The sequence below is a fragment of the Amblyomma maculatum genome, chromosome 5, assembly GCF_055883805.1.
Source record: "Amblyomma maculatum isolate TAMU_Amacu chromosome 5, ASM5588380v1, whole genome shotgun sequence".
NCBI lineage: Eukaryota > Metazoa > Arthropoda > Arachnida > Ixodida > Ixodidae > Amblyomma > Amblyomma maculatum.
In genome coordinates, this window is record NC_139348.1 from 64023910 (window position 1) to 64168088 (window position 144179).

The window sequence follows — 144179 nt, forward strand, 5'->3', positions numbered from 1 at the left end:
TCGCTTTTTTACGGCATTGTTCAGTCCAATAGAGTTAAGTGCAACACCAGTCTATTCTCTTGGTGCCTTCAGCATTGTCCCGGCCACGTGCGAACATATTAAATTGAAGACAAAATGAAAGATGGCTTAGCTCTGCTATGCCTAAATATACGTGGCGAAAAGCATTGACTACATCGGGATCAGAAGAAAATAAATTCTCCATTTTCTTTGCCGTTCGCCAGCAGCTAAATGCTGCTTTGCTCCCATGTCGAGTGCGTATAAGTTCTCCGGCGTTCTATAATTCGTTTAAAGGAAAGGAAAGCCGCAGCAACTGTTACTTGCGGAACGCAAGAAGCTTGCTTGGTCCTCAAATCTGACGGCCGATGGGTGATGTCACATCCTCGACGTCACCCTAATTGAGTGGCTTAACTATCTTAATCTTTGGTACTTTCAAATTGCACACCAACCGCAGTATCTGTAACTCGCGGCATCCCGCTATCATCCTCACTGTAGACAAGCGGAATTCTGGAGAGCGTTTCACGACCCGGGTCGTGGCACAGCGGTAAAGCGCTCGGCTGAGTAAACAAGAGATTCAGTTCAGTTCAGTAGTTTATCTTCCAGTTTTGCTGGAAGGTTTCCTGGATAAAAGCTACTAAGTCCAGGAAATTGTTGCAAGGCATGGAGTACACAGCAAGCGTGCCAACAAAAATGTAACAATGAAATAACACAAACATAATGAAAACTCGCAATATACAACAGAAAAGAAACATCAGAAAGACTGACGTTTAAAAGAAAGTTTCATACAAAACCAATCTTCTAGAGCAATCTTCTATTTTCTTTTATTTACCTTACAGCTCTGTTTAACAGAGCTGTAAGGTAGATAAGAGAAAATAGAAGATTGCTATATTAATGCAAATCAAGTACATAAGAGAACCGTACAGCCATTTGCACAAAGATAACACGATACATGCAGAAATCATGCATAGAAAAACAAATCAAAGCAACATAGCTTCATTTCATAATTTAACAAAATAGCTTAGTAGATCTTTATTGGTAAAGCCAGCAGTGCTTTAAAATATATTGAAAGTGCGAGGGAGGTTATTGAATGAAGACTGCAATTTGTAGTTATTACGAAAAAATTGTATTCTCCATGTGTCTTGATTCCTTGTGTCCACCGAAGCATGGCACAATTCTAAAGATGCCAACGTTGATAAATTTGTGACATTGGTGGAAGAAAAATACATCGTTTGCAGAAGACGGAATTCATAAAGCTTGTCGATGCGAATGATGTTACGTGTTTGAAAGACGTCTGTTGTGGAAAATGACCGTTCAAGGTTAGCAATCAAGCGAACGATTCTTTTTTGTAGTGCAATTTAATTTGTCCACATTAGTCTGTCGTCGTAGCCCATACTAAATTGCAGTAAGTTAAATGGGAATGGAAGAGTGCATAATAAATCTGTATTTTACATTTTAAGGGCAAAGTGCTGCGACACCGTGACAGTGCACCTACAACAGAAGAAAGGTTTTTGCAAAGATAATTGATGTGCATTTCCCAGCTCAAGTTAGATGAAAAATATACTTCTAATGTTTTATGCTCTTCAACAATGTTAATCACCTGTTTTTCAAAACTTAACACATAATTGCATTGCAAGCTTTTATTTTTTGCCCGAAGAATGATTGCTTTAGTCTTCGCTGCAATTAATTTAGGTCGATGTTTGCGGCACCAAACTGGTAATTTAGAGTTGCGTTACATTTCGTTAAGACATTGTTTAAGTCTTTACCAGAGGTAAGCAGTGTAGTATCGTCAGCGTATATTATAAACTGAACGGTGCTATCTATGTTGATAATATCGTTAAGGATTATATTGAAGAGCAAGGGCCCCAGCTCACTACCTTGCGCTACACCGTAGTGGATAGGTAGAAACTCAGAAGTTACATTATGGAGGCTTACCGATTGTGTTCTACAACTGAGATAACTTTCCAGTAATAATAGCGGTTTTCCGCGTATCTCACATGAGTATAACTTATTGATTAGAATATTATGGTCTAAACAATCAAACGCCTTGCTAAAATCGATGAAAATGCCTACGCTGAAAAAATTATTTTCAATATTTTGCAATATTTTTTCTGCTAGCAGTGCGGTCTCTGTTGAATTACCAGCTCTAAAGACAAACTTTGAATCACTTAAAACATGCTTTTTATCAAGGAACCTCATTATACGTATGTAATTAAGTTTTTATAGTGCTTTCGAAATGACCGGAAGTACACAAATTGGTCTATAATTTGAAGCTAAATTGCGTTCACCACCCTTGTAAATAACCGAAACTTTAGCCGATATCATACCAGTGGGAAAAATACCAGACTCAAGCGCCAAGTTATAAATATAAGTGAGCACAGATGGAAGTAAGTCAGCGACGTGTTTTACTGGTTTAATCTGTATGTTATTGATGTCCAAAGCCTTGGTATTCTTTAAGCCGGGAATATATTGTAAACTTCAATTTCATCTTTTGGCTCTAAAAATATGCTTTCTGTTATTTGAGTCTAGCTACTCACCTCGTTATATTTATTCGCATTGCTGGAACAAGAAAGGAAAGTGTTCGCAAAGGTGTTATTGAAATAATTTGCACGGATTTGCGCTTTATTTCGATGCCATTTAAGTTTATTACCTTAGGAGTGAGGTTTCCCTTTTGACGGCCCAAGACGTCATTTATAACTCTCCAGGCAATGTTATTGGGCTGTCGAGTAGTGTCAGTAAACTGACGTTCGTAGTTTACAGCTTTTGCCCTGCGTAGTTCTGAGTTTATTCCTTAACTGTATTAAGTATTTCATAGCGCTTCTGAGCGCGTGCGCAAAAACAAATGATACAATCTATTTTTATTCATTATCATTTTTAGATGTTCATAAGTAATCCACGGCTTTCTTATCTTTTTTAGGGCGCGTTACTGTTTCGAGCGGGAAATGCTTGATGTACATATGTAAAAACTGCGCAATAAAAGCAGCATACGCATCATTCGCTGTTTCCTTACACATAACAGATGACCAGTCGTGTTGTAAGATGGCACAGTTGAAGGCTTCTAAAGCGCGATCTGTAATGCGTTGAACTAAGAAACGCTCTTTAAAATCACAACGCTTCGAGGATTCCTTTCGATAGGTGACAAATATAGGACAATGGTCAGTCACATCAGAAGCCATTGTTCCGGCACTGTAGACATTAGTTTCAATATTGGTTATGAAAACATCCAGTGCAGTCGAAGTAGAACATGTTACTCTAATTGCGGTTTCGATTAAATTCACATAACAAGCAAAAGCGTACAGAAGTCGCGAACCACATTGCTTAATATGAAATCGCCGCCACAAATGAACCGACACTTCTCTAAATACTCTAAGTATATAGAGTACTTAGTATATAGAGTACTTAGTATATAGAGTATATAGAGTCTATAAGTACTCTAAGTATACTCTAATAACTCCTCAAAAAATTCATTAACTGTGCAACATCGCCAGTGGGGGGCCGGTACAATACAGAGAAAATTTCATTACCAGCTAGTAACGTTAGCCTTTCATAATTTGCAGTTATCATGATAAAATCTGGTACGATACGGCATTGTTTGCGGGAAGCAACATAAAGGGCAGTACCACCGCCACGTCTACTCATACGGTTATGAAAGACATGTTCATATCCGGGTAGTTCCAGCATTCTGCACCCATCTTGGCACCAGGTTTCCGTCAACATTACAACAGTAAACTTGAAAGGAAATTGATTAAAAAGGATAGCGATCTCTTCTTTGTTGCAAGCCAAGCGGACGTTAAGATGAAAGGCTGATTCGGAGAACTGATTTTTAAAGTTGATTGTGTGCGCTAAGGAAAACTGGTGGTAATCCATCTTTTCACTTTATATGCAAATGCCAGAAAAACAAAAAAAGACGAACAAACTTGAAAGCGGTAGTTTCGGAGCTGCTTTCCTGGCTGACAGCGTCGGTGTCATTGACAGGCGCTGTGGAGATCTTGCTTAGATCAGCTCACTGGCTATCCGTATTATATCTGAATTTCAGACTGCCTCATAAATCTTGCCGTTGTATGACCATGCAGATTTCCAACCATGCTCATACTTTTCTTGGTAGCCAGACCAAGCAGTTTCGTTTGAGCAGGACACAAGTGCTCGTCTCCGTACACGGGGGCTGGATCGCCAAGCTATAGCTCATTGTTTGTTAGATGCATTTTCTTTGCCTTGCGAAGTACAGTGTCACGTTTTGCTCGGCACCGGAACGACACGATGATGCTGTATTTACTAGGTTTTTTTGTGGCTACACGATGGCAGGCCTCAAGATCTGATTCCAAGATTGGCTCATTGATTGCCGTCCCAATCTTCGAAACTATTTCTGCAGTCGACTCATTATGGACGCTCGATTCCCGAGATGGAGGTACGATTCCCGGATGGAGACTAATTTTTATTTTAATGAGGAGTGGAACACCTCTTAAGCGTTGCTAGGCAACGCCAGCGGAGCTTGGCGAGGGGGCTGCGCAGCTGGCCTCGGCTGTGACTTCACTCGGTCGCGGCACACGGCATACGCGAAGCTAGGCTTCTACACACGTAGTGAAGCTTTCCGCTTCAAAACCGGAGACAATCTTAACGCCCTAGAGGACAGTCATGGGTGAAAAGCAGCACGTGCACAGTCAAAGACTAACAAGCGTATAATGACATTATCAGTGTATAAGGCCAAGTAAAAGATTAACCATAGTTCTGAGTACAATATCAGTAATTTACCAATGGTCGCCTTTGTTTTTACTTGTGCGGGAGAAAAGTAAAAGTTCCTGCTTAAATGGAGGGTATAAGAAACCTTCATCTGTGTCTGATATATGCTGTGCAACCTAATCTGTAAAAATGTGGTGCATTTAAATCATGTCACATACAAAGGTTCGGCGAAATCATTTAATTCCTACAGTGCTGCAGTATATCCACTTTTCCGACTACCAAATGGAATATCTAAATTGCATATGCAGTGTGTCCAAGCTAAATTTAGCTGGGGTTAAAAAATGAAACATTTTAATTCAGCCAGAGAAACCACCTGTATGCAGCTGCCAGCCATATGGCGCAACTCAGGGAATGTCTTATTTTGCGATTAACTAATTAGAAATAAGGTAGTGTTTATAATGTACTACCAATTGTTTTTAGACAGTAAGTTAGTTTGCAAAGTTGGAAAGACCTTCTAAAACATCTATTCCATTTATTTCCGATAAAGAGTGCCTCACGTGTAAGGTTTCTCCAAGCTCAAAAGAAATCCTGCGAAATGCAAAACAATACCACGTGACTAGTGCATTCGTACGCCAATATTGTTCTTCTCTCAACCTGGGTTTCTGAAACGAAATCAGCTGCGACCTTGGCTCCACGACCCAGTGGCAGCGGCAGGCAGATATGCCTGCGGTGGTTTCTTCGGCCGCTTAAGGTAGTCGGAGTACGTGACAGCTCTAGTAGCAGCGACCTTACAGGGCTCGCTGCAACCATCGCCAACATATCAGCCTAGCGCTAGAACTGGGCTATGGAGTTACGGCCGCAGCTAATTTAGTTCATTCAAACCACGATTGAGAGCCCCACAACCTTGTCGCACACTCACGTGATAATTTTTGTATTTTGCGGGCTGTCTCAACAGCTTGAAAATGGTTCGCGTGAGGATTTATTTATCGAAAATAAATGAAATGGTTGCTTCAAACGGTGCTCTCTAACTTTACAAATCTCATTTATTGTCCAAAGACAGTAGTCAGTGAAATAAGAAAATAATCCTAATTACTAATTATTTCATTGCAATATAAAGAGGTGTCTGTGGCGCGCCAAACGGCTGGCAACTGTACAGAAGTGATTTCTCTCTCCTACCTAAAACGTTTTTTTTTTTAACCCTTTGCTGAAGTTAGCTTGGACACCCCGTATAAAGGAAAGGCAAAGAGTATAACATGGTAACACGCTGCAGAACCTTTACAAGTGACATTACCCTAGCATGCCATACTCTAATTTTAAGAACTAATTTACCCTCTTGTACTGATAACTTGGTACTTCGCGGTTGCCTTAAAGTTCCTGCAAAACATTGCGCCTAAATGTCAGAAAAATACACCAAGCTAGAACGCTCTTGAAGTTATGCGAATAAAGTGAAGGATATTGCGTGCCTTTGATAATGACTGACCTTTATGAAGAGCTTGGGACTATTAAAATGAAAAGAAAAATGATAAAAATATAAAATACTATGCGTTTTTTTATACTAATCGTTGATGGTCCCTTTCATGAATAATGTCGTTTTATTTTTTTGCTCGCTTTCTCCAGTAATTTGAGGTTGACATAATCCCACTGGCTTGTCATATCTCAACAAAAGGAATTACTAAACAGTTGTGTTGTCTTTCTCTTTCTTCTTCTACAATACACCTTATCAATCAATGTGTCCTTATTTTATAACACTAGGCTATAGAAAGCAGTAATTAATGCGATTCCCTTATTTTATATGAACTATCTTTACACTTTTTTGGATAAACCGAACTGGCTGGTAAGTAACCAAGCGTTTTGTTTTTAGTTTCAAATATAAAAACAACCTGTTTACCAACAAAATGATGAAGAAGTCTGTATTCGATTCAAGTAAAAAATGTGAACGCGCAGAACAAGTGCTAGGAGCCACCATACAATGAAATTAGTTGCGCAATTTTCCAGGCTACATCCGTTATAAACTCCTTCAACTTGTTTTTTTTTTTATGAAAACCATGTAACTTAACAACGCGGCTGAGCAAAATATAGATGAAAATACGTGAAAGTACTCTTAATCGATACCAGTGTCCATTGTACGCAATAAAAAGGCGGTATGAACTGCGATAATGCGCATTATATAAAGGCGCCAAGAACGATTTCTTTCGGAAACTTATAAAATCATTAGTTTTATACAGCATAAAATAAACTAAACATGTAAGCCGCCTAAAAAGTGCTAATATTTCTTCCAAAATTTTTGTCTGCTCACGAAAACCATGAATCGACCATCACATTATGGTTATAGACTTATTCTAGCTGCAACAATTAACGTGAAATCATGCCGAGAGTAGAATTGATTGAATGTCTTATGTCGGTAGCATCGATTCATTCACTTGAGAGTGTCTCCAGTAGTCGGGAACCTTTTTCAGGTAGTGTGCCTGAAAAAAAGAACAGCAGATATGTTGAGCAATAAACGACCACAGGGGATCCCCTATATACATAGAGTTGCACACTGCCTGAAAAAGGTGGCAGATAGGTTTGGGGTGCCAGTTGTGTTTTCTGCCCCCCAAAAACTGGGTGGGTTATGTGCATTAATAGGGAGGAAAAAGAAAGGGCAATGCGCATAAGAAGCATGCAAAGAGTTTTTTTTGATGTCGGGTGGGAGCGATTTATGAGGTTCCTCTGACGTGCGGTGAAGTATATATAGGGCAAACTGGAAGATGCATTAATGATAGAATGAGGGAACACGAGAAGTCCATGGAAAATGGCAACGGGTCAAATTTACCCCTGCACTGTCAGAAGTGCAAGTGTGAGCCGTTGTTTAATAAGCTTAACATATTAGGAAAGAGTCGGGATAAGATGGCGCGGGAACTTTGAGAGGCGTACTGGATACAGAAGAAAGAAGAAAAATGTATTAGTGAAGCTTCGTTGAGCTTACGTAGAAAAGAATTTTCTTTTATTGAGCAATCCTCCTGAGTAATGCAAAGAATGAGATTATTATCGGGCCTCAAGCTGTTATTCTTGGCCTAAAGCTGTTATTTTTGGACTCCTCTTACGTTTTGGGGCCAAGGTAGTTTGAAGAGTCTTTTCCCTCAAGTATATGGGCTTCGTGGCTCCGTAGACTTTGGCAGCTTAAAGTTTTTCAATACATAGGGACTACACAAGTTATGTTGTTGGATGGACATGTCCTACTGTATATGTGTGGCGGTGGTTTTTAGTGTATGACTGTGTGACTATGTGGTGATATTTGCTTGTCCAGCGTGGTATGAGTTACTGGGCAAAGCAGAGGTGTGGAGTAACAAGACAGTGTAGAATTTGTGACTGCCATGTTCGGACGATGTTTATAGTCTGCGAGGAAGAAAGTGCCACTATCCTCTTGGCAAAGAAGAGAAGAAGAGGAAGATGAGAGTGGTGACTGCCATGTTTAGACGATGTTTATGGTCTGCGAAGAAGAAAGTGCCACTATCCCCTTGACAAAGAAGAGGAAGATGAGAAGAGGAAGATGAGATGTGCCTGAGTGTAGAAGAGGAGGAGTGGTGAAGAGGAAGTGTTTTCAGATTCTTATTACAGTTGGTAGTGTGCGAGTGTGTTGTGTATCTTCTCTTGTGTTTGTGTTTGTTGCGCCACATTTCTGAATAAGAATCATCTTTTAACACGCGGGAGCTGCTTTTGTGAAAGCTGCAGAATAATTCACAAAGAAACCTAATTCTCAATCTTGTGTTAAATTCTTCGAGAGTGATGTTCTCTAAGAATGCCCAAAAACTGCTAAAGTAACGCACTCGCATAACTTTTAATATATATAAATGGCCATTAGCTGCCCGGTTACACGATGGGATAGAATAATTTAGTTCTCTGGAGTGAAACGCCTTCTATGCGGTGATTATATGGTTGGATAATAAGGCAATGAACGCCTGAAGAATATTTTATGAACAGTGCTTAGGAGAACGCTATCAAACGCTCTAGTCAAATGCTTCATTATGAGCCATATATTGCAGCTTTCGTACAAAAATAACTTCGTTAAAGAGCATTGTTATTATGCAATTTGCAGCAGAAGACGGTCAGGACGCTGAGAAATGGCTACTTCGTTATCAAAGAGTTAAGTGCATAACCAGCGGTAACTCGTCACCATGTAAACCAATGTCGTAATATTTCTAACTCATACGGCGATGACCTGGCTTGCGAATAACGAGACAACTTAACAACTTGAAACAGTTTACCGAAGAGTTAAAAATGCGTGTTGGCTACTCGGTTCCAAGCAAAAACCGAACTGAGCAGCACTTGCCCAAAGAGGTCAATTACACAGTGAAAATTGCACAACTTGCACAGAAGAAACATTACTATACAATTGCGTGCATATAAACAAGCCTGGGGAAGGAAGAGTCGATCCCATTTTGAATGTCCTCGCGGATGACGTAGTAATATTAATAATAGGTTTATTCAGACATCAATCATATACACAGAACATGCCCACGGGAAGAGGCAAAAGGAAGAAGCTTGTGGCATACTTCCTGACGAGGCCTCACTCCGGGTCACACATCAATGGCAGAAGGATGGATAAGGTCAGTTTCAGCAAAACATCTTAATCGCCAAAGACAACCTTGACACTTCCTTGACACTTCCTACAATATCATTAGGCACATCCGTGCGTTTCAAGGTCTCGAAATATGCCATGTTGTGCCAAATATTGGGCGGCTGGCTAACGTGCCTACCATGGACAGTCCTCATGACCATGCCCTACAAGATCTTCCTTCGACTGGTATGCAAATCGTGAGAGGACTATGCGCTCAATCCACTTCCTCAGCATGAACCTCATGACGCCTCTGGCCATAGGGTCTCAAGAAGGCGGGCTCTTGACCACCACAAGCGAATCCAGCGCTGCCCTCTCCCAGGCTTTGAAGTTGCAGCTTTTATTTACTACCCGCTTTTGCATTCTGCCAATCCGGCAGCATCAATGCTCGATGGTCTAAGATATGACTTTGCCTCAAGTACATCTCGGTCTTCAAACTGAGCTACCAGGATTCCTGAGCAGTACGAGCATTCAGCAATAACTACAATGCGCCCTGCTGCTCCTGGCTCTTGTCGACAGCAGCATTTTGTGACCTTCCACGCTGCCGCGTTGAAGGTCACATTGCCAGGTACTAGTGCAGTAGGCTGCCGACAAGCTATAACAGCCATGCACTCCAACAGTACCCAACATTCGGCAATATAGCCTCGATCTCCAGCAATGTATTACTGCTCCGATTGTGTGTTACTGCAACATCCTTAAAGAAAATCTCTGGGACAAATTTTGAGCATCTAATCGAAGTGTTACTCCTCCACCCGCTTTCCGTGCGCGTCGTTCTTCATCACCACGGCAGAACTTCGTGCCACCTTGTCAGGAAAACTAACCAGCGCAACCAATGGGTTACGGTAAGGCCACTGAAATGTGCTGTGCGTCAATATTCCTCCTTCAACTGTAAAGCTGAGAAACAAAATTCGTGTGTTCGTTGATGATGTGAGTTCATTAGCTTTTGTGGATACGGGTACGAGTGTGTATGCGATGAGTAATGAGTTTAGGCACTGGCTGGGACGTAAAGTAATGTTTGAATACGATCGTGCTTCAATGTTTTCTGGTGTTAGTGGAGGGGCGTTGCGGCGTCAGAATGTCGGCGGGTATATAGTGCAATATTTCAAGCCGAATTTGCCATCCCTACCTAATCTACGCATGACATGATTTCAGCAAGGATGTTTTGAAGTTTCGTGGTGCTATAGTGGACTGCTGAAGTGAAGAGGTTCTATTTGACGGCTATCAACTGGAGTCTTTTTGAAACGGCCGTAATGAAGGCATGCTAGTTCCACCCTTGTCTGTCATGTTTGTCCCTGTTTCCGCTCCACTTATTTGCCAGGTTACAATTCTGGCACTTGTGCACACAGTTTACTCAGTATGCCTCAAGAAAAATGTTATTATTCTTCATCGTATGATCATCTTCCATCAAGGTAGTGCCTCGTTGTGGAACATCAACCCATCGACCGAGCCTGCAGTTTTACCATCTGGATTGTAGCTTGCCTCATGTGGACCCCATGTGACCTGCGTCGTTGTTTTCGTCAAAGATGCTACTAATGTCGCCGCACCTCCAGCCGCAATGAATATTCGACTTGCATATTATCACGATCAGCGCCGATATGAGCTGAGCTTAACGCCGTACTCTCGTGGATATTTTTTTACCCTTCTCGCCTATGTTTGACTTTTCTCAAATAAATAGACAAACCTTTTGCCCTGTATCTCAGACGCATTATACCATCGTTACTAGTTCGGCTCGTCCCATCCGCCAAAAGCAATATCGCGTGTCCCCATCTGAGCATAGTCATTTATGAGCAAGTGGAGGATATACTACAGAAATTCTTGATACAGGCGTTATCTAGCCCCTGGCTAGCCCATGTCATTCTCTTCGCAAGAAAATGGTTCACGGCAATTTTGTGTCGACTGCCGTTGTCTAAATTATGCTACGAAAATGACATCTATCCTCTTCCTCATATAAATTTCGCCTTCAACCGCCTTTAGTGCGTCGTATTTTTCTTGTCTCGACTTCAGATCTGGCTACTGACAAATTTCAGTAGACCCTGCGGATGAGGATAAAACAGCTTCTGTCAAGTCAGATGATCTTTTCATTTTGATGTTATGCTGTTTGGGCTGTGCAATACGTCTGCTACTTTTGAACAATTTATCAAAAACATTTCTGCGTTGCTTAAAATAGGACATTTCCCTTTCCTATCTGGACAATGTCGTCATATTTGAGATGTGTTTCCAAGAGCACAATGACCATCTATTCCGCGTCTTGAACTGTCTGCACAACGTGCCCTAATTCTGAAATCGAAAAGCTTCGCTTTGGAGAGCGCCAAGTGCTGGAGCTAGGCAACCTTGTCGATGGTGATGGTGTTACGCAGGGTCCTCGGAAAAGTGCCGCTGTTGAGTCCTTTAAACCTCCGTAGACAATAAAGGCGTTTCTTAGCTTTCTAGGGTTATGTTCGCCTTTTAGACGCTTTATAAGCGGCTTTGCTGACTTTGGTTCCTCATTGACGTGCCTTCTCAAAAAAAGGCCACTTTTGATTAGACACCAGAGTGAGATGTGTCCCTCCCTCAGTTGAAGTTTTTTTTTTTCTAATATCGAAAACCGCCAAACTAGTTTCGATCACGTCACCACGTTACTTCGATCCTGCGGCATTAGCAGAAATTGACATGGACATTGTTGGAATCGGCCTCTATGCAGTCCTTGTCCAACGCAACCACAAAAGAGAACATGATATTGATTACGCAAGGCGTACCTTGAGCAAGGCAGAGCGAAATTACACAGCCACCGAACAAGAATGCCTGGCTTTCGGTTTCGCTGTGCAGAGTTTCCGTTCATATTTGACAGTAGTTCACTATCTTTAGTGACCATCATTCAATCTGTAGAGCCTTCGGACCCATGTGGTCGCTTCACACGCTGGGTCCTCCGGTTACAGGAATATGAATTTGTCGCTATTTACAAACGTGGGAGGCGACATGCAGACGCAGATTGTCTTTCTAGGTGCAGTGGCCGGGAAAGGGACGATTTCGACAATTATATATCGGCCCTCGGGCCGGCCTTCCCCGACCCGAACGTTTTTAAAAAGGAACATCGAATGACCAAAGGTCTGCAGCCAGTTTTTGATGCCGCCCAAGCCAGCGGAGCAGTCTTATGAGACGGGTCGCCACAGATTGTCATCCCTGATTGGGGCTGTCAATTCCCTGTTGATGATGCCGCAACTTTCTCGACACTCGACGCCATATTAGCCCCAAAGCAATGGCTTGAATGAGTACTCAACAGAGCGCTTATCAACACGCTCGCCATGTATCTGGATGCAGGACATAAGAACCTCGGACATCATACTACCCTCCATCACATATGCGCTGAACACAGCCACGCGTGAGACGAGTGGGCACAGCCCATTTCTCCTGTTGTATGCCAGATAACCACGCCACTCCCTGGATACTATAGTGCTCTTCTCAAGTCGTTAAAATCCATGTCTAGCTGAGACCGTCTGCTGCGCCGAATAAGCTCGGAGAATCGGCCGCTTATGGTCCGCTGCTTCACAAGAACTCCCCAAAGTACGATATGAGGCCAGTGAGTGGTGTGTAAGGTACTCTATAAGCGCTTTTGTCGAGCTGAGGAGTCTAAGTCGGCGCCGCCGCGGCCTAGATCAAAAACTCTTGGACCACTATGACGGCCCATATGTGGTTGTCAAAAAATCAGTGATTTAAGTTACGGATATAGCCCGCCTGACCGCATCAGGTTGGCGGTCTGCCAAAACCGAAATATATCCCGTTGCCCGTTTGATGCCGTGTCAGCCTCGCACGCCTCATGAGCATGCCCAGAGAGCTACAGCTGCGCAAGGGGGAAATGTCTCGCTACTGCAAACGATGGCAGAAGAGAAAGAGGCGTTGGTTTTTTGGTGAGGTTAATTGTAATCCTTATCTTGCCCCGCTGCCACAGCAATGTGAATAACCCCACTCCTTTTCTTATTTCACCGTAACAATATATAATGGAACCACACTAAGTGACAAAATGACAGCTGCCTAGCAACAATAGAGACATAGCACCATAATAGAGACCTATATTTTCACTTTGATTTATACCGGGTGTCCAAGATATTTTGCCAAAGGTTAAAAATAAAAGATTTGAGAAAAGCCAGAGAAACCACCTGTATACAGCTTCCACCGATATGTAGTGCACCACATGCACATTTTATTTGTAACTGTATAATATAGGCTAAAATATATATTTTTAATTTCACTAAGTATTGCCTTTAGAAAATAAATGTGGTTGGCGAGTCGGAGAGCGTCTTTTAAAACCCTCATTTCATTAATTTGCGAACAATCCTCATGTGTATAGTTTTTCCAAGGAATAAAGAAAGTCCGCGTAGTACAAAAAATATCCCGTGATTAATGCATTCGTGCCCCGCAGTGGTGGTGCTCTTAATCGTGGTTTGTGTGAACGAAATTAGCGGCGGCCGCAATCGACAGCTCCGTCCCAGAGGTAGGATTATATTTGGTGATGGTTGCAGCCAGCGCGGTGTGCTTGTTGTGACTTGCACCTCATGTGCGCCTACTGCCAGAAGCGGATGAAAAACCCACCGCAGACATATCTGCCTGCCACTGCAATGGGGTCGTGGAGCCAAGACCGCAGCTGATTTTGTTGACTGAAACCTAGGTTGAGAGCAGCAGGTTGAGAGCAGCACAGGAGATCGAATGCGCCTGACACGCGATATTTTTTGTATTTCTCCGGCTGTGTTTAGAGCTTCGAAAGACGACACACATGATTCTTTATCGAAAATAAATGGAATGGAGGTTTTGTAAGCTGCTCTCTAACTTTGCCAACTCATCAATTGTCTAAGGTGAATAGTTAGTAAATTAGAGGAATTCTCTCAAATACTTGTTAGCTAATTGCAAATAAACAATTCACTCTGGTGCGCCAGGTGGCCGGCAGCTGTATACAGGTGGTTCTCTGGGCTATCTCAAATGTTTCATTTTTTAACCCTTAACTAAAGTAAGCTTTTCGATACCCTGTATAGTTGTCTATCTAGCATCATGTTTGGACCCCTTAGCACGACTATTTATATGATATTTGAACCAGAAGTTTGGAGGTGTTATCAAGCGCTTCGCCAGATAACGAAAACAAGATGGCTAGCTGAGGCGGAGCCTAGTCCATACAAAGGATACGCATGGGGGACCTTTCTTCTCCCAAACCACGCCCTCTGGATCTTGAAACCGTTGTGGCCGACACTTTCTTGCAGGACTTTTCGGCTGGTGTCAAACATCCTTCTTTTAAGCGCTGTACACACTGCTGTATATATTTGTCTTAAAGTTTTCATTTCGGATATAACAAATAAGCCTACCTGATGCAGAGAAGATCAATTAAGGAGAAATGATGGTGCTCGTTATAATACATGAAGGAAAGAAGCCAACAGTCGGCGAGGACAAGGAAAGCGTTGGGGATGGTACTTCGTCTTTTTTTTTTAATGTTTACTTGGATAATCAGAGAAATTAGTATTGTAATCTGTTTAGGAGAAATATGATTAAACACAAAGTAGAAGAAAAAACAACGTGCCAATAGTGGGAACCGAACCCACGACCTCCGAATATTGCTCCGGTGCTCTTCCAACTGAGCTACATCGGCCGCTGTCCCCCCTACTTTTTTGGGTATTTATGTTGTCTGCATACGAACCTTTAGAGTGTTCACCAGCACCACCCTCAACCATAGCGGCGGACGTGGAACGTCCTTTGTTACCGCCAGCGCCACGTAGAACGTAATCAAGAGCGAGGGCGAAAGCTGTGCTAGAACCCTCTTACGCTGCCTATGGCTTCAAGACTCCCAGAACCGAGACCCCGTAAGCTACAAGCAGATCAATTAAGGGGAAATGAGGGTGCTCGTTATAATACATGAAGGAAAGAAGCCAACAGTCGGCGAGGCCAAGAAAAGCGTTGGGGATGGTACTTTGTCTTTTTTTTAATGTTTACTTGGATAATAACATAAATTAGTAATGTAATCTGTTTAGGGGAAATATAATTAAACACAAAGTAGAAGAAAAACAACGTGCCGATGATGGGAACCGAGCCCACGACCCCCGAATAACGCGTCCGGTGCTCTTCCAACTGAGCTACATCGGCCGCTGTCCCCCCTGATGATATAAAGGATGATATACAGAAATGTGACTGTTAACAAGTGCCAAACAAAGTGAACAATGAATAGGTGGCTGAAAGTAGTTATGTGTTCGAAGAAGCACCCTAATGTCAAAGGCAAATTTTTTGCATAAGGATTCACTGCACATGTTAAATTTTAAATGGGCGTTAGCAGGATGCCAGGAAAAGTAAAAAATTGAAAAAGTTAATTTTTATGGATATCCAAATAAAGCGAGCAATGTTATCCTTTTTTTTACGCAAGCTTGCCATAAAGCATATTATGGAAACTCATGTAAATTATTTTCCGTAAGGAACCGGAGCAGGCTCCCGCTCTTATCGTTGTCGGTGAGCCATTTAGAGAAGTCCTCTTCCCTCATTGCGGTTAGTCCCACTTCGCAAAGAATCTGTGTCCTTGATGCCCTTGTCCCTGCACAAGTCCACAGCAGGTGGCAAACATCCACTTCTGCATCTGGTGTGGAACAATTCGGGCCTGTTGTTGGTCCGATGTCTTTTTGAGATTCCCATCTGCATGTCACCGACGGGGTAAGGGCCGCCCCAGCACTTATCCTTATAAGGGAAACCTCCTCCAATCTCGTTAAGTTATGAGGGAGTGGGAATGTACACGGGGAATGAGGGGACGTGTACGTTTCCTTAAAGAGGATAAGATGGGAACATTGGAACGGGCATCAAAAGGGAGCCTGGTGGGGGGCGCCTTAGTGTTTGGAACTTCGTGTGCGAGGTGGTGAACTTTTCTATGCTCAGCGTTCTCAGCATCGTCTTGTGACCAATATATCTGGATGCGTATCTTTGTTTTTTTATTGAGGCGTGGATTTGGTGGATTACACATAGCGTCGTTGTGACTTTCTTCAGTTGTTTTATGGCAGCTAAGAAGTATCTAAGGAGTAAGGCTGCATACTGGCGCCCTGCCTATTTACCCTTTTTGCTGAGTGCATCATGAGGAAGGCCGGTCTGAATGAGTCTTCAGCTGAAGTGAAGATGGCTGGGAAACGTATCAACAACCTTAGGTATGCGGATGATACTACTTTAATGGCAGAAAATGCAGTGGAACTCAATAGCCTTTTGATCCGCTTACAAGAAGAGAGTAAGAAGTTTGGGCTTAAACTGAACATTAAAAAGAAAATGATCTTGGCGTCTTGCCCTATCAAGTCCTGGAGCATCAAGGGACAAGAAGTGAAAGCTGTGACAGATTTTCTCTTCTTGGGCTTCAAGATTACCCCGGAAGGAGACTGCAGCCATGAAATTAGGAGACGCCTGCTTCTGGGAAGGTGCAGCGGTGGCGTAGCGGTAGAACATCCGCCTCACATGTAAGAGGACCGGGGTTCAAATCCCGGTGCCGCGCAATTCTCCACCGGATAAAAAAAAAATCCGCGTGTTGATGGAATTGCATACACAGGTTTGGGGTGCGACCTGATGCCGGTGAACACCTCCGGCAGCGCACTTCCTCACCAGAACAGGAGTTGGCCACCCTGGTGCAGTAACTGGCCACAACCTCCTATGATAAGCTCCATAAAACCCCGGCCCTCAGTCGCCAGCGGCTGCGGAACAACTGACCACGGCGGCGGTCAGACCTGTGACGCAGCAGGGGGTGCTAAGAAAGCCTGGCTCCGCTGGACAGGCCGCAATTGGAAACTGACCCTGGCAACGTTTAATGCTAGAACCCTAGCTAGTGAAGCTAGTTTAGCAGTGCTGTTAGAGGACCTAGAGGGCATGAAATGGGATGTCATAGGGCTTAGTGAGGTTAGGAGGCCGAATGAGGCATATACTGTACTGAATGATGGGCATGTACAGTGTTATCGAGGTTTACCAGAGAGGCGACAACTAGGTGTAGGTTTCCTTGTCAATAAGTATATAGCGGGTAATATAGATGAATTCTATAGTATTAATGAGAGGGATGCAGGCATCGTAATTAGGCTTAATAAGCGGTATAAACTGTAGGTTGTACAGTCCTATGCCCCTACATGTAGTTATGATGACCAGGCAGTTGAGAGCTTCTATGAAGATGTAGAATCGGCAATGCGAAAAGTAAAGACGCAGTATACTGTACTAATGGGCGACTTCAATGCCAAGGTAGGGAAAAAACAGGCAGGAGACAAGGCAGTAGGTGACTGTGGCATTGGTTCTAGGAATAGCAGTTGGGAGTTACTAGTTGAGTTTGCAGAGCGCAATAACTTACGAATCATGAATACCTTCTTCAGCAAACGGAAGAACCGGAAATGGACATGGAAAAGTTCTAACGGAGAGACTAAAAATTAAATCGACTTCATAATGTGTTCAACCCCCGCCATTGTGCAGGATGTAGAAGTAATCGGGAAAGTGCGATGCAGTGACCACAGGATGGTGAGGTCCGGAATTAGCCTAAATCTGAAGGAACGCAATAGATTAGTAGGAAAGAAACCCATCAACGAATTAGCGGTGAGGGGGACGGCAGAAGAGTTCAGGATCTCGCTACAGAATAGGTATTCAGCTCTAACTGAGGATGGCGACATTACCCTAGAGGCAGAGAATAATAATTTCAGAGACATCATTACTGAGTGCTCGGTAGATGTAGGCGGTAAGATAGTTAGAGAGGATACCGGTAAGCTGTCTAAGGAGACAAAAGACTTGATTAAGAAACGCCAGAGTATGAAAGCTTCCAATCCAGCAGACCCGATCGAATTGGCCGAGATGTCAAAGCTAATCAATAAGCGCAAGGTGGCCGATATAAGAAAGTATAACATGCAGAAAATTGAGCATGCTGTAAAGAACGGGGGAAGCCTTAAAGCGGTAAAGAAGAAATTGGGCATAGGCAAAAACCAGATGTATGCGATAAGGGACAAGGCGGGCAACGTCATCACTACTATGGAAAAGATAGTCTAAGTAGCCGAGGAGTTCTATACAGATCTCTACAGTAGCCAAAGTAGTCAGGACCGTAATGAGATTGGCGGTAGGGAAAAGCAATCAGACGTTCCACCAGTCACGAAGGACGAGGTCAAGAAAGCACTAGAAACTATTTAAAGGGGGAAATCAGCTGGAGAGGATCAGATAACTACAGATTTGCTGAAGGACGGGAAGGATATCGTGCTAGAAAAACTGGCCACCCTGTATACGCAGTGCCTGGTGTCATCGACGGTACCGGAACCATGGAAGAATGCAAATATTATCCTCATCCACAAGAAAGGGGACTCTAAGGATCTTAAAAATTACAGACCAATCAGATTACTGTCTGTTACGTATAAGGTACTTACTAAGGTAATCGCTAATAGAATCAGGACAACCTTAGACTGCAATCAAGCAAAAGATCAAGCAGGGTTTTGGAAACGGTACTCTACTATCGATCATATCCATACCATCAATCAGGTGATAGAAAAATGCTCGGAATATAACCAGCCCTTATACATAGCATTCATTGATTACCAAAAAGCATTTGACTCAGTTGAAATCTCGGCGGCGATGCAGGCATTGCGAAATCAGGGGGTAGACGAGCCGTACGTGAAAGTGCTGGAAGATATATATAGTGGCTGCACAGCAACCATAGTTCTGCATAAAGAAAGTAACAAAATTCCATAAAGAAAGGTGTTAGGCAAGGAGACACAATCTCCCCAGTACTATTCACAGCTCGTTTAGAGGAATTATTCAGAGACTTGAAATGGGAGCAGTTAGGGATAAGGGTAGATGGAGAATACCTCAGTAATCTGCGATTTGCTGATGACATTGCCTTGCTAAGCAACTCGGGGGATAAACTGCAAATAATGATTGATGACCTAGACAGAAAAAGTAGAAAGGTAGGCTTGAAAATCAATATGCAGAAGACTAAGGTAATGTTCAACAGCATGGGGAAGGAACAGCAGTTTACATTAGGTAGCGAAATACTGGAAGTAGTAGGCGATTATGTCTACTTAGGACAGGTAGTAACCGCAGATCCGGACCATGAAAAGGAAATAACAAGAAGTATAAGATAGGGATGGGCAAGCACTCGCAGATTTTGACTAGCAGCTTACCGGTATCGCTCAAGAGGAAAGTATACAACAGTTGCATCTTGCCTGTACTCGCCTATGGGGCTGAAATATGGAGGCTAACCAAGAGAGTTCTACTTAAGTTGAGGACAACCCAGAGGGCTATGGAACGAAAAATGGTAGGGGTAACATTAAGAGATAGAAAGCGTGCAGAGTGGGTCAGAGAAATAACTCAAGTTACCGACATTCTTGTGGAAATTAAGAAGAAGAAATGGGCATGGGGGGTACATGTAGTGCGAAGAGAGGATAACCGATCGTCGCTGAGGGTAACAAACTGGATTCCAAGGGAAGGAAAGCGTAGCAGGGGGCGGCAGAAAGTTAGGTGGGCGGATGAGATTAAGAAGTTCGCAGGGGTCAAGTGGATGCAGCTAGTACAGAACCGGGTTAAGTGGAGAAATATGTGATAGGCCTTCGCCCTCAGTGGGTATAATCAGGCTGATGATGATGATGATGCTTCTGGGAAGGGAGCCATGGCTAAGCTTGACCGCCTAGTATAGAGCAGAGACATTACACTGCCAACCAAGATCCGTATAACTCGTGCTATGGTATTTCCAGTTGTGATGTATGGATGCGAGAGTTGGATTGTGAAGAAGCTGAGCGCCGAAGAATTGACGCGTTTGAATTGTGGTGCTGGCGGAGACTCTTTAGAGTTCCTTGGACTGCCAGAACATAAAATCAGTCGATATTGTCGACCATAAACCTTGACTGCTCATTAAAGGTTCAAATTCTAAAGTTAAAGCTAGCTACTTTGGTGATCTGATGAGAAGAGAGGAGTCGCTGGAGTAAGAGTTGGTGTTGCGAAAGGTTTAGGGTCAGCGGAGAAGGGGTAGGCAGCGAACGTGATGGTTAGATGGCATCCTCGAGGCGCTGCAGATGAAGTTATGTAATGTTAGGAAGATAGTGAGACCGGAAAGCGTGGTGTGATATGGTCCATAGGGTCACGAAGCGTCGGACACGACTGAACGACTGAACTGAACTGAAGGGGGCTGTATAGATGTGGACTTCAGTTATGGAATATATTTTATTTATGGCCTGCATAGCATCGAAGATTGCGTATATTTCCATCACAAGCGGGTCCGGGTACTCTGAAACATATTGTTACGTGATGGCGTGACAAGCGATGGAACACGGCGACACAACCGAAATAGAACGACATGATGACATGACGATGAAATATGCTTTCATAGCCAGCAAGCCTGGCGCGAGCACTCCGCCTCGCGCCACTGACCGCTTCGTCATCTTCGTAGCACTACCCGGGGCCACCGAGCGTTCGTCCGATCGATTGCTAGAAATTCATTGCATGAAGTGACAATGAACACAGACGCAGGATTAGGACATGTAACGCTGGGTACCACAATGAATTCGAAGATGGGATAAATGCTTGCCCAAGAGCATCAGGTCCAATCTTCACCGTTTGCCTAAGGCCAAGGCTCATAGACACGCCGAAGAGATTGGGCGAGGGTGCTGTCATCGCTCAAGTGGTCGTGAGGCCACTTCGTCGAGAGGTCGGTCGGGTCAGCTTTGGGCTCTTCCTGGTCATCATCTGTTGTGGCCAGGGCTGGGGACGGGGTTGGGGAGAGCGGCTGGTCGGGTCTGAGCACGAAGGGCTGGGGCAAAGCTAGGCGGCGATCTCCGCGGGCTGTCGGCCGATGGACCCGGCATATGGTTGTTTTCGACGGTGAAGGCGAGGATAGGGATAAACCGCACCTCCAACCACATGTTACGGGGGGCATGACAGGCGATGAAACACGGCGACACAATAGAAACAGAACTACATGATGACATGAAGATGAAACATACTTTTATGGCCAGCGGGCTACGCGCTACCGCCCGCTTCGCCTTCTTCTTAGCAATATTCTTTATGTACCTTTAGTTCACTGTGTGTTGGACTAGCAGCTGCTGTTGTGTCGCCATTTTCTATAATTGATGCATCCGTATATGCAATAGTAGGTACCCAGAAGTTCATCAACTAGAGGTCATGATGCCAGCTTTTCTTTGCGATGAAGCCAAGTGGTCTTGTTTGTCGTAATAGTCATGAATTCCCAGGGAGGGAGGTCTGCCATTGGTGGTGTTTGAACTGCCACTTCGTTCTACAGGGATGCTATGGGCATGTACTTTCGCTTCATATCCCTTGTTGCCTGTCGTTGTTCAATTAATTCTGTCAACGTATTTATCTGTGCAAACTCTTGGAGAATAGAGATAGGGATAAGTTTTGGTATGGCCGTGATAGTGCGCATTGCGTTTATATTTATTGTTTCGAATTTCGCCCACTGCCGCCTCCTGAGACCTTTGGAATTGGGCCTAGTATAGCATCCTCGGCTGTAACACCTATTGTACAAGACGTCTTTACATGTCCGCCTGAGCTCCTGCTCCCCTAGACGAAATGCGTGTTATCAAGTTTAAGGAAGTCACAGCTACTTTTTCACCTTATGAAGCCATTGTGTTCCTTTGCCGGATTTGTGGATTTATAGGCCAAGACCTCTCAACTCGTCCACCTCTTCCAATGTCCGATTTCCAATCTTTAGGATGACTCCTTGCGTTGCCAATTGTTTTCTTCCATTCTTGTTTGCAACATGAATGTACTGGTCTCTTGAGGTGACAATTCCATACCTGCATCTTGGACGTACTCATCTATGGTATTTAAAGCCGCTTGCAGATATCGATTTTTTATCTGAAGTTGTTTATGAACAGACCAAATCGTCACATCATCTGCTTATATCATGAACCGGACTTCTGGTATTTCAGCTAATGTCCACGCCAATGGAGTCAGTAAGATATTAAATAACAAAGGTGCTAACACTTACCCTTGTTGCACGCCTCTGTTCGAGATGTAATTGCCAATTTGTTTTCCGTTTATCCGGATTGAAAACGTCCTGTCCTTAAGCAGATTATGTACTGATTTTATGAACTGCAAGGGAATGCCCATACATTCCATGTTGCTGATAATCTTGGCATGTAACACGTTGTCGTATGCCTTCGCCACGTCGGTAGCCACTGCAGCGCGCACTAGGTGGCTATAAGGCGACACGTGTATGATCTGTTCAGCGATCATCGCCCATTCATTTTCTGTGCCAAGGTTTGTTCGGAACTCAATTTGTCGAGCAAGGTATTTTTTATTACTCTCCTACCACCAAGACAGGCGAGTGGCTAGCATCGTTTTATTGACCTTGCAAATTGTGGGTGTTAGCGAAATAGGCTGCAAAGATTCCAAGCTTGTGGTATTGGGACCACCACCGAGTGTTTCCAGCCAAGTGGAATGTCTCCTCCCTGCCATACCTCATTTACCACATCCAATAAACTGTCAACTGCGGCTCCTTCTAAATTCGTGAAAACTTCATAAGGAATATCGTCATGTCCAGGCACAGTTTTACCATTCACTTCTTCTATAGCAGCCAATAACTCGGATTTGGTAAACGGTGAAGTTTTTCTTGTTTTATCAACCGCATCCACTTTCGGTGAAGGCGCCGGATAATGAGCACGGTTCGGGAAGAAAAGGGCAGCAGCCTGACCTGCAAACTCCACTGGTATTAGCTGTAATGCGAGTCTGATACTTTTCGCATAATCTTTAACCTGCCGCCTCTTTTCCATGCCATAGAAAGTCCTCCAGAGGGCCTTGTTGGTCGTTCCTCCGCCCAAACGACTGCACCATTCAACCCATCTCCTATGAACCAGCTGTGTTTCATATCGGCGTGTGTGTGCGTCACTCTGTTTACCTCAATGGTTATTTGCACGAGTTCAGGATGCCGACCAGCCTGTATCTCGGCCCGTTCTCGGTGTGTCCAAAGTTTTAGTAGCTGCAGGTTGCTAGTTGGCTTATCTTCGTTCAATGTCGCAGTAATTGCGTGATCCTTGAGTACCGTTTGAAGGATGGTAACAAGAGTATTCGGGCTAACTGAATGAGTTCGAGTATCCTGCCGTACAGAATCCCAATATGACACAGAAGCTTTCTTTCGAATTTTCTTCACATGTCCCAAACTAAGACCAATACTAATGGGGACATGGTCACTACCCCACGCATATAATTCCGTCTGCCATTATGCTGCACCGGGGCCCTTCCACCAAGTCAAAACTGGTTAGCTTGTTTGCGTTGCAGGTGGTGTTGCAGGTAGTGTTGCGACTCCTGGATGATTTAGCAGTGTAAATTTCATTTCTGTGAAGGCCGTATGAACGTGATCACCGATTTTGGAATCCTAATTATATCCCCATACAGTGTACAGAGCGTTAAACTTTCCACCTATAAGTATCGAAATTCCAGGGTATGAATGGCGAATATGCTTAACCACTCCAAGATTAACTACTGTGTTTTTTGGCCGAGCTTACACGGACACTAATATAAGGGGCGTTTTGTTTGGACGCGTGAGTACACAAACTACTTCCTGCTGAGTGTTGCACCCCTTGCTCAAGTCAAGTGGCGTTTGGGGAATGTTGGCCCTAATATTGACGGCAGCTTTTCCTGGAGTTTCGTCCTCTGCTCTTGCTCGTTTATAAGGAATGGAAGGACACTGGTACCCTATATATCCTGTTACTGAATATAACCTATTGTGTTCCTGTATCAAGAACGCCGATGAATGCAGCTTGCCGTACAATAATGTTGTCTTGATTTCCCCAGCTTTATTAGAGAGCCCTCTGCAGTTCCAATGTGTAGTCTGTTTTCACTTGTTTCGGCTACTTCAATACTTCAATCCATGTAGTAAGCTGCTCTGAATGAGGTGCGTCAGTTACGTAAGTGTCTCCAGTATCACCTGCCATATTGGTGTGTTAGCGGCAGGTTTACTAATCGGAGCATCCACTAACCTTGCTGTCGTACTGACTGCAAGCGTTTCTTTGTTTTTCTGAACTCTCCTTTCTGCGTTGGGCTATACGCGCTTTCTTTTGACGAAGCTGTGCAATTCGTGCTGAAAGCATCGCAATTTAGTTTTCTATTGCATCCTGCTGCTTGTGCAGTCTTCAAGCTCCGGAAATTCATCAGCAGTGAATGCCGCTGTGCTCTGTTTTGTGCGTCGTCCATTCTTCAGCGTAGAAGCAAAATATCTACTGTTCTATGCAACCACCGCAGCAGGCTCTTATTCTTCACAAGCGCCGCTAGTCTGCAGGAAGTCTGGGCCAAGAATCAAGTCCTTCAAACACTCAGGAAGTATGACGAATTCTCCGACATGCACAAAACCACAGATGCCAACCCGCGCTGTGCCCTTGCCTGCAGGGGCAATCAAGTGGCCTCCCGCCGTGCGAATTTTCCGGCCGGACCAATACGTCAGAACTTCCTTCAATTCTCGGGCGAGACTTGGCTTATAACAGAATAATCGGCACTGGTGTCGAGTAACGCGGTGACATCAGCTCCATCAATCGTTACGCAATAATTCGGAGGTAGTATGTCTGATGCTATCGCTACCTGCTATCATCGAAATCTTGTCGGAACGGCCTGACGATGACGAAGGATTTTCATATTTCCTGACATCAGCGATCTTGCCTCCGAAGGCCATTGGTATTACTTTTCCCGGCGAGGGCTGGGAGAGCGGCATCGGGAATAGTTGAGAGTTAGCGAGCGGTAGCTTGTCGATGACGTAGCCGAAGCTCTTGGTAACCGGACGAGTTGGGATACTGTTGCCATTCCGAGGCCAGGGGTCTCCGGGGTCAAAATCCCGCATATTGACGCGGCGGTGTGGGCACGCCTGGTAGAGGTGACTGGCTGCACCGCAGTGATACCAGAGTGGTCGACAGTCCCGGGTCCGCCATGCCTGACCTTTACGTGGTCGCTGGTATAGTAAACTGAGGGGTGTAGCGAGGCTCCATGCGGCTCCATGCGAGGTCCTCCCTGCGAGGACTCTGCGGCTCCATTGCTAGAGCTATGGCATTAATACCATGCTCCGGCGTGGGAGCCTTGTGTAGGACGGATGCGTTGGTCGGCCTCGCGTCAACTGGTGTGGAACGTCAGGCAGTTGCTCAGCTGCCATACCCATCTCGTTCCGGACAACTTCAGCCAGTGAAGGAAAAGATGTCATGTTGCAAGGCATCCAAAGGGCTTGCAGTTCCTCTCGCGCTAGAGAACGGATCTAGTTGCGTAATGTGTCCCTCTCGCTGCCGGCATAGATAGGGAGTGCGTCAAACCTAACCATGTTCACGTCACGATTTTATTCACGAGACCGGTGTTGCAGCGTTGTCTCCATGGTCGTAGCCTCGCTGAGAAACTCCGCCGCAGTGCGCGGTGGGCAGCGCACCAGTTCCGCGATGAGTTCTCGCTTAACGACCCGCATCATGTGGCTGTACTAATGGGCGACTTCAATGCCAAGGTAGAAAAGAAAAAAAAACAGACAGGAGACCAAGCAGTGGGTGGCAATGGCATTGGCGCTAGAAATAGCATGCGGGGATTTACTAGCTGAGTTTGCAGAGCGCAATAACTGACGAATTATGACCACCTTTTTCAGCAAAGGAAAAAAAAATAACCTGAAGTGGGCATGGAACGGGCAGAATAAAAATGAAATTGACTTCATAGTGGGCTATAACACCGCTATTATGCAAGATGTAGAGGTAATCGGGACAGTGCGATGCAGATACCACAGGATGGTAAGGTCTCAAATTAGCCTAAATATGGAGAGAGAACAAAATAGATTAGTAAGAAAGTAGACTTTTAATGAGTTAGCGATGAGGGGGAGGCCAAAAGAGTTCAAGATCTCGCTAGAAAATAAATATTGAGCTCTAGCCTAGGATAACAACATTAGCCTAGAAGCAATGAGCAATAATTTCAGTTATCATTACTGTGTTCGCTGTAGAAGTGGCCAGTAGGGTAGTTAGAGAGGATACCGGTAAGCTGTATAAGGAGATTGACGTAATGATTAAGAAACGCGAAAGTATGAAAGCTTCCAATCCATTAAATCAAATAGAATTGGCAGAGATATCGGAGCTAATATATACGCACAATTTGGACGATATAAGGATGTAAAACATGAATAAAATTGAGGATGCTGTAAAGACCGGTGCATTAAAGCCATGAAGAAGACATTGGGCATACGCGAAAATTATATATATGCGCTAAGGGACAAGGCCGGCAATGTCATCAAGAATATGGACAAAGCAGACGAAATGGCCAGAGTTCTATACTGATCTCTAGGGTAGCAAAAGAAGTGAGGACAATAATGAGAATGGCGGTAGGGAAAAGATCTGCCGTTCCTCAGTGACAAAGGGTGAAGTTAGGAAAGCATTAGAATATTTGAGAAGGGGAAACAGCGCGAGAGGATCCGGTAATTAAAGATTTGTTGAACGACGGGGGCATATCGTGCTAGAGAAAAGCAGGCCACCCTGCATACGCAGTGCCTGGTGTCATCGACGGAATCGGAACCAAGGAAGAACGCAAATAATATCTTAATTCATAAGAAAGGGGATTCTAAAGACTTGAAAATAAGCTTGTCTGTTACATATTAGGTATTTATAAAGGTAAAAGCTCTTAACTCATTAGAAACCTTGGCCGTCACGCAGGCATTGCAAAATCAGTGTTGACGAGCCGTCAGTGAAAGCGCCAGAATATATATATTGTAAAAGAAGGCTGGGTTGAGACGGCAGGGTCGTGACGGCAAGGCCAGCGATGCCTTGTCTAGCGTTTTTAATCCGATGACAAAACCCAGGCGCGTGCCGGAGCCGGCGCCGCGGCACGATGATGATGGTATGTACAAATGAAAGAGGAAGATCATGGCGTTTACAAATTAAAGAACATCCACGGAAGGCTTACATAATCTGCCCGGGGGGTCGGAAGCGGCCCCCCGGGCAAAGAGATGGTTGGCTCTGGTCAGAGGTGGAAATGAATTGGGAAGAAAAACAGCAAGTGGATTCCGAAAGGGGACAGCGAGAGAGAGCGTCGGCGTCTTGGTGTTGGCGACCAGATTTATAAGTGACGTCGAAATGGTATTCTTGCAGGCGTAGGATCCAGCGGCCAAGTCGGCCTGTCAACTTTTTTAGTGAAGACAACCAGCAAAGAGCATGGTGGTCGGTCACAACTGTGAAGTGCCGACCGTATAGGTATGGGCGAAATTTTTGGATAGCCCAGACGACAGCAAGACACTCCTGCTCGGTAACTGAGTAGTTTTTCTCAGCTAGAGACAGAGTCCGACTGGCAAAGGCAATCACTTTCCCACGTGATGTTGCATCACGCTGCAGAAGTACAACGCCAAGACCGTGACCACTGGCATCGGTGTGCAGGATAGTTGGAGCGCTGTCACTAAAGTGGCCAAGAAAAGGATCTGATGTGAGGGCGTGTTTTAGGTCATTAAAAGCCGTTTCGCACTGTTCAGTCCACACGAAAGGGCTGCGTGCTTTAAGTAGCTCATGAAGTGGTGCAGCAATAGTTGTAAAATGCCTTATAAAAAAATAGGACGCGAGGCCGAGGAAACTGCGCAAATCTGTAGTCCGTTGTGGACGAGCAAAGTTCAAGACCGCCATGATTTTTTCAGGATATGGGCGAATGCCGTCATGGCTGACCAGATGTCCCAATAATCTAATTTCCTTCTGTGCAAAGTGGCACTTCTTGGTGTTGAGCTGAAGGCCTGCCGAAGCGAGACAGGTGAGGACTTCATTCAGGCGCGTGAGATGGTTATGAAAGGTTGCCGAAAAGATAACAATGTCGTCCAAGTAACACAAACAGGTTTTCCATTTTAGGCCACGAAGTACAGTGTCGATCATTCTTTCAAATGTCGCTGGTGCGTTACAAAGTTCGAAAGGCATAACATTAAATTCGTAAAGGCCATCGGGTGTTGCGAAAGCGAATTTTTCTTTGTCGTCCTCGTGCATAGGTATTTGCCAATAACCTGAGCAGAGGTCCAAGGTAGAGAAATATTCGGAGCCTTGGAGGGAGTCAAGGGCGTCATCAATTCGCGGCATCGGATATACATATTTGCGGGTAATTTTGTTGAGTGCGCGGTAGTCAACACAAAAGTGTACCGAGCCGTCCTTTTTTAACTAGCACTACTGGGGATGACCATGGGCTTGTTGAGGGACGAATTATATTGCGATGGAGCATGTCATTTACATTTTCTTCAATTACTTTTCGCTCAGAGAGGGAAACCCGATAAGGCCGTCGGCGAACGATAGAGTTACCTTCAGTAATGATGCGATGGTGTGCAACACTAGTCCGTCCCAGTGGTGTGGAAGTGGCATCAAAAATGGCTTGGTGGTGTCAAAGCATGTCAGCAGTTCTTGGCGTTGGTTCGGTGTTAGTTTAGGATTAATAGTCTTTTCGAGAACAGAAAGAGAGACGTCTGACGAAACACGTTGCTGAGGCGGAGAGGCGGTGAGCGCCATCATGGAAAAAGGTTGAACATCTACCATACAATTCAGAGAAGTTCCTTTTGGGAGCGCGAGGGATTCACGTGAAGTGTTAGTGGCCACTACTGTCGCTGAGCCGTTGTGGAACCGGACAAGACTTGACGGGAAGGCGATGCCGCGTGAAAGATGACTATATGATGGTGCTATATACGTCCCCGTCAGTGATGTGGTCAGAAACAACAGTAAGCAATTTTTCGCACTGAGGAGGCAAAACAGTATCAGCGGTGGCAACGAGGGGATGATGTCGTTCAGAAAAGTCAGATGAAAATTCGCTGTCGGTCATATGGATACCACGGTCCCCACAAGAAATTAACGCTGAAGCGGTTGACAAAAAATCCCTTCCGAAAATCGTGAGATGCGCACAAGGTGCCAACACAGCAAACTGCACATTATGGCGGATGCCGTCGATAACAACTCGTACGGTGCACTTCGCTGAAGGGCGCAAAGGGACGTCATTGGCTCCACGGAGTTCAGGCCCATCATACGGTGTTGTCACTTTTCGCAAACGGTAGCACAAATCAGCGTGAATGACAGAAATTGCAGCCCCTGTATCAATCAAAGCTTCAACCGGTAAACCTTCAGCTATAACAGCAATCACGTTATACGGGCAATCAGGAGGACTTTTAGTAAGTTCGCAGAGTGCAGTTTGACCTCCGGAAACTGCAACACTTAGTTTTCCGGATGGCGGACAGGGAGAGCTGTTGCGGGGCGGAGAGGGGAAACTGAGCGGCGGTATGGGGATGTGGACCGGCTTCGGGATACATGGTTCCCACGAGGCTCAGAGGAAGATACTGGAGGTGGGGAGGATCGTCGAGGTGGGTTTGGTATAGACCGGCGTTGATAATATGAGGTTGAAGGCATGTCACATTCGAAGGTGTCGTACCACGCACTCGTTCTGAAGGCGGCGACGACAGAAGCGGAATATATGTCCTCTAATACCACAGCAATAGCAGACTGGTCGGGAGGGACGCCAAGGTGCGTGATTAGGTGGTGCAGGTTGAGCCATCGCAATTGCATTGACGTGATTGTATGTTGGTGCCGGTCGGGGCGGGTGAACCAAAGAAGGGGGGGATGCAGCGACGTGCGCGTAGGTCGGCGCTGGGCGGATTGCAGAAGGTTCGAATGTCATAGGGCGGCTGATGGCAGCTAACTCTTCTTTAATCATGTTGCGGAGAACGGCGTCATTAGGAGGTGCGGAAGAATGATCGCACCCATGTCGACAGAAAGGATTGAGGGTTTGGAGCTCCTCCCGGATGACTGCTCGAATCATTGCCCGCAGATCAAGGTCAGCAGAGGTCAGACCAGTTGCGAAGCCGGGCTGTAATCGACAGGACTGCAGCTGGTCGAGTCGTTGACAGGTCGTAATAATTGAATCAACACTTGAAGGATTCTGGGCAACTAAGGTGTGATATGCCATAGAATTGATCCCTTTTAAGACGTGGTGCACACGTCCAGGTTCCGTCATGGTGGGACTAATGCGCCGACAAAGTGCAAGAACAGCCTCTATGTAAGACGCATATGATTCATCGGGACCTTGAAGGCGAGAAAGGAGCTTGTTTCTCGCGATCTCAGTCCAAACTGCCGGGTTGGCGAAGTATTGTCGGAACTGCTGTTTGAAAGTGGTCCAGTTAGTAGTGTGGGGTTCGCGATAAATGAACCAGTTTCTGGCGACCTCAATTAGGTAGAATGAAACGTTGAGAAATTTTAAAGCATCGTCCCACCGGTTATAGGCACAGCAGCGTTCATATGTGTTGAGCCATCATCCACGTCTTCGTCACGACAACCAGCGAACAGCGGCGGGTCGCGTTGACGTGTGGGCAGAGTCGGAGGCGTCGGTGCAGCTGAGGTAGAGGGTCCGGCCGGGTCGTGATTGCTCTCGGTTGACATGATTGTGGTGGCAGTTGCCAAATGGCGACCGGAACGTAGCTCCAGCGAGAGGCAGGGCTCAAGGCAGCAAGGGGATCTAATTCGACCTCCACCACTTGTGAAAGCAGGCTAGGTTGAGACGGCATGGTCGTGACGGCAAGGCCAGCGATGCCTTGTCTAGCATTTTTAATCCGATGACAAAACCCAGGCGCGTGCCGGAGCCGGCTCCGCGGGACGATGATGATGGTATGTACAAATGAATGAGGAAGATCATGGCATTTACAAATTAAATAACATCCACGAAAGGCTCACAATATATATATATATATATATATATATATATATATATAGGTCCTGCACAGCAACCACCCTTCTGCATAAAGATAAAAACGTGTTAGGCTAGGAGACACGACCTCCCGGTTCCATTCACAGCTTGCATAGAAGTATGTATAGACTTGGAAGGGGAGCAGTTAGGGGATAATGGTAGTTGGAGAATACCTCACGAATCTGAAAACTGCTGGTGACATTGCCTTGCTAAGTAACTCAGGGGATATACTGCATAGAATGGTTTATAACCTATACATTAAAAGTAGAAAGGTATGCTTGAAACGCAATATGCGGAAGACTAAGCTAATGTTGAAGAGTCTCGGAAAGAAACGGCAGTTTACGTTATATAGCGAAACACTGGAAGTATTACGCAACTATGTCTAGTTAGGACAGGTAGTAACCGCAGATCTGGACCATGAAAGGGTAACAACAAGGAGAATATGATTGGGATGGAACGCATTTGACAAGCCCTCACCGAATAATAATAGAAGCTTACCGGTAACGCTTACGAAAGTATACAACAGTTGCATCTTACCGGTACTCACCTACGAGGCTGAAACGTGGAGGCTAACCAAGAGGGTTCTACATAAGTTGAGGACAACGCTGAGGGCCATCGAACGGAAAATGGTAGGTGTAACATTAAGAGATAGGAAACGTGTAGAGTGGGTCACAGAAATAAGTCAAGTTACTGACATTCTAGTGAAAATCAAGAAGTATTGCGAAGAGAGAATAACCGATGGTCGCTTAGGGCAACAAACTGGATTCCAAGGGAAGGAAATCAATGACGGGGTGGCAGAATGTTAGGTGGGCGGATGAGGTTAAGAAGTTCGCAGGGGCAAGTGGATGCAGCTAGCACAGGCCCGGGTTAATTAGAGGAATATGGGAGACGCATTAACAATGCAATCGGTATAGTCAGGCTGATGATGATGATGATGATGATTAGATCCTGATGTGGCATAATCGCGCATGTTTTCTACTTATTGTGGCCATGTTGACTGCAAACACTTGAGTTTTTGCTAGCCTTCTGTAGTTGCAGTGCAGAACACCTATGCAAAAGACACCCCACAATAGTTATTATGTCACAGATTCCATTTGTGCCATTTTGCCCATACCACCCATTATACCCACAATGCCAGAATGCACATATTGCCCATGTGCCCATATTGCCCATATCACCAGTATTAGCCATACCTGCCGCATGATATACTCCTCTACGACATAACACTATATGCTCGAAATTCATGTGGGGTAATTTAAGCATGGTACCCTTGTAAGTTGTATTTCCAGTTCCTCGGGTTTTTTCAGAGTTACCCCACCAGAGTGGCGCATTTCCCAATATTGTTCCCAAGAATTCGGGTTTTAATCTCGGCCTCGGCAGCCGCTCTTCAGAGTAGGCAAAAAGTCAGGCCCCCGTATGCTGTGTGAAATGTCAGTGCAGATTAAAGAACCCTAGGTGGTCGAAATCTCCAGAGTCCTCTAGCATAGACTGAGTCGATTTAGAACGTCAACTCCACAAACGAAATCGAACATTTTATAGTTGTGTTGTCCTATCACTTTCCGTCCCGGTCATAAGGGCGCGATATTTTTTAAAATTATCATGACCAGTTCGCCTAATCTACCACTCTGCTAGGTTACATTTCTAGTTCCTGGGGCCATTACATTCAGCTGTGTTGTTCGATCACTCTCCGTCTTTTTGTTAAGGGCCACTGTTTTTCCAAATACTAACGACCAGCTAGCCAGTTCTACCATCTCTCTTGTTGCTTTTCTAGTCTCAAGGGGTCTAAAACTACATGCACTATGTGGTCCTGTCGTTCTCCGTCTGTGTTCTCAGGGTGCACTGTTTCTTCTAAATATGAATTATCAACTAATCGTTTTACCACCCTTGCATACTCTTTTCTAGTTCCTCGGGCCTTTTAACAACGCTATGTTGTCCTATCGTTCTCCGTCTCTGCTTTAAGGCTGAGCAGTATATTTCCAAAAATGAGTTACCAAAAAGCTCTTTCTATCTTACATATCGGTATGCATTAATCACCGTCATAAAGTTGGGCTTAACAACAGGTAGAAATTGCATTTCTAGTTCCTGGTGCCCTTTTTACAGCGCCGTGTATCCTATCTATTTTCGTCCGTGCCTCAAGAATACACCGTTTTTTCTGCGAAATAAATGACCAAACAGCCCTGCCGACTTTGCGACATCCATTTTTCAGTTCCTTAGGGCCCTTTACAGCATTTTTGTGTTCTATCTTTGTCCACCCTTGTGTTAAGTTTGCGCTGTTGTTTTTAAATAATAATTGCTAACTCGCCCTTTATACCACACTTCCAAGTGACATTTGTAGTTGCTGAGACCGCTTTATAGTGATGTCTTTTTAATATCGTTTTCTGTGTATGCCTTAAGGTATACTGTTCTTTTTTTGTTTTCAAATCTCAATTACTAACTAGCCCGCCATGCTGCTTTCCCAATTACATTATAGTTCACCGGGGCTTTTAAAGCACTCTGGAGGCATGTTGTGCTCCATCGACATCTTAACGGGTGCGCGGTTTTTCCTAATGTAAATTACCAACTAGCCCATTCTCTTGAATTTTCAATGGGAAGTCCATCATAATACCAAGTACTATGACATATTTTGCTTGAATTATGATAAGTACATTTCCCAGGTTTAGAACTGTAGTTCTCAATACACCTTCGCATCCTTCGCTAACTTTGTCTTCGTTTCTGACAATAATCCTCAATCAGTTCTTAAAATTGAGTCACCCTCTTGAATTATTTCTAGATAATCATGTCATTGTTGTCCTTAAATGGAAAAAAATGTTAGCAATTTTTAAAGAACTTTGATGCTAATCCTCACCAATTCTAATCGCAATCCTCGGCAAAAATCTCGGCACTCCGACAATTCTGAAAGATTTCAAGTGAGATTACTTGTACAGATTCCCACAAACATGTTTATAGAGACACGACATAAATCTGACAACCTTCGTGTGCATTAGGTTCATGAAACACATTTGGTTTGAACAATCAGCATTGTTTTCACTCTTCTCGCTGATATTAACATATACACAGAGTTGCAGGAGCATTAAAAGCTAAATGGACGAAACAATCTACTCAACGAGCATTCTCCCACTTTCTCTTTCTAGTTACGTGTACTTAATGAGCTCCAGCATCTCCTTGAATTTGCTCCAACATGCCTGCTGCAAGTAATTCTTACTCACAATTCCTTACATCCAATTTGTTCTGGTGCTTTTCGCCTCCCCCTTACATTTTTCATTTCATCACACCAGTTAGGAAACGTTTCAACAAAATGTTATTTTTGCAAGAAAGGGCTGTGAAAATGAATCTATCCTGATTTCAAGGCAAGGTTTTTTAAACATTTCTAAATTTCTTCTACTTAATACATTTCAAGCTAAACTTTTCAAATTTCGTAAATTTAATACTTATCTGAAGGCAGTTTATCACGTTATTGTTTTTATTAAATATAAAATATTGGCAATGTATCACCGCGTGTGTATACTACACTACACCGTAAAACTTCTCTCTTATATCAGCCTAGGCATGTATCTGAGGAAGGGTGGCTATCGGCGTCTGCCAAAGTCAAGCACCCTCAATCAACGGTTCCCAAAAAAACTATGAACTGGGCCCAAGTTTCTTCATGAACCGCAATATTCCGAGGAAATGCGTCAAAGCCATGCTTAGATTTTCACTGCCGTTATTAATGAACTGTTAGGAGCAATGCTTGCAAACAATCGCACGATAGACCAACACTGTCTTCATAGAACTGATCAAAAGCATTGGCTCCCTAAAAACTATAGTAAATGATACCCGCGTAAAAAACAAAGGAGTGCTCGCTTTCAAGGCGGAATCTTCAATACCCTAATATTCTGATTATCCCGTTTTAATCTTGACAACCTTAACATATATGAACGCAGTCTTTATTCCAGGCGACTGGGTATCATACATGTGCCTTTATTCTTACTCTCTTTGCTGTCTGTGAAGTTTTATAGCAGCAGAAATTCTGAAACAGCTGTGGAACGCTTCGCTCCGTATCTATCCGCGCGCTTTTAGGACTATACACGGAAGATATAGTGAAGGCACAGCAGGGTGGTTGCGACCGCAGTAGCAGTCTGGGCCGCAATAACTAAATGGTCTGGCTCCTTGTGGGCACTGAAAGAAAAGAAAAAGAAGGATGTGTTTGCGCGCTCTAAGAAAGAATAAAGTAATTTTTATAAATGACAAGACGGCAATGTAGCATTTTAATGTGACTAAAACTTATGAAATCTATTTGTGGAATGGCAGAAAACGAGTGCTGGACAGATTGATTATTGCATAACTGAACGCATAACTTGTACAAGCTGCACGTAATATCAATATTAGAACGAATATGGAAGATTAAGCGCAAGGTGCTATTTGAACTGATGACAAGACTTAGGTTACCTCACGTTTTACACATTTTCAATTTCCTTGCTTCATTTGTATCATTTTCATCATGAATAATCTGTGTAAAAACTTTAAAGCCATTCGATGTTTCTTAGTTTCCTGTCCCTTCTTTTTATAATAGCTTGCTAGAATCTCACGTCTGCCAACCTGAAACCAGCCGGCGCGCAAGGGTCCTCCAACAGCTTCCTCCCTCCCAATTCACCTTCAATTCACACTTGCGGTAATACAAAAAGTTTCACGTCCTGCGCTGCGGATGTGGGTGGCATTGATGACGAATCACACTCAGGAGATAAGTGACTTTATTATCCGACTAAAGATGCAAAAAACATTGTGAATACAGTGTATTGACTGAAGTTTGAGGCATAACGCATCAAGCCAATTGATAATAAAATATGGCTAAATTCAAAGAACTGAAAGTAGATAACGTTTAATAACTCCTTTGGAATTGTGAGCTCTTTCCAGTCCTGAAATAAGGTGTAAATGAATAACAGTTTATTAATCCAGGTCAAAACGCATAAGGGGTCATCTGCATGGTGTAATTAGTTTTAATGCAACAGTAAAGCATCACGTATGTCTGATGCTATGGATAACGATGAATGAATATTGTATTGAATAAATTAAACTTTTTCTTATTTCTTCAAAAAATACAAAATTTTAATGTAAAATAGTGCCTTTGGAAGAAATACTTTGGATTTAATAAAAAGGGCCTAAATTTCCGACACTACGGATATCAGGCAAGCAGTATAAATGGTCCGCATAGCGTATGCTTAGCCATAAGATAGCATACTAATGAGCACATATGTCATTAAAGATCCCAGAATAAGCATGCGGTGCTTCATGCGCTAATACGTTTACATTTAGGGCGAAGCATGAGCGTACCTCTGTACATCGTCTACGCACATTGCGCCCTCTGAAGCACCACCAGTACCGGAGGGACTTTTTTTATGCCATCGCTTTTAAAACAAGCACATGTACCACATCCGAGTGTTGAGTACAACTCATTTTTTTCATTCGTTAGAGCCCTCCGCTTTAGCAGCACTGGAGAGTAATACCTTCTCTGAAGGCGTGTAGCCAAAACTATTTATCCTTGCAAATACTTTTTCCCATTTAGAGTACAATCATGCCCTCTTTACCATATACAAATACAACAAATATTCAGCCTCGTCACAGAAGTGGAGTGGTGGATATAGATGGAGATACCACCTCTCATGAAGCTTTTACCGATCTTCTCACTACACATTGGTGAGCTGGCACTCTAACCGTCTCTTGGACACATACACGTGTCCTTTCGTTACCAAACACCGCAGATATATTGCCCCAGAACCCTTCTTCCCATCTATCTCGCCTTCATGTCTGAGCAAGCTGTTCGAACATGTCATCCTGTTTGGCCTCCAAACCAAAGTGGATGACCATAGCCTCTATTCCGACTCTATACTGGGCTGTCACCTCAACTGTCACTCCAAGATATCATGCTGTGGTGTTAGCGTACTTAAGCTATTCTACATCGGGGAATATTAAAGCATTCTACAATGCATAATGCATAGCCGTTCTGGATTCTCACGTCACTCAATGTAAGATCTCGAGTCCGTGCTCACAGCACCACCTGCCAGGAGCATGGCTATGATTTTAATTCACAACTCCGACGTTGAACGAACAGGAGTCCTATTTTATTGAGTATCAGGCATTTTTTGCTACCTGCTACAACATTGAAATGAAACACTTCAGGATGACCACTTTATAAAATGAAATCTGATATTCTCCCTCGCCTCCCAAGATCAAGTGAAAAAACTAATGTATAGCTTTTTGCATCCGCCTTATAAACTTCAGGCCAGTGGAAGCAATGTTGATATTTTCGAGGAAGTGACATATTACGCCGCACACAACGGGTCGCTTTGGCGCAGATATGTAATCTTGTCCGGCGGCCTGGTCCAGTACTTTACCATTGCGGACAGTTCTAATAAGGTCAGAGGCGTTTTCTCAAAGTACTCATTTAAGCGCTGAATTATTACAGCACCAGTGGAACCTGTTCTCACTTGTAGTGAGAACAGAACGTCAGACGGCCAAGAAGCTCCCACGAATATCGCAGCAATTTTCTGCACTCGCACTACCCAGAGCTCCGTATCATGGGCGCTGTAGACAGGTCGTCGTCGTGGTACTGTTTTCATCACCGGTATTCGATAGTTCTTTCAAATAGCGGAGTGTTAGGAAAGCAGATTTGCGAAGGCCGCTGCCACTTTCCACTTCTGCGGTTGACACTATATGGGCTGGCAATATCGGCTTTACTCACAATAGACGAAACAATGCATGCCGCTGTTTGCTGTTCTGCACTCAAACGTGCACGAACTCACGAATACAGCAAACGAAGGTGACTTTCCGGCCTTGAAATATTCATAGACCCTTCGGAGCTTTCAAAGAGGCTTGAACTTGTTTCGTTAGTTTCAAGATATCGAGTGGTCAGAATTTGTTTTTATGTACGTCACACATATTCTTTGCTCAAATATATTGTCCATCAAGGGCCCTAAAAATTAAGTGCTCCCAGCTTCAGTGATTTCTACCTAAAGGCTGGAGTCCTACACTGATGGCTAATCATCGGTTCCGTCTAGAAATATGCGTTTGAACCTTTAGGATTACGCTTAATGATACGTGTCTGCCCTTTGTACTCCCTACTTAGCAATATCAATGAAACAGTAATGAAGGTTTTGGCAGCAAAAATTACAACAAATATTTGCATAGTGTATCTAAGTATCCATACAAAGTCTAAAGTGTGATACAAAAGAACAGGTGCAATGTTGATAACACCAGCTGACAGTGTATGTCTAGTAAAATCTACCAGAAAATTTTCGCACAAATTATTCCCTTAAAGCCAACGCCAAAAGGCATTAAGCCAAAAATCATAGAAAATATTTTCAAGATATCTCCATTTGTATATAATTATTTTGTTTCCGTCTCATGAGAACGTTTCTCGTTTTTTTATTTTTTCTTCCTGTTCGATGATGCAGCGTCAGAGCGTTAGTGATCATAATGTAGATTTATTAAAACTGCATTTTTTACCCCTTTTCCTAAAAATATAGGTAGATATGATCTCTCTGGCATGCTATCTATAATTACTGCAAAATGAAGCTTTAGACTACGTGGCAACGGATAGCGAATAATTAAAAAATAATATTGCTTATTCGATACTGTGTTTTGCAAAGCTAGACATATAATTACCCATTTGGGACAACCCCCCACGCTAGTAGATTGATGATCGCTTCCCGGTCGAGGTTTTCCAGACATTTGGCATCTGTAATAAATGTCATGAATGAAGACTTTAAGTATAAAAACACATAGCAAGAACGCGTTAATGTATTGTAGGAAATAAAAGTTCAAATATGCTTTCGAAAGCAGTCCCCATGTAGAAGACGCTTAATTAACAAGACACAATTAGACATTGAAAAAATGTTACTAATTTACTCACAGCAAGCCTATGCTTTCTGTCTAGCAGTCTCAGTGCAGCAGCAGGAGGTTCTGACCAGATTCTGTCAATACAATATGTTACATATTCTTTACAGAAATGGATGTTTTTTGTTTAAAACCACATATTGTCACGGTGTTGGCGACTGGGGCTAGATTAACAGAGCCGGTACAGGTAGAATCACACGGTCCAAGGTTTAGATACGTCCTGCGAGTCCGGAGCCGATTCACTTGAACGTTGTCTTTCACTCTGAGCGCCCCCTGGCATTCCTCCCTCCTTAAGCGTAACGCACACAGTTACACGTGCGTTACGCTTAAGGAGGGAGGAATGCCAGGGGGCGCTCAGAGTGAAAGACGACGTGCGTTACAGTTACACAGTTACAGTTACGTACCAGTGAAGCCCAAATATATACAGCATTGAGAGAACTATGGGACATAGAAACGGTAAAGGGAATTAAAATAAAATGCAAATTTTGTAACATGATCTCTTTGATCGTTCTCCATATTATCTGAGAACAGCATGTATATGAGTGAAAAATAACTCAAACAATCACAGAAGACACAAGATTGCACTTTATACTTCTCTCGGTATCGCAGTGTTTAATAGTGACTCTTAGTTGGAAATCACTGCGTAAAAAACAATGCCTGTCTGCTGTAGCTATGAGAGCAAGAACTGATGGAGTGTTGACAGGGTCTTACTGTTTGTGCAGCTACATCTAAACATAACGTGGCAAAATGTTTAAGCATACCGAGAGTAAATATATGGTTCAGTAAACCACTTAATATACTATTTATTATAAGCGCCATAAACAAATTTGTAAGTTAAAATGATAAAAAGGAAGTTATAAAAACATAAGCGCCATAAAAAGAGTTAGATAAGATACTTTGAAGATGGATTTAGGAGAAATGGTTTCATCTCCGATACTGATGTATTTTGTTTAAAGGGGCATTGAATGGAAATGTTCTATTGCTTCATTAAAGCATAAATCTAGGGTAATTTGGAAAGTAATACAGGGACATGCCATGGCTGTAATGCCAGATAAGCTCATGGAAGATACGCTTCGGTTGCAAGCTCCGGGCGGTGTCGCCGCCAATTAGGGCACACGGGTCGAACGCCATGTTGTCCGGAGGCGGGAGGTAAAAGGTTTAAGAAATAAGACTATTTTAAATTCCACAAAGTATTGTATTGATCGGTAGTGTATAGAGAGTTCATACGTTCCAAAGCTTCATTTGGAGTGTGGATTCTCTCAGTAGGGGGCTAGAGCGATTTATACCAACTTCGTGTACAGACATACCACAGCTTCTCCTTGTTCATTCACTGTCTTGCATTTTTTTCCACTGCTGATACCACGTCCGAACTTGAAAGCCTACTGTAAAGCCTCATCCTACAATTATACAGCGTTGGACACAAACTATGTGATGAACGATTTTGCTGCGTTATGTTTTGAAACCTTTTTGTAAAGCATTTTGACACGAAAATAATGGCACGCTGTTTTATGCGCCACCTCTAAGCACGCCTGTGGCCATGTTGCAGTAGTCGGCAGATCATGTGGACGGGCACTTATTAGCCACCAGGTGCGTGGTGCCGCGTGAACAGTTTACAAGGTGGAGCTGATTGAAGTTAGGGATAAACGGGAATCGAATCCCCTAGATCCATTCAGGAAAGTTATCAGTAGATCACAATGGTAGACAGTGTTGCAACATGCTTTCGAAGGACTGGCGATGCAGGACAAGACACAGTGAATGTGCGCACGAAGAAACGCGTGTCAATGTCACTGCGCTTTTATGTTTGTCATTTCGTCCCCGTCTCTCTATACCACCCAGTCTTTCCATAGTACCTATAGGTTAGACAGGTAAATAAAGTGGTTTATATTTAAGCAGGGTTCTTATATCCATCGCAGGTGGTCAGCCACATAATGCGGTAGCTTACAATTGCATCGAAAGGAGTATGTGCGTGGCAATACAGGCCCCGGTTAAGAAGTCAGTGAATAAGAAAGTGTTAAATCCCGTGTACGCCAAAGACGATGCGTAGAAGTCTGGTACATGATAAGCCATTAACGCTGCCACATAATCCTCAGAAAGGTAAAGTAAAGGCTCCACCGCGCATATTTTACCAGTGCAGAAGTAGCTGGCAAGTTCGTTAATTATACCCCGTCAGAAGCTATGGCAGAAAGCGCTGATTCATGTTAGTTCGTGAAATTTTGAGCACCCTAAATCTGAACACGACATTTGAACACTTCAGATGGTTAACTCTGTAAGCTTTGTAGGAGGATAGAAAGGACAATAAACAGAAAATTACATTTAAAAAAAAGGAGAAAACGTTCTTTCAAACTGGCTTTAAGGTCTCCTATTTTCACACCAGCTTAAACATCTCCCAAATCGATATATTTTTTTTTTTATTTTTGTAACGCCGTAAAATATTCTCGCAGGATGCCTAAAAAAGATAAAACAAGTCTCTGCCCGTTGCTGCTGATGCAAACGAGCAACCCAAGATCTTTAGAAATCTTTGCACATCAAGAAAATATCGGAACGAAAAATCGCCGCAATTGTGAATTATGTGCTTTAATGACAGGAATGTAGGTAACTTCTGGGATTATCTACAGTTGTTCGCCATTTTTTTTTATTTGATTTGATTTGATGTTTATTTAGACAAAGTCTCGGATACAGAGGGTAAAAGGCAGATGAACGTTGCCTGACGGGGCCCAAGCACCCGACACAATGCTCGCAAGCAGCAGAAGAAGCAAGAACAACATGCGTTCTCGTCACACAAAGAACTCACACTTATGCAAAAAAAAAGGATCAAAGTTCACAGACTAGCGGCGACATAATTATACAGTGAATATTTACATGGCATACTTACAGTTAACAGAACATCAAGGACATAATGAATTTCTACATGAAACAACCCTTTAATCACCCGAACAAGAAAGAAGGTAAGCTATAGCCTTCTTTTTGAAGGCATTCTGGGAAACACATTTCTGAATAATTTCTATGGCCAGTGTGTGTTTAAGAATATTGGCAATTAAAAACGAAAGCATTTCTGTCCCCTAGTTAGTCCGAACAAGTGGTACTCTGTACCTGATGTGCCTTAATGTATAAGGCGCATTAATACTAGTCTATAATTGAACGTATTTAATTGGATTAAAATTCAAATCGGTAAAGACATAGCAAAGCAATTTAAACTCAAATAATTTGTTCACTTTTAAGACGGAATGCTCTGAGAAGTACAAACCTGTATGGTCATTGTACGCAAGGTTTTCGACATATTGTATCGTTTTTTTTTTTGCAACAATATTAGCCTCGAGAGATTAGTTTTTTTGTAGACCCCCATACGAATAGGCAATAAGGAAGATGTGAATGAATTAAGGAATAATATAACTGCCACTTCAACTATTTAGGAACAAGTTCTCTGATATTGTCTTGATATTGTACAGTACAGAGTGTGACCTTGATATGTTGGCATGAATCCTATTAATATGCAGGGTTCAACTCAAATGTTCTTCAAAAACGACACCTAAGCATTTCTAGGAAGAATCACGTTCAATTACACTGTTTTGAAATGTAAGCTTTATTTCGGAGTCATCAGCCTTGTTGCGCGTACCTTAAATACAATAACCTTTGTTTTATAAACGTTTATTTCTAGCTTAAAGATAGTTCATATAAGCACGCATTTGCGTCGACCTGAATATTACTAAGATGCATGCCAGAAAAAAATGCACTGGTATCATCTGTATACAAGATTATTGCTGCTGTTCTTGGGATGGCAATTATATCATTTATATAAACAATATAAAATATTGGGCCCAAATTAGATCCTTGCAGAAGACCGCATATTAATAGTCTAGTTTGTGATTGATGACCACTTAAACATGTATACTGCACGCAACCGGAAAGATAACTACGGATCAGGTTTAAGGCAACTCCTCGAATGCCGTAAAATGCTAGCTTATAAAATAAAGTATCATCAAAAGCCTTTTTGAAATGTAAAAAATTCCAACTGTTAATTGTTTGTCGTCCATATTAGAGAATATTTTTTTCTTTTATACTAAGCACTGCCATTTCTGCTGACTTATGCTCACGAAAACCGAACTGTTCTTTCGCAAACATTTATCTCTCGTTACAGAACTTACACAGTCTGATTTTGATCAAATGTTCCAGCAGTTTAGAAAATAAAGGAAGTAAAGATATAGGCCTATAATTGTTTATATTGTCATACGGGCCACCTTTGTGTAAAACACCCACTCTGGCAATTTCCATAGCATCTGTAAAAACAACTTCGTCTAACTCGTTGTTACATATATTGTAAGGGCAAGCTGATTAGATCTGCAACAGCAATAATAAGTTTGGCCTTAATTTCATCTGCGCCTGCCGCCATGGGTTTATCCAAGTTTATAAGGATTGTGAATACTTCATGTTCCCTGCATGAATTCAAGAATATAGAACCTCTAACTGGAAAAGCAATACACTGATCAATTTCATGTGTTCTGTCCCGTTTCTGAGATGATTCACCAGAGAATAGGAAATGCAAATTATACTTGTTTACCAAACAAGCGCCACTATATTCAGTCATTTAGTATTATTGTTCTAGGAATATGACATGTTTTCCTTCCCTTGAGCTCGCTAAAACAATTACAGATGTTCTTCGGGCAGTTGGCGACTGCTGAAAATTTGTTCTTGTAGTATTATTTTCTTGCCTTTTTGATGTCAGAACCTAACTTATTTCTAAATGTTTTGTATTCCTTGAGTACGTCTGGAACTTTGAATCGGATTAATTTGACAATGTTTGTCGCGAGTTTGTATCCGTTGATATAATTCTCTTGTTACCCAAGGCTTTCGAGACTTTTTATGGGGTTTTCTCACTATCCAAGGAAATGCGGTATCATACTTGCTTTTTACTAATTGAAGAAGATACTGTTACAATGAAATAAGCAAGAGGCTGATTATTTACAGTTCTGTGGCAGCCGAACCAGGTGAAGCCTGATAGCCTCAGAAAACCAACGCTTTTTCCTCTTCCTTCTTCCCTCCTCTATTCTCTGCTTGACACCAAGTCCGTAACACTTCCCCTGTCCCAGGCGAAGCCCTCCGGCCGAGTCAGTTGTCAGCAAGAGGATGACAGGTTTTCAGACGCGCGACGTGAACAAGCTCAGTTCATGACGAACGTCAGCCACTTTTGATGAGGCGCGCAATCCGATAAGTGAGGTCACTAATTTCTCGAGGATAACATAAGGGCCAATATAGTGCCCGAGCAGTTTCTGACTTAAGCCACGCTTCCTTAGTGGACGCCAAAGCCAGATCATCTTGCCAGGGAGGTTAGTGACGTGACGATGGTGGTCGTCGTAGCGGGATAATACCCAGAAATGTGGCGCAGCACCAACTAGCCCCTCAAGCCGTTGTTTTGTCGTAGCGGGACTTCGAGCGCTTTTGTGAGGCAAGGGTTCTCAGGTGAGCTATCCGGCGAGCTTCTTCAGCCCGGGAGAGGATCTCAGCAATCCCAGGATCGTCGTCTGTGGAGAAAGGAAGGATGGTGCAGAGGGTGTGTCGAGGAGACCGGGCGTAGAGGAGAAAGAATAGACTGCAACTTGTTTCCTGTTGGCCGCTATTGTATGCGTATGTTATAAATGGTACCGCAGGGTCCCAGTCCTTGTGGTCGGCGGCGACGTACATTGAAAGCATGTTGGTGCGTGTTCGGTTGGTTCGTTTGGTCAACCCATTTGTTTGCGGATGATAAGAGGTAGAATATCGGAAATGCGTTTGGCACAAACGAAGGAGTTATTCGACAACATCAGCAGTGAACTGACGACCTCGGTCGCTGATCAGCACTCGAGGAGGCCCATGGAGCAGTATAACAGAGGGCAGCCGGAAGAGGGAAACTTGGTATGCAGTAGCCGATGAAAGAGCTGTCCTCTCACAGTAACGAGTGTGGTAATCAGTGCGGATGATGATCCAGCAGTTGCAAGAATGAGACTTGGGAAAGGGTCCCAAGAGGCCGACCTTCTCAAAATGGGATCTCGGAGGCGTCATAGGATGAAGGAGACCAGGAAGACTGCCGGTGGGGCGTTTGTGACTCGCACACTCAGCACAGCCAGCCAGATACTTCTCAGTGGTCTGACGCATCCGCGGCGAGTAAAAAAGTTCTTGGATGCGATATAGCGTCCGCGCAGATCCCAGGTGTCCCGAAGTGGAGTCTTCGTGCATAACGCGCAAAACAGAGGAGCGTGGGCTGACGGGCACCCCCAGAAAAAGGAGACCAGTAGCAGAATAGTCCTTTTTGTACAAAAGACCACCCCGTATACAAAGGCACTGGAAGCTGTAGGATCCCCTGCAGCGCTAAAGAATGGTTGGAGATTATCGCCCATCCTCTGCTCAGCGCGGAACGTACGGGTATCGGGGAATGAAGATAAAACCGCGGTGATGTAATGATCACAATTGTCGGCGTCACATTCCGTCGAGGAAAGCGGCAAACGTGAGAGACAGTCCGCGTCAGCGTGCCGGCGTCCACTCTTGTACGAAACTGTGTAATCGATCATTGTAAACGGATTGCCCACCGTGCAAGACGGCCAGATGGGTCACCGAGGTTTATCACCCAGCACAGGGAACGATGATCAGTAACCACTTTGAAGGGTCGCCCGTATAAATAACAGCGAAAGCACTGAACAGCGCAAACTACAGCGAGGCATTCCTGCTCAGTAATTGTGCAATTGCGTTCAGGTTTGCTTAAGGAACGACTGGCGTAAGCGATAACACGTTTCTTGTCACCGTAACGCTGAATCAGCACTGCACCAATGCCAACACCACTGGCGTCCATGTGCAGTTCCGTTGGAATAGAAGAGTTGAAATAACGGAGAGCCGGACGTGATGTTAGTAAAAACTTGAGCTGGCGAAAACAGGAGTCACACTCTGATGTCCACTCGAAGGGAGCGTCTCTATGGAGCAGGCACGTCAGCAGGTTAGCGATGTCAGCAAAACGGGGAATGAAGCGGCGAAAATACGAGCACAATCCTACGAAACTTTGAAGTTCCTTCACGTTCTGAGGTGTTGGAAACGATGCAACGGTTGCGGTCTTTTGCGGGTAAGGTCTGACGCCTTCACGATCGACGAGGTGTCCTGGTACCAAACTCTGACGCTCACCGAAGCAACACTTCTGCGCATTAAGTACTAAACCGGCGTTTTTAAGCAGTTCAGCATGAGAGCGAGGCGTTCATTGCGCTCATTAAATGTCCGGCCAAAAATGACATCGAGGTAGCACATTTGCCATTTTAGCCCACACAAGACTGCGTCTCTCGTAAGTTGCGGGAGCATTGCAGAGCCCTAAAGGAATTACATTAAATTCAAACAGGCCATCTTGTGTGATAAAAGCCGTTTTCTCCTTGTCGTCAGGGTGCATAGGAATCTGCCAATATCCCGATCGCAGATCGACGGATGAAAAGTATGATGCGGTGAACAGACAACCTATGGCGTCATCGATCGGGGGAAGGGGATACATGTCTTACTTTATTGCAGCATTCAGGCGGTGGTTGTCGACGCAAAAGCGCCATGTACCATCTTTCTTCTTGACCAGAATTACAGGGGCGGCCCAGGGGCTGCATGACTCTTGAATAACACCATTTCCAGCATACCCCGAACCTGCTCATTGATAACCTGGTGTTCTGCTGGCGATATTTTGTACGGCTTCTGTTAAATTGGGTATGAGTACCCTGTGTCAATGCGATGCCGGGTACGTGTCACGGGAATGCACCGTGAACCGCTGGGCTCCGAAAATCAAAGATGGAAGATTGCTTGACCAGTAAGGTCTCTCAAGCGTCACGCTGTTCACTGGTTAGAAAGCGGATAATCATTCGACGCAGTTTTGAGTCATGGACTGGAGCGACAGCAATTTTGCCAGGTGCATCAATAACCAAAGCCACCGACGGACCGTCTTCTTTGCTGCACGTCGCAATCTTCATATTCACAGGTAAAACTACGGGTTCCGAATAACAATTGATGGCCCACAGCCATGAGCAGCCCTTGACCACAGACAGTAGGCAATGAAGACCCAGAATGTGTTCGTTTGCACAGTTAGAATGAAGCGGTGCCACCGTAGCGTCGAAGGTGTCGGCGGTACGGCTGGAGCACAAAACTGGGACGCACACCATAGACAGGGCTGGCACATCGGTATCCTTTGTTACGCAGAACACTTCCTCACGAACGTGTGGCTCCTCTAAAAAGTTCAGAAGGAGGGGAAGTATTAACGCAAAGTTCCTCAGAGTAGCAGTCGACCGTAGCGCCACAAAACTTCAAAACGTCAATTCCTAAAATGATGTCATGCGTGTCAGACGATGAATTCGGCTCGAGAAATTGCACCACCTACAAACACTTGCGCACTGCACACACCCAGCGGCCGCAACACCTCTCCCCTCACACCACAAAACTTTGAAGAACAGTCATATTCAAACATTGCTTTTCGTCCCAACAAGCGCCTTAACTGAGAACTCATCACAGACATAGTCCAACCCGTATCCACCAAAGCTATTGTACACACACCATCACTTAACACGAATTTTATATTGAGCATTATAGTAGGAGGGATGTTGGCACACAGCAGATTTTCAGCGGCCTCTCCCCCATGGGTGGCGCTAGTTAGTTTTCCTGACGGAGCGACATAGAGCGCCGCCGCTGTTATGGAGAATGACGCGCACGGAAAGCGGGTGGAGGAGTGACACTTCGATCAGATGCAGGGGAATAGCCGCGGAGATTCTCGTTCTGAATGTTGCGGTAATACCCACGCGGTTTATTTGAATGCTCAAAAACGGGGCTTTATTACCGATTGTTGGGTACTGTTGGCGCCGCCGGGTGGTTATGGTGTGGCGGGAACCTACTGCAGCAGTACCTGGAGATGTGACCTTCGACGCCACAGTGGTAGCATATCGGTGGAGGAGGTAGAAAATGTTGTTGTGGATAAGAGCCAGGAACAGCAGGCATGTCGTAGTTCTGGCTGAATACACATACTGCTTAGGAATCCTGGTATTGAACTGAAGATCTAGGCGCACTTGAGGTGACGTCATACCATAGGGCGTCAAGCATCGACGCGTTAGGGTTGGTAAAATGCTCAGGCGGGTAGTCAATTGAAGCTGACACTTGAGGAGCTTCAACTTCAGAAATGCTGGACTGCATTGGCTTGTGGTGGTGAAGCCGGCTGTCTGGAGACCCTCTGCTTAGAGACCTCAGCAGATTCATGCAGGGGAAGTGCGTTGAGCCGTAGCAGTTGTTCCCGCACGATTTGCCGGATAGTGGATGAAAGATCTAGGTGGACTTTGTCTTCAAGGCTGGACACGGTAGGCATGTTGGCCAGCCATCCAAACTTTGGTGCAATAGGACGGGTTTTGAGAGCTTGAAACGCGCGGATATATCTGATGACATCGGAGACATTGTCAAGGTAATCCTTGGCGATTAAGAAGTTGTAGACGTCAGCCGCGATGCCCTTCAAAATGTGGCCGACTCGGCCTTCCTCGGGCATGTTGGAATTGCCCCATCTCCATAATCTTAGGATCTGTTCTGTATAAGTGTTACAAGTTTCATCGGGCAATTGAGCTCTATGAGCAAGGGTCTGCTCAGCCCGATTTTTGCTCGGAACAGAGTCGCCAAAACGCTGTTTTGACTGGGTGGAAAACCGTTCGTAAGTTGTCAAATTGTCCTCGTTATTCTCAAACCATGTCATCGCCGTGTGAGTTAGAAAGAAAACGACATTTGTTAGAATGGTGACAGGGTCCCACCGGTTGTACCGACTAACTTGTTCATAATGAAGTAGCCACCTCTCAATGTTCTCACCTTCTTCTCTGAAAACGGTCGTGGTTCCCGGTCAGGCTGGGACGGAATAGGGCTCGAGGGAGCAGGCCTGTCTCCAGCCTAGCTTGCACGTCGCGACTTACACGATTAGAGTGAGTGTGGTCCATGATGGTCGGGAGCGATGGCAGTCTAGCAAGACGGCGACTACGTCCAAACTCCAGTTAGTCTTGCAGTGCCGTAGTTAGGGATCGAACGGAGCATCTTCCACCAAGTTTTTATGATGAAATAAGCAAGGGGGTCTTTATTTACAGCGCTGTGGCAGCCGGTCCAGGTGAAGCGTGATAATTACAGAAAACCAGCGATTCTTCCTCTTCCTTCTTCCCTCCTCCGTGCTCTGCTTGAGGCCAAGTTCGTATCAATATTGTATGCTATACTAGGATTTAACTCTCTGTAAACATCACTCCAGGCTATGCTTTCCATCATTGATCTAAACGCAACCAAATTTCCTTGATTGAGTCATCGGTACACTATCTGGTGAGTTGGTAGCTTACGTTTTCTTATCTTCCGCGGAAACAAACAGAATATAGGTAGAGAGTAGCTAAAATCAAATGTGATCACACCTGAGAGAACATTTGATAAACATGATTTGTAATACACAAATCTAATAATGTTTCCCTCTCTAAGGTATTCTGGTTGGTGACTGAATAACGTTGGTACATAGAAATGTATCAATGGCTACACAAAACAGACGTAAATAAGCCTATACTTCTCCTTTCCTAATTTAAAGCAAGAAATGTTCAAAAATATGGACGACAGCTGTCAAAGGCAGTATCTATTAGGAGTCACCAAGCAATTCTTTACAGCTATATAGAATCCTACCATAATCAACAAGAGCAGTGGCATGACCGCATTGGCTAGAGGCCTGGAGGAATCCTCTCAAAAATACTCGAATTCACATGGCAGGCCATTCAGTCAAATGAGTGCGAACTTGGAATTCGCAGCCACGCGCCTCTTTCTGCTTTGATTTAGCCACTTTTATTGCCGTGCTGTACTGGAGGCCCTTTGTTTCCGTATAACGCGTGAGGCAATCTGCAGCGACAATTATCTACCAGTTTCCCAAAGCAGAATTTGGAAAATGACCCAACAGAATCATGCTGCCAATTTGTTCAAATTGATATCTTAGCATTCGAACAGAATGCAGTAAACCGGCCGGTCTCACAGGCAGTGTTTTCCGTCGCTGGGAATCATGGCATGTTCTTACGTAAAGGCGTACTGTGGCCGCCAGGTTTGGCCAGAAGTAACTTCTTAATTCGGGCCACAGTTTGAGCATGCCCCAGGTGACCCGCGGTGGGCTCGTCATCACATGCCTGCAAGATTGCTTCGCGAAGAGCTCTTGCACGACGACGAGACAATTTCCTGCCTACGAAGCGAAGTTGATTTTTTATAACGCATTGGTTCGCATGCTAAACGATGGCTGGGCTATGGCGATATGACGAGAAAGTTCTGTAGTACGAGCTTCCAGAAAATTGATGAGTGGGCGTTAAGGGGAAAGCCTGATTCTTCGTCTTCACGTAGAGCCTGGACAGGTAAACGGGACAAGCAGTTGACATCGCTATGCTGACGCCCAGACTTACACACAATGATCATGACGAACTCTTGTAGCCGTAAACTTTATCGTGCAAGGCGTTCGAAGGGATCTCGCAAGTAAGTTAACCAGAACAGAGAGAGGTGGTCGCTCAATATCTGAAAGTGCCGGCATCAAATTTAGAGTCAATGGTCATCATGGCCCAAACAACAGCCATGCTTTCTTTTACGGTGGTGGAATAGTTCACTTCTGCACGGCACAAAGTCCGGCTGGCGTATGTGATTACTCGCTAGACACCGTCTTGCCCCTGGACGAGAACAGCACCGAGAACCACGTTGCTGGCACCTGGTGGACCAGAGTCTCGGCCCGCGCATTGAAGTGAGCAAGCACAGGGGTTGTCTGCAAGCGGTACCGTAACTCGTCGAATGCCTTTTGCTGTTGGTCTGTCCAGGTGAAGGTTACATCATCTCGGATGAGATGTGTCTCAACGGAGTGTCAGTTCGCGAAACGTTTTCATTAAATCTGAGGTAATAGGCGCAGGCGAACAAGAAACGGCTAGCGGTCTTGTTGTCGGACGGAGAACGAAATCTGGTAACGGCTGATCTTTTAGCGGGATCGGGCTGAACACCTCGATAGCTGAAGACTTGGCCCAAGAACAGAAGCTCTGCTTAACCAAAGTGACACTTTTGATATTTTAATGTGAGGCCGGCAGATCTGATAGCCCGTAGCAAAGCGGAGAGACGTTGAAGGTGTTCCTGGAATTTTGGCAAAAACGCAATAGTGTCATCCAAGTAGACTGGACACATATGCCACTGAAGACCAGATATAGCTGCATCCATCATTCGTAAAATGTTGCTGAAGCAATGCATAATTCTAAAGTTAGGATCTTGAATACATAAAGTTCGCTCCTCCGCTGACAAGTTACGCCGCTGGCTGCCGAGAGATGGCGACAGCGACGTAGGGTCACCCTCCGCCAGGCAAGTGGGGGTGCGCCGTGTTGCAAAGCGGTGCGAATAGCCAGCGCTGCCGCTTTCTGGCTGTTTCGTGGACTGTTTTGCAGTGAGCAAGGTCATGCTTCTACTTTTCTCTGCCTTCGGGCCTACAGGAATACAGCATTGCACCAACTGGTAAGTGCCAGCTTTGCTTTGTCCTTCCGGTGATCGCTGCTTAATGTTCAGCTGCTTTGAGGCTTGTAAAAAATAGTGACAGCACCAAAAACGTCGTTTATTAAGCGTCAGTACTGCAAAAGCAATGTTAGATGTACACCTGTACTTTCTGGACTGCAATGCTAACTGCTTCCCTGCCTAGCTCGTTTTTTTTGCAGTATACGCTAATTACGAAGTTTTTTGATAAAATAGAAACACAATATTTACCTATTGTGAAGATGACAACTTTAAAGTGAGTTAAACCGAACGGTGCAAAGCCTATCTAAAACTAAATCGCTGTCCCTCTCTAGCGTCGGAAACCGCAAAACTCGTACTCAACCGCATTAAGGCCTCTGAAAAATAATGACAGCACCAGAAGTGTGTTTATTACGCGTCAGTAAGGTAATATTAATAATAAATGTGCACCTGTATTTTCTGGGCTGCGGTGCTAAGTAACTTCCGCCCTGGTTAGCTCATCAGTGTGGTATGTTACATGTGCTCAAGCTCAGTATTTCTTGTTTTGCTACCTGCACAAGTCTGTGAACAAATAAAAACACAAGCTTTGCCTTATGTGACGATTGTTTTGGTGTGATCGAAACAGAAAAATGCAACGCGCCTTTCCTTCTTTTTCAAGTAAAAAAAAAAGTTTGTACTACGCGCTGACATTGAAAGTAACCGTTGATACCAAATTTATTCTCCTTACAAATCTCAAAGGCATACTGCGATGCAGTTGTTCCAATCATCTGTAAATCAATCTGGCTTCTGAAGTGCTATCAGTGACAGCAGTCAGAGTGAACATTTTTCCCTACTTGCGGCACTATTCACCACACCACTTCTACATGGTACTCTTGTAGCACAATTGCTGTTGTGAAATGCGTAAATAAATGCTGATGCCTTTCTTCTTAAATTTTGGTTTATTGCAGCGTAGACTAGCATTGTAATTTTTCGATTATCATGGGCGCTAGCGGAGCAGTCATGCAGTTGTTCGAGCCATACGCAATTTCTTGAAACTGCCTGACATAATATGACATATTGCCGCGAAACCTTCAAAACAGTATTTGTTGTTTTTTGGCGGCCGCCGGCATACAGGCTTATCACTCTGATTCTGGACCGCGTATCGGTTCCGTAATCTTTGTTTGTTAATGCTCGATGTCGCGAGTCACACCTTTATCAGTTTTGTTGTAGCACAAGATGCACCGAGATCTGTCTCGAAGGTTCCAGCCACTCAGGTGTCTTTCCACAGCGTTCCAGCCCGTGCTGGTAGCTGTTTGCGACGTTATCTAGATTGTTCTGTGCAGCCTTTAAATTGAGCGTTGCCGAGTGTGACGGGCATTCTTTGTCCGACGATCGACGAGCACGTTTGTTTCTATCGCCGCCGCCGAGGTGCTTAGTTCTTTTGCGGGCGCAAGTCAGCCCAAATAAAGAGTTTCTTTAGTGCAATCATCGACCCCTTCATTTGTGTCGTCGACCTCGTCACCACTACGTGACATCTGGTGGAGGTGCTGCCTTTGATCCTTCAAGCGAAGACCCAAGCCGTGTTCCTGTCGCCCTGGAAGACCAGCCTACAGGTCACCGAGCCAGCCGCCGACTTCAAGGCCTACAACCCGAACACGGTCTGCTGCTTGACCCCAGTCGATCTCGGAAGGCATCGACGCTGACAATGGCCCAGCCTACAACACCGGTTGTTTTTGTCCAACCCCGTGAGCCCCCCTGCTTCCATGGACGATCGGATGAAGATGCGGGTGACTGGATGGACGTTTTCGACCGTGTGGCAGAATTCAACGGTTGGAACGACGCTGCGAAACTCAGGCAGGTCTACTTTGTTCTTCAAACACATGCCCGAGTTTGGTTTGAAAATCACGAGATTTCTTTCAAGGATTGGGAGATATTCAAAGCACAGTTCTTGATGGCCTTTACAAGTTCTGTCAGAAAAGAAAGAGCTCAGGCCCTCCTCCAATCAAGAATTCAACTATCAAACGAGCCCGTCCTGGTCTACGTAGAGGAGATGAAACGCCTGTTTCGCCGCGCCGACCCTAACATGACCGAAGGTGAGAGAGTGAAATTCCTAATGCGAGGAGTTAAAGAGTCGCTTTTTGCGGGGCTTGTCCGGAACCCGCCGAAAACTGTGGAAGAATTTGAAAGTGAAGCATCGACCATTGAGAAGACGTTGGACACCCGGATTCGCCACTTCGAGCGATCACTTCAACCAGACTACTCATTCCACTACACCAGCACATCTGCAAGCGGAGAGAACCTTCGGGACCTAATCCGGGAGATCGTGCGAGAGGAGCTCCGCCGAATGCTGCCATCATCGCAACAACCCCAGGTGGCGACGCTCACGGACGTCGTCCGTGAAGAAGTTCAGCAGGCGCTGGGCGTTCCTGAAGCGACGGATGCGACTGTTCCAGCACAAGAAGCAACAGCGATGAACTACGCTGGTGCATTACGTCGCCCTCCGCCCTGACGTGATGACTTTCCCAGCCCTCGCCGCAACCGTCCTGTTCCCGAAAGCCGCCCCTTGGCCCCCGCCCGCCAAGCCTACCAACGACCCGCAAGCCCCAGAAAGTGCGACGCCTGGAGGACAGCAAACAACCGACCGCTCTGCTTCCATTGTGGTGAGGCAGGACACATCCTCCGTCACTGCCCGTACAGGCGGATCGGCCTCCGTGGTTTCGCTGTCGACGCCCCACGACCCCGTCCTGGCGAGCGACCACAGGAAATCAACGACTTCCTACGCAGCGGAGAGCACTCGTCGCCAAGGCATCTATCACGATCACCATCGCCGTACAATGCCCGATTTGCGTCGCCGGGCCGCAGTTACGTGCAAGGACGGTCTCCTAGCCCCCGTAGGGGAAACTAAAGGCAGCAACCTTTGGAGGTGAGGTTGCTCAACGGCGAAAAGACGAAGATCCTCCGCCGCCGACGACCACTAACGACGACGCAACCATTTCATCGCCGCTCCACACGACGACATCGACGACAACACGACCAGAGTGCAAGCAGACACCGCCGCCCAGCGAAGTAACAACGGTATGCCCCGGCCATGACCTGAAGAAACGACGGAGCCGAGATCGGACACTAAGGCCCACATGCAATGCGAGGACGCGAACAAGTGACCTTGAAGTTGATGTCGACGGTCGCAGAGTCACTGCCCTAGTAGACACCGGAGCTGACTATTCAGTCATTAGTGGACCGTTAGCCTCTCAGCTCAGAAAAGTTACCACCGCTTGGGATGGCCCGCTGATTCGCACCGCAGGTGGAAACTTGATAACTCCATCGGGACGGTGTACTGCAAGAATAACCGTAAATGGGCGTACTTACCCCACCAGCTTTGTGGTCTTGCAGCAGTGCTCCCGCGACGTGATTTTAGGCATGGACTTTCTAAATGAACATAGGGCTATCATCGACTTGCGATCCAAGCTCATCAGGCTCTCTGCAGACAAAGCCATTCCTGCTACGACGACGTTGATGCAACACATCGCTCTAAACGTCCTCGATGAAGAATTGACCGTCCCGCCCCGATCAAGCATCGCAGTGTGCGTAGGTAGCGCAAACATCGAAACCGCTGAAGGCATCGTCGAAGGAAATATCCAATTGCTCTTAGAACAAGGTGTCGACATCGCAAGAGGCATCGCGAAATTCCGGAGAGGTCAAGCTCAGGTGCTGGTAACAAACTTCACCGAAGAATACCGGCATCTAAACAAGGCCACGACGATTGCTTCTCTCGACGAATTAGCCGACCTCAAAGAAGTGTTCGCCCTCCACGACCAAACTCTGGAAGACGCACCGGACCAATTCCGTCAGCCCAGATTTGACATCAACCCGACATTGACCCACGGCAGGAAAGACCAGATTCTCAGTCTTCTTCGAAGCTACAGGGAGTGCTTCTCGTCATCATCGAAGATACGACAAACATCACTGGCCAAGCACCGCATTATAACGGACGAACACGACCGACCTCTGCGCCAAAGCCCTTATCGTGTATCGCCGCGAGAACGGCAGGCCATTCGCGATCAAGTTGAGGAAATGCTGGGTGATGACGTAATCCAGCCATCGAACAGCCCCTGGGCGGCACCAGTCGTTTTGGTCAAGAAGAAAGACAGCACACTTCGCTTCTGCGTTGATTACCGCCGCTTGAATAGCATAACGAAGAAGGATGTCTACCCGCTTCCCCGCATCGACGACACTCTCGACCGACTCTGCAATGCAAGGTACTTCCCATCGATGGACCTGAAGAGCGGATATTGGCAAATTGAGGTCGACGAAAGAGATCGCGAGAAGACAGCATTCATCACACCGGACGGCCTTTATGAGTTCGAGGTGATGCCATTTGGCCTCTGCTCCGCACCAGCCACGTTTCAACGAGTAATGGACACAGTCCTGGCAGGGTTGAAGTGGCAAATTTGTTTGGTATATTTGCACGACGTTGTTGTCTTCTCGTCAAACTTTGAAGACCACCTAAAACTACTACAGACAGTGTTCGAAGCCATCAAGTCCTCGGGACTAACGCTAAAAGCAGAGAAGTGTCACTTCGCCTACGAAGAACTCCGGTTCCTAGGTCACATCGTTAGCAAGGACGGTATTCGCCCAGACCCGGAGAAAACAGCTGCGATCGCACAATTCCCACCGCCTGCCGACAAGAAAGCTGTGCGCCGATTCCTTGGGCTGTGCGCTTATTATCGACGATTTGTCAGAAACTTTTCGCGGATCGCCGAACCGTTGACGCAGCTTACAAAGGCTGACGCACCTTTTAAATGGGAAGCACCGCAAGGAGAAGCCTTCGACGAACTCAAGCGCCGCCTGCAATGCCCTCCCGTACTTGGCCACTTTGATGAAAACGCCGAGACCGAAATTCACACCGACGCGAGCAGTGTGGGCCTAGGAGCCGTTCTCGTCCAGAAGAGTGCCAGACAGGAGAAAGTAATCGCCTACGCAAGCAGGTCACTCACAAGAGCCGAAGTCAATTACTCGACGACCGAGAATGAGTGCCTTGCAATCATCTGGGCCACTTCTAAGTTTCGTCCATACCTATACGGCCGACCATTCAAGGTGCTAAGCGACCATCACGCGCTCTGCTGGCTGGCTAATTTGAAAGATCCTTCCGGCCGCCTTGCCAGATGGAGACTAGGACTTCAAGAATTTGAAATGACTGTAGTCTATAAGTCGGGCCGAAAGCATTCCGACGCAGACTGCTTATCCCGCGCTCCCGTCGATGCTCTCCCGAAGGACGATGACGACGACGCCTTTTTGGGACCGGTAAGCGCCAGCAGTTTCGCAGAACAACAGCGATCAGACCCTGAGCTGAAAGCGCTAGCCGATTACTTGGAAAGAAAGACCGCTTCCCCTCCTGGTGTGTTCAGGCGACATTTATCATCCTTCACGTTAAGCAATGGCCTCCTCGTGAAGAAGAACTTCGCACCCAACAAGACCGCGCAGCTTCTCGTAGTGCCTAAAACCCTTCGGCAAGAAATTCTGCAGGCGTTGCACGATGAGCCCACAGCAGGCCACCTCCGGTTTGCGCGCACGTTGCGTAGAATCCAAGAGAAATATTACTGGCCACGACTGCCTGCCGAAGTTGCCCACTACGTGAAGACGTGCCGTGAGTGCCGACGACGCAAGACGCCGACGATCAGACCAGCAGGACTACTAAACCCGATTCCGCCCCCAATCATGCCTTTTCAACAAATTGAGATGGATCTCCTTGGCCCCTTTCCATCTTCGTCTATGGGTAACAAGTGGATCATCGTGGCCACTGACTACCTTACCCGTTACGCCGAAGCAAGAGCACTACCAAATGGTACCGCGGCAGAAGTCGCCAAATTTTTTGTCGAACAAATTCTCTTGCGACATGGCGCCCCAGAAGTGCTCATCACGGACAGGGGAACGGCGTTTACGGCAGAGTTGACGCAAGCCATCCTGGAATACAGTCACACAAGCCATCGACGAACAACTGCGTACCATCCCCAGACCAATGGCCTTACGGAGCGCCTGAACAAAACGATCGCGAACATGATCGCTATGTACGTCGACGCTGAACACAAGACCTGGGACGCCATCTTGCCGTACGTGATCTTTGCGTATAACACGGCAGTCCAGGAGACGACCAGAGCGACCCCGTTTAAGCTTGTGTACGGCAGGGAGCCCACGACGACGCTCGACGCAATGCTGCCGCACGTAACCAGCGAAGACAACCTTGACGTCGCCGCCTACCTGCAGCGTGCGGAGGAAGCCCGACAACTCGCACGGCTGCGTATTAAAGACCAACAGCGCACCGACAGACGGCGATACAATTTACGACGACGCCACGCAGAGTACGATCCAGGAGACCAAGTGTGGGTTTGGACACCAATTCGCCGTCGCGGATTAAGTGAAAAGTTGTTGCGTCGATACTTTGGGCCATACAAAATCATTCGCCGCGTCGGACCACTGGACTATGAAGTCATTCCCGACGGAACGTCAGCATCACAAAGGCGACGCGCACGCCCAGAAATTGTACATCTTGTACGACTGAAGCCATATTACGCGCGTAAAAAAAATCCGTGGTAGTGTTTATGTTTAAGTTTCTTTGTTTTGGAACATCGAGGCGGTGTTTTTTTAAGGGGGGAGTAATGCCACGAAACCTTCAAAACAGTATTTGTTGTTTTTTGGCGGCCGCCGGCATACAGGCTTATCACTCTGATTCTGGACCGCGTATCGGTTGCGTAATCTTTGTTTGTTAATGCTCGATGTCGCGAGTCACACCTTTATCAGTTTTGTTGTAGCACAAGATGCACCGAGATCTGTCTCGAAGGTTCCGGCCACTCGGGTGTCTTTCCACAGCGTTCCAGCCCGTGCTGGTAGCTGCTTGCGACGTTATCTAGATTGTTCTGTGCAGCCTTTAAATTGAGCATTACCGAGTGTGACGGGCATTCTTTGTCCGACGATCGACGAGCCCGTTTGTTTCTATCGCCGCCGCCGAGGTGCTTAGTTCTTTTGTGGGCGCAAGTCAGCCCAAATAAAGAGTTTCTTTAGTGCAATCATCGACCCCTTCATTTGTGTCGTCGACCTCGTCACCACTACGCGACAATATAGCATTGGTGCTTTTGCCTAACAAGAATCATGATCACTTCTTATGCTTAGTGGATGTGGGCCTTACAAGTGAATATGCTGAATATGCACAATTCATGCTTAGCAACAAGCAACATGCTTAGCGAATAACAGCGCTCCGGCCCGCTCTGACGTTCGTAGCCGTGCGACCCGTGCGCCTCGACTAGTACGTCAGTGGCGCCCTCAGCGAGGGGAGCGGCAGAGCCGCGCCACTTAACCGAAGGCGCCGCTCTATTGTTCGCGCGGCACGTTGACAGGCACAGAGTATAAAGGAGGCTATGGTCAGATGCCCTATACCGCCTGCATCACAGATGCCATGTTGTAACATAACCTCCCTGTTTTGTTCGGCAACGCCAGCAGCACAGGACTGGTCATCGCACCTGAATGTGACGAGAGCAGGCGAACGTGGCAGACGAACGTGGCGTCTTTCGGAGTCAGCGGTCGTCGTCGCAGGCGTCGAAAACGTAACAGTACGGCTACGAACGTTATTAGGGGCCTTCCTCACATAAAACGTCCATACCGAGTATGAGGGCCTTGCAGTAGTGCGGCAGGATAACCGAAAAATGGCTACAAAAGGGAGGCGGCGATGGTTACCCGGGCAGTGAACCGTCCGATCGGTGGCATAAACTGACCGCTAGCGGTACGAATTTGCAGTCCCAGTCATGGAGTTCTTACCTTGGAGAGCCGATCTGCGAATTTATTGCGTATTATCGAGAAGTCTGCTCCGATGTCTAACAAAGCGGTCACTGGGTGCCCGTCGACGAGAACGGGAAGGTCGGCGCTAACAACGTGATCGACATGAGGTGGATTTCGAGTTTTGGGTTAATGCGGCGACGGCATCGTAGTCGCAGCATCGGGCTGAGTCTTCACGGGAGGGTCTTTGGGACATCGATTCTTTCATCAGAAACCTGCCCCTATGAGGTCGCTGCCTTCGATTTTCCCGGCGTGGACTTAGGGACCGGCGCCTCGGCGCATCAGTAAAATCACGGCAGGTAGAAGCCGAGTAGCACGTGGCAAAAGACGCCTGTGTAAGGCTGTTCGAAAAGGTTTCACGGTTTTCTAGGTATTCTTCGAATCCTGGAGGGCGGTCGGCGACCCAGCGACGCGGGACATCACAACGAAAAATCCCGAAGACCGCGTTCACGGTAGGGACACCGACAGTACATCTTGCCGGGGTCTCCACACTGGTACCACAGCGGCCGTTGGAGAGGAGGGTGTCAGGTGTCTGCCTTCCGAACCGGTGGCTACATGGCGGGTGTCTGCTTGGATGGCGGCTGGTAGGAAGGCTGATACAATAGTGGCTGAGGAGCGCAAGGCTGCATGATGGCGTTCTGCTGAGATGGAAGCTGGTAGGAAGGTTGGTAGAACGGTGGCTGAGGAGCGGACGGCGGCTGTGATTTGAAAAAAAAAAGCCATTGCGCGAAAGGCACCGCCGGCCGACGAACAGCTGCTGCATAACTGATAGAACATGGCTCGGACGGCGACTCAGGCGCTGAAAATGCTTGGCGGATCTCTTCGCGCACGGCTTCAGTGACAGCAGCAGCCAGTCGAATTAGGCGGCTCAAGACGGAACTTGAGGAGCTCCTCGCGAAATACCTCGCTGATCAGCTCACGCAGAGTGCTGTTCAGTGGACCCATATAAAGTGGCCACACTGTTAAAGAGCTGACCACAGGCAGACTCAGTGCGCAGCCATTGTTACTGCAGGGCTCGCTCAATGAGGGTAGCTTTACTGATGAAGTCCGCGACGGCTTGAGATGAACTGCGAACAAAACCAGCGAATGGGAGCTTTTTACGCCCTGCATCAGACGGCCATAGTCTTGTCTCGCCCTCACGTTGCACAAGCAGGGCTATTTTTCATACTAATAAGAAATTAATAACAGTTTATGAAAGCTACACCAACCCTCAGGCGGCAGAGCAAACTTGCTTCAAGTCGGGGTAGGCCGGGTGGAAGCCTGGAGCTTCAGGTCAGGTTCCAGGAAATTCGAGCGGCATTTCGCAAACTGGCCAGAATGCCATAAGGCGAGCGTGAACTCTCGCGCATGTGTGTGAAGCATGAAGCTGCGTCTCTTCTGGAAAAGGGGACCAACACAAAACCACCGCCTTCGTGTGTGGTTCGCGCGACCTCGTCCGTGTTGAGATTGCCCGCTATGCCGCTATGTCCTGGAAGAAAGTGGCAGTTGATGTCATGTCCTTCATTTATGGTATAGTGATGAAGCTCTCGGATTTCCGCGACGTGTAGCTCATGGGCTCCACGGCGAAGAGCGGCTTGTAGGCTTGCAGGGCTGCATCGAATTTAGTGAAAATTGACCACAGCTGAGGACTCTACTGGATGATATGCCTGATTGCGACGCGAAGGGCGGTCGGCTCTGCGGCTGTCGAATTATTCTGGTGAATTGTCCTAACCTTTACTTTTGTAGTCCTTCCAGGGATGACCGTGGAGCCTGGAGAACTCACCACAATAACTGCTATTGGTGTAACGTGCAAACAATTTGCGTAGTGCTCTGGAAGTATTCGAGAGACATTTGTTTTAATTCTTGTTGGCCATAGCTCCATCTTCTTCCTGATGCATTGAAAGAAGCAGACGGGGTTGGGGGGGCTCCATGTGGAGAGGACGGTGTAGAGGCTGGTGTAAACTGAGACGGCAGAACCGCGCGATAATTATCATCGCGGTCTCTGTAAATGGTGTAAGCATCCTGGTAATAAGAAGACTGGTCAATTGATGAGGGGAAGCCCGAAAGATGTGTCGGAAATATGCCCTCAGGGCCTCACCTTTTTTGTAGGTAGTGATGAGATGATCTTGGGCAAATAATACGGGACCAACCATACAGACACATTTCGGCAATCCTAGGCAGGTTCACAGAGCTAGAGCTTGAATGCTCTGTAGAATTCTTACGTTGCTATTTGTGATAATTTCAAGTGAAGGTAAGCTGTACCAAAGAAATCCCATGAATAATGAATTGTGCAGCTGGAGCATCAAGAGCACTAGAGCTCTCATTGATGCTCCCTCAAGAATTGCAAGTACGTGAAATATCGCTGTTATCCTCTTTTAGAGGATTGAAATATGGAGAGTCCAAGAAACATTTCGCCCGATGATCACTTCTAGAAAACGATGGCTGCTCTCGCAGGGTATTCCTTTTCCAATAATGTGTATGACATAAGGTGACATGTTCATGCTTGTAAATTCAACTAGCGAGCACTTTTCGGTTGCTATCTGCAGATCTCGCAGGTGGAGGTAGGATACTTGCCACTGTTTGAAGCCTCGCTCGAACTTGCGGGCGCGTAACTCCTGATGCCTAGATACAGATGTCGTCTACATAGATTGAAAGTTGCGTCGACTGTGGCATTAAGTTGACAAGCCCGACAAGAGTAAGATTGAAAAGAGTTGGGCTTCATACTCCACCCTGTGGGACTCCACTGAAAGGGAAATGAGAAAATGATGGGCCATCCTCAGTCTGCAAAAAGCGTAATCTCTTGGATAAATAACACCGTATCCAGCAGAAAGCACGACCACCAAGCTCGGCAGCTTCTAGAGCACCTAAAATGGGCTGGTTAGCGACATTGTCATACGCGCACTTTATATCTAGGAACAACGCTGCCGGTAAACGCTACCAGGTGATACCAGGTCCACAACGTTGTTGAGTGAAGTGCGTCCACATCGAAACCCGGACATTATATCCGGATATATACGCTTGCGCTCCAGGAACCACTAAATACCTGTGCGCAGCATTATTTCTAGTACTTTACCGACGCAACTAGTCAGTGCACTGGGACGGTATGATATCAAGCCCAGGGGCGCTTTGCCTTGTTTCAAGAGCAGAACTAAGCGACTGCACTTCCACTCGTCTGGGACTGTAACCTTACTCATGGTTTGTAATAATATTTCAAAACAACACGTCTAGCTTCCTGTCTAAAGTTTCCAGGAGCGGAGTATATCACACCATCGTGACCTGGCGATGATGAACGTCGGCAAGATGCCAGCGCAGCGTCAAGTTCCTCCAAGGGGAAGATAAGGTCCATTCGTGAGTCCTGCGAAGCAGAAATGTCGTTTAAATGAAGTTTTGTCTTTGGTTTCGACTGGTCTTCTACAGTAGCGGAGATATCGTCAGCTACCTCGACCTCATACGTTTTAGGAAGAATACGAGAGGTTTGTATGGATTGTTGTGATGATGTTCGAAGTCCACAAATGACATTCCAGATGCGTGATAAAGGCTTTCGTGGATCAAGCGTTTAACAAAATTACCTCAAACGTTTTACCTGGAGGGCATGGATTGTGCTCTGAATTTTCGTTTGGATGCGCCTCGCATCTCTGAGGTCGAGACACAACATTTTGCGTCAGTATCTACGCTCTGCCCTCGGTCACAGTGATCGCAGGCCCTGTGATTCCAAGTCAAACTGTGTAAAAAGGCCTTAAGGGGAAGAAAGACTTCTCGTTTGTAATGACCTCCTTAATTTGCTCTTCAAAACCTGCGGATAGGCCTGCACTTCCATCATCTGTCATGAATGTCTGAAACGCTGAATAAACGATGCGATGCATACGTGCAGCAGAAGTGGATGTGGAAAGGCAATTAATGATCAGATATGTAGGGATGTGATCGCTTTCCTGTGTTTCTATATCAGTAAACCATTGCACGCTGCTTGTAAGCATCGAGATACGAAATCCAATTCAAGGCCGCTACTGTAAGTTTACCCTGTAACAAATGTCGGCGTACCGTCATTAAGACAGTGAAGGTATATGTCAGAGGCGAAGGACACAAAATTTCTTCCCTTGAGGCTCTTTCGAACGCTTCCCCATATGATGTGGTGCCCCGCTGGGGTGGCGAAGTCGTTACGGTGCCTGACTACTGTTCCCAAGGACGCGAGATCAAATCCAGGGCTCGGCGGCCGCTTTTCGATGGAGGCGAAAAGCAAGGCGCCCGTGCGCTGTGCGATGTCAGTGCACGTTACAGACCCTAGGCGGTCGAAGTTTCCAGAGTCCTCCACTACGGCGCCGCTCATAGCCTGAGTCGCTTTGGGACGTTAAACCCCACAAACCAACCAACCCATATGATGTGGTGAGCGTAAAGTATCCTATGATGATCCAAAAACTAGGTATAATCACCATCAAGCCGTTCAATCGTTTGGCGTGAAAACGACATGATGGCGACATATACGCCTCAAGAGAGATAAGGAAAAAAGGAACAGGTGATAGCAACAAGTGCCTTACAGCCGCTAAAATTGTAAAATAGCTGTTACAACGCCCCATAAAGGGCTCAAGGGAAGCGTGCTCGAAACATATTTTATATAGTGACTAATGTGTCATCTGGGTAAAGAGGAGAAAGAGGGCAGGGTAACCTGTCTATATAGTCGGCAGAGAATAGAGATAAGGGTGAAAAAATGGCTGAAAGCTATCGCCAGTAACAAGGAAAAAAACAAAAGACACAAAGGTACCTGGCAAGATGTGCTGGCGGCAAAAATAAAATTTGGCTGTGGTGTAGCTTTGGTTTACCCTAGTTGAATTGCGAAAGCAAAGGCTGCATGATTGCGCTTGGGGCTGTAGTTTGTGGTTAAGCGTTTTGTTTAGCTCTACTGTATAGACATGAGAAACTGTTCAGCTAACGACTAGACATTTATTCTTATTACAATAATAATGCTGCGATGATCAGTGAAGTACTGGCACTTGGTTTCCACAATGTTTACGACATGCTCTGTATCTGCCGAGGCTTTGCATAAAACGGTCTAAACTGCTTCCCCAATGTGTGGTGGTTTGAGGTTGGTGCTAGCTCAACTAGAGTAGAAACCGCTTCTCCTGAGCTTAAGCGAAGGCGGAGTTATTTTCTTTATTAAAGTCCTCGTCTCGACAGACACTCCGTTTCAGTTCGGCTAGGCATTCCGGTAGCCAGCATGTCCAACGTAGTTTGCAGTCTTCCAGCCGCATCTTCATTACGACGCTTCTCGAGTCGTGCAGCGCGTTTTCCTGCTGTCTCTTGGGCGCGTTGTCTCTTCATCGCCTCGTTCTGTCTTTGTTGCCTTTTCCTTTGCGCTCTCCTTAATGGTTATAGTCTACCGGGGCGAAACGCGCATATATTGCGTACCTCCACCAGTGTGACTTAGCCATTTCGACACGTACCTAGAAACTTGTTTTAATGGGCTTCACCCGGAAGCACCAGACAGCATGTCGAGAGCACCGAGAGAAGGTCGGCATCCAACTCTCTGCCCTGCCGCGGAAGCAACCGCGAGAGTTCTCGTTTGCACGACTATATGTAAATATATATATATTGTTACGGTGAAATAGCGAAGGGGTGTTTATTTACAGTGATATGGCAATGGTATCATGGACAAGGTGAAGCCTACTAGCCCCCAGGCACCAACGCTTTTCTTCCTCTTCTTCCCCCAGATCAGCGCAATTCTTCCTCGTCGTCAGTGGCGTGACATCTCCCCCTCTTCAGTCTAAGCCCTCTGGGCGTGTTCGTGATTTGTGCGAGGCTGGCACAGCTTCAAGCGGGCAACATGACATAGTTCGGTTTTGGCAGACCGACGACCCGATGCTGTCAGGCGGGCTATTGCATAAGTTAAATCACTGATGCGTTTGACAACCACATAAGGGCCGTCATAGTAGGCCAAGAGTTTTTGATGTAGGCCACGGCGCCGAATTGGACGCCACAGCCAGACTAAATCACCTACAGAGTACGTGACCCGCCGGTGACTGGCGTCGTATCGCACTTTAGAACGTTCTTGTGAAGCACCAGACCGTAATCGGGCGATTTTCCGAGCTTCTTCGGCGAGGCAGAGGGTCTCAGCCAGGTAGGGGTCTTCACGGCTTGTGAAGGGCAGGATAGTATCCAGGGAGTAGCGTGGCGGTCTGGCATAGAGCAGGAAAAATGGACTGTACCCAGTCGTCTCATGCGTGGCGGTATTAAATGCATACGTGATGAAGGGTAGTATGGTGTCCCAGTTCTTATGTCCTGCGTCCACATACATGGCTAGCATGTTGATAAGCGTTCTGTTGACGCGCTCAGTCAAGCCATTTGTCTGGGGATGGTATGGCGTCGAGTGTCGGAAAGTTACGGCGCTAAACGCATGAGCTCTTCAACAACATCAGCAGTGAATTGTCGGCCCCGGTCAGTGACGACAATTCGTGGCGGCCCGTGTGGTAAGATGACTGAGTGCAGCAAGAAAAGCGACACCTGATGCGCCTTAGCAGCTGGAAGAGCGGCGGTTTCACAGTAACGTGTGAGATAGTCCACGCAGATTACAATCCAGCGATTTCCATCCACGAACTTCGGAAACGGACCTACGAGGTCAATGCCTACTTGATCAAACGGTGCTGTCGGGGTCTTCACATGGTGCAGCAAGCCAGACGGAGCTGCAGTTGGACGTTTGTGGAGTTGACATTGCTTGCAACTGGCAACGTATTGCTCAACCGTCGAGCGCATTCTGGGCCAGTAAAATCTTTCTTGAGCACGGTGTAGTGTTCGAACCGATCCCAAATGTCCAGAAGTTGGATCATTATGCATAACACGCAATACGTCCGTGCACAACGTCTTGGGAACTACGAGTAGGTATCGCTGGCTGACAGGCGAATAACTCTTTTTCCATAGGAGGCCATCATGCGCACAAAAACGGCTTGTAGGTACGTTGGCTTGGGCAAAGAGAGGCTGCAGACTGGTATCATTTTGCTGTTCCGTTTTGAAAACATTCGTGTCGGGGAACGCTGGCTCGAGGGTCGATATATAATTGTCGAAATCGTCGCTTTCAGGTCCAGTCGTGGCCATTGGCATACTAGAAAGACAATCTGCGTCTGCATGACGCCTCCCGCTTTTATACACCACGGCAAAGTCATATTCCTGTAACCGGAGGGCCCAGCGTGCGAGGCGACCACGTGGGTCTCGATGGTTCCGCAACCAACAGAGTGAATGATGGTCAGTTACGATAGTACACGAACGTCCGTACAAATATGAACGGAAACGCTGCACAGCGAAAACTACAGCTAAGCATTCCTGTTCGGTGACTGTGTAGTTTCGCTCCGGCTTGCTCAGGGTACGACTTGCGTACGCGATAACATGCTCTCGTTCATCGTGCCGTTGGACAAGGACTGCACCGAGACCAATTCCACTAGCGTCCGTGTGTACTTCTGTCATTGCAGTAGGATCGAAGTGACATAGGATGGGTTTCGATATTAAAAAAAACTTCAGTTGACGAAATGATGCGTCGCAGTCTGGTGTCCAGTCAAAAGTAGAGTTTTTGTGGAGAAGGCACGTCAATGGGTAAGCAACGTCAGCAAAGCGATGTATAAAGCGTCTAAAATACGAACACAACCCTAGAAAACTGCGCAACTCCTTCACTGTCTGCGGGGGTTTAAAATACTCAACAGCGCCAGTTTTCTGGGGATCCGGCATTACACCATCACCATTGACAAGGTGTCCTAGCACCAGCACTAGGCGCTCTCCAAAGCGGCACTTTTTGGAGTTCAGAATTAGGGCGGCGTTGGGCAGACAATTCAAGACAGGTACTAGACGGTCATTGTGTTCTTGGAAGGATTTCCCAAATATGACGACATCGTCCAGATAGCAAAGACAAATGTCCTATTTTAAGCCGCGCAAAACTGTGTCCATAAAGCGTTCAAATGTGGCTGGCGCATTACACAGCCCGAATGGCATAACATTAAACTCATAAAGGCCATCTGGCGTTACGAAGGCTGTTTTTTTCTTATCCGCAGGGTCCATTGGAATTTGCCAGTAGCCAGATCTGAGGTCAAGACAAGAAAAATAGGACGCACCAGAGAGGCAGTCGAGGGCATCGTCTATGCGAAGAAGAGGATAGACGTCCTTTTTCGTAACAGAATTTAGACGCCGATAATCGACGCAGAATCGCCACGAACCATCTTTCTTGCTTACACGAATAACAAGGGCAGCCCAGGGGCTAGATGACTCCTGTATCACCTCCTTCCGTAGCATGTCCTCCACTTGCTCATGAATGACTTTGCGCTCAGATGGGGACACGCGATATGGCTTTTGACGAATCGGACGAGCCGAACCAGTGTCGATGCTATGATGGGTCCGATGTGCAGGGCGAGAGGTTGGTCCATCTGTTTTAGAAAAGTCAAACATAGGCGACAAAAGTAGCAGAATATCCACAAGAGTACGGCGCTGAGGTGAGCTGAGATCGGCGCTTATCATGCGGAAGATCGAAGTTTCATCAGCCGGCAGAGGCACGGTGGCACTCGTAGCATCTGTGACCAAAGCAACGACGTGGGGGGCATCGGGTCCACAGGAGGCAAGCTTCAATCCCGTTGGTAAAACTGCGGGCTCGGACGATGGATTGATGGTCCATAACGAGGTACTACCGTGATGCACGGATATCATACAGTGAGCGATAATTACATTTTTCTTCAGGCATGCTGAGTGAACTGGGTGCACCATGGCCTGGAATGAATCCTTCTCAAGAAGTGGAACGGACACGGGGACGAACATGGCAGACAAGGGTTGAACTACTGTGTCTTCGGTAATACTAAAAACTGTTTCTTCATCACGGCCACTTTCAAAAAGTGTCGGCAGATGCGAGCCATCAAAATGAACCTCTTGACTTCGGCAGTCCACGGTAGCGCCACAAAACTTCAAGAAGTCCATTCCTAAAATGATGTCATGCGTAGCGTGGGGTAAGACTACGAATTCGGCTTCAAAAATTGCACCACCCACAGACACTTGCGCACTACACACACCCAGTGGTCGCAACGCCTCTCCACTCACACCACAAAACGTTGAAGCACGGTCATATTCAAACATCACTCTGCGTCCCAACAAGCGCCTAAACTGATTACTCATCACAGACACAGTCGCACCCGTATCTACCAAAGCTAATGTACACACACCATCAATGAACACACGAATTTTGTTTTTGAGCATTGCAGTTGGAGGGATGTTGGCACACAGCACATTTCCAGCGGCCTCACCCCCATCGGTCGCGCTGGTTAGTTTTCCTGCTGGGGCGTCATGGAGCGCCGCCGCGGTGATGGAGAACGACGTGCACGGAAGGCGGGTGGAGGAGTAACACTTCGCTCAGATGCTGGGGAATGGTCGCGGCGATTCCCGTTTTGGATGTTGTTGAAGTACCCACGGGGAGTATTGGATTGTTGGAAAACGGGGCTGTATTGCCGATTGTTGGGTACTGCTGGAGGCACCGGACGGTTATAACGTGGCGGGAACCTACTGCGGCAGTACCTGGCGATGTGACCTTCGACGCCGCAGCGGTAGCATATCGGCGGGGAAGGTAGAAAATGCTGTTGTGGATAAGAGCAAGGAACAGCTGGGCGCGTCGTAGGTCCGGCTGAATGCTCATACTGCTCAGAAATCCTGGTAGATCGAATGGAAGATCTATGTGCACTTGGGGCGACGTCATACCTTGGGGCGTCAGGCATCGGTGCATTCCGGTTGGCGAACTGCACAGGAGGGTAGTCAATAGAAGCTGCAACTTCAGGAGCTTGAGCGAAAGGCTGCACTGTAATAGCTTGTGGTGGTGAAGCCGACCGTCTGGATACCCTCTGGACAGAGACCTCAGCAGATTCGTGCAGTGGAAGTGGATTGAGCCGCAGGAGTTCTTCCCGCACGATTTGTCGGATTGTCGACGGAAGATCTAGTTGCGCATGGTGATCAAGGCTGGCCACGGTTGGCACGTCGGCCAGCCGCCCAAATTTTGGCGCAATACGACGCGTTTTGAGAGCTTGAAAAGCGCGTATGTGTTTAATAACATCGGAGACGGTTTCAAGGGTGTCCTTGGCGATTAAAAAGTTGTACACGTCAGCCACGATGCCCTTCAAAATGTGGCCGACTCTGTCTTCTTCAGACATGTTGGAATTCACACATTTGCATAATCTGAGGATCTCTTCTGTATAAGTGGTACACGTTTCATCCGGCAATTGAGCTCTTTGAGCAAGGGTCTGCTCAGCCCGCTTTTTGCTCGGTACAGAGTCACCAAAACGCTGTATTATTTCGGTGGCAAACCGTTCCCAAGTTGTCAAATTGTCTTCGTTATGCTCGAACCATGTCATAGCCGTGTGAGTTAGAAAGAAAACGACATTTGTGAGCATGGTGATAGGGTGTCACCCGTTAATAATTATGGGGTATTATTAACGATGCGCCCTTAACGGTGCGCACACTCCCAGACACCCTTAGAGTGAGTGGGGGTAGCTGTTCCGGTCGCAAAGGAGATGCCCTCGACTTGCGTGGCAAGCTCAGCCGGAATTCAAGTACCTTGTAGTGACAGAAGGGGGTGGTCGTTTGGTGCCCAGCGGTCGCCGGTTCAAACCAGAGTAAGGATCGGAGTCAGAAGTAACAAACAAAACACAATTTATGCACAGCAAGAGACGATACAAAGGAACACACAAGATCACTTGAAATGCACAGACGAGAGGTTCACAGAATAACAAACGCTAAGCATGCACTTACACAGGTATCCAATAACGTAGAGGCTTTACAACGGATGAAACACGAGAGAGTACATAAACAAACACCAAATTGTTCACCGGGCACTGTTGCAGTCCGACGCCTCAAGAGTCACGATGTGGCCGCCATACGAGACGAGCGCCGCTCCCTTGAAAGTCCGTGGGCTTGCCAGCAGCGGGTGATCCCCGGGAGTCCAGCCGAAGCACAGGCGAACACGTCACAAAACACTGACGAACTGACTGACTGGCTGACTGACTGAACAAGCGGCGCGGTCGCTTTTAATAGGGCGCGCCGCGTCTGTTTGTTAACATGCGCCAAAGCTAGCGCACACACACACTTAGCTTCGCTGGTTATAGCGCTCTCTCTTGCTCCCGTCGAGCCGCGCGTCGCCATTGGCCAGGTCCCATAGAACATGCTGGAAATTTCTGGCTGATTCCAGTCCGATGAATCACCGTCCTCCCCGGGCAATGGGAAAGAGGGTGACGGCAACGCGTACGAAGCTACGCGCTCCCCCGCGCGGGGAAGGGGGCTTTTCTCTACATGCTTTCCACGCGACGCCACGCGGGCCTCGCGCCGTGCCGGCTTGATGAAAATGGGCGCCGATTTCGTGACACTGCCCCTCCCTTAAAGAATATTGTCCCACAATATTCACAACAACCACGAACATCGCGCGCACATGCATGCGCTCACAAATATATGGGGCAAATGTCCACATCACGCACATTGCACAAATTTCACAACTGCCATAACACATTACAAAATTCACACATCAATGCCATGATGTTCACAAACAGCACCACACTGTCGTCACATACACCTAGAAATCAACAACACAGAAACGCACAGCTATTCAAATGTGAAGCGCACAAACCCAGGGCATGCTTTCGCCTATATTTCCAAAAACGGCTTGTGGCTCTTCTTTTGAACAGGTGAGCTCTTCTCAAACTGCCAGTTCTCTTTCCTTCGAAGCACTGGCGCTTCTTTCGTTCGCGCGTCCGGCTCCCTTTTCTGGTTCTAATGGTACTTCTCATTCCCGATTTTATCTCGCTCCTCCCTCTACTCTTGAGTTCTGCTTTCCTATCGGAAGCTTGGCCAGAACTAGCGCTAACATGCCTAGGACCGCTTCTATTAGGCAGCCTCATTCCTTCCCGGCTGGTGATACAATCTTTGCGCTTGTGCTTCCAGTTCTTCATGAACTTCTTCCTTGTTTTTCTTTGGGACTCTTCCCGCTCGACTTTGCCTACATCAGCAGTGTTGAGTTTTCTTTTCTTTCTTACTTTCGCCCGCACAGCCGACCGAGGCGCGTTTATTCCCGTTTTATCAGAACATTGTTGTCTGGAAGGAGCGTCTTCTTGAGGACTTTGTTCTCCCTCAATCCTTTTAATTTTCTTTCTTTTCTTTACGACCTTCAGTCGCACTTTCTTGAAGCAGAGCTCAGTTGCAACTGGAGACTCATCCTCCTCACTTTCAGTTACATCCCGTTCCTTAAAAGTTTCCTGAAAATGTTTCTTGAATCCTTTCATTGCAGTACAGTCTTCGCTTTCTTTCCTTCCTGAATCCTCAAGGTTAAGATCTGTACTGTCACCTTTATCCCAGCTTTCGTGCTCACTGCAATTTGAAATCTCCTCATCCCGGTCACTCATGCACTCAGCCATGGTGTCATTTAATGAGGAGCTGCAATCCTGCCCTTCTTCATCTTCAAGCTTTGAAAACACGAAAGAGGTTTCTGGCTCGATAACTACATTCACAGCTTCGCCGCAACCTTTCATTTTGGAGGGGACAATCTCACTTTCTTGGGAAATCTTCGCTCCAGAAAAGTTTGTTCTTTCTGAACATTCTGTCGCGGGAACGGACTGTTCCACAACGTTACTCTGATCCCTGGAGCTAGTCTCTACAGCACCGGTGGCTGTCAAAGAATCGGTTGTTTCACTGTATTTCCTAATATAAGGAAAGGTAACCTCCGGAGGCTCGGTAATACCTTTCCAACGCCGAACCTCAGCCACCTTTTTGAGAAGGATATCTCTCTCTTTAAAGAACTCTTTTTCTTTTTCTGCCTGCCTCCTGAGCCATTCTTTCTCTCTTTCTGCTCGTTTCCTGAGCCATTATTTCTCTCTTTCGGCTCTCTTCCTGAGCCATTCTTTTTCCCTTTCTTCTTCTTGTCTCTTTGCCTCTGCTTGTTTCCTCTGCCATTCCCTCTCTCTTTCTTCTCGTTTTCTCTTTGCCTCTGCTTGTTTCCTCAGCCATTCTCTCTCTCGTTCTTCTCTTTGCCTCTCTCTTTCTTTCTCAGCCTCTTCTCTTTCCTTCTTAGCTTGTTTTAGAACCTCTCTTTCTTTTCGGTCCACCCATTCTCGCAGTTCAGCTCCTTTAAGACCCTTCTCTAGGCCTAAGGCAACAATCTCGTTGATATTCATCTTCAATCTTAACTGCCTAATGCTAACACATAGCACTCTCAATGGACCTTGCACAACCGCTTCAGCGCGGTACCTCTAGCTATCGCTCTGCTGCCACTCTGTTTACGACCTCTTCGTAAACTCTTCCAACTCTTTCTCCGTCCTCTGAGCTTGAGTGCACCAAACGTCCTGTCGCGGACGCCAGAATAATTGTCACCCGTTAATAATTATGGGGTATTATTAACGATGCGCCCTTAATGGTGCGCACACTCCCAGACACCCTTAGAGTGAGTGGGGGTAGCTGTTCCGGTCGCAAAGGAGATGCCCTCGACTTGCGTGGCAAGCTCAGCCGGAATTCAACTACCTTGTAGTGACAGAAGGGGGCGGTCGTTTGGTGCCCAGCGCTCGCCGGTTCAAACCAGAGTAAGGATCGGAGTCAGAAGTAACAAACAAAACACAATTTATGCACAGCAAGAGACGATACAAAGGAACACACAAGATCACTTGAAATGCACAGACGAGAGGTTCACAGAATAACAAACGCTAAGCATGCAATTACACAGGTAACCAATAACGTAGAGGCTTACAACGGATGAAACACGAGAGAGTACATAAACAAACACCAAATTGTTCACCGGGCACTGTTGCAGTCCGACGCCTCAAGAGTCACGATGTGGCCGCCATACGAGACGAGCGCCGCTCCCTTGAAAGTCCGTGGGCTTGCCAGCAGCGGGTGATCCCCGGGAGTCCAGCCGAAGCACAGGCGAACACGTCGCAAAACACTGACGAACTGACTGACTGGCTGACTGACTGGCTTACTGAACAAGCGGCGCGGTCGCTTTAAATAGGGCGCGCCGCGTCTGTTTGTTAACATGCGCCAAAGCTAGCGCGCACAAAGACTTAGCTTCGCTGGTTATAGCGCTCTCTCTTCCTCCCGTCGAGCCGCGCGTCGCCATTGGCCAGGTCCCATAGAACATGCTGGAAATTTCTGGCTGATTCCAGTCCGATGAATCACCGTCCTCCCCGGGCAATGGGAAAGAGGGTGACGGCAACGCGTACAAAGCTACGCGCTCTCCCGCGCGGGGAAGGGGGCTTTTCTCTTCATGCTTTCCACGCGACGCCGCGCGGGCCTCGCGCCGTGCCAGCTTGATGAAAATGGGCGCCGATTTCGTGACATAGGGTCCCACCGGTTGTACCGACTAACTCGTTCATAATGAAGTAGCCACTTCTCAGCATCCTCACCGTCTTCTCCAGCAAAAGGATGTGGTTCCCTGTAAGGCTGGCAGGGAATTGTAGAGCTGGAGGGGGCAGGCCTGTCACCAGCCTGGCTTGCAGCGTCGCGGCTGGCACGGTTAGACTCGGTGTTGTCCGTGATGGTTCGAAGCGGTGGCAGTCCAGCAAGGCGGCGACTACATCGAAACTCCAGTTGGTCTCGCTGCGCCGTACTTAGGGATCCAACGGAGCACCTTCCACCAAGTTGTTACGGTGAAATAGCGAAGGGGTGTTTATTTACAGTGATATGGCAATGGGATCAGGGACAAGGTTGTTGTCGTTGTTGTTGTCCAAATAACTTATGGCACATACCCACAGAGGGGGATCGGCCAAGAATTGGGTAGCAAAGATTTTTTTTTCTTTTTTTTTAATATACTTGCATAAAAAAAATAATTTGAGGGGTAGAGCAAAGGAAACAAAACGGGAAATAAGTGAAATATAAAATGAAAAGTGGTAACACTCACGGGAGATTGACACTACAATTTTAGAACAAGTGATGTTTAAATATTTAGCAAGGCAAACGATTTGAGTCCAGTAAAAAATTTTGCATGGCGGTAAACACAGACCTGTGACTGTGCCCAAGGATTGTGGCGCCAAATGATAACAATGTCGGGCTGCTTAAACTAAGGCCAAGCTGTTGCAATGGCCTTTCCATCAACTGCTTTCTCAGCATAGTAAAGCGGCGGCAAAACAATAAAAAGTGATCTAATGTTTCTTGTTCACCGCAAAATGCGCAGACGGGAGACAGTGCCAAACCAGACCTGTAAAGATAGAAATTTAAAGGTGGGATACGGCATCGCAGCCTTGTTAGTGAAATCTCAAGTTGCCGTGAATGACATAATTTTCTATTCCAAGAATAATTTAGATGCAGGTAGTCATCAGATCTTAAAAGATGTCCATTTTTCATATTTAATTGGACGTTTCTTCGAAACCTCGCTGCGGTGATGTACGCGGTCGCCGGAAGGATAGATAATACGGGGCCATTAAGGGACTCTTTTGCCAAATTGTCAGCATATTCATTTAAAGTCACATTGCTGTGGCCTGGGACCCATACCATATGTACAATTTTCAAATGTCTAGGAATCAGGGAGACAAAGGTTTTTACTATTGCAGAATCCACCGACGAAGAGAGAGATGAACACAAGGATAGAGAGTCGGAAATTACTGCCACTTTAGAAAAAGAGGAGTCTAATTTTCGTGAAGCGAGTACCACCGCCAGAAACTCTGCCTCAAAAATTGGGGTGAAGTCCGGAAGCCGGACAGAAAAAGACCAGTCTAAATGTGGACAATATATACCCACACCCACCTTTTCATTACTTTGAGATGCGTCAGTAGCTACAACTAAACTAGCAGAAAGACTTCTTAAATGGTCTTCTAATAATCCGTTTAGAATAACGGATGATAAGTTTTTAGCATTATTGGGGAATATGTCGTCAAAGACAATTTTAATAGATGAACCGATGGTTTGTATGGGTAGAATACTAGGAAGGGAAACATTTAAAGGGTCCAGCAAATTTTTGACCATAACAACCTGCGGGGTGTGAAATTTAGACCAATGGACACCGAAAAAGGAGGTCGGTTGACAGCAAAAAATAGACATAGATCGGTGAAACTCTGATTCATATATCCTTAAGTACGTCTGAACGGTTAGAATTTGTAATCTATATATCAAGGGTGGAATCCGGGCTTCAAGGTAGAGCACATTGTTGGCAACAAATTTTGGAAGTCCCAGACACAACCGAAGTGCTTCTCGCTCCAACAGAACAAGCGGTCGAATTTTATAAGTTGCTGATCCAGAAAACAAGACTGAACCAAACTCTAAAATTGGACGCACATACATAATATAAATCATTAAAAGGACATCTCTCCGCATTCCAGAACTGGGACGACTAATTCGGCGCAACATGCCCACGGCCCGAGCCCCTTTCGTAGCAATATGGTTAATGTGGGGCTGCCATGAAAGATTATCATCATAAGTGACCCCTAAATACTTTAATGATTTAACCTGTGGTATTATTTGCTGCTGATACATTACAGACAGACTTACAGAATCTTTTATGTTAAATACGAGGACTGCGCTTTTGTTGACATTTAATGTGAGACGCAAGCCACACAACCAATTCTCAATAGAGTTTAGGTACGTTTGCAAGTGGAGATAAAGGGATTGAATATCCGATGCAGTTGCAAAAAACGCAATATCATCCGCATATACGTAAGTGCGAACGTCATAATTAACTGGTATTGAGCTGAGTAGTATGTTGAAAAGGACTGGTGAACGACTGCTCCTTGCGGCACTCCCCTGGCTTGCTTATATCTGCCAGAATGGACGCCATTTAGTGCACAGTAAAACTCTCGGTTTTGGAGGAATTCAGATATCCAGGCTACTAAATAATGTGGAAACTGAAGAGATTTCAATTTTTGCAATAGAATGCTATGCTCAACGCTATCATAGGCCTTGGCTATATCTAGCGTTATCAAGGCAGCGTACATTTTTTGGCGCCGTGCTAAAAGAACTCGACTCTCGAGATCAGCATGCGCATTCCAGATGGAACACTTTTGACGGAAACCAATTTGGCAAGGGCTGAGGATATTTTCTTTATTCATGAATTCCGAAACACGTATAAGTATGACTCTTTCAAATAATTTTACAATGTTTGATGTTAATGCAATTGGTCTAATATTATCAATGGACAAGGCACCGCCTTTATTCTTAAGTAAAGGAATTATTTTGGCAAGTTTCCATTCTGGGTGCATCCAAGCATGTTTGATGGAATAATTTACTAGCTCTAATAACGTCTGAGGTGACTCATCAAAAAGAATTTTTAACATTTTTGAAGTTACTTTATCAGGACCGGGAGCAGCGGCTGGTAATCTCATAACTATAGGAGAAAGCTCAGAAACGGAAATTTGGGGATCATAATTAACTGGTTCCATTGGCATTACAGGTATCGAGCCCGAAGGAAGTGCAGACGAGAAACGCTTCTCCAGTCCTTTGGCAATTGTTTCAATTGTGTCTATTGCTTCATAGGGAGTCAAAATAAAGGAATGTAGATTTTGTGCTTGCGGAATCTTTTTCCGCGAGCGTAAAAAACCAAAAAGAGCAGTTCGATTGCCAGATTTAGAGAGGAAATCAAAATGCTTAGCATCATACTCGTCCTTCGCTTTTGCAACTGTACGTTTAAAAGTAGCTGCAATGAACTTGTAATCCTGCCAGTTTTTCGGGCACTGGTTGTGGAGAAGCTTTTTCCATGCCGCCTTTCTACGTCTGTAATCTCGGGAACAATCAGCATTCCACCAAACAGCTGAAGTATTCCCCTTTGAGCTCCGTACCAAGATCTCAGACTTCTTACGGCAATCCTCAATCACCGAGCATAAGCGTTTTGATTTTTCTTTTTCATCCGTGTTAGTCAATGACTCAAGATTAGAGCGTAACGTTGACTGAAAGTTATTATAGTTGATAAATGACTTCAACTGAGAAGTCGCTGGAGTTACAGGGTGATTAACCTCAAACGCAATCGGTATGTGGTCACTAGAGGTGCCACAATCAAGTGTCGACCAATTATTAACGAAGAGACTGGGAGAGGTAAAAGTTAAATCTAACACAGATTGACTGTGTTTTCTTATAAATGTGGCTGAACCCGAATTTCTACAGGAAAAGTTATTATTTGTTATCCAATCCCAAAGACGCTTGCCACAACTATCTGTCTTGTAGCCCCATGACACATGATGCGAATTAAAATCACCAGCCAGAAGAACTGAGTTTCGACAATTGACTAATTGCAGATCTAGAGGTTTTGTAACTTGTACACCGCTAGGGAAATAAGCATTCACTAAGGAAAACGGACAGTGCCCTGGAATTTCAAAGTCTAGGGCCAATAACTCACAATCTATAGAAGATAACTGGAAAGAAATCTTAGCCCTGTGACAGAATTTTGTACAGACAAATATAATTAAACCTCCTCCTTTTGATTGGCGTTCTTGTCGGAATGAATGATAATTTTGTAAATAGAAATGCTTTTCGGCTGTTAGCCAAGTTTCTTGCAAAATAATTATGTGTGGATTATATTGAGAAGAAATGTAAACTAAATCTGTTGAAGCTGTTAGAATTGAACGACAGTTCCACTGGATAACTCTTAGTGCCCCTATGATTGTGAAATCTTGGCAGCCGCAACTGCCTGCCCCAAAATATTATCCTTTGGCTTTAATGTATGCTGATGTTTCTTTGATTTTGGTTGGGACCGCGGAGAAGAATGATTGGACATGGGAGACCCACACCGTTTTAGAATTCTTACATCTGATTCTACCATCTCTGCGTCATCAATGTTTTTATCGTCATCTGGGAGAGCAGCCCTGTTAGGCGAAGCAACAGTAGTGCTTTCAAGCAGTTAAGAGCTTTCAGAGGGCATGTTTGCCATGAAAGGGGCTGTTCCTGATTGCAGGGCTTGCGTTAGCTGAACTGCCAGAACGTTAGAAAAACACTCTGTGACAGTAGCAACTATTCGGTCGACCATTTTATTCATTGATGCTTCCACTGCAGTCATTATCGCCTTTGAGATTGATGCATCCAGAGGCACACCTGATCGGGCTGACACACCTGCATAACCGTGTAATCGGTCCTTAACTTCTATTACAGCGTCACGACGCGAACAGCGTTTTCTATCTATTACCTCTAGAATTTGCAGCTCCTGTTTTCGAGATGGACACTCCAAGGAGTTTGCAGCGTGGGCTCCACCGCAAAGGCAGCATTTGTCGTGTTGTTGTGAACATGATGACGAATGATGACCATCGCCACATTTGGAACACCGCACGGAGGACTTACAACCACGAGCACTGTGACCATATCGCCAGCAATTAGTGCACTGCAGTGGCTTAGAATCAAGAGGATCCACACGGAAGATCAATGGCCATGCTTTTATCTCTGACGGGCATGAAGTTCCCGCAAATGTGGCAATCACCGACTCTGTTGGTACCCGCGTATTATTAACCTCCCGGCTGCAACGGTACACCGCTACCACACCAGCCGCCGAAAGAAGGTCGAGGGTCTCAGCTGGAGTTAAAGAAGAGTCTACTCCTCGGACTAATCTCTTTGTGCATGCAAGATGAGTAGGGATAAAGCTGCTCACCTGAAGGGATCCAAATGAATTGCATTTAAGCAGATCCTTCACGCAATTGAGGTCTGGAGATCGGCACAGTATCCCGCCACGCCCAAACTGCCTCACTTCTGTGATCGAGTCATACAGGGTAGAGGCTGCCTGGAGAGCAGCTCGAACAGTCCCAGGGTTATTCATTTTAATAAATCCGCCATCCTTGGGCACCAGCGCCACAGGAATGTTTGGAACGCCAGACCGTTGGAACGTTTCCAGAGGTAGATCGTGAGGAGTAATGAAAGCCGACCAGGGGGAGCGCCCCTGGCCGGGAGACTGCGTAGACATCACTTTACAGTTACAATCTCTCTGCGAGCGTTATCAACACGGTGAAAAGCGAAAATGCGCAGGGGAAAACAGAAAAAAGAGGACTAGCCGCCCAATACTTAGCCGATTCACGCCTTCTGCTCGTAGCGGTGCCCTAATACTAAGCCTCTTCGCATCGAACGTCACTGAAGCCTAGATTTCTCTATGGTGAAGCCTACTAGCCCCCAGGCACCAACGCTTTTTTTCCTCTTCTCCCAGATCAGCACAATTCTTCCTCGTCGTCAGTGGCGTGACAATATATATATGTATATGTATATATATATATATATATATATATATATATATATATATATATATATATATATATATATATATATATATATATATCTCGAAATGTGGCTTTAATAGTTGATTTGAACGTCTAGCGCTGCCAGTAATTCGGGCACAGCAAGGTCGAATTGCCAGCCGCAGGCACAGCTTCAGCGCGAGAGATTGGCGCCGGAGACAAGCCGGAGACAAGGAGAAAAGCACTCCTTCTTTTAACTTTCTATCTCCTGCATCCCATTCCACCTTTCTCAACTTATGCCTTGTGGCAAACTCTTCGAAAAAAAAAACAAGCGATGATGATGGCTATGCCGCACGTTTTCCGTTCTTTGTCTTCTTTACATTTCCCCCACGTGAAGAAGTCGCCATCCTGGCGACTCAGGGAGAAGAGACGACCAGAGGTTTGTAATATCGCTTGAGGCGGCTAACGTGGAGAGCCTCGCGGCCACGACGGTGGTGGTCGGAAGAAGGGGTGACTGGCTCGATGACGTAGTTCACAGGGGATGTGCGTTCCAAGACTCGATAAGGTCCGTGGTATTTGGTTTCTAGTTTGTTGGTGGCAGGAACGCATAGCCAAACGAAGCTGTCGGCCAGGAACGTGGGAGCAATGGTAGCGCTATCATGCTGATCTTTGCGATAGCCATGAGTGTTGGAGTTAAACGTGCGAGCTAGCTGACAGCATTCGTCGGCCTTCTGTACAATATCTGACAAAGGTCTGCACTCAGAGGCATCTGGATGGTATGGCAAAATTGTGTCCAGAGTACAAGATGGTTCACGGCCGTATAAGAGAAAGAAGGGCGAAAAACCAGTTGTTGCTTGGGTGGCAGTGTTGTACGCGAACGTTACAGGCTTTCCAATTACAGCTACAAAAGGGAGAGAAACAGGAAAGGAATGAGAAAACATCTGGAGGAACAGAGAAATAAAAGAAATCGTAGAGAGGTAGCCGAACTTTGTCACCACGCGAGCATGCAAGGGTTGAAAACTGCAGAGGAGCGGGCAACAAGCATACTACAACCATAATGGGTGGTCAACAACCCAATAGAGAGACGGGCGACTCAATGGCTCTACGCATTTGTATTGAGTGCAGGGATTTGCGACAGCTTAGTACCAGTGAGGTTCAACAAGACGGTGCAGGTGTAGCATGAGTATATGTGCTTTGGAGGTACAAAAAGGATGTAGGGCAACTTAGCCGTCACGCGAGCATGAAAGTTGTTTTTCTCCTTCCTTTCCTTTTTTTCTGCCTCTTTGCATTATATAAAACTGCTTGTTGAGAATAGGCAATTGTGTTCTTTGTTTAATTTTGTATGTTTATGTACTTTATATAAATATATATATATATATATATATATATATATATATATATATATATATATATATATATATATTGTGAAAGAATGCCAGGTCCACGCGGCAAGATCGTGAAGGCAAGGCAAGGTATGCCGTGTCACCATTTAATCTGATGGAGAAAACCCAAGCGTGCGCTGGAGCCGGCGCCGCGGGACGATGATGATGGTATGTACAAGAGGAAGACGAAGATCATGGTATATACAAAGGAAAGAAGATCCGTGGAGGGCTCACACAATCCGCCCGGGGGGTCGGAAGCGGCCAGCCTGGCCACTCCTAACAAACCGATGTACCACGGCGCACAAACGGCTTCAAGCGAGATACATGAACAATTTCATTTCCACGGTGGCGTCGGTCAGCTGGGCGATCAACAGGTGTGCCTTGGTAGTTTACCGGGGAAGTTTGGTTGATTACCTTGTAGGGACCAAGATAGCGGTGCTGAAATTTATCACTAAGGCCAGGGGTGCGCAGTGGTGTATAGAGCAGTACTTCGTCACCAAGACGAAAAGCGACCACGCGATGTTTCGAATCGTAGCGACTCTTGCGGTCTTGCTGGCACGCTTCTGTGTTGAGGCGGGCAAGATGACGGCATCTGGCCACACGGGATAAGAACTGGGCTGGCAATGATGAGGAGTAGTCGGGCGTAGAGAAGAAGGAAGTGTCGAGGATTGTAGTGGGAGGACGGCCGAAAACGAGGAAAAATGGGGAGTAACCGGTAGTCCGCTGTACTGCAGTATTATAGGCGAATGTGACGAATGGTCGAACAGTATGCCAATTTCGATGATCTGGTGTGATGCACATGGATAGCATATCCGATAGGGTTCGGTGAAATCGCTCAGTCAGACCGTTAGTCTGGGGATGATAGCTTGAGGTTGTCTTATGGAGTTTGGATGGCGCACGAAGAACTTCGGATACGACTGTCGATAAGAAGGCCATCCCGCGGTCACTTAGAAGCACCCGAGGAGCGCCATGACGCAATCGGAAATTAGCTACCTCTTCAGCGGAACCAGTCGGTACAGGGGTGGTCTCAGCATAGCGTGTAAGGTGGTCGACAGCTGTTATAATCCAATAGTTACCCCCATTGGAGAGAGGCAGGGGACCATATAAGTCGATGCCGACTACGTCGAATGGTGTGACGGGACAGGGAAGGGGTTGTAGGAGACCAGCGGGGGAAGAAGTCGGCCGCTTGCGACGTTGGCACAGGTGGCAGGAAGCAACGTATTTAGCTACGGTGGTAGACAGGCCAGGCCAAAAGAATCGTCTTTTCACGCGGTCGTATGTTTTGTTAAAACCAAGGTGACCTGCAGCAGCGTCATCATGGAAAGCCGCTAGTATACGTGGGCGAAGCACACGCGGTACGACTGGGAGCCAGCGAGTTCCATCAGGATAATACACGTAGCGGCGTAGTACGCCATCTTCAAGCTTGAAATTGCGAAGCTGTCGGCGAAGCCTAGCGTTGGGTGGGCTCGAAGCGCCGATAAGGCGGTCGATGATGGACCGACAATAGGCATCAGCTAATTGCTGTGAGCGGAGAGCGTGCTTGTTCTCAGAGTCGTCAAAAGAAGCTGCAGTGATATGCGTCGGTGGAAGCGATGATCGGCTGTGGTCAGAGGTGGAAATGCATTATTAGGAAAAACAGCAGGCTGATTCCGAAACCGGGCAGCGAGAAAGAGCGTCGGCGTCTTAGTGTTGGCGGCCCGATTTATAAACGACGTCGAAAGGGTATTCTTGCAGGCGTAGAATCCAACGGCCAAGTCTGCCTGTCAAATTTTTTCAGTGAAGATAACCAGCAATGAGCATGGTGATCGGTCACAACTGTGAAATGCCGACCATACAGGTAAGAGAGAAACTTTTGAACAGCCCAGACGACGGCGTTACATTCGTGCTCGGTAATGGTGTAGTTTTTCTCAGCTGGAGTCATGGTTAGACTGGCGAAGGCAATCACTTTCGCACGTGAAGTTGCATCGCGCTGCAGAAATACAGCGCCAAGACCGTGACCACTGGCATCAGTGTGCAGGATGGTAGGAGCGCTGTCGCTGAAGTGGCCAAGAACTGGATCTGATGTGAGGGCGGACTTTAGGTCGTTAAAAGCAGTGTTGCACTGTTCAGTCCACACGAAAGGGCTGCGCGCTTTAAGTAGTTCATGAAGTGGCGCAGCAATAGTTGCAAAATGTCTTATAAATCTCCGGAAATAGGACGCCAGGCCGAGGAAACTGCGCAAATCTGTAGTCCGTTGCGGACGAGGAAAGTTCAAGACCACGGTTATTTTTTCAGGGTCTGGGCGAATGCCGTCATGGCTAACCAGATGTCCTAATATTTTAATTTCCTTCTCTGCAAAGTGGCACTTCTTGGTGTTGAGCTGAAGGCCCGCTGAAGCAAGACACGTGAGGACTTCATTCAGGCGCGTGAGATGGTTGGTAAAAGTTGACGAAAAGATAACAATGTCATCCAAGTAACATAAACAGGTGCTCCATTTGAGGCCACGAAGTACAGTATCAATCATTCTTTCAAATTTTGCGGGTACGTTACAAAGGCCGAAAGGCATAACAATAAACTCGTAAAGTCCGTCAGGAGTTACGAAAGCGGTTTTTTCTTTGTCGTCCTCATGCATAGGTATTTGCCAATAACCTGAGCGGAGGTCCAAGGTCGAGAAATATTCGGCACCTTGGAGAAAGTCAAGGGCGTCATCAATACGCGGCATCGGGTAGACGTCTTTGCGGGCTTTTGTTGAGTGTGCGATAATCAACACAAAATCGTACCGATCCGTCCTTTTTCTTAACTAATACTACTGGGGAGGACCATGGGCTTGTTGATGGACGAATAATATCGCGATGGAGCATGCCGTTGACATTTTCTTCAATTACTTTTCGTTCCGAGAGAGAAACCCGATAATGTCGTCGGCGTACAGTTGAGTTACCTTCGGTAAAGATGCGGTGATATGCAACACTAGTCCGTCCCAGTGGTGGGGAAGCGGCATCAAAAATGGCTTGGTGGGCTTGAAGCAATTGGAGCAATTCTTGACGTTGGTGTGGCATGAGGTTCGGATTGATTGTCTTCGACAGCATGGAAAGAGAGGCTTGCGATGAATCGCGTTGCGGAGGTAGCGGGGCAGTGAGCGCCATCATGGATATAGGGTGAGCATCCACTATGCATGGCAGGGAAGTTCCTTTAGTCAGCACGAGGGATTCACGGGAAGTGTTCGTGACAGCTACTATTGCTGAGCTGCTGCGGAATCGTACAAGACTTGATGGGAAGGCGATCCCAAGTGCAAGATGACGATAAGATGGTGCGATGAGTACATCCCCGTCACTGATGTGTTCGGAAAAAACGGCAATTAGTGTTTCGCACTGTGGAGGCAATGCAGTATCAGCTGCGGCAATGAGGAAATGATGCCGTGCAGAAATGTCAGATGAAAAGTCACTATCTGTCAATATGGATGACACGGTCGCCACAAGAAATTAACGCTGAAGTGGTTGACAAAAAATCCCATCCAAAAATCATCAAATGCGCACACGGTGAAAGCACAGAAAACTGCACATGGTGGCGGACGCCGTCTATAACAACTCGAACTGTACACTTTGCTGAAGGGGGCAGATGGACGCCATTTGCTGCACGAATTTCAGGTCCATCGTATGGTGTCGTTACTTTCCGCAAACGGTGGCACAAATCAGCATGAATAACAGAAAGTGCAGCTCCTGTGTCAATCAAAGCTTCGACCGGTAATCCTTCAGCTAAAACGTAAATCATATTATACAGGCGACGAGGAGGACGTTTTGTAAGTTCGCAAAGTGCAGTTTCTCCTCCGGAAACTGCTTCGCTTAGTTTTCCGAATTACGGACAGGAACAGTTGTTGCTGGCCGAAGTGGCCAAATAGAGCGGCGGTATGGGGAAGGGGACCGGCGTCGGGATACATGAGCCCCACTTGGTTCAGACGAGGATGCCGGCGGTGGAGAGAATCGATGAGGTTGACTGTGAATTGGTCGTCGCTGATAATATGCAGGTGTGTCACTTTCGAAGGCGTCATAACACGTCGCTCGTTCTGAATGCGTCGGCGACAAAAGCGAGATACATGTCCTCGAATTCCACAATAGCACACTGGGCGAGAGGGGCGCGAAGGTGCGTAATAGGGTGGCGTCGGTTGAGCCGTCGTCATGTCGTTGATATGGTTGTAGGTGGTGCTTGGGGTGGAGGAACAAAAGGAGGAGGGGATGCTGCGGCGTGAGCGTAAGTCGGTGCTGGGCGAGGTGCAGGAGGATCAGGTGTGGCAGGGTGGTTGATAGTGGCCAACTCTTCTTTAATGATGTGGCGGAGGCCGGCGTCATTAGAAAGAGGAGACGAATGATCGCACCCATGCCGGCAGAAAGGGCTGAGAGCTTGGAGCTCCTCGTGGATTATCGCTCGAATCATGGCTCGTAGATCGAGGTCAGTAGAGGTCGGGGCAGTAGTGAAGCCGGGCTGCAATCGGGAGGACTGTAGCTGGTCGAGGCGTTGGCAGGTCGTTATAATGGAATCAACACTTGATGGATTTTGGGCAACTAGGGTGTTATATGCCATGAATTGATTCCCTTCAAGACATGGTGTACATGTTCAGATTCCGGCATAGTGGGACTGATACGCCGGCAGAGTGACAGCACGGCGTCAATGTATGACGCATAGGACTCATCCGAACCTTGACGGCGGTTAGCGAGCTTGTTCCTTGCGATCTCCGTCCGAAGAGCCGGGTCAGTGAAGTACTGGCGGAACTTCTGCTTGAAGGTGGGCCAGTTTGTGGTGTGGGGCTCGCGGTTAATAAACCAATTTCTGGCGACCTCAATAAGGTAGAAAGATACGTTCAGAAATTTCAAAGCATCAGCCCACCGGTTGTAGGCACTGCAGCGTTCATAAGTGTCAAGCCAGTCATCGACGTCTTCGTCGCGACGACCAGCGAACAGCGGCGGGTCGCGTTGTCGTGTGGGCACCATCGGAGGCGGCGGTGTAGCCGAGGTAGAGGGTCCGGCCGAGTCGGGACTGCTCTCGGTTGACATGATGATGGTAGTGGTTAAACGGCGGCCGCAACGTAGCTCCAGCGAGAGGCAGGGCACTAGGCAGCAAGGGGATAGAATTTCACCTCCCCCACTTGTGAAAGAAGGCCAGGTCCAGACGGCAAGGTCGTGAAGGCAGGGCAAGGTATGCTGTGTCAGCATTTAATCTGATGGAGAAAACCCAAGCGTGCGCCGGAGCCGGCGCCGCGGGACGATGATGATGGTATGTACAAGAGGAAGACGAAGATCATGGTATGTACAAATGAAAGATCTGTGGAGGGCTCAATATATATATATATATATATTTACATATATATATACATACATATATACCGGGTGTCCCAGCTAACTTGAACCAAGGGTTACAAAGTAATATATTTGAGGTAGGTCAGTGAAACCAGTTGCATACAACTACCAGCCTGCTTGCGCACTACAGGCAATTTTTTGTTTTGCAATTAGTTAATTGGCTAATTATGTTAATTTTTCTAATTTAATAACTATTCACCTTAGACCAAAAATGTGAATTGGAAAGTTGTAGAGCACCTTCAGAAACCTCCATTCCATTAATTGCGATAAAGAAAGCCTCACGTGTATCTTTTTTTCCGGGCTCAAAAGAAAGCCCGCGAAATACAAATAATACCACGTGACTAACGCGTTTGAGCGCAGCGATTGTGGTGCTCTCAGTCGTGGTTTGAGCGAACGAAATCAGCTGCGGCCGTGACCCGATGGTCCCGTTGCAGCGGCAGGCAGAAATGTTGGCGATGGTTGGAGCGAGCTCGAGCTCGCCCGTCGTCACCACGATCTTGGCCAGTCCTGTGCACCGCAGCAGCCTACATCACGACAGGCGGATGACGATAAAGAACCGGCAAATGAAGGTGCAGCGCATATTTTAGTCGAGTCACATGTCATCTCGCCCCTTTACCCAAGCCTGTATGCGCAGATTCAGTGGCTGATACCTTATCGTTCATCCGTTTGCCGTAAAGTTCGCTGATGGGAGAGAAGGAGGGTTTGTTAGAATCCCCACTCTCGGTGCTACTTGCACCATCACGTGGGCCGGCTGTCGGACGCGGGCGAAGAAGCCATCGCAGGCATATCGGCCTGCCGCTTTAACGGGGCAAAGGAGACACGGCCGCAGCTGATTTCGTTCGCTCAAACCACGACTGCACTAGTCACGTGGTATTATTTGTATTTCGCGGGCTTTCTTTTGAGCCCAGAAAAAAAGATACACGTGAGACTTTCTTTATCGCAATTAATGGAATGGGGGTTTCTGAAGGTGCTCTACAAGTTTCCAATTCACATGTTTGGTCTAAAGTCGATATTTAATCAATTAGAAAAATTTACATAATTAGCTAATTAAGTAATTGCAAAACAAAAAATCGCCTGTAGTGCGCAAGGAGGCTGGCAGTTGAATGCAATTGGTTTCACTGACCTACCTCAAATGTATTATTTTGTATCCCTTGGTTCAAGTTAGTTGGGACACCCGGTATATATATATATATATATACTATTTGCTAAAGTACGTTTACTTTATTTTGTGCGTTTAGCGTCTTTTCTTTTATCTTAAATTGGATTATGCCCAGCAAAGGTTTGCTGTCCGGGCAACCTGTTGTACTTTTACATTCTTTTTGCATATTCTGAGACGAATATAAAAGGTAAAAGGTGTAGCATGAAGCACATAAAGCAGGTAAAAGGCACATAATGTAACGTTCAGTGCGCGAGTGAAACGGAAACGTAGGAAATAAAAATAAAATGTACTGAAGAAGGAAAAACTTAACCGATAAATGAAACGAACACGTCACTTTTAAAGAAATCTCTACCCCTTTATCGCAGAAAACACGCCATAGCGTGCTGAAGATATCGGAACAAATATAATGAAAACGTCCCAATGCCCTAAAAATAAATTTCACGCCTTGGAACAGTGGCAAAGAACAAAACAGACTGTTACTTTTTAAACATACTTCAGAGAAAGGCTCTGTTGAGGCAATATTGAGCATTGAGTATTGTGCATGAATACACTGAGCATGCCAAACATATTTTTTTAAAAGGAAAATTATATTTGTTAGAAGGAAAGTGCACATAAATTTATTTTTGTATCAGACAATAGCTGCTGTGATAGATGAAGAGAAGGAAGCTGCTGACGTGGCGGATTGTTCAACGGTTGACTCAGTCTAATTCGTGCGATGAGGTATCAGACGCTATCTCTTCTTTAAGCGTTTACGTTTCTGGTGGTAGGAGAATTATATGTATAGGTTTGCTATACATTAAGTTCAGTTCAGTCGTTCAGTCGTGTCCGACTCTTCGTGACCCTATGGACCATATCGCGCCACGCTTTCCGGTCTCCCACTATCTTAACATCACATAACTTCATCTGCAGCGCCGCGCGGATGCTATCTAACCATCGCGTTCGCTGCCTACACCTTCGCTGGTGACCTTCAACCTTTCTCAACATCAATTCTTTCTCCAGTGACTCCTCTCTTCTCATCAGATGACCAAAGTAGCTGAGCTTTAACTTTAGAATGCTCAATTTAAGCCCAAACTTCTCACTCTCTTCTTGTACGCGCATTAGAAGTCTCTTGAGTTCCACTCTGCCATTAAAGTGGCATCATCCGCATATCCAAAGTTGTTGATACGTTTTCCAGCAATATTCACTCCAGCTGGAGACTCGTCCAGAGCGGCCTTCCTCATGATGCATTGCTATACATACGACACAAATAATGTACGCTTTAAACAGAAATTTCCCTGTATATAACTGAATATCTAAAACGCCCTTTAGCCCTCTGCCGGCCGGGGCAGGTAATCGTTTTCACATAATCAGATATATTTTTGCCAAACATATGCTGAATTACCTACTACTGGCCACTGACGCCCGCTGCCGCTTCAGACATTTCTTTCAAATATATAGCTTTACATAAGACTTTTAACCACCGCACTAGAGTTAGGAGTTTCCCAATTAGAGGAGAACGAAAATTCAGGTAAACTATGGAAGCTTCACAAGGTTTTACGTGATAATATTCTTCTGGAGCAGACCATTCTTATTCCCCATTTCAGCTGTAAAATTCTTTACAATGGCATGGGCAGTCTGCCTTGCTTCGGATAACGAGGCTGCTTAAGGAAACGTTTCGTTTATCTTTTAAGTTGCTCTTTTACTCTCTTATTGATCAATACCTATTTACAGTATGCTAACGTAAGAAGATGACAATTCGTGGAGCGATAGGCAATAAGCACCAGTGTACAATCCATTCTGTTATTCGAGTTTAAAGACGGCCGTTAGCTTTCAACGGCACAGTTTCAAAACAAAACGACTAGTTATGAAACCGGGCAGCCTGTGCTATTATTATTATTAACCTTTGCTCAGATTTCTCATACATTTCTCATTTGTGTGGGTATAGAAAGAAGTCGATTCCTATAAAAATTAAATAAATCTGAATAAGTGTATCGCCTAAATATATTCGTGATCTTGAGATGATATTTTATTGCTCTTCGCATATTTTTGATGCTATGTTCTATACTAAACATTGCAAAATTATTGCTCTCATAGATCTAGGCTCACTTTTGAGTTAACGCTACCGTTTTTTTTTTGCTATATCAGACAACAAGGAATGCCTCTTTTTCTAACTTCATACGTTCCACAAAAGAACAAATGTTTGTTCCATTCGCGACAACAAATTTTAAGCAAGAGCAAGACGCCCTTATATCTAGGCGTTCGTCTTCAGAAGAGCTGCTTCCGAGTTGCCTTACGTCTATGAAGGGGTAAAGGTGGCCTTATATGACACAATAAATAATGTCTCTGAAGCGGCATTGGCTTAAACAGGCTGGAATACTTCTCAATCTGTCAGCAACACTTGAAGTTGATGCAGCTAGCATGGAGAGGAAAATGTTGATATTTTTTCTAGGGCAGTTGTAATGAGCAATATGTTTTTTGTTTTCGTTACGGTGCTGTAGAAGTGGGAAATTATAAATAGTGAGTAAAGCTTACTCTTTCGGGTAAGTCCAAGCTAACAGGATGACCAGGTATAGCGCAGCGGAATTCATCTCTAGAGCTGATTACACACACTTCTGTGAGCGCTGATTACGATCAGCGCTGTATTAAGGAGAGACACGAGCAGCTAACCTCCCTTGAGGGCTAGAGCAGATTTATAGCAGTAAAACGAGGAGACATTGCCAGTGGGAAGCAGCTGGGGCCTGGCTGCAGTTGGTTACAAAAAGATTCAGCAATTAAATGTGGCGTGAACTTTAAGTCGAACATGAATGATGATGTCATGACCCACTTTAATATAGCCGCTAAGCTGCACGTTTTGCAATGTATCTGCCTTGCATATCATAGCCGTGTCACTTAGCGTGCTCTTATTTGAGACACATTTATTCTAACGCTTTCTTTACGTCTTCTCTGTGTTTAGCATTATATCTGTCATGAATTTTTCTGCGCTATTTTTTTCCGACGCAATCTGTAAATCTCAACAAGTACAGCGTGAGTATCTAGTAATGATGGATAGCGTGGTGATGTACGTGAACACCACTCCTAACGAGGCGAAGTGTGCTGGCTCGAGTCGGATAAACAGTCAAGAGAATCCGGTTCAAAAAATTAGAACGACGCCTGTCTCACGACCCTTATCCCTTTTCGTAAGACTTGGCGATATTTTGGTATACACGTCACAGAAATAATAATGTTATCACTGGAAACACTTCAGATGGTTTGTGAAGAATGGGCTTCACGTTTATACGCTGCCAAGAATATACTTCCATCTAAATTTAAACACCCTGACAGACAGACATTTACAACGGCTTCTCTTATAACGAAAGCGCTGCTTTTTTGAAGAAATAAGCTATCTTGATCTATCAATTGGTTCAGCGACTCGCCACTGTGTGGTGCTATGAAGCTTTTTGGAATCCTATTCACAGTAGAAGATAGCAGTATCGGTGTTTTTGACCAAAATAACATTTTATCATAGCGTGCCTCGAGTACTCAGCACTGAACGCTTAACCTCTCGCAGAGGCTCCAAAACGCGCTGACATTTAACATAGACTATGCAATTAAACAAGAGAGAAAACGCAATGCACGTGTGCCTCGTTTTCTGATCTTACCCTATGGAAAAAATTTGAATTTTTACTCAAACTTTTTAGCATAAACGAATAACAAGTGATAGTTCCACATTTTTGCAAGCTTCCGAATATGATCGATAGATGTCACTTCACAGATAACAATATACATAAACCTCTTCATGCATTTCGGATTCTTTGCTGCAAGTTTTTCCAATGAGATTATCAAAAGTGTGTGCCTAAGATTATTCAACTACCCGCTCACTAACAACAACCAGCTGAGACAACTGTTGGTCACGTTATTCTAATCTAGTTCTTGGGCGCCTTAAGGTTGTATATTGCGTGCGCACTAAAATTTGCAGCGACAAAAAGCAAGAAAAATGGAATAGTAAAATTTATTCCAAGAGTCATTTCAACTTGAAATTTCAATTTGCTTGTGGAAGCAGATCAGCCTATTTCTTGGTAATGCAAAAAACTGCTCGAGCTCATCATAATGTAGCAAAAAGATGACATTAATTGTTTTTCAGAAAAAAAATATTGTATTAAGCAGCTTCTGTGCGATATTACATTTTGACACGAAATATTCGAGCTGCGCTGTTGAAATCGTTACCTAAACTACTGAGGGTTTCTTGGGTTCCAAACGAACACTGCACTACACTACACCTGCCGCTTCCAAGATGTGGCTAGTATAGTCCAAACTATGCGCAGCATGTCCACCTAATAAATCCGATATCTTGCGATCCAATTACGCTAAGAAAATACAGTCCTCTGAAACGGTCATGTGTGACATTTTATTCCATTATGTGGCTATCCGTGTGCTCTTTATAATGCAAACGCGAGGAGCACCCAAACAATGGACGATTACTTTGGCAATCGTCACCTTGGAAGATCGACTCAGCTGGTTTCCTAGGCGTAGGCGACATCCGGCATAGCTGGAAAATCTATAGTGGCAGCACATTCAATAAGGAACAGATACAACAATTCATTAGCAGAAAAATATTTATTCTCTTTCTTCGGCGCATATGGCTGACATTTATGTTCCGCTATAAGGACATGTCCTATAAAGCGTTACGCAGTTGTTTCAATTAATTTCACGTCTGCCCCCAGTCTATAGTTTTTTTTCTATGTTTAAGCATATTAAAGTTACTTTCAGCAGTGGAGATCAATGAGTCTGTTTTATTATGCTATCCTATGCTCAAGATATTGTGCGTTATAGAATTATCTATATGTACATGTGCTCTTGTGGGAGCTCAGACAAAGGATAGAAACTTTACTTCGAAAGTGTTCAAATTGATTGTCCAAAAACGCCAAGAGTCTGAAAATAGACCATTTTTCATTATTTTTTACCGATGGAAGCTTATAATGCAGTAGAACGCAGAAGACATGTAATTTACCAGCATTGCGGATCAAACTCGAGTGCTGTGAAAAAATAGTACATGCAAAGAGGAATATTCTGTAATTTTGCTCGGAGTCCTAGGATATGTGAGAAATAGCTTCACTATGACAACAGGACTTTTTGACGGGTTAGTTGGTACATGATCTTGATTCTTATAGCGCTGACGAAACACCACAGGAAGAAAGACACAAAAGGAGAGAAGCGCTTCTGTCCTTTTGTGTCTTTCTTCCTGTGGTGTTTCGTCAGCGCTATAAGAATCAAGAACACTATGACAACGGCGTCACATATCAAACACACGCGTATATATATATATATATATATATATATATATATATATATATATATGTGTGTGTGTGTGTGTGTGTGTGTGTGTGTGTGTGTGTGTGTGTGTGTGTGTGTGTGTGTGTGTGTGTGTGTGTGTGTGTGTGTGTGTGTGTGTGTGTGTCTGTGTGTGTGTCTGTGTGTGTGTGTGTGTGTGTGTGTGTGTGTGTGTGTGTGTGTGTGTGTGTGTGTGTGTGTGTGTGTGTGTGTGTGTGTGTGTGTGTGTGTGTGTGTGTGTGTGTGTGTGTGTGTGTGTGTGTGTGTGTGTGTGTGTGTGTGTGTGTGTGTGTGTGTGTGTGTGTGTGTGTGTGTGTGTGTGTGTGTGTGTGTGTGTGTGTGTGTGTGTGTGTGTGTGTGTGTGTGTGTGTGTGTGTGTGTGTGTGTGTGTGTGTGTGTGTGTGTGTGTGTGTGTGTGTGTGTGTGTGTGTGTGTGTGTGTGTGTGTGTGTGTGTGTGTGTGTGTGTGTGTGTGTGTGTGTGTGTGTGTGTGTGTGTGTGTGTGTGTGTGTGTGTGTGTGTGTGTGTGTGTGTGTGTGTGTGTGTGTGTGTGTGTGTGTGTGTGTGTGTGTGTGTGTGTGTGTGTGTGTGTGTGTGTGTGTGTGTGTGTGTGTGTGTGTGTGTGTGTGTGTGTGTGTGTGTGTGTGTGTGTGTGTGTGTGTGTGTGTGTGTGTGTGTGTGGAAGCTGTCGAAGAAGCAGTCCGTGGAATTGTCGCCGCTTCCTAGCCGACCTCGACGTCGTCCTCGATGTGTACTTTGAAACCGCTCCGACATTTGGTGGCTGTGCGGCTAGATACCCTTGCCTCCCGCTGGAGCTTCGCAACCACTCGCTACCAGCATTTCGCATGGCCGAAGACGAACTCCCACTAACCGCCCCGATGACCCTACCGGTTGCCTGCTCAAGCTCCTTAAGACAGCGAGACCTTGGGCTCTTCAACGGGACTCACGACATCGACTGTAACGACTGGCTTGCTTCATACGAGCGAGTTCACACAGTAAGTGGGACGACGCCACAAAGTTAACACACATTATATTTTATTTACCGGAGTTGCCAACCTGTGGTATCGTAACGATGAAGCCGATATCAAAAAGTGGGACTCATTCAAGGCGAACCTTACCATCTTACGTAAGCTCTGCGCCGAACAAAGCCTGCACGACCGATCACAGCGGCTTGGCGAGTCATTTACATGTTACATTGAAAAGAGCTCCACCTATGCAGTCGCGTAAACGCTCAGGTATCCGAGCAGCAAAATATAAAGCACATACTGAAGGGCATCGAAAAGGACACTTTTCAAATGTTAACATCCCGGGATTTTACTACGATTGCCCAAATTATCAACCTTTGCCTGAGCCACGATGGACAGATGAATGGAATATAGGAGCATTCCCTTTGAAACGGGGTGGTAGCAGTAGCTATCATGCTCATTTTTCTCCCTAATCTTAATTATTGATTTAGATTGGTTAACTGAACCATCATTCTATTTAAGAAATTTTTGTTTCTACATTACTAAAATTATGTCACTTCTGTGCATTTAAGCCACCAATCTTCCAGTCGTTTTTTGCTAGTTTCCACCGCCGGTTTATTCACCCGGCCACTGGTATCTCCAAAACCCAGAGCTTCAGGAACAGTGACTGCGACTGCATCAACTTACGGATGGATACCAATACATCCGAGTATAATATGGTCAATTGTTTCACTGGAGTTACCTCATACAGTATATGCGTCATATTCTTTGTTAAATCGCTTTTTGTAGCTGCGTGTTCTAAAACACCCTGATCTAGCTTCAAAACGTAGGGCACTGCCTCTTCAGTTATCAAAGAAAGTTTCCTTCCTGATCTGCATTTTGCCCTTTCGGTACACTGTTTCTTTTCCATCGAATTTATCCAATTTTTATCTTCTGTGTTTTTAGGTTGCCTAATGCTCTTTATTTCTCTGTCCTCGTGACTAACATACTTACTAGTTAGTTTCCTAGTTCTTTTCCTTCATTGTGAGTCAACCCGTTTTGAGTACAGGTATTTAAATACCTTAGCTGCCAATCTAATACTGTCCAATTTCCTCTGGCGTTCCTCGTATAATATCTTACTCTGAGCTTCCCGTACTTCGAAAGATTCCCAGCCCATTACTCCCTGTACCGCCTCATTTGTAGTTTTGCCGTGGGCACCTAGTGCTAATCGTCCAACAGCTCTCTGATTTATTTCTAATGTCGACTGTGCCTCTGATTCTAGGCACAAAACCGCACTTCCGAAAGTAAGTACGGGCACCATAATTCCTTTCCAAATACCCCTCAAAACCTCATACCTATTGTATCCCCACAATGCCCTATGCTTCATTATCACGGCATTTCTTCGTTCTTTGGCCTTAAGCGATTGCTCATACTTTCCAATGTATGCCAATCCTTCGTTTACCCATACCCAAGATTTTATATTCTGCTACTCTGGGTATTTCATGGCCTTGTATTTTAAGACCCTGATCAGTGGAGCCGTCAAAAATCATCAGACCCGACTTAACTGCGCTACAACTGAAGCCTAGAGCATCCCCTTCGTCTCCGCAGTACTTAACTAGAGTTTGCAATTCTTCAAGACTTTCAGCTAACAGCACAATATCGTCTGCATACATCAAACCGGGGAGGCGCTGCTCTACCCAATATCTTCCACCCTAGCATACACACTGACTCCTATATAACGTACATCCGGCCACCCTCGCTTGCTCTCCAATGCTTGCAACCAACCATACTCACTGGCTTTCAGTATCTGCTATCCAGCTAGGCTCATCGGCTGCCCAACATCGCCCACCCAAGCTTGTCCACTGGCTTTGCATCAATGGCATCCAGACAATCCCATTATTGTTTAATGTAATTTTTCGTGACTATTTTATGATTTGATGGGTGTTACGGTGCATTGACAGCTAAGGCCATCATGCGCCAATCACGGGATTGAGTTTGTTTTTGTGAAGGTATTTTACATTCAGCTGAAAATATATATACAGCATCCTGAAAGTATACATGCATTCACACAAAAAAGCCAAAATTGTTCTTTTCATGGATATTTATTAGGTGCACATCGTGGTACATGCTGCAAAAAACAATAGGCAGAATTGTTTCAGACTTCCAGGACTTCACCTCTGGTAAAGTCCATTGACAAAGTGTCGGCAGATTCCAGGTTGTAGGAATGCGTCGCATTAAAGGCAGCCTAAGGTGTCTGCCAAGCCAGTATCTCTAGCATGCGCCTTTTGCTCTCGGTTATAAGGACAGCAGCTTTCAGCAGCCCTTGCCGATGTATACTCGAGCAGCTAGCATGGCACCATCTTCCTTTTAGTATAAACATCTGCAAGCAAGCGAAAACAAAAATAAGGAACAGTATTATGCAGAACTGTTTTTTAGTACAGCCTGTGCAAACTGTTCATGACCAGTAAAATTGCCACTGTGCTGAATTAGAAATTCATGAAGAATGCATTTGTTTTGCTGCAATAGAGTTGAATTAAAAACTTTTCTTAATCTCGGCGTATATAAAGAGCAGATAAGTACATTCCGTTCTTCGTGATTATCAGGTGCCAATGACTGAGAAAGTTACTAATTTCCAGTTAATACACCACACTGTATAAAACATGGATACCTTACCAGTCGTCCAGCAAAGCTGTACATGCAGCGTCAACCGAAGCGGCCCAAGAGGATATTGGCATGCAAAGGTGCGTCCGAGTAACCCCGAGTCTTTCCTCCTGCAGGGAAGTGTAGCACATGGAAGGCGAATAAAGCAACAAATGCTCCCAAAAACCTAAGCGCTTCGTAGACGGCATAAACCAATAACCTGTCCGACTCATAGCAACATTACACGATGTATGCCCTGCTTGCATGCATAGTGCCACCCAATTATTCATTTCAGGGCTTTCTAAATGTTCTGGCTAAATAAACTCGGCCTTTATCGCATGGCATGTGTTTTTCAAGAAAATGAAACCTTACTCCGGCATAAGTTAAGTCACCTGAGAAATGGGGGAGGACCATATACGTTCTGTGTCCTTACTGCCTGAGCTATTTTTCTTGAATAAATGTTCTCTACTACGGTTACTATATCGTTGACATTGTATAAAACATACTTTAAAGCCATCGCGAGCACACGGCAGTATAGTTCTGGACGTTAAAAATATATCAGGATATTCAAGTTGAGAATATGTCGTTATTATCTACAAACCAATTCCAGCCAACACATGTCATGTTATGCCCAATGTTAACCCAGCCATCAAAACTAAGTGGACAATATCGACCACTATAACCAGTCATATTCATTGTTGCAAAGACCCCAAAACTGGCGGGGCCACATTGACTACCGTATGTCAAAATGTATTCAATGTAGATTAACCAGCTATACAGACAGGATCATGGCAATCAATGCATACAATGATGCATGCAATATTGGCCAATCATCGCAGCTGCCCATAAAATATCGACCACTATAACCCATGATGGATACAATATTGGGAAACCATCTCAATTAGCAGAAATATCTACCATTGTATGACAGTAAATATTTCGAGTTTACAGGCTATCAATGATGGCAAGAGAATAATGATTAACCTATGTAAAAATGTATGGTATTTTTGCAAGCCATTACACTTCGTCAGGCAACATCAATTACTGTTTTTGCAGATATACAATGCTGGGAAGCCAAGATGACTGGCGGGAGGATATTGACCAATATATGTCGAGATACTTTCGATGCTGACAAGCACTCAATACTGATATTTCAATATTCACCAATATATATTATGCTGGGTGGAATGCTGGCTAGTCGACACAGCTCATTGAGCAATATTGCCCACTAGAACCAACAAGTACACAATGTTGGGAAACCACTAAGACCGTTGGGATATTATTAACCAATAAATGCCGAGATATATTTAATGTCGACAAGAGACCTATACTGGCAGGAAAATATTTACCATTGTATGCTATCGTCGACCATTTTAGCTGCAAACATATACAATGGTGGGAAATAGTCACGATTGGCAGGCGGATATTGACTAATGTATGCCAAGATATATTCAATGTTACCAGGCCAACAATACTGGCTGGACAATGTTTACTAATGCATGTCATGATATGTTCAATGTAGACCAATGGCCATCACTCGTTGGACAACATCGGCCACTGGAACTGAAGATGCATACAAGGTTGCCAAGCCACTAAAACTGGCAGGGTGATACTGACCAATGAATGACAAGCTATATTCAATGTCAACAAGCCATATATACTGGTAGGAAAATATTTACCAACGTATGCCATGATTCGAATACATTGCCGATGGCTAAGTAATATTGGCCCTCTTCATGGATCACTGCCTTGTCGTGGCGGAGGGGCTTTCGAAACTCGATGAAGTCTTGAGCTCTGCTGTGTAGGGCCACCCAAGATAGACAGGTCACGGCAGAGAGTTCTGACAAAATGTGATTCACTGGAGAAGGTACTGGCAACCCACTCCAGTATTTCCTGCCAAGAAAACCCTACGGCCAGTCACAATACCATTAATGATATGGCACCAGAAGATGAGCCCCCCAGGTTAGAAGGCGTCCCACATGTTTCTGGGGATGAACAAAGGGCGATTCCTAGTAGCTCCAGGACGAATGAAGCGGCTGGGCTAAAGCCAAAAGGACACTCAGTTGTGGATGTGTCGGGAAGCGACCGGAAAGTTCGATGTTGCAATGAGATATATCACATAGCAACAAGGAATGTAAGATCTATGATGCAAGGTAAACTGAATGTCGTCAAGCGAGAAATGGACAGATTGAACATTGATATCTTGGGTATCAGCGAGCTCAAGTGGACTGGAACGGGAGAATTTAACTCCGGCGACCATTATGTCTTTTAAATTGTGGGCACGAATCCAACAGAAGGAATGGGGTCGCTCTCATAGTAAACAGAAGAATAGGCAAAGCAGTACTAGTGTACAACCCCAAAAACGACCGAATGATTTCACTTCGGATTTAAGGTCACCCTTTCAACATAACAGTTATCCAAGTCTATGCACCGACCACTACTGCTGAAGAAGCTGACGTTGAGAGATTTTATGCGGACCTATAATGCCTTTTAGACCGCACCCCATCATCAGACGTCGTTTTTCTCATAGGAGACTGGTATGCTAAGGTCGGGAATGAAGAAATATCCCGAATTAGAGGCAAATTCGGTCTTGGCAAGCCAAATGAAGCTGGGCAGAGGCTAGTAGAGTTTTGTCAAGCAAACAACCTGACCATAGCTAATATTCATTTTCAACAGCACAAGAGGCGCCTGTACACATGGACTTTACCGGATGGTCTGTACACTAATCATATCGATTATATTCTTTGCCGGCAGAGATGGAGAAGCGCTATACAAGCAGTAAAAACAAGGCCTGGGGCCGATTGTGGCACCGATCATCAGCTTCTTGTTGCCAAAATTAAGCTTCGATTGAGGAAAACGCAGAAAACTAGAAGGCCTTTCAGATATGATCTGCATCAAATTCCATTAGAATATGCTGTGGAAGTGAGGAATCGATTTCAAGAATTAGATCTAGAAGACAGAGAGCCCGAAGAGATGTTGACTGATGTTCGTGATATAAAACAAGAAATTGCTACTAAGGTAGTTCCAAAGCAAAAGAAATGCAAGAAAGCAAACTGGTTATCTGAAGAGGCTTTGCAAATAGCTGATGAAAAGAGGATGGCAAAAGTTAGGGGGGAAAGAGAAAGATACAAGGTTCTCAATCCGGATTTTCAGAAAATAGCAAGGAGAGATAAGAATGCCTTCCTGAGCTTACAGTGCCAAGCAGTTGAGGACAACAGCCAATTAAGGAACACAAGAGCTCTGTATAAGACAATCAAAGATATCAAAGGAAGCTTCTGTGCGAAGCTGGGTGTGATAAAGGAGAAACGAGGCAAGGACCTCACTGAAGCCTCAGAGATAAAGAAGAGGTGGCAGGAATGCACAGAACTGTACAAGAAGGACCCGAATGTGCAAACCCAACATAAGACGGTTGTGATTACTGATCTCGAGCCGGGCATCCTGAAGAGTGAAGTTGAATAGGCCTTAGCCAGTCTTCCTAAGAACAAAGCTAGCGGAATTGATGGCATTCCAGCTGAGTTGCTTCAAAACCTCAACCATGATGCTGTTAACATTCTGCATACATTATGTCATAAGATTTGGACAACCCTGCAGTGGCCACAGGATTGGAGGAGGTCAGTTTACATCCCCATTCCAAAGAAAGGCAGTGCCAAAGATTATTCCAACTACCGCATGATCGCGCTTATTTCGCATGCTAGCAAGGTGTTGAAAATCCTTCAAGGTAGGCTGCAGCAGTATGTGGATCGGGAGCTTCCGGACGTGCAAGCTGGGTTTCGCAAGGCCAGAGGAACTAGAGACCAAATTGCCAACCTTCGCTGGATCATGGAAAAAGCAAGAGAGTTCCAGAAACTCATCTACTTCTGCTTTATTGATTATGCGAAAGTGTTTGACCGCGTAGATCACAGCAGATTGTGGCAAGCTCTCCAAGACGTGGGAGTTCCAATTCACCTCACCTGTCTCCTCAGGAACCTGCATGAAGGACAAGAGGCCACAGTCAGAACTGGGCATGGTCTTACTGATTGGTTTCCGATTGAGAAAGGAGTCAGGCAAGGCTGCATACTGTCGCCCTGCCTATTTAACCTATATGCAGAGTGCATCATGAGGAAGGCCGGTCTGGACGAGTCTTTAGCAGCAGTGAAGATTGCTGGAAAACGTATCAACAACCTTAGATATGCGGATGATACCACTTTAATGGCAGAAAGTGAAGTGGAACTCAAGAGACTTCTGATGCGCGTACAAGAAGAGAGTGAGAAGTTTGGGCTTGAACTGAACATTAAAAAGACAGATCATGGCGTCTTGCCCTATCAAGTCCTGGAGCATCAATGGACAAGAAGTGAAAGCTGTGACAGATTTTCTCTTCTTGGGCTCCAAGATTACCTCGGAAGGAGACTGCAGCCATGAAATTAGGAGACGCCAGCTTCTGGGAAAGAGAAGAATGGTTAGCCTTGATCTTCTAGTAAAGAACAGAGACATTAGTCTGCCAACTAAGATCCGTATAACCCGTGCTATGGTCTTTCCAGTTGTGATGTATGGATGCGAGAGTTGGACTGTGAAAAAGGCTGACCATCGAAGAATTGACGAGTTTGAATTGTGGTGCTGGCGAAGACTCTTGAGAGTTCCTTGGACTGCTAGAAGATCAAATCAGTCGATATTGTCGACGATAAACCCTGACTGCTCATGGGAGGTTCAAATTCTAAAGTTAAAGCTCAGCTACTTTGGTCATCTGATGAGAAGAGAGGAGTCGCTGGAGAAAGCTTTGATGTTGGGAAAGGTTGAGGGTCGCCGGAGAAGGGGTAAGCAGCGAACGCGATGGTTAGATGGCATCCTCGAGGCGCTGCAGATGAAGTTATTTGATGTTAGGAAGATGGTGAGAGACCGGAAAGCGTGGCGTGACATGGTCCATAGGGTCACGAAGAGTCTGACACGACTGAACGACTGAACTGGTATCATTGTGGGTACAATTTTGTCCACCAATTCTATACGCAGGGTCATTATTGCACATTGATAGCCCATGAATTCTGTCATGAGCAGAACATCTAAATCACTGGTTGAAGAGTGGTTGATGTTATCGCATGGCGATACCATAATTGGTACCGCATTGGCAACGCCGGGCTACTGGTGGACCAGACGTCGCCAATCAATTTCCCATACCGGGCCGGTCGCATGTGCTAACTGGGTACTCAAATTTTAATGAGATGTTCTGCATGCATCATTTGGCGACTCTTCTTGCGCAGATGACAGAACCTCGGTGAAGGCACGCGTTTGTTTTCCTACTGCCATCCTCCTCCCTATTTTTGGAACTGCGGGTTTGGGGAGGGGACACACTATGGAGTGCATCCTTTCCTAGACGTGATACGCGGGCGACCTGCGGAGCACGACAATGAGACGAGCGGGCACCGTTAGCTTCGTGTTTCGGACATCTGGAAGATCAAAAAGCAGCAAAATATCTACCCGACACGAGCAAAGCATTATCGATGGGTTTTGGTCATCTGTTCTTGCTCCCATTTCATGGCTTTATTTTCCCCTGCCTCACTCTTTGTCCCAGGAGAATTCTTTAAGCTTTAGTAGATGCCTCCTCACACATAAAAAAGAATAAAACATGTGTAAGTGCTTTTCGTTGGTGCTTTGTGCTTTTCGTGCTAACTCGTTGAAATGAAGTAGTTACTTTTCATCGTCCTAATCTTCTTTTACTACAAACGGTCATGGTTCCAAATAAGGCTGGGACGGAATAGAGCTGGAAGGGCCAGCCTGTCACCAGCCTTTCTTGCAGCGTCGCGGCTTGCACGGTTGGAGTCGGTGTGATCCATGATGGCCGGGAGCGGTGGCAGTCCAGCAAGGCGGAAGCTACGTCGAAACTCCAGTTGGTCTTGCAGCGCCGTAGGTAGGGACCGAACCAAGCACCTTCCACTAAGTTGTTACGGTAGAATAAGAAAGGGAGTGTTTATTTACAGTGTTGTGGCAGCCGGATCAAGGTGAACCCTACTAACCCCTAGAAAGCAACGCTTCTTTCTCTTCTCCTGCCACACCATCATAATCCTTCATCGTCGTCGTGGTCACTAGCCTGACAATATTTTCTTTTGGGTGATTTTCGGGCCGGCCTGCTTTTCATCGCTTTGCTTGGAACAATTGGCAAGGCAATCAAAATTAACACCATGATTCTCCACATTACATGGCCCCAGTGTATTAATGCGCTGATAAAATAAATAGCACATCAGATGGGATAACCATCTGTTGCTGAAGCCTGAAAGCTGCTATTAGACTACGAGCGCGGCACTCGAGGATCCTTAAAGCCGTGAAGTAGAGGGCGCAAAAAGGGTAGCGACGGAAAGGACGTTTTACAGAAAGGACACGAAAGGAGGACCTGTTGAGAGATTGCGGACCAAGCAATACGAATAAACATAGTGCAGCACAGCGGCAAGACAAATGGCAAAAATATGCCGAAGGTAATACGCTATGGTAGCGCTAATAAAGCGATGCAAACCTGATTGGCGCTACTTGGAGCCCTAGGCGCTTTTCATTACCTGAACGGTAGCGCAAGCATGTTGCATACCACAGCAAAAAATACATTTAACGCGGACTTGACGAATGAATGGCATTGTGCCATTGTCTGCCTCTCACTCTTTCTCCATATATATTGTTACGATGGGGGTTTGACGTCGGAGCGCTGCACAGGTCGAGAGGCAGAGAACTCAGCTGGTGAACGGCTGCGAGTACGGCGCGGGCACGGGAGTGTCCTCGTCTTTCTCAGCGTCCTTTTCTTCTTCTTCTTCTCCCTCGTTTTAATGGCACATACCCACAGTGGGGGATTGGCCAGAATTCGTTGTAGGTGACATACTAATTTTGATAATGTCGATTTGACTATATGATATAAATAACCTAATAATTAGGAGCTAGTGTTGCTGAACTAACTTGAAATTTTGAGGCGATGTAATAGAAAGCAATGAAAAAAAGGAATAAAATTGTAAATTACTAAAAATAATAAGGAGAAAAAATACAATTCAGACAGCTCAGCGCTAACACACAAATCTGCCAGTAGCAATATTATAATTATGAAGTAATTCACACACCGGTTTTAGGGCATACCCTTTGACGGTTGCACCAAAGGAGAGGAGGTTAGGAACTGTAAATGGCAGTCCTAGGCGAGCAAGAGGTATTTCTAGATAATGTCTTCTCTGAGTAGCATACCTGTGGCAGGAGAGGATGTAATGTTCAATTGTTTCCACGTCATTACATGACGCACAAAGATTGGACGGCGTGAATCCAGAGCGACATAAATAAAGATTGAGGGAAGGAATTCTACAACGCATGAGCGTCATGGAAACCTCACATTGCCTCGAGGTACAACATCGGACATTCCAATGGAAATTTAAATGATTAAAATCCGTAGTCGCAAGGAGTGGCTCATGGCTCAACGAGTTTAACGTTTGAAATCGTTCAAAACGGGATATATTTAGCAAGATAATATTGGGTACAACATCGGCAACAGGCCCACTGAGAGCTGAATTTGCTAAATAATCCGCCATTGTATTAGAAGCGATGCCGCAATGTCCCGGAACCCACTGAAAACGTACTTCCTGTAAGTGTATCGGAAGGAAAAACATCAGGGTTTGTTTCAAAAGACGCATTTTCGGACTTTCTAATGCTGGTAAGACTGACAGGCAGTCAGAGAGTATGATTACGTGAGTAACATTACCGGGAACTTTTTGAAGGGCCAAAGCAATTGCAAGCAATTCAGCAGTAAATATTGGTGTGTAATCAGGGATCCGTACAAAAAAACTCCAATCAAGTGCTTTGGAGTAAATTCCTATTACTGCTTTTTCATTTCGTTGTGAGGCATCTGTGAAAATAGGTACGTGTCGTGGATATTGTAATAGATAATCTTCAAGGTGTCCCTTTATTACCGTGGTAGTCAAGTGTTTTGCATTAGATGGCAACGACTGGTCAAAGCACAGTGTGGAAGTAGCTTGAACATTGCCAACACGTCTTACTGACCTAAGTGAAACTGCAATTTTGGACAGCAAGGACTGAGTAAATACAAATTGTGGTTGCTTATATTGCGGCCAATGATAATCTAGAAACTGAGATTGGTGTGTAATAAAAATGGGAGAAGCCACTGCAGACAGAGATTCCAGTGCTCTTAAAAAGGTTCGCACAGTTAGCAGCTCAAATCGTGAGTTCAAGTCACGTACACGGGCCTCTAAATAGAGGACTGCATTTGAAACTGTTCTTGGCAACCCCAAACATAGTCTTAAAGCGCGCCTCTCCAGTAGCAACAAAGATCGTAGTTTGTAATTAGGACTGCCCGAGAAAAGAACACAGCCGAACTCCAGAATTGGTCTCAAATAAGTTTTATAGAGAAACAAAAGAGTATCTCTACGCATACCGAATTTCTTATGGCTAATTCGAATCAGGCGACCAAGGGCTCGCTCACCTTTCAGGCAATTACTTTTGATATGAGGCCGCCAGTCTAATTGGGAGTGGTATAATACACCCAACTATTTTAATGATTCAACCTGTGAGATTTGTGAACCGCAATACACAAGGGAGATATAAAGAGGGTGTGCCGGTGGGAAAACGAGTACTGAGGATTTCTTCACGTTAAGAGTTAATTTTACTTTACCGAGCCAAACTTCAAGGGCATTCAAGTAGGCTTGCAATAGCTGATATAAGGAATGAACATCTCGTGCAGAAGAGAAAAAGGCAATATCATCCGCATACACGTATAATTTTATATTTGGATGAACAGGAATATTTCTCATTAATATATTAAATAGCAATGGAGACAGCACCGATCCCTGAGGCACGCCTCTTATTTGGTAATAAGTTTCAGAAGTTATAGAACCTCTCGTGCAGAAAAATTTTCTATTGCTTAAGAATTCTTTTAACCATGCAAACATGTAAGAAGGCGACCTAATTTCGTTTATCTTATTCAACAGAATAGAATGTCTCTACACTGTCATATGCTTTGGCGATATCCAAAGTGACCAATGCCGACACTTCTTTCTTCTTCATTGCTAACCTAATTCTACTTTCCAAATCTGTATGAGCCGTTCAAATGGAGCACCCTTGACGAAAACCAATTTGTGCGTCATTAAATACATTCAGGGTCATCACAAGGTTTGTGAGGCGGCGGTGAACTATGCGTTCAATAAGTTTCACTAGATTTGAAGTCAGAGAAATTGGCCGAATATTATCCAAATCAAAGCCTTTTTTCGAATCTTTGAGGCTTAGTATAATTTTTTCAACTTCCCAGTCTTGAGGTAACCAAGCATTTTCCAGAGAAAAATTGACAATATTCAACACCTCCGAGCTGTGGTCTTGCACTAAAGCTTTCAGCATAGCCACTGTAATACCGTCACACCCAGGAGCTGCAGGTTTCAGAGCAGCCGCTATACAATGCAATTCCGGTGACTCAACTGCAATGAAATCAGCACGTGGTGTAGGTCGAAGTAAGGGAGCCACCGTTTGTGCTTGAAAGCGAATAGCAAAACCGTTCGCAATTTGTTAAAGTTTCGCTTTTGCTTCATTGGGTGATAACACCTCTGACTCGGTTACATGTGGTGGAGAAGAATTTTGATTGCGTTCCATGAACCTATACAATGCCTTCCGATTAATTGGATTAGAGAGATAGATATTCATATTAGCATTATACTCATCCTTTGCTATACGAATAGTTTTTTTTTAAATGAAGCCGCATAAAATTTATAATTTATCCAATTATGGGGACACTGGTTATGGGAAAGGCTCTTTAACGCAGCTTTTCTACGACGGAATGCTTTCTGACATTCTTCGTTCCACCATCCGCATGACATTTTGTTAGGGACAGACGATTTCACAGTGAACACTGAACGCTCAGTGGCATCTAGCAGTGAAGAGAGTGCTTGTTGAGCACGTTCAGAATGCTGAGATGATGCTATTGAGGAAAAAGAGGAGTTCACAAACTTTTTAAAGAGTTTATGGTTGACAAATTTTTGTTCACAAGTAGTTACTCTAAGGGGAGTAGATTCTATATTAAACGTAACTGGAAAGTGGTCGCTAGATGTACCGCAATCCACCGTAGCCCATGATGAGACCCTTACTGCATTTGCTGCTAACGTTAAATCAATTACTGACCTGGCAGCTGCTCGCATGAAGGTTATGCCTGGACTATTACAACAATGCACATCATTTACAGACATCCACTTCCAAAGTCGCTGCCCACATATATCTGAACGGTAACCCCCAATAACATGGTGTGAATTAAAATCGCCAGCAATAATCAGTCCGTTAGTTGAACTCAAAAGATCACTCAAATCATCTGTTGTACGGACACCTGTTGGGAAGTAGACATTTGCAATAGTGAGAGGAGCAGCCTGTGTAATTGTGATATCAACTGCAAGCAGTTCGCAGTCTTGTCGTAGAATTTTGTGTGACACCTTCGCCCGATGAATTGTTTTTGACGAAATTAATGTTAGCAAGCCGCCACCCCGGCCGCTAGTGCGATCTGATCTAAAAGTTCTAAAATACTTTAGAGAAAATGGCCGATTTGGCAAAAGCCAAGTTTCTTGTAATAACACTATGTCTGGGTTGAAATTTGAGATAAGATTCTGTAAATCGTGAAACGAAGATGCAATTGAACGACAATTCCACTGTAGTATTTTTAACCCCGCCATGATTATTGTAGAATCCGGGAGGCTGTAACAGCCTCCTTTAAGACATCAATGTTATTCTGAGGATTAGGGGAACCTTTTTTACTTTTAGTGTTAGAATGGGCGGATTTTGAGGGAGATGAAGAAGCGCGACGCTTCTGGGACGAACATGGCATCTCTACATCCAATGGGTAAACGGTGGACACGTGGGTATCCACAAGACCCTGTCCCTGTGTTTTCATTGACAAAAAAGGAGCAGGCGTCGTCTGGGTAGAATCTCCCTCAACTGAGGCCCTAGCAACCATAGGAGCATGGCATTCAGCTATATCAGGGTTGCCAACTTGCAAAGCTGCAATTTCGGTCGAACCAATCTTTGTAGCTATGACCTGTGACACAGCCTCTGTAAATGTGCTTAACATACGCTCGAAGAAACCCTCAAGAGATTTCTCTACAGCTCAGACAACCGACTTTGTTATGCTTGTTTCCACATCTGAAGCTATTGTTTTTGCACAAGCTGCATACGAATTCCTCTTATGGTCTAGCTGGGCATAGGCATCTGCTCTAGAATACCTTTTATGCTGAATGATGTTAAGAACATTTTGTTCATCTGTGCGTTTTGGGCATGTACCATCATCAGCAGGGTGATCTGCGTGACATAGTGCGCAAATTACCACAGCAGAAGTACACATGTCAGATGAATGGTTGTCTCCGCACAGTCTGCAGCGTGATACGGATTTGCACGCCTTGCTGCTGTGTCCGAATCGCCAGCAGTTTTTGCACTGCAAAGGGCGAGGCTGCAGGGGATCTACACGGTACACAATGGGCCATACTTTAATCTCTGTTGGACAGTCAGCCCCGGCAAACGTCGCTATCATTGATTCTGTCGGCACCCTAGAGCCACCAGCATCCCTGCTGCAACGGAATAGTGATAAGATGCCAATGCCAGCCTCATTAAATTCTTCAATCATTTCTTGCGGAGAAGCCGACGAATCCACGCCGCGTATAATACCTTTTGCACATGCCAGCTGTTCAGGTATAAAAGGTTTAACAGGCAATGATGCAAACGATGTGCATCGAAGCAAGTCCGACACACACTGTCTATTGGAGGACTTACATAGGATACCTCTCCTGCCAAACGGACGCACCTCAGAGATTTCTAGGTAGTGGGGGGTGACAGCCTTTAGCTGCTCCTGGATTATTTTTGAATTTTTCAACTTCAGGAATCCATCCCCAATTGGTACGAATGCCACCGGTATTGTACTTATTCCATTTCGTCCGAAAGATTCCATGTCCAAGCTTTGGGCCGGCAGACTGGCAAACCAGGATGCCGAACCCCCCCCCCCCCCCCCCCCCCTTGGGATGCTAGAGACATAGGCCTAATTGTACATGAATCCTAGATTCGGTTTAAAACAAATACTGGCCAATCTCCCGACGTGAAATGGCTTCACCAGAGAGAACGGTCAGGCTTGCAGACAAGACAGGATCAACAGTCAGGAGAAGAATGCAGAACAGCGTCAGTCAGTCCACGGTGAAGCTTCTCCTTGCGCTCCTTTTCCTTTTCTTCTTCTATGTGTTTTCCTCTTCCTCAGGATTCCAAGGGATTGGCATGGCTTTATCCGGGCGACATGAGCGAGTTCCGTTGTAGCTGAGCACCGACCAGAAGCGGTTATGCGTGCGATTTCGTAATTCAGGTCACTGATGCGATCGAGGACAACGTAAGGGCCAGCGTAATGTGCCAGCATTTTCTGGGCTAAACAACGTTCCGGAGGCTTAGGTCGCCAAAGCCACACTAAGTCTCCAGGTGCATAAGACACATGGCGATGCTGTTTGCCGTACCGAGCTTTGGAACGGTCTTGCGAAGCCATAATCCGCAAACGGGCGAGACGGCGAGCTTCTTCGGCCCGACAAAGAGTTTCGGCGATGCCAGGTTCATGATGAACGGAATAGGAAAGAATGGTGTCGAGGGAATACCAAGGATCACGGGAATAGAGAAGAAAAAACGGGCTGTAACTGGTCGTCTCATATATTGCAGTGTTGAAGGCAAATGTTATAAACGGCAGTATTATATCCCAGTTCTTGTGGTCTGATACAATGTACATAGAGATCATGTTAACGAGCGTGCGGTTGATGCGCTCTGTCAAACCGTTGGTTTGAGGGTGGTATGGTGTGTAGTGTCGAAAATGGGACGAGCACAAACCGGGAAGCTCTTCCACAACATCTGCCGTAAACTGCCGGCCTCGATCACTGATGATCACTCGCAGAGGTCCATGGCTCAGGATGACGGAACGGAGCAAGAACATGGACATGTGGTGAGCGGTGGCTGAAGGAAGAGTGGCCGTTTCGCAGTAGCGGGTGAGATCATCATCATCATCGTCATCATTATCAGCCTGATTATACCCACTGCAGGGCGAAGGCCTCTCCCATTATTCTCCACTAAACCCAGTTTTGTGCTGGCTGCATCCACTTGACCCCTGCGAACTTCTTAATCTCATCCGCCCACCTAACTTTCTGCCGCCCCCTGCTACGCTTTCCTTCTCTTGGAATCCAGTTTGTTAACCTCAGCGACCATCGGTTATCCTCTCTTCGCACTACGTGTCCTTCCCATGTCCATTTCTTCATGTTATTTTATACTAGAATGCCGGTAACTTGAGTTATTTCTCTGACCCACTCTGCACGCTTTCTATCCCTTAATGTTACATCTATCATTTTTCGTTCCATGGCCCTCTGGGTTGTCCTCAACTTAAGTAGAGCTCTCTTGGTTAGCCTCCACGTTTCAGCCCCATGGGTGAGTACAGGCAAGATGCAACTGTTGTATACTTTCATCTTGAGCGATACCGGTAAGCTGCTAGTCATAATATGCGAGTGCTTGCCAAATGCGCTCCATCCCAATCTTATTCTTCTTGTTATTTCCTTTTCATGGTCCGGATCTGCGGTTACTACCTGTCCTAAGTAGACATATTCGCCTACTACTTCCAGTATTTCGCTACCTAAGGTAAACTGCTGTTTTTTCCGATGCTGTTGAACATTATCTTTGCCTTCTGCACATTGATTTTCAAGCCTACCTTTCTACTTTTCCTGTCTAGGTCATCTATCATTATTTGCAGTTCATTCCCCGATTGGCTTAGCAAGACAATGTCATCAGCAAATCGCAGATTACTGAGGTATTCTTCATCTATCCTTATCCCTAACTGCTCCCATTCCAAGTCTCTGAATACTTCCTCTAAACAAGCTGTGAATAGTACTGGAGAGATTGTGTCTCCTTGCCTAACACCTTTCTTTATGGGAATTTTGTTACTTTCTTTATGCACAACTATGGTTGCTATGCAGCCACTATATATCTTGCAGCACTTTCACGTAGGGCTCGTCTACCCCCTGGTTTCGCAATACCTGCATCACCGCCGAGGTTTCAACTGAGTCAAATGCTTTTTCGTGATCAATGAATGCTATGCATAAGGGCTGGTTATATTCCGAGCATTTTTCTATCACCTGATTGATGGTATGGATATGATCGATAGTAGAGTACCGTTTCCGAAACCCTGCTTGATTCTTTGCTTGATTGCAGTCTAAGGTCCTGATTGTATTAGCGATTACCTTAGTAAATACCTTATACGTAACAGACAGTAAGCTGAGTGGTCTGTAATTTTTAAGGTCCTTAGAGTCTCCTTTCTTGTGAATGAGGATAATGTTTGCATTCTTCCATGGTTCCGGTACCGTCGATGACACCAGGCACTGCGTATACAAGGTGGCCAGTTTTTCTAGCACGATATCCCCCCCGTCCTTCAGCAAATCTGTTGTTATCTGATCCTCTCCAGCTGATTTCCCCCTTTTCATAGTTTCTAGTGCTTTCTTGACCTCGTCCTTTGTCACTGGTGGAACGTCTGACTGTTTTTCCCTACCGCCAATCTCATTACGGTCCTGACTACTTTGGCTACTGTAGAGATCTGTATAGAACTCCTCGGCTACTTAGACTATCTTTTCCATATTAGTGATGACGTTGCCCGCCTTGTCCCTTATCGCATACATCTAGTTTTTGCCTATTCCCAATTTCTTCTTTGCCGTTTTAAGGCTTCCGCCGTTCTTTACAGCATGCTCAATTTTCTCCATGTCATACTTGCTTATATCGGCCACCTTGCGCTAATTCATTAGCTTTGATATCTCGGCCAATTCGGTCTGGTCTGTCGGATTGGAAGCTTTCATACTCTGGTGTTTCTTAATCAAATCTTTCGTCTCCTTAGACAGCTTACCGGTATCCTCTCTAACTATCCTACCGCCTACTTCTGCCGCGCACTCAGTAGTGATATCTCTGAAATTATTGTTCCTTGCCTCTAGGGTAACGTCGCCATCCTCAGATAGAGCTGAATACCTATTCTGTAGCGAGATCCTGAACTATTCTGCCCTACCCCTCACCGCTAATTCGTTGATAGGTTTCTTTCTTGCTAATTTGTTGCTTTCCTCCTTCAGATTTAGGGTAATTCGGGACCTCCCCATTCTGTGGTCACTGCATCGCACTTTCCCGATTACCTCTACATCTTGCATATTGGCGGGGGTTGAACACATTATGAAGTCGATTTCATTTTTATTCTCTCCGTTAGGACTCTTCCATGTCCATTTTCGGTTCTTCCGTTTGCTGAAGAAGGTATTCATGATTCGTAAGTTATTGCGCTCAGCAAACTCAACTAGTAACTCCCCCCTGCTATTCCTAGAACCAATGCCGTAGTCAACTACTGCCTTGTCTCCTGCCTGTTTTTTCCCTACCACGGCATTGAAGTAGCCCATTAGTACAGTATACTGCGTCTTTACTTTTCGCATTGCCGATTCTACATCTTCATAGAAGCTTTCAACTGCCTGGTCATCATAATTACATGTATGTGCATAGGCCTGTACAACCTTCAGTTTATACCGCTTATTCAGCCTAATTACGATGCCTGGAACCCTCTCATTATTACTATAGAATTCATCTATATTACCCGCTATATATGTATTGATAAGGAAACCTACTCCTAGTAGTCGCCTCTCTGGTAAACCTCGATAACACAGTACATGCCCATCCTTCACTACATTATATGCCTCATTCTGCCTCCTAACCTCACTAAGCCCTATGACATCCGATTTCATGCCCTCTAGTTCCTCTAACAGCACTGCTAAACTAGCTTCACTAGCTAGGGTTCTAGGATTAAACGTTGCCAGGGTCAGTTTCCAATGGCGGCCTGTCCGGCGGAGCCAGGCTTTCTTAGCACCCCCTGCTGCATCACAGGTCTCACCGCCGCCGTGGTCAGTTGTTCCGCATCCGCTGGTGACTGAGGGCCGGGGTTTTATGGAGCTTATCATAGGAGGTTGCGGTCATTTACTGCACCAGGGTGGCCAACTCCTGTTCTGGTGAGGGAGTGCGTTGCCGGAGGTGTTCACCGGCATCAGGTCGCACCCCAAACCTGTGTATGCAATTCCATCGACACGCGGATTTTTTTTTTCATCCGGTGGAGAATTGCGCGGCACCGGCATTTGAACCCCGGTCCTCTTGCATGCGAGGCGGACGTTCTATCACTACGTTACCGCTGCGGGTGAGATAGTCGGCACAAACCACGATTCAGCGATTCCCATTGGAAGATTTCGGGAAGGTACCCATAAGGTCGATTCCTTCTCAAATGCACCATGTGGTGGAGTCACAGGATTAAGCATGCCTTGTGGCGTAGATGTAGGCCGTTTTGAACCGTTGGCACTCAGTGCAGCTCGCCACATATCGCTCAGTCGTATGGCGTATCTTCGGTCAATAAAACCGGTCGCGGTCATGGAGGGAGGGTGCAGAGCCTAGGTGACCGGAAGTGGGTTCGTCATGCATGGCACGCAGGATGCACGATAGGTAACTTTCGGGAACCACAAGTAGAAAATTTGTGCCGATGCTGGAATAACCGTTTTTGTACAGAAGGTCATCACCGAGACAGAATGGGCTGGTAGTTGTGGATTCCCGCGCAGCAGCAAGCAGTGGCTCGAGGCTTATGTCGGTCTCTTGCGCATTGATCGAAGTCACCAGAGTCACATTCGGTCGTGGGAAGGGGGAGACGTGATAGGCAGTCTGCATCGGCATGTTTGCGGCCACTCTTGTACGAGACAGTGAAATCGTATTCCTGCAGACGAAGGGCCCAGCATTCCAAACGACCAGATGGATCACGAAGGTTAATGAGCCAACAGAGGGCACGATGGTCCGTCACAATCGTGAAATGGCGTCCATATAGGCAGCACCGAAACCGATGAACTGCGAAAACTACATCGAGCCACTTTTGCTCTGTAACAGTGTAGTTACGCTCAGGTTTGCTGAGGGAACGACTTGCATACGCAATTACATGCTCGCCTTTTGGCGAACGTTGCACAAGCACAGCGCCAACACCGATCACACTTGCATCACTGTGAACTTCCGTATGAGCGGAGGGGTTGAAGTACCGTAGTATGGGATGTGACGTAAGAAGAAACTTTAGCTGGTGGAAAGACGCGTCACAATCTGAGGTCCAGTCGAAAGGGATGTCCTTTCATAGAAGGGACGTCAGAAGGTAAGCGATGTCGGCAAACCTTGGGATGAATGGTCGAAAGTAGGAGCACAGCCCCAGAAAACTGCGGAGCTCCTTTTGATTTTGGGGTCTCAAACGCTGCAACTGCTGCAGTCTTTGTGGATCTGGCCGAATTCCATTGCGGTCGACGAGATGTCCGAGTACCAGCGCTTGACGCTCGCCAAAACGGCACTTTTTAGAATTCAGGACAAGGCCAGCCTTCTGCAGGCAATCTAAAACAATAGCGAGACGCGTGTTATGTTCAGTAAACGTCCGGCCAAAACTAACAACGTCGTCTAAATAGGACATGCAGATTGCCCACTTGAGGCCACGCAGTACTGTGTCCATAAATCTTTCAAAAGTGGCCGGCGCATTACATAGGCCGAAGGGCATCACATTGAATTCAAATAAGCAATCCGGCGTAACAAATGCAGTTTTTATTTATCAGCGGGGTCCATCGGAATCTCCCAATACCCCGATCGTAAATCAAGCGAAGAGAAATAAGATGCAAAGAAAAGGCAATCCAAGGCATCGTCGATGCGCGGGAGAGGATACGCACCCTTTTTAGTGATGGAGTTGAGGCGACGGTAGTCGATGCAGATCCTCCATGTTCCGTCCTTTTTTACCAACATCACAGGAGCAGCCCAAGGACTGGAGGACTCCTGAATTACGTCCCTATTAAACATGTCTTTAACTTGCTCGGTGATCACCAGGCGCTTTGACGGCGACACGCAATACGGCTATTGGCGGATCGGTTGGGCAGATCTCGTGTTAATCCTGTGGCGTGCGCACGACAGCGGAAAACGTTGAGAGCCATGGGATTGCGCGAAATCAAAGATGGACAAGAGGTTCTTCAACATCTGTCGTTGTGAGGTGTTCAACGATGCGCTGATCATCGGAAGAAGCCTCTCGTCAGCAGGTGAGTTAGTAGGGGGGGGGGGGAAGAAGTAAGGAGAGTCACATAATTCGGGATAGCTACACTACATGAAGCTAGTTTATAGCCCGCTGGAAAAAGAACCAGTTCCGGTGAGCAATTTATAGTCCACAGTCCGATACGGCCATCTTTCACGCAAATCAAACAATGCGGCACTAATTCATTTTTCTTTAAGCACTGTAAATTAAAAGGCGCAACAGTAACCTCAAAAGAGTCATCAATAGGACGGGAGCAGGACACCTTAACGCGCACTGCAGAATGTGACGGTACGACGACTTCATCACACACAAAAAACGTCTTCATAATTTGACGTCTCTTCCAAAGTACACGAGGAAGAGAACCACTAAAACTTAGCTCTCCCGTTCGACAATCAAGTGTAGCGCCGCACATACACAGGAAGTCAATTCCCAAGATTACATCGTGCGTTGATCGGGGCAGTACTGCAAACGCCGCCGGAATCATTATGCCCCCCAAAGAAACTTTAACGCTGCATGCCCCAACCAGGCACTATAACTCTCCACGTACTCAATAAAAATTAGCAGTTTTGTCCCAAACAAACATAACTTTGTTCTTCAAAAGGTTCTTAAAATCTAAACTCAGTACTGAGACCGTGGCGCTAGTGTCTACTAATGCCATCGTAGGTAAACTATCAACGAGCAACGAGTGTCAACATGAACACAGATGGAGGAATAATAGGTAGCAGCGCACATTGTCCAGCGACTTCACCTCCATTGGCCGCGCTGGCTAGTTTTCCTGCGTTGGTGGTGGATATCGGCGCCGTGGTGACGGGGAACGGCGCACACGAAATGACGGAGGAGGTGTCACACTACGGTCAGACGCTGCTGCAGAATGGCTGTTGAGCCCTTTGTTTTGAAAACGGCTCCTCCGGGATGGATGTTCTGGCCGATAGCTGTCGATGTAGGGCTGAACGGTTCTCCGGTTCGATGCCATCGGAAGATTCCTGAACTGTGCGCGCCCAGTGCAGTAGCGCGAAATATGACCTGCGACTCCACACTGGTAGCACACGGGAATAGGCCGATCAAATAGCTGCGCTTCGGTGGACTCTTGCGAGATAGGACACAACTAATATTGAAATGTAGGTTCCAAGTCGACGTAGCTTTCCCGCGGTGGGCGCGGTGTACGGTTTGAGTAGGACCGAGGGTCTCTGCGCTGATAAGAGAATTGTCGGTAAATCTGGTTGAGCGTTGGTCACGGGGTGTCCAGGTCTTCCTGGAAGGTAAAGTCGGTGTAATTGGCTGGTGTGTAGCTGGACGTTGGTGGGCACGTACATGCGTGGGCTGGAAAAGCGTATGCTTCAACCGCAAATCCCGAGGGCGGCCTGGCAAGCAGCTCACGTCGTGAGATTTCATCTCTAACGATTTCACGAATGGCGCACAGGAGACTTGGGGATGGAGATTCTTCGACGCTGGCCACGGTAGTGACGTTTGCCAGTCGCCCAAACTTCGGTGTAATCCGGCGGGTCTTGAGGACCTCGAATGTCCGGCAGTGTCGAATAACGTCGGTGACTTTGGCAATGAGGAAGTGGTAGACATCTTCTGCAATGCCCTTGAGCAGATGGCCTACCTTATCTTCCTCCGTCATCCGAATGTCGACGGTCTTGCATAATTTCAATACTGCCTCAATGTATGTGGTGCATGTCTCACCTGCTGTCTGAGCTCTCTGAGCAAGTGTCTTCTCAGCCTGCCTCATCTTTGCAGTCAGATCGCCAAAACATTCCTTGATAGCTTCCACAAAGCCTTCTCAAGTGGTCAGAGAGTCTTTGTGGTTCTTGTACCACATCAAGGCGGCCTGCGTCAAGAAAGAAGAATACCGCATTTGTTAGTTTCGCCACTGAATCCCAGCGGTTGAAGCGGCTCACACATCAAAATGTGTGAACCACTCATCAGCATCTTTCCCTGCTTGACCGGCAAAAGAACGAGGCTCTCGAAGCGGTAGCCTCGCGTTTGAGGCAGTTGGTTATACATCACCAGACGGGGACAGAATGCTTCGCGTTGATGTTCGAGACTGCTCAGTTGTCTGCTGCATTCTCGGAGCAATAGGAGGAAGACCAGCGAAGCGACGGCTCCGGCGAGGCTCCAGCGGTCGAGGATGCGTCATGAGGGTATTCGCACCCAGCGCCTCCACCTAGTTGTTATGACGGGGGTTTGACGTTGGAGCGCTGCACAGGTCGAGGGAGCAGAGAACTCAGCTGGTGAACGGCTGCGAGTCCGGCACGGGCACGAGAGTCACCTCGTATTTCTCAACGTCCTTTGCCCTTTTTCTTCTATGTGTTTTCCTGTTCCGCAAGAATTCAGGATTGCTACAATATATATATATATATATATATATATATATATATATATATATATATTGCCTAAAGCAGTGCAGTGTCCACTGTTATCAAATACTGCGGTAGTGTGCTTAAGGTAGCTGTTGAAGTTTGTGCCATGGTTGTGCACAAAGACATATATATATATATATATATATATATATATATATATATATATATATATATATATATTCTTATACCTCTGTATCCCGTATTGATGCAGGATATGTTTTATACGGTGCCGTGCAAAGCCATGCAAGCTACATGGGTAGAATGTGGCCAAGCCCGTCAACAGAATGTTACTATCTTTGTTCAGCATACGATAGCCATAGGTTGCTATATTGCAGAAATGTGTTTAATTTCAGAGCACCAAACAAGAAGATGAAAGGTTTACCATTGAGAAATTAGAATCTCTATAACTGAACCGAGCATATACTTTCTCCAATTATTTGTTGGCTATGCGTACTTTCGAAGTAATATAAAATCTCCGAAAGGATGCCCTTCGCAGATCTTATATTACTTAAAATATAACACTAAAATTGTGTCCCTTCTCTATCAAATAACGCGTTATATAGTTGACCATACTAATTCTATAGCTCTTCGATGCAATAAACAAGAGATGTATATTCACTGAATTTAAATCACTTCAACACTAATCTTATGTTAAGGCAGTTTGATAGTAGATTTGTGTCGGTTACCTTGAGGCCCTAATAACCTTCCTTCACAAGAAAACGTGTTCTACCTCTGCATGAAATAAGTTCGGTAAACATCGTAACTATTCTTACGCGCACTGAGCTCTTCGACCTGTTGAAGGCACTTGTTGCTGCATGGTTGTACTTTTTGGAGTAAATTTAGAGGTTGGCGCAAGAAACATCTGCCTCACTTGCACAAAGAGCATGGCTCTACTCGCGGTACGGATGAATACATAGCTTAGGAATAGTTCGTTTATTCCGATTGGTGCCACCTGCACACCCAGAACACACGCAAGCAATAAATTAAAGATTCTGGTCATAAGATTTAACATTCTAAATGGACTCTCGCTATGATAGACGCCACAAAAAGAGCGCTGTCGATAGCTTTAGTATACAGCAGATTCATTACCGGGCACTTATATTGTTAGGATACATAAGGAATTTCGACTAGGTCAAGGTAACTCGTACCATTTTCACGAAGAAGAAAACATTCTTTATCGATATTACTGCATGGCATCGGGCATGATTTTCAAGCAGGTTGTTCCCCAAAACCTCTGGCAGTCAATCCACATGAACGTATTATGGCAGGACATCAAGAAATCGGACGCACTACTGATCGTGTACGTGGGGACTCTTATGGGCTTGATATACTTGGAGACGTCAAACCAATTGTTAAGTCCTGTGATAAGTGTCAGAGAACGACACCGAAAAGTAATGTTGGCATTTCCCTTTTAGGAAATATGCCACTGTTTACCACGTGCTTTGAAATAGTGGCCATCGATCTCATGGGACCTTTTTCAGCTATGTCTGCTAAAGGAGGCCGATATCTGTTCATCTTGATGGATTTTGCAGCACGACACCGAGCCACCGTCGCCCTTCCTGATATTAATGCCATGTATGTTGCCGAAGCGCTCATGGAGATGTTTTCCCACATTTGCATATCGAAAGAAATGTTGGCCGATCAAGGAGCCACATTCACCTAAGAGCTCATGAGGGAAGTCATTCGTCTTTTTTACATCAAGCGTCTCAAGGCATCACCTCATCATGTCATGGCGAATGGTCTTGTGATGTTCAATGAAACACGTAAAACTGTGGTGAAGCGAATGTGCCAAAAAATGACTAGGTCTCGGGATAGGTATCTGGCACAACTATTGTTTGCATACCGAGAAGTTCCACAAGCGAGCCTAGGGTTTCCTCCTTCTGAGTTCATTTATGGACGTCATGTGCGAGGTCCACTAACAGTAATTAAGCAGCTCTCGACCAATGAGAGTATAGAGGAGATACTCGATCAACATACACCTACCTCATAGAGCTCAAAAAGCGCTTAGAGGGCACGTGCAAGCTGCTCAAGAGCAACTAGCATGAGCACGTCGGAAACAGAAAATGCATTACAACTGGAAAAGTCGTCGCATAAAACAGCCCAGGTGGCAGGGTTCCGATTTGTTACCGACCGATTCCAACAAGCTGGTCATGCTGCAGAAAGGTCTATACTAGGTAACTGAATGTGAAAATGACGTGGACTATTCATATGCCTAGGCCGTAAAATGAATTCTTTTCACATTAACATGCTCAAGAGGTACGAATGCGCAAACTTCCGGCTACTCATCCAATCTCAGCAGCAGCGGAAATAGAGCGCAGCTCACTACACCTGTAGGAATCCGACGGTGGCTCCACGAAGCAGCTTTCTGAGAATCTGCGTCGTAGGAATCAATCAAGAGCATCGAGGAAGACCAAGTTGTCACCACGACCAGATGGCAGCTGTGCACATACAAGGTTCACTACCCCTCAGAAAGCACCTCGGTGCAAGTTTTGTGAGCTATGAGCTGTGTGAAGTGTATAGTGGTGTGTATAGTGTATAGTGGAGTAGGGTTGACTTAAGAGAGTCATTTACGAGGAGTCGAGAGCTCAGCTATATGAGCCGTCCGGTAACAAAACGTGTGTGTGAATGAGCTTTTGCTTGGATCTTATTTGTATAGTTTTATTTTCCGCCCGCCACGTCTTCCCCTTCCCCGGCGCCAGAACAGTTGCAAGAAACTGTCTTGAAACTGGAGGAGGTTGTGATGATGATCGCGAGGTTCTTATGACCGTGATCGCAAGTGCGAGCGTGCGTGGCCCTTGAAAATTACCCACGATTGCGTTATTTTCTAATGCGAAATTTGAGCGCAGCTCATCACATGTCTCACATTTCGATAGATTGAAGAAAAGGTTTCGATCACAACACGTATGTACAATTACAGACAATTTTTTTTTATTTAATAAAAAAAGCTTTGTGCTCGGAGAAATAAAGAGAGCAATTGAGTCATCGGGAGATTGTGGGAAGCAGTGCGCGGGCCATACGAACGTTGTGCGACTAACAAATAGCAGCGACTGACGGATGCCGCTGACGCCGCTAGCGAGTGAAGCGAGTGAGAACGGGATACACGCACCGTGACCCGCTGATACCGAGCCGACGTTTCGGCAGCGGAGAGCGCCTTAGCCGCCGCGCAGGAAGAGATGGGGGGGGGGGGTATCCTTCCTCCTCTTTCTGCATGGCCGCGACGGTGTTCTACGCAGTGACGTTGTCTTGAGTCGCTAGCGGCGGCAGCGGCATCCATTAGTCACTGCTAGCGCTACCTCCAGCGACCCCCGCCCTCCCCCTTCTTTTCCTCGTGTTCTCCGGTTGCTGCGCGCGCTCGTGCCCCTATCGTTCGCCTCTGAGTGTCCTCCCCCCCTCCTCTTCCTGCGAAGCTCCGGCTGCCGAAGCGCCGGCTGGAAACTAGGGGAGGAAAGAGGGGTGGAGCTGGTTGCAAGTCCGAGGCGGCCGACGCCGACGCGAAACCCCGGAACGGGCGTCAAAGATCTGCGCTCTAAACGATGTGCGGCCGCGTGCGGGACAAGCCTGTGCGCGTGAGGTTGAGGCAGCGCAACACGGCGGACGTTACAGGACGTCGCTGGGCTGTTTAAATCAACCTTCTGGGCCTGGCGTCAAAGGCTGGCTCGCCAGCACCTGCCGGATACCTAGTCCGGGGTCTGGTGCCGCGCAGTACTCCGCCATCCTTTGAGCCGCTCCTGGAGGCAGCTCACCTGCAGACTCCCGCCTGACCGCCGCACGTCTGCCGCCGCAGTATCCTGGCGTGACTAACTGCTGTATCTGGGTGAGACCCGCTGCAGTACCCCTCGCACTGGAACACCTGGGTCTGAACCTCTGCAGTACCCCTCGCACTGGAACACCTGGGTCTGACCCTCTGCAGTACCGTGCACTGGGACTCATGGACGTGGCCTGCCGCGTTTCCTGGCGCGTGGATGCCTGGCGTGAACAGGACCAGCGTCATATCCCGGCCATGAACTCTGGGGACCAGATGCAGGGTCTAGTTCCTGCACAGCGTTGTATCAGAGGAGATTTCTATCACTAATAATTTAAAAAGCGCGAACCAGAAGACACAGGACAAGATAGAATGAAGCCACAGTACAAGCGCCGACTTACAACTATGCCTAAGCCTTTACTATAAGGCGCAGATAAAAACAAATAGGACGAAGACAAAGCCATCACGTGAAACATCCCCTAGGTTCACCTGCTGTACAAAAAGTCACTCAAAAAAGATATCTATTTGCTTGAAAGAGCAAGGAAAGTCTTGCTGACACACTGCTCTTTCAAACAAAGAGGTGTCTTTTTTGAGTGACCTTTTGTGCAGCACGTGAACCCAGGGGGGTTTCACGTGATTGTTGCATTTTCGTCATTTTTTTGGTTTGGTTTGGTTTGGTTTGTGGGGTTTAACGTCCCAAAGCAACTCAGGCTATGAGAGACGCCGTAGTGGAGGACTCCGGAAATTTCGACCACCTGGGGTTCTTTAACGTGCACTGACATCGCACAGCACACGATGTCAGTGCACGTTAAAGAACCCATCTGGACCTTGAAGTAAAGGCTTAGGCATAGTTGTGAGTCAGCGCTTGTACTGTGGCTTCCTTTTATTGTGTCCTTTGTCTTCTGGTTCGTGCTGTTTAAATTAATGATGAATGTTTACCAACTCGCCCAACAAAGTATCTGAGTAAGAGATGTCTACCATTTGCCGGCGAATGCCTCACGAGACTGCAGGACACCGTCGGGCTCGCCTGCATCGGGTTTAAAAGAGCGACGAACTGAGAAACAGTACGACCTTTGCGTGAGGACCTCAATGGGAGGCAATGCGTAGACAAAGCGTATTTCTTATTATCTGGGCTAATAGGCCTCGTTCACTTCATCGTGCATCAGCTTCTTTCGATTTTTCATTGTATAGTAATTTCTTTTAGTAGCTGTGCATATCCGGCGTCTTTATGCTAATTAGCTTTATCTTTTCGCCCCGGCTGAACAGGTTCGTGAATATATTCAGTTAGGATTCATGAAGGAATCGCCTGCACTTTCAATTTCTTCGCTACCGTTTTTCTTTAGATTACCTGCAAGACTTCCAGAAGGGAGATCACCCAGGTTCTTACAGGGTCTTTGTTCCGATACATTCTATCAAAGCCTTATCTCTGGTTTTTTAGAAACTGGCGCTTAATAAATGTGCTTTCAGTTTTGTGAAAAAAAACGTTTTTTAAACACGCACGTAAGAGTTGCCTGTGAGGATATGGATTCATGCTAAATAGATAATGGTGCCATGGCGGGTTAATTCCCAAAAGGGCAAACACGTCGGAAAAATTAGTCAATGTTTTATTTTGCCCTGATGCTGCATTCGTGCTGTACTCACCTATGGGGCTGAAACGTGGAGGCTAACCAAGAAAGTTCTACTTAAGTTGAGGACAACCCAGAGTGCTATGGAACGAAAAATGGTAGGGGTAACATTAAGAGATAGAAAGCGTGCAGAGTGGGTCAGAGAAATAACTCAAGTTACCGACATTCTAGTGAAAATTAAGAAGAAGAAATGGACATGGGCAGGACATGTAGTGCGAAGAGAGGATAACCGATGGTCGCTGAGGGTAACAAACAGGATTCCAAGGGAAGGAAAGCGTAGCAGGGGGCGGCAGAAAGTTAAGTGGGCGGATGAGATTAAGAAGTTCGCTGGGGTCAAGTGGATGCAGCTAGCACAGAACCGGGTTAAGTGGAGAAATATGGGAGAGGCCTTCGCCCTTCAGTGGGTATAATCAGACTGATGATGATGATGATGTTGCATTCGACTCGAACATATTAAATCAAGCGTAATGGACAATGTAATCCCACCGTATTGCATTCGGGTTTTTCCGGTTGAGAAAACTGTAATCTGGCTTGTGATTTACTCTGTTAATGGGACTGTTCAGTTCGTGAAAGAAACGTTTGAAGCTATGCCATACAGAATATTTCTGGTAATCAATGAGTGTTTACGAATTTTGATATTTCAAGTGGTAGCTCATTTCTTGGGTGGCGTTGGCTCGTATTATGTAGCCCGTTATTTCTGGCATGAGTCATTACAGTTTCTCTTTTTTAGAAGGTTTTCATAAAATGAAAAACAAAATAGCTTTCTTGGCCTAGGTTGTGTTGCCGGCCTTGCATAGCCATGCACAGTTTCGAGTCCAAGTGGCGGAAATTTTTTTTTTTTCATGTAATATCTAATTTACGGAAACATGGACGCCAGAGGCTCCTAGCCCTCCGAAAATTTTCGCTTAACTTGGACTTTTTTGAATTCTGTTAGCTTCATTTGAATATTAGAAGCTTGATTCGAACTTTTGAAACGAGGATATGGGTGATATGATATTACCGAGAACCAGAAATGTTTCCTCTATGCGAGAATATTTGCGCAATTACGAGATACAGTGCCGGCTTTAAGGCACGAAGAAGCCTAGAGGCTCTCTCATATAGCTTCTAACACTTTGGAACCCAAAGCCTCATGTTAGGAGCCATGACACGTTATCAACAACTCCACGCAGGACACGATGATGTGGTTTCTGAAGTCGTCGAATTTATATTGTGTGGCGATTAGATCAGTTCAGTTCTTTCCAATTATATTTTAGTCAGTTTAAAAAGTTTGCATTGAAAATGTATGGGGGCTTCCATTCAACATGGAGAACAAAGTAAATATTTGTTGAAGCGGGGAGCGACTAGCATGTCGTCCGCAACCTTTGCGATGATTTCACTTGCGCTTCTGTTAAACACATATTGACGTTTGAAGCATTACGCGTAACTTTTAATTAGAAAAAATATGATGATTCATTTCATGTTTTGCGGAAATATTGGGAAATTTTGATGTTACTGAAACTACACGTGCCTCATTTTACGCAGTCATTGGTGGCTGTGGATTGTTAGCTGCTGAAGTTTAACAAAGAGGATATAAGAATTTTATTTTTTCAAGCTTCGAGTAAATAGTTAGGAGGAAAGATTGCTTTTTCACGCAAACGAATTATGACTCGGTGAAGAGTTAGCGAGTAGCCCGTTGCGCAGGAAACAAGAGGCTGCACCTAACTTGACGTGACATTCCGTCATACATCTATAATTGTTGGTACGTGATAAAGGGCAATGCCCGTAGCTTCACGTACGCTCCGTGAGTGGTACATAATTAAAGTGGCACTTCATATTGCCAATTTATTTCATTGTTTTGAACGTCTGATGTGTAAACACTGATCAGATTGATTTCAGGATGCCATCATCATCGTCATCAGCCGGACTATACCCGCTGCAGGGCGAAAGCCTCTCTCATACTTTTCCGAGTAACCCAGTACTGTGCTAGCTGCGTCCATATCACCCCTGTGAATGTCTTAACCTCATCATCCAAACTTGACTTTCTGCTGACCCCTGCTACGCTTTATTTCCCTAGCAATTAAATTTGTTACCCTAGGCTATCATCTGTTGTACTGAACGCACTACATATCCTGCCCATGCCCTTCTGTTCTTACTTTTCACTGGAATGTCAATAGCCCGACTTATTGTTCTGACAGCCCTACTCTGCACTGTTCCTATCTATTGAGAGCCCTCCACCGATCTTCTTTCATTTGTACATACAATGATCTTCGTCTTCCTCTTGTACATACCATCATCATCGTCCCGCGGCGCCGGCTCCGGCGCGCGCTTGGGTTTTTCTCCATCAGATTAAACGCTGACACGGCATACCTTGCCTTGCCTTCACGACCTTGCCGTCTGTACCTGGCCTTCTTTCACAAGTGGTGGAGGTGGAATTAGATCCCCTTGCTGCCTTGTGCCCTGCCTCTCGCTGGAGCTACGTTCCGGTCGCCGTTTAACCACTACCATCGTCATGTCAACCGAGAGCAGTCCCGACCCGGCCGGACCCTCTACCTCGGCTACACCGCCGCCTCCGATGGTGCCCACACGATAACGCGACCCGCCGCTGTTCGCTGGTCGTCGCGACGAAGACGTCGATGATTGGCTTGACACTTATGAACGCTGCAGTGCCTACAACCGGTGGGATGATGCTTTGAAATTTCTGAACGTATCTTTCTACCTTATTGAGGTCGCCAGAAATTGGTTTTTAACCGCGAGCCCCACACCACAAACTGGCCCACTTTCAAGCAGCAGTTCCGACAGTACTTCGCTGACCCGGCTGTTCGGACGGAAATCGCAAGGAACAAGCTCGCTACCCGCCGTCAAGGTCCCGATGAGCCCTATGCGTCATACATAGAGGCCGTGCTGTCACTCTGTCGGCGTATCAGTCCCACTATGCTGGAATCTGAACGTGTACACCATGTCTTGAAGGGAATCAATTCAATGGCATATAACACCCTAGTTGCCCAAAATCCATCAAGTGTTGATTCCATTATAACGACCTGCCAACGCCTCGACCAGCTACAGTCCTCCCGATTGCAGCCCAGCTTCACTACTGCCCCGACTTCTACCGACCTCGATCTACGAGCCATGATTCGGGCGATGATCCGCGAGGAGCTCCAAGCTCTTAGCCCTTTCTGCCGGCACGGGTGCGATCACCGTGTGCGCATTTGATGATTTTTGGATGGGATTTCTTGTCAACAACTTCAGCGTTAATTTCTTGTGGCGTCCATGTCATCCATATGACAGACAGTGATTGTTCATCTGACATTTCTGCGCGGCATCATTTCCTCATTGCCGCAGCTGATACTGTATTGCCTCCACAGTGCGAAACACTTATTACCGTTTCTTCCGAACACATCAGTGACGGGGATGTACTCATCGCACCATATCATCGTCATCTTGCAGGTGGAATCGCCTTCCCATCAAGCCTTGTACGATTCCGCAGCAGCTCTGCAATAGCAGCTGCCACGAACACTTCCCGTGAATCCCTCGTGCTGACTAAAAGAACTTCCCTGCCATGCATAGTGGATGCTCACCCTATATCCATGATGGTGCTCACTGCCCCGCTACCTCCGCAACGCGATTCATCGCAAGTCTCTCTTTCCAAGCTGTCGAAGACAATCAATCCGCACCTCAAGCCAAACCAACATCAAGAATTGCTGCAATTGCTTCAAGCCCACCAAGCCATTTTTGATGCCACTTCCCCACCACTGGGACGGACTAGTGTTGCACATCACCGCATCCTTACCGAAGGTAACTCAATTGTACGCCGACGACCTTATCGGGTTTCTCTCTCGGAACGAAAAGTAATCGAAGAAAATGTCAATGACATGCTCCGTCGCGATATTATTCGTCCATCAACAAGCTCATGGTCCTCCCCAGTAGTATTAGTTAAAAAGAAGGACGGATCGGTACGATTTTGTGTTGATTATCGCGCACTCAACAAAATTACCCGCAAAGACGTCTACCCGATGCCGCGTAATGATGACGCCCTTGACTCTCTCCAAGGTGCTGAATATTTCTCGACCTTGGACCTCCGCTCAGGTTATTGGCAAATACCTATGCATGAGGACGACAAAGAAAAAACCGCTTTCGCAACTCCTGACGGACTTTACGAGTTTAATGTTATGCCCTTCGGCCTTTGTAACGCACCCGCAACATTTGAAAGAATGATCGATACTGTACTCCGTGGCCTCAAATGGAGAACCTGTTTATGTTACTAGGATGACATTGTTATCTTTTCGTCAACTTTTACCGACCATCTCACGCGCCTGAATGAAGTCCTCACGTGTCTTGCTTCAGCGGGCCTTCAGCTCAACACAAAGAAGTGCCACTTTGCAGAGAAGGAAATTAAAATATTAGGACATCTGGTTAGCCATGACGGCATTCGCCCAGACCCTGAAAAAATAACCGCGGTCTTGAATTTTCCTCGTCCGCAACGGACTACAGATTTGCGGAGTTTCCTCGGCCTGGCGTCCTATTTCCGGCGATTTATAAGACATTTTGCAACTATTGCTGCGCCACTTCATGAACTACTTAAAGCGCGCAGCCCTTTCGTGTGGACTGAACAGTGCAACACGGCTTTTAACGACCTAAAGCACGCCCTCACATCAGATCCAGTTCTTGACCACTTCAGCGACAGCGCTCCTACCATCCTGCACACTGATGCCAGTGGTCACGGTCTTGGCGCGGTACTTCTGCAGCGCGTTGCAACTTCACGTGAGAAAGTGATTGCCTTCGCCAGTCGGACCATGACTCTAGCTGAGAAAAACTACACCATTACTGAGCAGGAATGTCTCGCCGTCGTCTGGGCTGTTCAAAAGTTTCGCCCTTACCTGTATGGTCGGTATTTCACAGTTGTGACCGATCATCATGCTCTTTGCTGGTTATCTTCACTGAAAAATTTGACAGGCAGACTTGGCCGTTGGATTCTACGCCTGCAAGAATACCATTTCGACGTCGTTTATAAATCGGGCCGCCAACACCAAGACGCCGACGCTCTTTCTCGTTGCCCGGTTTCGGAATCAGCCTGCTGTTTTTCTTCACAATGCATTTCCCCCTCTGACCACAGCCGATCATCGCTTCCACCGACGCATATCACTGCAGTTTCTTTTGACGACTCTGAGAACAAGCACGCTCTTCGTTCACAGCAATTAGCTGATGCCTACTGTCGGCCCATCATCGACCGCCTTATCGGCGCTTCTAGCCCACCCAACGCTAAGCTTCGCCGACAGCTTCGCAATTTCAAGCTTGAAGATGGCATACTACGCCGCTACGTGTATTATCCTGGTGGAACTCGCTGGCTCCCAGTCGTACCGCGTGTGCTTCGCCCACGTATACTAGCAGCTTTCCACGATGACCCTACCGCAGGTCACCCGCGTGAAAAGACGATTCTTCTGGCCTGGCCTGTCTACCACCGTAGCTAAATACGTTGCTTCCTGCCACCTGTGCCAACGTCGCAAGCGGCCGACCTGTTCCCCCGCTGGTCTCCTACAACCCCTTCCCTGTCCCGCCACACCATTCGACGTAGTCGGCATCGACTTATACGGTCCCCTACCTCTCTCCAATGGGGGTAACCATTGGATTATAACAGCTGTCGACCACCTTACACGCTATGCTGAGACCGCCCCTGTACCGACTGGTTCCGCTGAAGAGGTAGCTAATTTCTTTTTGCGGTCAATTGTATTGCGTCATAGCGCTCCTCGGGTGCTTCTAAGTGACCGCGGGACGGCCTTCTTATCGACAGTCGTATCCGAAGTTCTTCGTGCGTCATCCACCCTCCATAAGACAATCTCAAGCTACCATCCCCAGACTAATGGTCTGACTGAGCGATTTCACCGCACCTTATCGGATATGCTATCCATGTACATCACACCGAATCATCAAAATTGGGATACTGTTCTACCATTCGTCACATTTGCCTATAATACTGCAGTACAACGGATTACCGGTTACTCCCCATTTTTCCTCGTTTTCGGCCGTCCTCCCACTACAATGCTCGACACTTCCTTCTTCTCTACGCCCGACTACTACTCATCATTGCCAGCCCAGTTCTTATCCCGTGTAGCCAGATGCCGTCATCTTGCCCGCCTCAACACAGAAGCGTGCCAGCAGGGCCGCAAGAGTTGCTACGATTCGAAACATCGCGTGGTCTCTCTTCGTCCTGGTGACGAAGTACTGCTGTATACACCACTGCGCACCCCTGGCCTTAGTGATAAATTTCAGCACCGCTATCTTGGTCCCTACAAGGTAATCAACCAAACCTCCCCAGTAAACTACCAAGTCACACCTGTTGATCCCCCAGCTGACCGACGCCACCGTGGAACTGAAATTGTTCACGTATCTCGCTTGAAGTCGTTTATGCGCCGCGATACATCGGTTGGTTAGGAGCGGCCAGGCTGGCCGCTTCCGACCCCCTGGGCAGATTGTGTGAGCCCTCCACGGATTTTCTTTCATTTGTACATACCATGATCTTCGTCTTCCTCTTGTACATACCATCTTCATCGTCCCGCGGCGCCGGCTCCGGCGCGCGCTTGGGTTTTTCTCCATCAGATTAAACGCTGACATGGCATACCTTGCCTTGCCTTCACGACCTTGCCGTCTGGACCTGGCCTTCTTTCACACTATTTATGTTACACCTACCATTTTTCGTTATATAGCCCTCTCCAAGTTTTAGCCCATAGGTGAGTACGGTTAAGATACAACGGCTGTATAATGTTTCCTTGCGCAATACCGTTAGCCGCCATTCAGAATCAGCGAATACTTACTAGATGTGATCCATCCTAGTTTTATTCTTCTAGATGGTATGGATCTGCTATTACTACCTGTCTTAAGTAGAAATATTCTCCCAACAATTTCAGTGCTTCGCTACCTATTGTGAGTGCCGTTCCTTCCCGAGGCTCTTGAACATTGCCTTAGTTTTCTACATATTGATTTTCAGCCCTACCTTTCTGCTATTTCTTTCTTTGCAGTTCATCCCCTGAGTTACTCAGCAAGGTAACGTCGTCAGCGTGTCGCAGATAACTGAGATAACTCCATGGACTCTGATCCCTACTTTCTCCCATTCAAAGTCTCAGAATACTTTCTGTAATCAAGCTGTGAATAGTACTGGGGACATCATGCTTCCTTCCTTAAAACATTTTTTAAGCTAATTTAGACACTTTTTTATGAAGAACAATGACAGCAGTGCGACCACTATAGATATTTTCCAGTACCTTCACGTACGGTTCGTCTACAGATTGATTTCACCATCCTGCCTAGGTCTCCACTGTGTCAAATGCTGTTTTGGAATCAATGAATGCTATGTATAAGGGCTGCTTATAATTTGAGAATTCGAGAAGACCCTTTCCGAAAAAAACGAAATTCAGTTGTAGGTTCTTTTTTCCGTTTTGTACAAGGGTTGCTTCGTCAAAGACGGTATGCCTATTGCCGCGTTCCTTGTGCTGGCGACGCTATGTAGTCAGTACAGGAGGTTGAGAGAGAAATAACTGTATATTTATGCACACAGTATTTACAAGAACTGTTTAAGCAGAGATGCAATATGGAACTGGCTAACTGTGAAATATTCCCACATCGGCCTAGCCCACAATACTGAGCATCAGACTCTATCCCAGAACGCTGGACTGAGCCCTCGTGCTCGGTTTTACCCCTGAGGTCCACTCCTAGTTTGCAGAACGTCCAATCACAACAAACGCTACCTGATTGGTTCGTTATGACGTACAGCTCTCCCTTCAACTTTAAGAGAACTAAACCATGTTTCACTTATAAAAAAAAAGGAAAAGCAAAACTCTTAGGGTCACGCCCTTCCTACATTCCGCGGTGTACCTGGCTATTCACCTGGCCGTTGCAACGTTAGAGTCAATGAGTACCGTTGCTACAAAAAAGGAATAAAATAGCGGCCAGCGGTCCTGCCACGGCTCGCCTGTCGTCACGAGTGAAGCGTTTTTTTAAGGCGCTCGTCACCTAATTCTATCATGTGCTGGCATGAATGGATGTCTCGCCTGCGACTGCGGGGTCGAGGCGGCGCGCTAAAGCTGGTGTGCACAGCGCTGTCTATGTCTCTCTCTTCGGAGACTCACTCCTGTCATTCAGCTATAGTAACGCACCCCGTGCCTCGCGACGCCCTCCTGTCTGCGCACCACCTGCGTTCACTCCTGCTACGAGAACAAAGAGGAGCTGTGCTCATAGCTACATACTTTTCCCTACTTCCCGCGCTCATCCGTTGTGCCCGTCGGTCCCTTACAGAAAACCAGCTTGATCTTTAGCTTGTTATAAGTCTAAGAGTGTCCTCATTCTTTTAGCGATTACTTTTTCGCAAGTCTTTAGGTCCCTTTTTTATGAATTGAGATAATGTTAGCGTTAAGATAATATTTGGTAACGTTGATGAAAACAGGCATCGCATGTGCAGGGTGGTCCGATTTCTAAAACGATATCGTCCCCGTCCTTGACGAAATATGTACTAAGCTGAACCTCCCCAGCTGCTTTCCCCTTGTTCATTGTTTCTAAAGCTTTCTTAACCTCGTCCGCCGTGGTCGTCGGAGGGTCTGAGTGCCTTTCGCTATTGCTTATCGCATTTTTTTCCTGACTACTTCGGCTAGTATACAAATCAGTATCGAACTCCTCCGCTACTTTGACTATCTTGCTCATATTCGCAATGACATCGCCCGTCTTGTCCCTTATCGCGGGCATCTGATTTTAGCCCATGCCGTATTTTGCCTTCTCCGCTTGCAGGTTGCTCTCTTCTTTTAGAGCATGCTCAATTTTCCCTATTACTTCAACGCTAAGGTTATAATCCTCTGTTAAATTTGAATATCTTCTGTAGCGAGATCTTTAATTCTTCTGCCCTGCCCATCACTGCTAAATTGGTGATGGACTTCTTTGGTAGCGAAGCCTATGCGGCAGTAGGTATACAAGGCGTCGGCGTGGCACCGTGTGCCGCATGCTAACTGTCTGGCAACTGTCCAGCAACTGCCTGGCAACTGTCACGTGGTATAGACCGAAAGTGTCCGAAGAACAAAACGACGAAAAATAAGGAAAATAAGAAAAACAAGAAAGAGAAGAAAGAAAACAAGGAGAAGGAAAAGAGAAGAAAGAGAGAAGAAGAGAAAGAAGTTAAAAAGAAAAAGAAGCAAAAAAAAAGAAAGAAGAAGTAGAACAAGAAGAAAGAGAAAAAAGAAAAGAATACAGGTAACTGTGTAGTTGGTAGAGGCGAACGACAACAGTCAGTTGCTAGGAGAGAAGGCTCGTTCGTTCGAACGTCGTGACGGCGGTGTACTCCGGATTTCGACGTAGAGATGATGTCATACCACTAGACATCTACATCCGAATGAGAATGGTCAACGACGAGAGGCAAGGGGTGCTCATACGTGAAGTGATTCCGCTATGGCAGATATAAAGCTGAAACCATAGAGAAAATTACTATGTGCGAAAGTCATGCCTTTACTTTGGAGCCGAACCTAAACTTAGTCATGCAGATTTCTTTCGCGTAACTCCAGGTTTAACCGCAAGCTAAATCACAGCTGTTCGCCGGGAGATCGACCTAGAGGTAGCGCCACCATCCCTCCGATAGTGGGGATTGGCAGCCTTCGGCTCTCGCAGAAATCACGCGCCTGCTACCTAGTTTACGGCAGGTTTGTTCGCAATGAAATCATCTCTTATGCAACGCATTAGCGGTTTAGCGTATTCCAATGTTGCAGAAAGAATAAAAAAATCTGTGGATTTAGCCAATGCAGCAAAAAGAAAGATGTGCGGAGTTTAGGAAAACAAGGCACGCGACCACCCGTTTTTTTAGATTTATTGGCATCGCTTCGCACGCCTCTTGCGTTGTACGGCGCTCACAGGCCAGAAACGTGGGCCTGAACATGGCATATCGCCTTTTCAACAGTGTGCGCGTGTCTTATAAGAGTGAGACAGGCAAATTTAGTATCAGGCCCACGGAGATAACGTTTCGTGCTCTGACCTGCAGTACTTTACATGGAATCGATGCTGCCTGGTTCATTATATCGTACTTGAGTAGATGATTAGGCAGGTGAAATTCAGCACTGACAGCGTACTGTCCGGCGGGTTTCCGTAGACTGAGTGGACAGCAACTCCCTCTAGACAATCAGGCACAAGTATTCCTCAAAATTGAGATTACGCCGGCACTCTCCAGAAAACCTGGCCGCGCAGGAAAGCTGACAGCTCACGTGTAGAGAGGTGAGTGGACTGATTTTGCCGAGCTCACCACAAGGCGGATGCTTCTTGGTGCAGATAATCTGGTGTTGCACTGTGAAATGACTAAATGATTTTTTGAAACTAAGGGAAATATAAAGAATTTCTGATCTGTGCGATGTCTATAAATGGTAAATTATGTAGTGTGACTATTTTTTAATGACAATAAATTTCACCATGTGACAGAACGTTTACACACTTGACAAAATTTAGGAATATCAGCGATTATTTTTCAGTCACGTTAAAATGCCAGATACGAATCAGTAGTTGCGAAGACATCATAAAAACTGCGGTCGCTGTCATGTTCTGGAAAGAAATTTTAAGTGATGATTTAATTATCATTGTAATTATTGTTGAGCAGTGACGGGCAGTTCTGTTGGTTACTTCATAAACAGATGCCGGATATAAGACTATTCTGGAAGAAATGGAGTACATCTTGTCATGAGAGTATAAATATGTATTTAATTCCCGAACTAAACACCGATGGTTAAGCCCGTATACAGCTATTTTACTCCCCTTGTCAGAAACAACCAGTTTGCTCGAAAGACAGCACAGACAAAAATGAGTTCTAATCATTCTAATGGGCTAACAGTGTACAGGGTAATTCACTTCTAGCTATAACAATGCCGCTCCTTTAAAAACAACATTGCGTCCGACGCGATGCAAGCACTTAGGGAGGCGGACTTGTCGCTTCACATGGCATGTCACTTAGCCTTATTGCATAGTCGGGTCGGACGCAATGACGCTTTGAAAGCAGCACTTGTGTTATAGCTAGAAGTGGATGAGTGTGTACATTGATGTATTTGTATTATGTAATATTTAGTGCGACCGGTGCTGCGAAGATGTCTTTCTCAAACATTCGAGCATTTCTCTAAAGCAAAATGGGCTCTTTTACCACTGTTACGGATGCGCAGAATAATTCAACAGAAAAAAAGAAAGAAATGAAATGCATATATGGGTTGAACGCGCGACGTCCGCTATATGACGGATGATGTAGGGGCGGGCCTCGGTGTCGTTGACCACGTGGGATTGTTTACGTGCAGTCAAATTCCACAACCGAGGAGCGCCTTTCGAAACGGCAGGGATCGAACCCCCGTTCTTGAAATGAGCAGTCGAGCGCCCTACCACTCAGACACCGCGACAGATGTTTAACAGCAAAAAAAACGTAAATAAATAAAACATAAAATACTCTGACAACTTTATCATAGATACCGAAGGCACAGAGTGGGTTGTTCAAACTGCATTTCGCTATGCAGCAGTCTGCGGTCGCATGTTTCAGCAGTTGCGGTATTACAAACAGAAACGGAAATATACAAGTTTTGAGCTTTTTCATGAAGTTGTATTGACAGTAGCAACCTGTTTTGCTTCAATACGGTGCCTAATGACAGCAGCACTTCGTTTGAGACACCGCTTGGCAAAGAATCTCCAGCGCCGAAGACCGCGACAGATGATATGCCCTTTCCAGCGTGATATACTCGATATGGACAAGTATTGTTTTCTTTTTAATGGAGCGTATGGGGTATTAACCTGTTCATATTTCTTTTGCAAGAGGCAGATAAGCAAGCAAACGCACACAGGAACCGCGAAATAGACAAAAAGCACTCCTGTACATGCCACACGAGCGCACGTAAACCCCTGCGGGCTGGCACCCGACGCGAACACACATCCACACTGGAGAGGGTTCGCCACTATGACGCTAGGTGGCGACTCTGCTCGATCTTGAGGTACAAACTTGAGGTACAGGCCCTCGTCCAAAGTGAAATAAAGCAGTCCACCGGTCGCTGCATGCCTGACATACACGATGCCTCTAGAGGCGGAGCAAGAAAATTTTGGAACCATATAAGCTGGCTAAGGAAAAAGAATCAATGAAAGCAGGATCCGATTCCAGGTAACGAGGGAATTTTTTTAAAGGGAGACAATGCAGTGAACTACATTACATCAGTTATAACCGAGTCATTTAATTGCGACGATAGGGTAATCTCCGCAAATCAGGAAGCAGAGTACAAAGCAGCTTAGAACTGACAAATCTAAACTGGATAAAGGCAGGAAGAAATATTCCTAAAAACACATCTACAGGAATAGATGGAATTCCGATCAAGCTGATTAATGAACTTGGTCCAAAAAGTAAGGAAACCTCGTTAAAAGCTTTGGAAAGAGTCATAACGAATAGGCAAATTCCGGAAAGCTGGCGTCAGAGTAAAGTGAATTTGATTTATAAAGGGAAAGGAGAAACGATGCACATAAAATCCTACAGGCCGATTACCATAACATTTGTTAAGTACAGGTTGGCCATGCAGGCGGTGAAATTAAAGGTGCAAGCATAGATAGAAAGTAACAAGATACTCGGAGAATTTCAGAATTAAGCTCTAGAAATGGTAGGCGCTTAGATGATAGCCTCTTCGTGCTTACCCAATGCATCGAAATATCTAGAGTGAAATATAGACCTTTGTATTTGGCCTTCCTGGACATAAACGGGGCGTACGACAACGTAAACAGGGAACTCCTGTGTTACATACTTAAAAGAAGGTATCGGTTATGAAATAATAGAGTTCCTACAGGAAATATGACGCAATAAGAAAGTAGACATTACATGGAAAGGGATAAGGAGTACGGAAGGTGTCAAAGTATGCAAAGGATTAAGACAAGGCTGTCCCTTATCATCGCTGCTGTTCATGCTGCATATGACAAACCTGGAACGGAGGATACGCGAAAGTAACCCAGGTTTTAACCTGTAATATAGATTAAGTGGATGGATGGATGGATGGATGGATGGATTGAATATAGGAGCATCCCCTTCGAAACGGGGTGGTAGCAGTAGATATCATGCTCATTTTTCTCCCTATATCTTAATTATTGATTTAGAATGGTTACCTAAACCATCATTCTATTTATTAAATTTTTGTTCCTACATTACTAACATTATGTCACTTCTCTGCTTTTAAGCCACCAATCTTCCAGTCGTTTTTTGCTAGTTTCCACCCCCAGTTTATTCACCTGGCCACTGTTATCGCTATACTCCAGAGATTCAGGAACAGTGATTGCTCTGCATCAACTTCCAGATGGATACCATTACATTCGAGTATAATATGGTCAATTGTTTCACTGCAGTTTCCGCATACAGCACATGCGTCATCTCCATTGTTAAATTTCTTTTTGTAGCTGCGTGTTCTAAGGCACCCTGATCTAGCTTCAAAAAGTAGGGCACTGCCTCTTGAGTTATCAAAGAAATCTTCCTTCCTGGTCTGCATTTTTCACTTTCGGTATAATTCCACACTCTGTTTCTTTTCCATCGAATTTATCCAATTTTTACCTTCTGTGTTTTTCACCTGCTGCTTAATGCTCTTTATTTCTCCGTCCTTGTGACTAGCATACTTACTAGTTAGTTTCCAAGTTCTTTTCCTCCATTGTGAGTCAACGCTTTTTAGGTACAGGTATTTAAATACTTTAGCTGCCCATCTGCCCATCTGGAAAGGCGGTAGAGCAGCGCCTCTTCTGTTTGATGTATGCAGACGATATTGTGCTGCTAGCTGAGAGTCTGGAATAATTGCAAACTCTAGTTAAGTATTGCGGAGACGAAGGGGACGCTCTAGGCTTCAGTTTTAGCGCAGGTAAATCGGGTCTGATGATTTTCAATGGCTCAACTGATCAGGGACTTATAATACAAGGCCATGAAATAACCAGAGTAGCAGAATATAAATATCTTGGGGTATGGGTAAACGAAGGATTGACATACGTTGAAAAAGCATGAGCAATCACTTAAGACCAAAGTGCGAAGAAATGCTGGGATATTGAAGCATAGGGCATTGTGGGGATGCAACAGGTATGTGGTTTAGAGGGGTATTTGGAAAGGAATTAAGGAGCCCGGATTTACTTTTGAAAATGCGGATTTGTGCCTAAAATCAGAGGCACAGTCGACATTATAGAAATAAATCAGAGAGCCGTTGGACGATTAGCACTAGGTGCCCACGGCAAAACCACAAATGAGGTGCTACAGGGAGATATAGGCTGGGCATCTTTCGAAGTACGGGAAGCTCGGAGTAAAATATTTTATGAGGAACGCCTGAGATAATTGGACAGTAACAGATGGGCAGCTAAAGTATTTAAATACCTGTACTTAAAAAGCGTTGACTCACAATGGAGGAAAAGAACTAGGAAACTAACTAGTAAGTATGCTAGTCACAAGGACGGAGAAATAAAGAGCCTTAAGCAACAGGTGAAAAACGCAGAATGTAAAAATTGAATAAATTCGATGGAAAAGAAACAGAGTCTGCAATTATACCGAAAGTATAACTCAAAAGGCAGTGCCCTACTTTTTGAAGCTAGATGAGGGTGCCTTACAACGCGCAGCTAAAAAAATATTTAGCAATGAAGATGACGCATGTTCGGTATGTGGCAACTCCAGTGAAACAATTGACCATATTATACTCGAATATAATGGTATTTATCTGGAAGTTGATGCAGGCGCAGTCACGGTTCCTAAAGCTCTGGGGTTTATAGATACCAGTGGCCGGGTTAATAAACCGGCGGTGGAAGCTAGCAAAAAACGACTGGAAGATTGGTGGCTTAAAACCAGAGAAGTGATATAATGTTAGTAATGTAAAAACAAAAATTTAATAAATAGAATGACGGCATAGTTAACCAATCTAAAACAATATATAAGATATAGGGAGAAAAATGAGCATGATAGCTACTGTTACCACCCCGTTTCAAAGGGGACGCTCCTATATTCCATTCATCGATGAGGCCAGTTTTGACGAAATTATTTGAATCCCTCTTGAGATCTAGACAAATTCGAGACCTTATCATCCTGTAGTTAGCCCATCGTAACTTTTCGATTGTCTCTACACCCTGTATAATGCAGGGGTTATATACAGTATAAAGTCAAGTTCATTTTTAATCTCCCCGTTAGGGCTTTTCTATGTCCACTTCCGGGTCGTCAATTTTCTGAAGAAGTTATTGATGATTCTTACAGGTTTGGGCTCTGCAAACTCTACTAATGACTCCCCTCTGCTGTTCCTAGAACCAGTGCCATAGTCACCCAGTGCCTGGTCTCCAGCGTGCTTTCTCTCTACCTTGGCACTGACGTCAGCCATTAGTAAAGAGTGCTACTACTTTACTTTCCCTATTGCCAATTCTACATCTTCGTGGAAGCTTTCGACTGCGTAATAGTGATGACTACCTTCAGTTTGTACCACTTATTAAGGTTAATTAGGATGCCTGCCACCATCTAGTTAATGCTATAGAATTCCTTTTTATTACCAGCTATAGGTTTATTCCAACAAACCCAGCCCCTAACCCTTGTCTCTACGGTAAACCTCGGGAGCACAATGCAAACTCGCCTTTCAGTATAGAATATGCCCTATTTGGCATCCTAACCTCCCAGGCAGCACAACAGCCCGGGCCAATATTGTCAGTGAGTTGGCAGAGATCAGCCCTATGTAGGCCCAGCGCTGCCATCTTATGGCTGGTATTGGTTGTGCCATTCTATAACACGTCCAACACTGGCCCTGAGGATTCCATTGGTAACCAGTATCGCTCGTACCTATTTATAATGATAACAACATTGGCCCGTCATATCCGATGCCCTCACAATATCGGGCGTACCATTATACGAGGATGGCAACGATGGGCCTGGATATCCGGCGTATCACCGGTGTTGGCGCTGCCATGAGATAAGGATGGCTATAACGGACAGCATTAGCCATCAGTCCACTGATGTTGGCCAATATTCGACATATGCTGGACAATAATGCCAGCTCTGTTACAATGGCCCGCCAATGTCAGATATACACTGGCATACCTTACATATCAACGGTATTGGCATTGCCCTTTCATAAGGATGGCTATATCGAACAGCGTTAGCCATTACTCCACTGACGTTGGCTATTATATGGCATATGCTGGACAATACTGTTAGTTCTGTTACCATGTCCCGCCAGATGCATTGGCATACACTTTAGTCAACATTGTCACGTCTATTTCACCTACTGGTCAATATTAGATGCAAATTAGCCTGTGGCTGGAAATATTCCGTGGGAAACCGCATTAGCGTGCTTTTGCGGTTGGCAGGCTCATTTAATACTTGGAGTCGTTAACTGTGCTGTTATAATCGATGTTTTCAAGTTACCTTTGCAATTTTTAATGCTTCGGAAATCTTGTGTTTAAATAGTTATAGTTCCACGGTGCTGGTTTCCGTCGTGTTTGCTTTAATTCCACCTAGCTGCTGTTGTTGATGTTGCTTGGGATTACACCATGTTCTTTTACACTAGATCTTCATTGATTTAAGCTGGCATTGTAATCAATTCACATGTATACTGTGACGAATTTGGATGAGACCGACGATCGGTCAATGGCATCAAATAAGTTCACCACTGTTTGCTGGTCCGGGCGGCGGCGGTGATAAATAGCTCCACGCCGACCGAGAGATTAGAAAGAATCAAAACGACATGTGATATATCGTGCATAGGCAATGGTGGCTATTTTTTGTATTCTATTCGGCAATGGTCTAGGTTCTTCCATGGCTGCTCCCGTGGCGATTCCTGCTGCTCTGGGTGAAGAGAATTCCGAAAGTTTTAGCAAATTTCTTTGCCCCCGAGTGTATCAGTTTTAGCAATAGTGGCTTCAAACAGACGATTACCGCAGGACACGCATGCAGTGCGATGCAATTAATGAGCGATAAGCATCGGCCTATTAAGGCTCGTACGTGACTCAGATCCACTGTGGCGAGCGCGCTTCCATCGAAATACACTTTAAAAATACACTTGGCCGTTCAAGCTATACGAATACGAAGCATCGCAGCACATACTTTCGCTTAAACGATTTAACAATGGTGATTTAAATTAAAGCTGGGTTATTGAGCGGTAAATTAAACGTCGGTCCGCACATGCATGAACGTTCCCACATATGGCAAATCGTATCGACGCTTCCTGCTTCGTTGTCGCTCTAAGAAGGGAAGTATTGAAAAAAAAATGGAGAGAACACTGCACGTACAATCTCAGTATGAATAATATTAAGGTTATGCTGAAACAAATAATTGGGTTACAGTTTCACTTTTCTTCATCACACTCGTTCGCACATTTGTTTTTTCTCAAGCGTCCGCTGTTGTTGACGACACACCGCGCACTTCTGTTCCAGTCCACTGAGGGCACTTACTCGCGCCGAAATATGGACGCTCTGTTCGCTGCTTGCTAGGGTGCATTGAAAACATCACAAACAAAGGAAGAAAAACATTGAAGCACGGCGCCAGCAACAGCGGCGCCGACTTGCCAGAGTGGATGCGCTCTGCAGGTGGGGTTGTCGGGTTACACGCTGCGCGATGCAATCCAAGAGGCCGGCCCTGACGCTCCACGTGTGGTTCAAGGTGCACACGGCCGCCGCCCGGGCGGGAATTTACGACGCAGTGCGTCAGCCGCTATACTTTAAGGCTCTATTTCTTTCATATACCTATTTGACATACGTGCAGCTAGCGTAACTGACGTCTTAGGCTTTGCAAGAGTAGACCATTCCATACGTATAAAATCAAAAATACGACTGCAATGACCATGGCGCATTAATCACTGATGGAATATCGCACACATACGGTACTGGTAAATGCTCTATGATTATCTTGAAACACTCATTCGGCAAACGAGTACGCCAGCTATTTGCTAAACAAGCCGCGAATATTCAAATCACTGCAGTGGCAAAAATGATCGCAGAGCCAGCTATAGAGTCGCCCGCGGCACGGCGGCGGGCCGGCTTCCACATTTCACAAGAACTTGAAACGCGAAATATATCCGCGGGGGGCTTTGTCACACTGAATTTCATAGAAACACAAAATAGCTTCGTGTAGCGGCCAGTATACAAGAGCGGCAGCTAAGCAGAACAACTTTGATTCGACGCCATGCCAAGTGCATGGATAGCATAATTTTAGAATTTCTCGTTTGTTTGATCTTTTTTTCGCACAAGTGCGAAAAAAAGAAGTCTGTAACGTTTCTCCGCTTTTATTCACATCCCCAAATTCGCGATTCCGTCGTCGTTCACTGCAATACAATGCTTGCGCTACATATGGCAAGAAGGAATAGCTGTAGAATTCAAAAACTAAATAAAGCAGTCGTTGTTTTACAACTAAGCTTAATTCGGTATCAAAGCTTATTTATTCTCTAACTACCTCCGTGATGGAACAGTTACAGGCGTGCGCGGGGAAGGTAGTTTTTTTTTTTACAAATATTGTGTATGGAGAGAAGATACCCACATGTAAACTGACTTGTTAGCATTAGAGCGAAAAAAAAAATGTGAAAGAAAAGACTGGAAACACAAATAAAATACGAAAAGGTACAATGGGTATATTAACAACTGGATTACAATGACACATCTTTGTTTCGCACACGCTCGTTCGCACAGTTTTCCAACGCCTGCTCTCCGTGCTGACGCACCGCACTGCTCAATCCCGTCCTCGCGCACTTCGCACTCCTGTCGTTCCCCGATCGCTCTCTCTCACCGCATGCGATGCGAGCAAGGTCCGAGGTTGCATGCGCGCGTCGAAATCCACGCAGGTGCGCCAAAGCGGTGGACGGGTCGACGCACCACTCAGGGTCCAAGGGGCGGACGGCCGCCGCCCAGGGGAAGGAATTGCGCAGTAATAAAAAGACAAACGCTAACAGACTGGAGACTTCTTTCAAACATTTCCGGGCTCTCACAACAGGTTGCATAGAGAAATGTGCTTTTACCGCATTTTCTTGGCCAATAAAATATACGCAAGAAACTAAACTGAGAAAGAAACAAGCGCCTAATGAATCGGGCCAACAAACGACTAATCTAGCAGATAGAATGATGCTGACGGTGCTGATATATGAGAAAAAATGTAAGCATCGTATGCAACCAGCTTATAAAGAGGTGGCAAGTCGTGGTACTGAGATGCTTAGCTCAATAATTTTCAACAAACTTGCTTCAAATCCTCAATTCAGGGTGATTGAAATATTCCACTCGATTGAGCACTATTGTATGAAATCATTTTCGTTGGTATGCTGAAAGTGAGCAAACTATTCGTAGTAGAACACAGCATTCACAAAATACAACTTGAACAGGTTTGGGTGTTGTAAACAAAACAGCTAGGCGCCTCTCCAGGGCGACGACGCGCTTCGCTGCTGGCACAGAGCCCTACATAGATGAGCAGCAACAGCAGCGCATCGTTCAGGGCTGATTCAAGTCTTGTCATCTAGGAAACGCTTGCTAAACGGAGGGTTCAAAACCGAGACCATCGATCTGCTGGCAAGGTATCGATGCAGTCGTTAGTTACCTTGATAAAGTAGGGCTATCTCCCGCACCTGAAAAATCCGAATTGCTGCTGATTGCAAAAACTCGCTATCAACGCCAACATAACCAGCTGATCAATCTCACAATGGCAGGTCACCCCATCCCTCGTGTATCATCCTGCCGGATCCTCGGACTTCATATCCATGAGTCAACCAATCAGGCCAATGTATCTACAACAGTTAAAGTTTGCAATCAGCTGACGCATTTAGTTCGCCGCATAGTCAATAAGCACGCCGGGCTACGCGAGGGTCAAGTCAGGCAGCTTGTCCACGCATTAGCACTTAGCAAAATTTTATATACGATTACTTACCTTACACTAACTTGTCGCCAAAGACATCAGATTGAGGTTGCGCTTCACATATTGTACAAGGCCGCCCTTAACGTCCCTGTACATACGTCCACGGAGCGCCTATACTCTACGGGGCTGTTCTTGCCCTTGGGAGACCTCATACAACAACATCGCGACCGGCAAATGGCACGTCTTTCTAGCGCCAAACAAGGACATTGGATACTACAGCAGGTTGCACTCAAACATATAGACCTCCCTATAATTACCCCTCCTTCTTCGCTCCCGGATAACCTCAGAATAATCCCCATTCCAAAAAACGTTGCACCCGACACTAACACAGGCAGACGTTCCGCTCGCGTTTCCAACCATGTTCACCCGACAGATTCCACGATCATCTACACAGATGCATCACGAACTAACGTCGGAGCGGCTGCTTACTCAATTCGGAGCTGTAGCGATGTAGTGACGCATACCCTCGGTCCTTAAATAGATCCTCCTCCTACAGCGACTCTCGAGACCCTACCAATAGTTACCAGTATTCAAGACCTCGCACAAGCACCCACTAACCCTTCAGGATATACCATATACACTGATTCAATACAAGCTATACGCGCCATTCACACGGGTCGCATTCCTGAAGAACTACACGATGATCTACACAGAGCTCTTACCAAACTACGTCCTCACACTGTAACACTGAGGTGGATTCCTGGTCACGCTGGAATCCCAGGCAATGAGGTAGTGCATCGCATCACCCGCGAACTTCAACACCGGGCGCCTGGGATTCCCTGGCCTTATCCACCAACGTGGGACACTACTCTTCACTACAAAAAAGAAATCAACGTTCACTACGACAACATTAGAGAAACACTCCGTACACTTCCTCCTCCTGATAAATCTCTCACTACCACGCAAATCCGCATTCTTAGACGCATACAACTAAATACACTGCTTACTTCTGCCCGATCTTTTCTATACAAAATCATACATTCCCCTGCATGCCCAAATTGCCCAAAACACTATGCAAACCTGGAGCATTGCATCTTTTCATGCCCTGTCGCCCTCCAATCTCCTCACTTTCCACACCCTCCTCCCCCAACGTGGCGGGCTTGGTTAGCCTCTGACCAGCTGCAAGATCAGTTGGCCTTGATGACCCTGGCCCAGGACATTCTTAACGCTTAATGCAATGCGTTAAATAAAGTTGTTTCCTCCTCCTCCATCGATCTGCTGAAAAAGCGATTACTAAAAAGCTCGAAGGATGACGCGACGATCGCTTAGCCGGCATGACGGCGGCAGTTGTATTTTGTTTCAAAGAGGGCGCTCCGTTCTTTCGTGCAACGGCCACTCGCTCGTTCGGCTCGACGTTCGGTGCCACCGCGCACGGAAAATGCTTCTTTCTTCAAGAAATATTCCATATAAGTTCTCAAATTTTTTCATTCGGGTTTTATAAAGCGTTTGTGTATATTGGAGCAAAATATTAGCCTCTTAGATTGAGCATTTTTTAAATTACAAGCGTTGTCTTAAATTTCATTGTTGCTGCAGGATGCGTAAGCCATGTGCTAGGGAGATTTGTCTTCTTTTAGCATATTTCTTACGTTGTTAACTTTTCAAAAGTGGTTCTCAAGTATGCGCGACTTGTTTCCGATCATTTTGCAGCTTTTTTCAAGTTAAACCGTTGCTGTTTTGCAGAGTACTGATTTCCTAAAGTAAACAACTGCGTAGCATCGTAGCCCTAAAAGCCAACTTCGGATATTCACGGCGTTACAGTGGCTGGAACGGCGTATAGCCGTCACTTGGCTCGGCCGCTCGGGTTCCCTCGGGTGACCTCGGGCGGAGTCGGTGGAGTCCGGGCAAAAGCATATATTTTCGTGTCTGGTGCGATAAAACGCTAACCGCATGAGTCGCGCGGCAGCACTATGCGTAGTGAGCTGAGGACCGCTAAAGCATTGCCGCTCGGCGCTGTCGCCCAGGTTCTGGGTTTTTAGAAATCGCTCATGATGCTGGAACCAGCTCGCGAGGCAGCCAATCGCAAAAGGCTTTGGGGTGCTCACCTTCGTTGTTTTTTTGTTTTTTTTTTTTGCATGCAAAGTTTGTTTCCCTTGGCCGGTATGAGCGAAAATCCTGCAGACGCTCATTTCGTCTGATTCGTGCATATATGAGCGCATCGAGACGGTTTAGTAAAAGCTTGGTAGGGTAGTACTGCAAAACAAAAAAGGCTAGTGTGGCTAGATATTGCTAATTTTCGAAAGTTCAAGAAAAACGCCACTGCTTTCAATAATGTCTGCATCGCAGTATAGTAGCACGCCGCTGCGCTGGGACCATTTTTTTTTGGGGGGGGGGGGAGGGGGAGGGGGGCTCGACGCTTTTCAAGAAATTTCATCAGTGTTGCTGTTTAGTGCAAGAAACTGGATATAGCGTAACTATACTCATTTACTAAACGAAGAGGCGGCGCTAACAAAGCAAGGCTGAAAACGCGTCTCTGTCGCTGAGGTCCTTCGCTCTGTGCGATGTGCACTAGCGGCAGCGACAGGCGTTATCGTCGTCGTCGCGCGATGCATCGCAAGGGATTGTGGCCTATTTTTTTCTTTCTGTATCGTTGCTTCAGCTGCAATAGATCAGTTGCAAAACCTACACGTCAGCTTCCCGGTGCGGCAGACATTCCTGCACAATGGTGGCATAGACTTTGGGGTAATAGTTGGGT

General features: G+C 45.8%; 1 long non-coding RNA gene across 1 annotated transcript; it reads right to left on the reverse strand.

The window, feature by feature from the left end:
• Nucleotides 1–6894: 6894 nt before the first annotated feature.
• Nucleotides 6895–89731, reverse strand: LOC146188421 (uncharacterized). The gene is made up of 4 exons (XR_014707534.1): nucleotides 89505–89731; nucleotides 38528–38600; nucleotides 33735–35044; nucleotides 6895–7136 (listed from the first exon to the last, which is right to left on the reverse strand). It is a non-coding gene; the product is annotated as an uncharacterized LOC146188421 (long non-coding RNA).
• Between the last annotated feature and the right edge of the window lie 54448 nt (nucleotides 89732–144179).